The 144,179-nt window shown below is 42.5% G+C and overlaps 5 protein-coding genes across 7 annotated transcripts; 3 read left to right on the top strand and 2 right to left on the bottom strand.

Annotated features, from left to right (window-relative positions):
* Nucleotides 1-20,147: 20,147 nt before the first annotated feature.
* LOC308302075 (uncharacterized protein) lies at nt 20,148-30,606 on the bottom strand. Of its 2 annotated transcripts, none has more exons than XM_080746260.1 (5): nt 30,513-30,606; nt 28,822-29,019; nt 25,829-25,909; nt 24,090-24,156; nt 20,148-20,359 (listed from the first exon to the last, which is right to left on the bottom strand). In XM_080746260.1, the coding sequence occupies exons 1-5, from the start codon at nt 30,532-30,534 to the stop codon at nt 20,200-20,202; spliced, it is 528 nt and encodes a 175-aa protein (XP_080602386.1). In that variant the 5' UTR covers nt 30,535-30,606; the 3' UTR covers nt 20,148-20,199. The 2 variants fall into 2 exon arrangements, with proteins under 2 accessions (XP_080602386.1, XP_080602387.1); XM_080746261.1 differs by having other exon boundaries at nt 20,225-20,361; nt 24,094-24,156.
* A 7,127-nt stretch (nt 30,607-37,733) lies between these two features.
* Nucleotides 37,734-42,567, top strand: pcdh20l (protocadherin 20-like; the record flags this gene model as incomplete). Its single annotated transcript, XM_080746550.1, has 3 exons — nt 37,734-37,757; nt 38,938-41,057; nt 42,129-42,567. The coding sequence occupies 3 exons, from the start codon at nt 37,734-37,736 to the stop codon at nt 42,565-42,567; spliced, it is 2,583 nt and encodes an 860-aa protein (XP_080602676.1).
* Nucleotides 42,568-54,996: 12,429 nt separating this feature from the next.
* On the top strand, nt 54,997-70,530 carry plp1a (proteolipid protein 1a; the record flags this gene model as incomplete). The annotated part of the gene is made up of 8 exons (XM_080746549.1): nt 54,997-55,000; nt 58,929-59,115; nt 60,300-60,456; nt 61,955-62,123; nt 64,458-64,531; nt 64,639-64,704; nt 66,606-66,674; nt 70,285-70,530. The coding sequence occupies 8 exons, from the start codon at nt 54,997-54,999 to the stop codon at nt 70,528-70,530; spliced, it is 972 nt and encodes a 323-aa protein (XP_080602675.1).
* A 4,651-nt stretch (nt 70,531-75,181) lies between these two features.
* On the bottom strand, nt 75,182-85,145 carry rab9b (RAB9B, member RAS oncogene family). Its single transcript, XM_080745592.1, has 3 exons — nt 85,085-85,145; nt 79,001-79,283; nt 75,182-78,300 (listed from the first exon to the last, which is right to left on the bottom strand). The coding sequence occupies exons 2-3, from the start codon at nt 79,148-79,150 to the stop codon at nt 77,839-77,841; spliced, it is 612 nt and encodes a 203-aa protein (XP_080601718.1). The 5' UTR covers nt 79,151-79,283; nt 85,085-85,145; the 3' UTR covers nt 75,182-77,838.
* A 3,382-nt stretch (nt 85,146-88,527) lies between these two features.
* Nucleotides 88,528-99,592, top strand: pofut4 (protein O-fucosyltransferase 4). Of its 2 annotated transcripts, none has more exons than XM_080745880.1 (7): nt 88,528-88,668; nt 90,312-90,434; nt 91,335-91,583; nt 92,272-92,652; nt 96,313-96,574; nt 97,395-97,755; nt 99,136-99,592. In XM_080745880.1, the coding sequence occupies exons 1-7, from the start codon at nt 88,666-88,668 to the stop codon at nt 99,284-99,286; spliced, it is 1,530 nt and encodes a 509-aa protein (XP_080602006.1). In that variant the 5' UTR covers nt 88,528-88,665; the 3' UTR covers nt 99,287-99,592. The 2 variants fall into 2 exon arrangements, with proteins under 2 accessions (XP_080602006.1, XP_080602005.1); XM_080745879.1 differs by having other exon boundaries at nt 91,332-91,583.
* Nucleotides 99,593-144,179: the final 44,587 nt, after the last annotated feature.

Genomic DNA, 144,179 nt, shown 5'->3' with positions numbered 1-144,179 from the left:
AAGGTCCATTATTTATTGGGCATTTGAGTCACGTACCACCATTTGATGAGATGTTAGCCTCTCAGACCAAAAAACACTGAATATTTTGTTGTTGTTGGATAAGATTTTGTCCGTAAATCCATCCATGCTGTAGCGATGTGATACCATAGGAGGGATAAAAGGCAAACGTTGATCAAAATAACAATTCTTCTACATTCTCGAATTGTTTAGACTTCTTGTAAATTAAGTAATGCAGATGTTTAACAATAGGGGGTATGCGCATGACATCATCATCATAACCTGAAGTTATGCGGGAACGCCTACTGAGTGGCAAAAAACTACTTTCTGGCCTTGACAGCCCATACATCCAAACAGAAAAGTCCTATCTGATAGCATTAAATAACGTTAAACTCACTTTGCTACTCACTTTGCCACCCATAAGTCCGAAGGTTCATTAGTCTGAAGGTTCATTAGTCCGAATTTAGTTAGGGTTACTGAGGTTAAGGTTAGGGTTAGGGTTAGAGTTAGGCATAGTATTCTTAACAAATTCGGACTAATGAACCTTCGGACTAATGAACCTTCGGACTAATGAACCTTCGGACTAATGAACCTTCGGACCAATGCCATGGCACCCTTTGCCACTCGATTTGCTATTCACTTTATGCACGGCATACCCTATAATTACTTTACTTACTTACTTCTTGAGAGTTTAAAATTATTATTGGTTTCATTTTACTATTTATTTTATTTTAAGAGTTAACGATCTATAAGGGTCCATTTGGTTACCAACTCTCTGTCATTTAGCTGGGGACCACCTGGAACTCCCTCAGGGACCTCTGGTTGAAAACCACTGCGCTAAAGCTATCGGACACATTTTGTCCAGCTAACTTCTGCTTCTTTGGAAGTGATTTAAGAAAGGAAATGTGGCAGAGCTATAAAGATGAGGCATGAAGTAATTCCCAGTAAGCAGTGATGTAATTCTTCTTGAAGTCCAAGGAAGGTTTTTGATGAATGCCATTCCTTTGGAATGAGAATCTCCAAGAGGAATTCCACTGGTTTCCTGTCCCACACAATGAGGGCCGGGCTGAAGTCAGAACTAAACAGGAAATAGCACTGCTGCCAGCGGAGACGTACGTGGCTTAAATAGTTGTTACGTAAATAGGCCTCTTTAATGTCTCTGTCAGAGGCATCATTTGGGTATGGCAAGATATGGCAGCTGTCATACCTTGGCTACATGGGGGAAAATAAAATGTACTTCTTAAAATAAATTCATCGTGCCTGTTGCAAATGTATGGCAACTTGACTGGTGTCTTGACATGGCATGTTGCCATACCTTTTGCTGAACTGACGCCACTGGTCTCTTTTGTGCCGATGGGATTCAAAGTCAAACAAAGGAATATTGTGTTTTTTCCTTACAAAGAGGGGATTTTGCTTTGCATTTTTTTCTTTTCTTTTACATAATAATTCAAAGGGATTATTATTAGGAAACAAAACAGTGACTTACAGTAGTCCTGTGTCAACCAACCCCATGCACAGGGGTTTCTATTGGTGCAAAAAAAAAAGAAAAAATGCAAAATAACTGTTATGTGGGAGAATGATTCTGCAATAAGTTATGTGCCGTTTCATGAATAGTTCATGGAACTTTGGAAATGATGTCACAGGAGCGATATGGTTGCACGTTGCAGAGTCTTTTGATGATGGCCCACGGCCCTCATTTGGCCTTCGCTGAACTCAGCTCTGCAGAAATAGCAAGGTGAGCCCTTGATCCCACTGGTGGAAAGTAACTAAGTACATTTACTCAGTACTGTACTTAAAGGAGTATAGTTCACCCCCAAAATTACTTTTTTTCTATCCACAACATGGAGACTTGTGTTCAATAGTATTATATATATATATATATATATATATATATATATATTCACTATATATATTTTTGGGGGCTTTTTATGCCTTTATTTGATAGGATACAGTAGACTGACAGGAAATGGGGAGAGAGATGGGGAATGAGATGTGGCAACGGTCGTCCGGATCAGGAATCGAACCGGCGACGCCACCAGGCATCATAGCCTAGTATGTGGTATGCGCCTTGACCACCAGACCAGTGGGCGCCCCTCAATAATATTTTTTGTACAAATGTATTTGGGTCCTCATCCAGGCCCATGCATTTGAGTCCCCATCCAGAATCAATGGGGGTACATTTACTATAATAAATATTTTGTCTTCGGAATGCGACAAATACAAAAAAGTATTAATGAACTCAGGTCTCCTTGGTATGACTAATCAATAGAAAGAAAGTCATTTTTGGAGTTGAACTACTCCTTTAAGTACAATTTTAAGAGTATTTCCAAATTTTGATAACTAATATAGGCCTAATATTTACTATCTCAGAAGTTAATATTGTCCTTTGTACTCCACTACTAATTATTTGACAGCGTTAGTTACTAGTTACAAAACATACCTTAACCAACTAAGCACCATTTTGTAATTCAGCTATATGAAAATAGCCGATCTACAAGCTCACAACGCCTCGCTCTGCAATGGGACGTTCGTGCATAATGAGTACTTTTACTTTTGGTAATTTAAGTACAATTTGATGCCATTACCTTTGTTCCTTTACTCAAGTAAAATGTACAGATCCAGATATCTTACTTGTAACAGAGTATTTCCATATGTAAATTAAGTAATGCAGATTCTTAACTCTTGAGTGCTTTTCATTTTACGCTCTCAAGAGTTAAAGATCTACAAGGGTCCATTTGGTTACCAACTCCATCATTTAGCTGGGGACCGCCTGGAACCCCCTCAGGGACCACTGGTGGTCCCCGGACCACTGGTTGAAAACCACATAGCTAAAGCTGTTTGACATATGTTGTCCAGCTACAGTAACTTCTGCTTCCTTGAAATGATTTAGGAAAGGAAATGTGGCAGAGCTACAAGGACATGATTCTGCATAATGTGTACTTTTACTTTTGGTAATTTACTGTAAGTACAATTTGATGCCAATACCTTATCTGTTCCTTTACTCAAGTAAAATGTGAATACAGATCTTTTACTTGCACCCGAGTATTTCCATATTGTGGTATTGGTACTTTTACTCAGTGGTGTAAAGTAACTAAATACATTTACTTAAGCACTGTACTTAAGTAAACCTTTTAGTTATTTGTACTTTATTTACAATACTTTTACCTCTACTCCACTACATCTCGGATCCAAATATTGTACTTTTACTCCACTACATTTATTTCAAAATTTTAGTAACTAGTTACTTTGTAGATTTTGATTATTATTACAAAACATACATTGACCACTTCAGCCGTATATACATGTTGGCCATTTGAAAGTAGCCAATCTACAAGCTCACAGTGTAGATCTGCTATTTTCAAAAGATTTGTATACATTTGATAACTTGAAATGGGACATTCTGCACAACGAGTGCTTTCGCTTTAGGTATATTAAGTACATTTTGATACCAATACATATTTTTGTACTTTTACTCAAGTAAATGTTGAATACTGGACTTCTACTTGTCACATAGAGTACATCTACATTGCAGTATTGATCATTTTAATTAAGTAAAGAATGTACGGTAAGTACCTTTTACACCACTACTTTTACTTAAATAAAAAATGTCAGTACTTCTTCCCCCGGTGCTTGATCCTGGCTCAGCATGGGAGCCGCTCACTTATGCAAGACCCAGTCTGGATCTGACAGTTCAGCTGGATTTGGGGGGAGGAGGGGGGAGTCTGCAGAGCCACAGAGCCAGCTAATTCCTTGGGAGAGCTTTGTTAGCCCAGACCATTTGGAGAGCTCTCGAGGGAGAGAGGCATAGCTCTGGTCTCTCATCATGCAGATGACAAGAGCTGCTGCCTGCGTGCTTTGCATGCAGGACTCGTCCTGTCCACGATAAGCTCCCTGCGCAGGGCCCTATCCCTGGTTCATTTACTCCTCGTTCTGATAACAACACGTGTCTCCTTTCTGCTATAGTCAATTATGTCTTCATTAGGATGCTAACTAGCTAAAAAAAAAAACACAAACCACCATTGTGCGGTGCCGAGAGATTAAGTCTGTGTGACATTTATTACCGAGACGCACTATAGTCTGTAGGTGAAAGTGGTAAAGGGCATAACGCGCTGTTCATTGTCGCTCTGTCTGCCGAGAATGTTATTCTGTTGTTCTGATGATGGTTATCAATTTATCAGCTAATGAACTGCGTTAGTCCATAAACGTATCCGTCTGTTTCCCAGCAACGAGGCACGGCTGAGTGGCATATTATTGGCCTTCTCGCTTTCGTGTGCTGCCAATCAAATTGACACTGCCATATATTCATTAGCAGGTAAAACACAATGTGGCGGCTGTTCCCCATGACAAATCTGATCCATTCCATCAACATGCCCATCAATTAATCTGTTCTGGTTTGTCTAATAAAACCTAATGGCCTTATGGACACCCCTGTGTGGCTCACCTGGTGAGGTGCATATCACCAGTAAGATGCCCTAAGGGCGAGAAGCGACCTTGCCCTAAAGGGCACATGGGCGAGTGCAGACTGCATGGGCGAGCACAGGCGCTTTGGCATGGGATCAACTTTGACCAAAAAAAATCGCACAGACCTTGTTGGTTGTTTAAGTCAGACAAAATGTGGCCAAAATGTTGCCAAAATGTTGCCATATTTTCCCATGGAGATGACTGGTGTCTGACATAGATGTTTGATGTCATAGACCACATGAGATTGACACAATATGTCCATATAATGTAGGGGCATTCCCAAATATGGGCTTAATATCGATGACATCAGGGATCTCCATATATGGGCATAAAAGGGACAAGGACGGAATTCATTTGCAATGGTGACTCGAGTTGGGGTATTTGATAGGGAGCCATAGTTAGTTACCCACTGGTACTCCATATATGGAGCTACCCGACACATCTTACTAACTTACTATCTAGGTCTGACCAAATAAATTCCATATTTGGACCTAGGACGATCTACAGCTCCATATATGGAGCCGGCGAGGACATCAGTCCGAAGGTCTCGGATGTCACACAGCGGTCCCGGGTTCGAATGCGACCCGAGGCCTTTTGCTGCATGACCTTCCCCAGTTCTCTCTCGCTTGCCATTTCCTGCCTATTTAAACTATCTCTATAGAATAAAGGCTTTTCACGCCCCCAAAACAACTTTAAAAATCAATAAATGTGTTGATTCCTCCATTTGCAACTACATTTGTACACTCTCAGGATTAAATGAACTAGACAAACTCAAAAAGCCGCGGTAGAACACAGGAAATGAATACACTGCCAAACGGTACATGGGAATTTCACAAGGAAGCGAGCACCCACGAGAAAACCTTTTGGTTTCATCTTCACATCACCATCATTGTGTTTCCTTCCTTTACAGTCATCTCTCCTGTTCTCTCAAACTTTGAGGTAAAATTCCCTCATGTTGTCGAAGCCAAGTTTGTTTTCCAGGTTCCCCGAGCGGCGAGCTGTGTCCTCAATCAGTCATCCTCTCTTTTGTCTGAGTGGACCGTATCGCCCAGGAGGATCAGGTTGCCCTCTATACGGGCATGATTATCCACGCTGTTTTAAGCCTCAAAGACCTGGAACGCTCCCGAGACGCGTTAGATTTTAACCACTTCAACCGTTATTTTTATGCCTTAACTATTGAAAAATAGCAGATATACATATCTGCTATTTTTTTAAAATCGTGAAAATATGTTTAATAAGTCTTTTAATATCTTTGACCCGATCTTTGACCCGACTTCTAAACCTTCTCTCTAAATCAGTGGTTCTCAAACCTTTTCTTGTTAGGACCCCCAAAATGACATGTATTTGGCCACGGACACCCATCTAAAAAATATGTTGTTCCAGGGACCCCCCCCCCCCCCCTCCCCCAGAAGCAAATATTTGAGTTAAAAATGATCGCTTTTAAAAAGATAGATTCAAAGACTTCCAAAGAAAATCATGATTTTTCAAAAATAGCAGATCTACAAGTTCGCAGCGCGGCACTCGGCACTCGGTTTTTTCAATAGTTAAAGCATTCAATATAATTATAACCCTAAACGGGTTAAACATCGTTTCTCTTTCTAGCCCCGCCAGCGGTGTGGCTCTAAGGACGGCCGCGTCAGTCGGCTCGTCGGTCCATCCGTCTACCTGTCCACATGTTTCACCGTTGAGTATCTGACTGACCCTGTTTTTCTTGTTCTTTCCTTTTCCTTCTATTTTAATTCTTCTTCCCTATTGTGAAAACCACAAACAGGATGGGAGTTTGAACGAAAAAAAATATTTCAACCACTGTTAACACCTTTAAACATGTGATGTGAGTTGAAGTTGACAACTACTGGCTGGAATGCCATAGAATCTGTTGTGTACGTCATCAGTGTTACCAGATGGGAAATGTTGAATTATCGTACCGGAGGCTCAGAATTATCGTATTTGACATGAAACTATCGTACACAGCCAAAAAAGAGAAATCACTTGCGTAAAAACGTAATTTCACCAAAAAATGCGTCTTTAGTGTAAGAAACGACCTTGTTTGAGACTCCGGCGTGACAAAAACGTATCAAATATGCTGCGTGGAGGCAGGCAACTTCCTGGAGCTTACACAAATAAAAGCCTGAAACTGGTCTGGAAAGATGCAACCTGTGTTTTTAATGCTTCCAAGTACAGATCTAGGGTCAGATTGACTGATTTCCTGGCTTATTTTGAGAAGCCAAACCAGATCCCAGATCAGCAGCCAGGGAAAATAGTGAATTCACACTCTTTTTGGTGATATGCCGAAATTATCGTACATTTGGGCATTTTTGGAATTATTGATCGTACATCGTACAGAGGGTCAAATTATCGTACAAATACGATAATTATCGTACGCCTGGCAACACTGTACGTCATGCTCATGAGGATGGATCCTACTTTCTTTTTTGTCTAGAATATTTATCCCACGCGAGGCGTTGTGAGCATGTAGATCGTCTATTTTCACAATGGAACAGATCGAGTCAAACTAAATGTAATGCCAACTCCTACAATTCCAAGTGCTTGTGCAGGGTGCGGGGTCCCAAGAGGGTGGGGGGGTCCCCAGTTAACATGTGATTATTTTGGTGGTCGTGGCCTGAAAAGGTTGAGAACCACTGTTCTAGGGGCCAGTATAAGAACTTTACACCTGAAGAAGGCCAATGTAGGTTGAAACGTTGTGTTTTATTCCTCTGACTTCAATACATTGATTTGGGCAGCATCTAGAGTTCTAGACAGTGCACAGACCTTCTCTTCTTTTCTACCAGTATAAAAATATTTTCTGTGGCGTCGGTACAGTAGGTCTCGCTCAAATGAACAAAGTTCTCTGAGGACCAAACTGTACGTTTTATCCTCGCTGTTGGCTCCGTTCTGAACAGTGATTTTACCTCAGTACCTGCCGCTTGTTTACACCTATCTCCGGTGTGCTTTGACAAAATCTGTCTCAGAGACTTTGCCACTTCTGGCAACACCTTGGACAGAGAGTGTGCGTGCTATCTGTCTCCAGGAATTAATTGCCATGGGGTTGTATCTGCGGCTCAGAGATGGACTATAGAGGATGTTGCCTTCTAACAACCTCAGCCAACTTTCTTTTTTCCTCTCCAAACTGTCCATGGTACGTTGCTGGCAGAAATATAACTTCTGAGCGCATGGGGTGTCTGACAATCACACACGCCACGGACGGTGTTCGCTTTGGTGGGGTGGGTGGGCTTTTAAAAGGATCCCTGGCTAATATGACAAATATGCCTTAAAACATAATTGTCCTCTATAACTACAATGTAAAATAAAATAAAAACTTAAATATTTTATTTCTTCAAGAAATAGCTAATCTTTCACTCAATAGGGGAAATGCCTGTCGCAAGTTGATGATGTCATAAATGTCATGTGTGATCTATCCCTATGGAATTTATGGCATGTGCAAAAAACACATTTGAAATATTGATTTGATGCTCATATTAACCATAGGAAGTATTATGTTTGTTTTTATTTTGCACATGCACGCCATGGATTCCATAGGGATAGATTACACTTGACATTTATGACATCATCAACTTGCGACAGGCATTTCCCCTATTGAAAGATTAGCTATTTCTAGAAGAAATAAAATAATGAAGGTGTTTTTAATTTTAGATTGTAGTTATAGAGGACACTTATAATGTTTTAAGGCATATTTGTCGTATTAGCCAGGGATCCCTTTAACTCATACCCTGCCAAAAAAGACGTTTCTATGATAAAAACGTCTTTAAAACGTCTTTTTCACTATGGACCTCCCTGCCAGACGTCTTCTGAACGTCTTTTTTAAAAAATTTATAAAAAAAAAAAAAAAAATTTTCTTTTGAAAAAAAGATTTTTGGACCTCCAACAGTGTACTAGGCATGATCGCGATCGCGAAATTGCATGTTTAACCCCCATACCAACCCCATCTTTCAAACATGGCAGCCATGTTTGTTTACATTTGAAGAAAACATAAGGGCTCCTTTCTCCTGAATGCCTGAACGGATTTCCAAGCGGATTTTTTTGTTTGAAAGCTGTGAAAAGCATGCACATGCATAGTGCATGATCTGTGCACGAATGTGTGCACCAGCGTGCACACTATTTTTTTAACCCTTTGTTGGCGAACCGGCAATATAAGAGGTCATCCCATTTTAAAGATGGCACCGACTGAGTTAAGGACCTTTAAATACCTCTAAAACAAAAATAAAAACATTGGCCATAATTGTCAAATATTAAAGGCAGAAATTGTGAAAATACCGATCTACATGCTCACAACGCCTCTCAACGCAAGGTGTTGTGAGCTGCTATTTTCACAATAGAACCGTGTTATACAAAATGTAATACCTCAACTCTTAGTGCTCATAGGGTGGGGGGGGGGGGGTCCCCAGTTCAAATATGATTATTTTGGGGGTCGTGGGCTGAAAAGGTTGAGAAGCACTGTTATAGACCTGCAGGCTTGTACCCGGAAAGTGTTAAACTTCATTTGGAGTATATACTGTATATATATATATATGCTGCATGCAGGCTTTAGGCCTCTTGTTTGACAGTGGTAATGTTCATCTTTATCAGCAGGCAAAATTAATGTTTTTTCAGTCATTCGTCTATTTTAATCAACTATAAAGTCTTCCTTTTTAAAGATTTGTTTTGGGGCTTTTATGCCTTTAGGACAGTAGACTGACAAGTAATGGAGAGAGAGATGGGGAGTCACACGCAGCAAAGGTCATCAGGATCGGGACTCGAACCCGCGACGCGCTGTCAAGCACCATCAGAGCCTACAGTATGTGGTATGCGCCTGGACCAGTAGGCTAGCGAGCGAGCCAGAAATTAACGTATTTGTGAGTTTTCACGATTTTATATTGAGTCTGTGCACGTCCCTACAAGTCTATGTGTGGTTCTCCAAAGAAAGGGGAAGAGGAACATATTACTTGTGCACTGGGTTAAATATGGCTGTCATTAATCAAACTTGCGCGTGGTCAGTGAAATATGGCTGACACGCACATCGGGACACCACATCCACAAGGACAGTTTTAGTTCCCAATCTCCATGCTGATGGTGGGAGATTTCATTAAGAGCCTGAGCGGAACTCAGATAAAAAATTGTGCTGAGTAGGAGGTGTCGGCGGGCTGATTGCGCCACTTCATAACCTCATACTGGAGGCCTTCCTTAGTCCTGTTTTTCTTTCATCGTCGTCTTCTTGAAGTTTTCAGTGTGGCCTGTGGCACTTTTCACTTCATTGTTCTCACTTCCTCTCTCTGCCGGGGCCCCTGGTGCATTAAACCGTTTACGCCTAGGATTATTTAGTGCTTTAACTATTGAAAAATAGCAGATATACAAGCTCGCAGCGCGGCACCGAGTGCCGCGCTGCAAGCTTGTATATCTGCTATTTTCGAAAAATGGTGATTCTTTTTGCAAGCCTTTGAATAGATTTTTCTTTTTAAGCCAACATTTGTAACTCAAATATTTGCTTCTGGGTGGTCCCTGGAACAACATATTTTGAGATGGGGGAGTCTGCGGCCAAATACAGGTAATTCTGAGGGTCCACTGACATGAAAATGTTTGAGAACCACTGATTTAGAAGAAGGATTTAGAAGACATTCATAGAATCGGGTCAAAAATAATCAAAGTTCACGATTTTTCTAAAATAGCAGATCTACAAGCTCGCAGCGCGGCACTCGGTGCCGCGCTGTGAGCTTGTGTATCTGCTATTTTATAATAGTTAAAGCATACAATAATGGTTAAAATGGCTCAAATCTGTGTTCAAGCGTAAATGGCTTAAACCTCCCTCCCCTGTCTCTCCCTCCACTCCCCCCTCTTCCCCTCTCGTCACAGGCCATTGGCAGGGCCCGTCCTGTCCTGGTCAGCGGGGTTAAGCATTTGGCCAGAGTTTGGAGGAGAGATCCAGACGCCCAGAACAAAGTGTCCTCCGTAATGAGACGCAAACAGAGCAGGAAAACAACATGTTTAAGGTTCAGCTTGGCTTTCCTTTGGACACAAACGAAACGACTACTTACGCAATGACTGGAGTCAGGGTCCATCAATCACATTTACCCATAGGACTTTCACAGAGGTGGATATGGTATGGAATGGATGGCAGGTTACATAATCCCGCTGTTGCATGATGACATTATGAGGAAAAACAACAGTCTAGTAAACCAGTGGTTCTCAAACCTTTTCAGACTGTGACCCCCAAAATAATCTTAGGGTATATATTATATTTTAACTGGAGACCCGCACCCTGATGAGCACTAAGAGTTGAGGCATTACATTTTGTATAACATAGTTCAATTGTGAAAATAGCCGATCTACAAGCTCACAACGCGCGTTGTGAGCATGTAGATCTGCTATTTTCACAATTTCTCCTCTAATATTTGACAATTTGGCCAATGTTTCATTTGTCATTTTAGAGGCATTAAAACGTCCGAATATTGTCACTTTAGAAATGTGCATATACCCTCTATACACTTAAACGTTATGTTGGTTTCTTTGCTGTTGAGTGAGAAAACACTGTTTCACATTAATTTAATCATCTGGGGACCCCCAAAATAATTTGGGGACCCCCCTGGGGGTCCCGACCCACAGGTTGAGAACCACTGTAGTAAACAACTGAAGACTGTCAGCAGGGAGGGGTTCCATCAACAACATACTGGAAAGTTCCAATCCTGACCACATGTTGTTTGAGGCGAGGTGATAGGGTTAGGCAGCGGCTGTAAACACCTCAGAGAGCTGAGAAAATTCAACATTTCCCCACAGTTAGCGACACCCACAGCCACAACACCAGAGGGAGCGCACACAACCATCTGATAACACAAACCCATAAGATAGATATGGGTAAATTCTCCTTCTACAACACTGCCACCCAAGTATGGAATTCCTTGACTACTTCCCTTAAAACATGTTCTGTAGCTCACTGGCCTCCTTCAAAAATTAACCTTTCAGGAGGCCAGAGGCTGAGGTAGGTATCACTTCTCCCTTAGACAGGCGAGAACTGAGCACCCCCCAACCCCTCTTATTCCATACTCTGTACAGTGTTTTATAATTGTGATGATAGGTGAACTTTTTTTTTTTTATGCTATTTTTTATGTCATGAATTTAATACCAAGGAACTCCGACGTAAACAAGACCGTAAAAAGGACTTATTTGGGGTGTTCCTTCTAGGCAGGACTGTACTTCTACTGTACTACCTTTTTTGTATTGACTATACTTGTACTGTAAGTAGATCGTCACTGTCGGGCAGAAACCTCGGATCTCCAAGTTTCAAATTTGTACATTTTTTCGCAAAGCAAAGCCCTGCTTCATCATACAAGGCTATCGCACAAAAGTAGTGAAAACAGCAGATCTACTAGTTTAAATAATTTTTAAAATGGTTTTGGACATACAAGCCAAGGTTTCCACCCGACAATGACGAAATATAACTCATGTAATTGGCCCGCTGGCTTGTCACTTGTCATGATCTGAAATGGCAAATCTTTGAGTAGCAGCAGCGCTATAGAGAGAGATCCCTCTCTATAGAGAGCAATGAGGGCCTCTCCAACTCTTTTTCCCGGGGTGAATCAGGGGCCCAGCACGTCCCTGAGAACAGCTCCTCCCGAGACCAGTAAGTCCTGCCAAGCGTGGCGCGCTTGACCATCCACGGGGACTTCACTTCCTCCCCCGCAGGAACACGCTGGTGTTGGAGCTTAACCCATTCAGAACGGGTACACAGTATTGTGTATCATTATTTTAGGCTTTAACTATTGAAAAATAGCAGATATACAAGCTCACAGCGCGGCACCGAGTGCCGCGCTGCGAGCTTGTAGATCTGCTATTTTTAAAAATTGTGAAAATTAGAATTTTGACCCGATTCTATAGGTGTCTTTTGAATCCTTCTAAGGTTTTTCGTAAAACCTATGTTTCTATGTCAGCAATCTGGCCAGCCATCGTCAAAGAAAAGGTCCTTTTCACTTAAATGGAGCTCAGTTAGTCTGTTGTTGCTTGAGAGACTACTATGTCAGTGGTTCTCAAACCTTTTCATGTGAAGGACCCCCAAAATGATATGTATTTGGCCACGGACACCCAATCTCAAAATATTTAGTTCCAGGGACCACCCCCAGAAGCAAAATTTGAGTTACAAACGTTCGCTTTGAAAATACATATATTCAAAGATTTGCACACATTTTTACGACTTTTTCAAAAATAGCAGATCTACAAGCTCGCAGCGCGGCACTCGGTGCCGCGCTGTGAGCTTGTATATCTGCTATTTTTCACTGGTTAAAGCACTCAATAATTCTAGAACTCACAGAGAGAGAGAAACCATCCCAGCGATGGACTGAATCTTTGTGCTGCTGAGGCCAATGCCTGCATGGTCACAAAGTTGCTACAGAGAGACAGAAATCGTTTTTTTTCTTTTTCACTTATTCTATCAGAGTCCTGAACAATGACCAAACTGCCAGGTCAAATGTTTTCAAACTGTAAATACTCAACCACAAAGAGATCGAGCACACACTGCATTTGTATTTCTTTTCTCTCCCCCCTTTTTCAATTCTCTGGCACATTTCTGGACTTTCTCAGAATTACAATTCAGCACATTAAATGTTTTCACAATAAACTTTATCCAGCCTTCGTCTGCTTGTGCTGTATATCCAAATGCAGAAAATTCTAAAGCGACTCTGACTCTGACATTATTATAGCAAGTTCAATCTATTTATTTGTTATGTATTTTTTTATTGTGTCTGGTGGAGCATGTCACACCAACATACAGTATCACGCACATACTGTATATGGCAGGTGTCTTCAACAGGGGGTCCGGGACCCGTAGGGGGTCCTCAGAGTTACTATAGGGGGTCCTCCAAATCTTTGTGTGATAGAAGCTTTTTTTCTTCTTCTCTACAGTACATTACCATTTGAGCCCTAGTGTCCATATTCTGAGAACTTTAGCCAAAAATAGAAGATCTAGAAGCTCACGCCTCGTGCTTGTGAGCTTGTAGATCGGCTATTTTCAGCAAAGAGTTTTGGTGCAGAGGGGGAAAAAGAGCAGACTAAGTACAGAGTGAAAGGTCAAGTTTATTAAGTATTGACGTTTCAAGTGGTTAAATATCTGGAAACACAAATGTAGATGAATCCAAAATACGCAGATGATTGTGTTGTCAAACGATGAAACTAAATTATATGGTATCTATGGGTTGTGGGGGTCCCTGCTTCATCTCTCTCTCGACTAAGGGGTCCTTGGCCTGAAAACGTTGAAGACCCCTGATATATGGTGATAAATACATCTTGATTCTTTCTCTAGATGTGACTCCACTTTGTTAAAAGACCTCTACTCTCACTTTTCTTTTTTTAATTAGACATCACACGTCTGTCACCAAAACAGGCTGTGATGACGAGCTGCCATCACGTCCTCCCTCCTCGCTCAGCAGTGGTGGAAAAAGTACTCAAATGTTTTACTTAAATAAAAGTATCAATAATGCAATATAGAAATACTCCGTGAAAAGTAGATGTACGGAATTCAAAATGTACTTGAGTAAAAGTATAAAAGTGTTGGCATCAATAAGCACTTAAAGTACCAAAAGTAAAAGTACAAAATGTTTGAAAATAGCAGATCTACAAGCTCACAACGCGTAGATCGGCTATTTTCAAATAGCCACGGTATAAAATAGGGGTAACTGCTTTATGTATGTTTTATAATATTATAATTTATAGCTGCAAAGTAACTAGTAACTTAAAGGTTTTCAAATAATTGTAGTGGATTTATGTATGTTTTATAATATTATAATTTATAGCTGCAAAGTAACTAGTAACTTAAAGGTTTTCAAATAATTGTAGTGGATTAAAAGTACAATATTTGGATCCGAGATGTAGTGGAGTAGAAGTAAAAGTATTGTAAATCGGAAACACTCAAGTAAAGTACAAATATCTTAAAATTGCACATAAGTACAGTACTTAAGTAAATGTACTTAGGTACTTAACACCACTGTCACTCAGCTGTTTTGTGTTCCACACACCTCAACAGTGCTGCTTACAGTCTGGCTTGGCACATTTTCCAGACAGATTATGCCGCTAATGTCAAGCCGCAGTGAAATGAGTGAGTCACAGGTAAAATATCTCGCCTCCAACCACAGCTTTCATGTCTGCCTCGTCCTTTCTTTAACCAATTTAGGCCTACAATTATTGAATGCTTTAACTAATGAAAAATAGCAGATATACAAGCTCACAGCGCGGCACCGAGTGCCGCGCTGCGAGCTTGTAGATCTGCTATTTTTGAAAAATCATGATTTTCTTTGCAAGTCTTTGAATATATCTACCTAAAAGCGAACCTTTTTAACTCAAATATTTACTTCTGGGTGGTCCCTGGGACAACATATTTTGAGATGGGGGTCCGTGGCCAAATACCTGTAATTTTGGGGGTCCTTGACATGAAAAGGTTTGAGGACAGCATGATTTAGAGGAAGGATTTAGAAGTCGGGTCAAAGATCGGGTCAAAGATATTCAAAGAATTGCACTCGTTTTCACGATTTTTCAGCAGATCTACAAGCTCGCAGCGCGGCACTCGGTGCCGCGCTGTGAGCTTGTATATCTGCTATTTTTCAATAGTTAAAACATAAAATAATGGTTAAAGTGGTTAAAATCTGATGCGACTCGGGCGCGTTCCAGGTATTTGAGAGTTAAGCCCCGCTGCTTTGATACCTGTCCTGTCGACAACCCGAACAAAGGCTGACATCTGATACACCTCGATGCTGTGTTGGAATGACAGCTGAGCAACAGACAACCTCATGGTACATGATATGTGATGGATAAGCATAGACAGGAAGAAATCTATATTAAAGTGTTTGTTTTATCGCCAATTACATCTATACAATTATCTTTTAGCGTTTTCAAATCTGGTTTGAATGTTGACAAATAATAGCGAAGTCAAATCCCCTTAAGCCATTTAGGTAAATCTGTGTCACTTTAGATTTGAACCACTTTAACCATTATTTTATGCTTTAACTATAAAAATTAAAAATAAAAATAGCAGATATACAAGCTCACAGCACAGCACTGAGTGCCGCACTGCAAGCTTGTAGATCTGCTATTTTCGACATTTGTCCAAGTCTTTGAATATTTTTTACACAAGTCTAAAAATGTCTTCTAAATCCTTCTTCTAAATCAGTGGTTCTCAACCTTTTTCATGTCAAGGACCCCTAAAATTACATGTATTTGGCCATGGACCCCCATCTCAAAATATGTTGTACCAGGGACCACCCAGAAGCAAATATTAGAGTTACAAATGTTCGCTTTTAAAAAGATACATTTAATTACGATTTTTCAAAAATAGCAGATCTACAAGCTCGCAGCTCAGCACTTGGTGCCGCACTTTGAGCTTGTAGATCGGCTATTTATCAATAGTTAAAGCATTAAATAATTCTAGGCTTAAATAGGTTAAAGGAATAACCTCTCAATGCAGAAACTATACGCACTTCCAAAACACCCCAACAACCCTCACCATCACTAGAATGTCATTGCAAATGTGGTCGGTGCATGCATTGCCAACATAACATACAGCTCAGTGCATTTCCTGCTTCTATCCTGTGACAGGAACCAGTACGTTTTGTGGCATGATTTCCTGTTTAAGTACTATACTGTATATCAGCTACACAAGACTAGAAACATCATCCTGCTTTAGAATTGTACAGTAAAGAAAGACAATGCATGATATTTTTACTATCCGTCATACAGCAAAGCACATGTATATGTGAAACAAACCCAGCTACTGCCAAATCCTTGAATAGACTATGTGCTTGTGCTGTGTGTTATATATTTTTCGAAAAGGTCTTTTTAACTATTTTATGTCAGGCCCCTTTCACTTCTTGTTTTGTGGGATTGTCAAGAATCGAGAAGGTTTATTTGTCATTACTCAGTACTCATACAAGGTACAAGAAGCAACATTTGTGCGATCCTCAAAGTACTTTGCTATAAAATACAATGACAGTTATAAAAATACTAAGATACAAATTTAAATAAGGAACAGCCTTCAGCAGAAGCAAGGCCAATTTACTCAACTATAGCATGTCCTGTCCCTTATGTATTCGATTTTTGATAACATTTATCCTTTTGGTTTAGAAATTCACAAACACAAGCATCAAAAATCTTTTTTCTTTCCCTCCTAAATATATGTATTTGATATCCATTTGTGGTTGAATCGGACCACATGGAGAATTTCTATATTACGTAGAGTTAGTCTATGTCTTATGTAACATTACCTTGAAATGGTATTACGTTTGAGCATTATGTCACTTTATGATTGCGAGACGCCTTGAGAATGGCGCTTGTGACCGAAACGTCGACCTTTCTTTAAAAATAAATCATTGCAGTGTGTTCCGAGTCGCCTTTTTTTTTTCTTTGACAATGACGCACATCCCCATTTTAAGCTGTCTTCAGCCGGTGTCTAGAGTCTAAATTTATGGCTCTCCTGACGCGGTGGCAGAAGTGAAACTCTGAGCATAATCAGGAAAGGCATGTGGAGGCACCGGCACAAACAGAGAGAAGTGGGGGAAAGGCTCTATACTGTCATGTGTTGTGACACTTGGATCAGGCCTTTTTTTAGGCTCGGTGGCGGCAGAGTCACAGCCACTGCCATTCTTCTTCAGCATTGTTAACCAGTTTAGACCGGGCGGGAACGCATTCTTTTATGCTTTAACTAATAAAAAACAGCAGATATACAAGCTCACTGCGTGGCACTGGGTGCCACGCTGCAAGCTTGTAGATCTGCTAAGTCTTTGAATATTTTTGACCCGATTCTATAAGTGTCTTCTAAATCCTTCTAGGGGTTTTTTTTTTTTTTTGAAAAAACTATGTTTCTATGTCAGTGGTGCTCAAACCTTTTCCATGTGAAGGACCCCTAGAATTATATTTATTTGACCGCCGACCACCATCTCAAAATATTTTGTTCTAGGGACCCCCCAGAAGCAATTTTGCTTTAAAATATATATATTTAAACATTTGCAAAAAAAATCAAATTTTCAAAAATGGCAGATCTACAAGCACTCAGTGCCGCACTGTGAGCTTGTATATCTGCCATTTTTTAATAGCTAAAGCATAAAATTAAAGTAATAACCACGTTCCCAACCATAATGGTTTAAGGAGCATTTCAAGAAAAATGAAATGCTTATTATCAAAACTGACAACCCCGGGATGAACCAAATATAGTAGCAACGAAGGATAATCAGCGAAGCCCGATGAGTACAGTACGTTAAATCTGACAAAGCAAAACATATGACGCCAAATTTAATCAAACAAAAAAGGACATTTTATTGATACATGACATGAACTTCTCTGTACAATATCAATGCTCATTAAAAAATAACAAACTAAGTCTTCTCATGTGCAGCTATACAAAACTGTACAATATTAAACAAGAATATTAACAATAACTGTACATTTCACACTGTTTGGTCTGGAATGCAAATGTCATTCGGTCGGAATGCATTTATACAATTGTGATATTTGCTCTGTGGTAATTAACCATAACTTGAACAAAACGATCTTTGTAAAGAATACAGTGTATCATCACTGTCGGGCAGAAACCTTGTATCTCCAGGTTTCAAATTTGTATGTTTTTTTCGTACAAATTAAAGCCCTGCTTCGTGTATATAAGACAAAACTAGTGAAAATAGCAGCGAGGCGTTGTGTGCTTGCAGATCAGCTATTATCACTAGTTCAAGTCATTGTTTAAAATGATAAATACAAAGCAAACGGTTTTGGACATATAAGGTTTCCACCCGACAACAACGATATATGAACAGAACATGGTATTGAGTAGTAGGGCTCAGTCATAACTGGTGGTATGGAATGGTAACCGGAAGAGTCGCCGGAAAGAAACTCGCCGAGATTTGTATTCTTGTATTTGTTTTACTGAGAATAAGGTTAGAAATAACTTTAGGATTACGCATATCTTTCTGAGGTTAAGATTAGGAATAGGGTTAGGTTTTGGCACCGTTTTACAGAGGTTACGGTTAGGTTTAACCGTTTAGGCATAGTTTACAGAGGTATAAAGGACCACCTCACCTCTGGGACAACCAGATCTTATTTTATTGTTGTTTGGGATCAACACAACACAGTATTTCAGCATGCTACAACTGGTCATATGATGCATTTTGCATCATATGATGCAATATCATGCTACTAAGCATCATATGGCCAGTTATCTAAAAACACAGATCATTGAACACAAAAAATAACTCAGGATTGTGTTGATCGTGTCCCAAACAACAATACAATAAGATCTGGTTTCCCAGAAGTGAGGTGGTCCTTTAAGGATCTCAATGGAAAATAACCTCGCCTCGCCTTACCTGAGTTTCCTTTTAGTTGGCATTGTACCAGTGAACTGTACTGTCATGAAACTGTACCTTTTCCTATCCAAAACTTCTAATAATACCCCAATCAATCAATCAATCAATCAATCAATCAATCAAAAGACATAAACCATCAGCCCAGGCACGTTTCTTTCCGGCGACTCTTCTGTTATTCTATGGTATTGGGGGCGAATTTCAAATGAACAGAATAGGGATGGGACGATACGCGATATTATCGTTTATCGCGATAAAAAACCCTCACGATAATCGTATCGTGGAGATTTAATTTATCGTGACATCGTCCTCCGTCGTGCACTGGGATCAATTCTCCTTTTATTTGCCGAGCTGCATATCCGGTACCACTTAAACCCTCTGTAATTGGTAAAAGGTACTTATAATATACGTTCTTTTTTTCACTCTCTATCAAACGCCTTTGCCAAAAAATAGCCGATCTACAAGCTCACAACGCGCCACAACGCGCCACAACGCGCCACAACGTGACGCGTTGTGAGCTTGTAGATCAGCTATTTTTTGGGGGAAATGTTCCGCCCCAGGATAATGGATTTTGATTATCGCGATAATATCGTAAATCACGATTTCTTTCGTCACAAGAATCGTGATATGAAAGTGTCATATCGTCCCATCCCTCGAACAGAAACAAGCCCTCAAAACCTCTAGATGGTTCTTGTATGACGCGGTGTGACAGATGGAGGGCTGTGTGGTCTGGGTTCCTCAATATGTCACACATCTGGTGTCGGACGCTGCGGGCCGCGGCGGTGTTGTTTCTGAGAGTCTGCAGTGTGTCGAGCAGCGGAGGAGAGGAGGGGAGGGTGTTCTGCTGTTCTTCCAGAGAACAGAATGCCCTTTTAACCCATTTAGGGCCTAGAATTATTGAATGCTTTAACTATTGAAAAATAGCAGATATACAAGCTCACAGCGCGGCACCGAGTGCCGCGCTGCGAGCTTGTAGATCTGCTATTTTTGAGAAATCGTGAAAATGTGTGCACATTTTTCAATGTATGTTTTTCAAAGCAAACTTTTGTGACTCAAATCTCTGCTTCTGGTGGGGGGGGGGGGGGGTCCCTGGAAGAACATATTTTGAGATGGGGGTCTGCGGCCAAATGAATGTAATTTTGGGGGTCCTTGACGTGAAAAAGTTTGAAAACCACTGATTCAGAGGAACGATTTAGAAGTCGGGTCAAAGATCAGGGTAAAAGCTATTCAAAGACTTGCACACATTTTCACGATTTTTTCAAAAATAGCAGATCTACAAGCTCGCAGCGCGGCACTCGGTGCCGCGCTGTGAGCTTGTATATCTGCTATTTTTCAATTGTTAAAGCATTAAAATAACGGTTAAAGTGGTTCAAATCTAACGCGACTCGCGGGCGCGTTCCCGGTCTTTGACGGTTAATTCCTGATGTTAACCTTTTCCCCGGTAGCGGAGTGGAGCGGACAGGGGGGGGAGGGAGCGGAGCGTTGGCCGTGGTTCAGATGTGAAGCGTTCAGCCCTGTCGCCTCTGGCCTGCTCTCTTCTCTCCTCTCCTCTCCTGCTGTTCTTCACTCTGTCTCTATCCTCACATCTCTGTTCGGTGTTCAGGGAGACAAAATATACACACAATGCATAGTCAGAGTCATGCTATGTGGAAGAACAACACACCGCACTTCTTTCATGAACAGATATTATTTTCAGGTTTATCCTGTCATGAACGTTATACCCGTCAAAGTGAGCTCAGGTTCATCTGGAGGATCTGCCAAACCACGACCAGAATAGTATGCTGAGAAGTGTTCTTCGTATAGAGCTTTTTCAGCTTGGAATATATGCTCCCTATAAATCTAAGACATACCAGAAGCAGATATTCTTTTAAAAGGTTACTCGAACATAAATCGAGTCCTTCATAGATGTAATTGTTTTTCTATTTGGTACCTTATTCTTATTTATGTAGTCTGTGAAAACACTGTATTTGTGATTATTGGTTATTGTCGTCTCCGTTTTTTTATATGCAGAGCGATTTCACAGCACAGATCACTGGTACAAGGTCAACTAAAAGGAGATCCTAGTAAGCTTCATGGCTTGTTTACACAGGAACACTGGTTCCTTCGTCATACAAAAGTGTTGCACAAAGGTAGTGAAAATAGCCGATCTACAAGCACACAACGCCTCGCGGCGCGAGGCGTTGCGCGCTTGTAGATCGGCTATTTTCACTATTTTGAATCGTTTTTAAAATCGTTTGAAAAAAGCAAGGTTTCCACCAGACAACGACGATATATGCACTAGATATATCTAAAAAAAATCACACCTTCCAACACAAACACACACACAACACCACAGCAACAGAACTGGAGAGCTGGAGGCGGATTGATGGTGGGTGCGTGCGTCCACGCATGCGCGCGCGCGTGTGTGTGTGTGTGTGTGTGTGTGTGTGTGTGCGTGCGTGCGTGCGTGCGTGTACTGTACGCGATGCGCTGAAACACTACTGCCTCTGTGCTGATAGCAGGAGACATGGTGCTCCATGCCGCAGTAGAGGACCACTATCACTGAGGGCTTTGCAGATAACCCACCTGAGTCCCCCCAGACATGGCATTTACACAGGAGGAGACGCTGCTCGCAGATAAGGGGACCATATGGGGAGGAGGGGTCTGTATCTCTATAGGTAATGAACATATGATCTGTCAAATCCTAAGCCGCCCTTACAAACAGGGACGTGCTGGCCATTGGGAAAAGCGGGACAATTCCCGAACTGCCGGGGGAGTTGTCCAGGCCGGCCATTAGGAAAAAAAATCGTTCCATTTTGGGGGCTGGGCGGCCAACAAAGTAAATCGTCACTGTCAGCCAGAAACCTCGTATCTCCAAGTTTCAAATTTGTACATTTTTTCGCAAAGCAAAGCCCTGCTTCATCATACAAGGCTGTCGCACAAAAGTAGTGAAAACAGCAGTTTAAATATTTTTTTAAAAGGGTTTTGGACATACAAGGTTTCCACCCGACAATGACGAAATATAACTCATGTAAATGGCCCACTGGCTTGTCACTTGTCATGATCTGAAATGGCAAATCTTTGAGTAGCAGCAGCGCTATAGAGAGAGATCTCTCTCTATAGCGCGCAATGAGGGCCTCTACAACTCTTTTTCCCGGGCTGAATCAGGGGCCCAGCACGTCCCTGCTTACAAACCGCTCTGCAGCAGCCCACTGTGTGGTGTATCGACTACCACTCACCTACTGTATACAGTGGTGCATTGGTGATTCAATGTTTGGGGGGTGCTTATCTTGAGACGTCCTGTCGCACGTCACTCAACACCTACTATACAGGTCTATTGATATGCATGCAGGATCGTTTCTTTGTTAAAACACCCTGTTGTGACACTAAAGCGTTGGCGAGGTGTGAACTTGGGGGTTTTTGGCATCAATGCATGTCTGTTTGTGAGAGGCATGAACCTTGCTCAGAAAAGATATGGGGCGGCGGCGCACGCGACCCTGGACTATACTTATAGTTTAACCATTTACGGTATATTGCATTGTGTTTTTACAAAGATTATATCTTCTGCATTGGACTGTGTTCTATCTGTCATTCAATGTTATAGGAGTTGAAAAAAGGGATCTTGATTGAAACAAGCCATAGGCTTTCTTGGGCGTATCCTTTTAGTTGACACTTTTTTTCCTTTTTTTTACGACTTTTAGACTAGTACCAACAAGCTCGACCAGTGGTTATACTAGTCGACTAGTCGACTAGTTGGTGAAAGCCCTAGTGCTGGACAACAAAAACTCAAACCATATAATGTTAATCCTGGCCCATGTTTTACTATACAAACCAACATTGTTTGATTAAAACATTACAGCATTATACCGTATGCAGACATCATATTCCTTTACATTTACAAAGCATAGCATAGTCTGTTTGGTTGTCTGGTTGTCGATTAATTCTTTCCGTTCATTTCTGTCCCGACATGAAAATCAATGGAACCATTATACGGTTGTTTTTGTCAAAGGTTATATTATCATTGCATTTTAAATGCATTTTAAAGCGTGGATTGATTAGACCAAATCTAACCGCAAATTGTCACAGCAGTAAAGCTTGATTTGGGATTATTGACTCAATTACTCAGCTAAATTCAATAGTGAAATAATGAATTAGGACAAAACAAACAAATCAGTGCCAATCATGATCACCTCTTTTGTTAATGTATGATATATGCTGTGAATACAAATGTTTAGACCGGTAATGTCCTTGAACCACTTCAACCTAGTGTCCCTATTTTGGGTATGTCATTCATTGGCAAGCTCTTTAAAAAGAATTCAAAGTTTATCAGAAATAGCTATACACATCACAGCTATTTTTGCTATTTGTTGTGCAACAAAAATGGCTTAAGTGTTTAACTAAAGAAGTGGTTCCCAAACATTTGTATGCCAAGGACACCCAAATGAATACATATACAGTAGGCCACAGACTCAGACAGATATATTGAGGTAAGAGAATATTTTTTTGTTGGGGTTTCTTTTGGAAGGAGGGAGTTAGATGTATTAAAGCATTCTTCAACTGTCTTGCGGGAATAAACAGTACATTCTCCCTTCTAGCCGGTGAAATAATAGTAAACGTATTCCCTCATTTTGCTGGGGACCCCCTGGAACCGCTTCGAGGACTTCTGAGGATCCCCGGACCCCACTTTGAGTACCACGGAAAATAACACATTTAGGCCTGAACACGTTATGACGCAATATTTTATGCTTTAACTATTGAAAAATAGCAGATATACAAGCTCACAGCGCGGCACCGAGTGCCGCGCTGCGAGCTTGTAGATCTGCTATTTTTGAAAAATCGTGAAAGTTAGATTTTTGACCCGATTACATAAGTGTCTTTTGAATCCTTCTATTTTTTTTTGAAAAAACCTATGTTTCTATGTCAGCAATCTGGCCAGCCATCGTCAAAGAAAAGGTCCTTTTCACTTAACTGGAGCTCAGTTAGTCTGTTCTTGAGAGACTACTATGTCAGTGGTTCTCAAACCTTTTCATGTGAAGGACCCCCAAAATGACATGTATTTGGCCACGGACCCCCATCTCAAAATATTCAGTTCCAGGGACCCCCCAGAAGCAAAATTTGAGTTACAAACGTTCGCTTTGAAAATACATATATTCAAAGATTTGGCGACTTTTTCAAAAATAGCAGATCTACAAGCTCGCAGCGCTGCACTCGGTGCCGCGCTGGGAGCTTGTATATCTGCTATTTTTCACTGGTTAAAGCATTCAATAATTTTAGGCCCTGAATGGGCTAAAGGAGTAAACGGAGCGAGTGTAATGGTGGCGTCATTCTTTCGAATACGTACCAGCGAGTTCCCGGTCCAGACTGTCAATGAAACTCTCAAGTTCCCTCGTGTCTCCCAGCTTAGCTGAAGGAAGAAGAGAGGATAGAATGTTAGAAACCAGACAGAGGGTGGAAAAAAAAACACAGAGAATGGAACATTTCTGCGGAGAAACTCTAAGCTAAGTTCAGTGGTATGTCCTTTGGACCAAAAGCGGTGAGCTAAAGTAACCCTCAGAGTTGCATAAGACCCTAAACGCTTTCATAATGGAATAAAATCTTGACGAAACCTTTAAAACTGGGGGGATGGCTACAGTTTGATGCAACCACTCAGCAGTATCTGTCTGTATCGTGTCAGGCAGAATACTTGAATGTCCAATTTGTTCATGTCAAAGTGAAAGACACCTATTCACTCAGGCTTATGGCACAGTTTTTGTTTAGTTGTTTGTATAGGATATTTGTAAAGCGCCTTGGGTTTTTGAAAGGCGCTATGAAGTTATTATTATTATTATTATTAATATGTTTTTTTCCTTCATGGATTAATGCCATATTCTAAGCTTCATCGTATGACAATGTCACGCTATAGTATCAAAAACATCTATATACAAGCTCACAACAGGTTGCATGGTGAAGCGTTGTGAGCTTGTAGATCTGCTTTCTTTTTGAGCGGTGGTAGACCGCTCCATAGCATGGCCGTGTGTGTATCCGTGTATCCGTGTATCCGTGTATGTATGTGTGTATGTAGCCTGAACTACCACTCAGTGACCAGAGAGGGTGCTCTTGAGTCTAGTCTGAGCATCAACTGCAATACTCTCTCTCTCTCTCTCTCACACACACACACGCGCACACACACACGCACACACACACGCACACACACACACACACACACACAACCACCGCTCAGTTCACACGGGTGTGATTTTTTCACTTCTGAAAATGTTGCGGGGAAATATTCACCTAATACCAGGTTGAACGTGGTTAAGTCTGTCTGTGTGGGGCTTTATAAATATTTAAACAATGATAAATGTTATGATGAATGATATAATAAATATAGTGAAGATTTAACCCAGCAGCGATGATTCATATAGAGTCTGTGCTGGCGAACACAGACAGGCTGGCAGCCCCTAATCACCATCCTAATGTTTTCATCCATTGAGATTTAGCATCTGTCCACACACACACACACACACACGCACACACACACACACACACACACACACACACACCCACGCACGCACGCACGCACGCACGCACGCACACGCACACGCACACGCACACGCACGCACGCACGCACGCACGCACGCACACCTGAGTTAATCTGTAGTCGGAAACCTTTAACAGTTGGATATCGTCGTTGTCGGGTGGAAACCTCGTATCTCCAAGTTTCAAATGTGTGCGTTCTTTTGCAAAGCAAAGCCCCGCTTCATCATACAAAGCCGTCGCACAAAAGTAGTGAAAACAGCCGATCTACAAGCACACAACGCCTCGCACCGCGAGGCGTTGTGTGCTTGTAGATCGGCTGTTTTCACTAGTTCAAACCATTTTTTAAATGATAAATGCAAAACGAACGGTTATGGACATACTAGGTTTCCATCCGACGAGATGATATGCTACTAAGCATTGTTGTGTAGAAACACAAGACAATCCCCATGCTAATGTCCAGGTTGTCTGTTTGTGTGTGTTTGTGGCTGTGTGCATAACAGTGAGCATGGAGTCATGGACACACACGTCAGGAGACAACCAGAGGCCTGTTGTTTTACCTTTCTGTGCCAGCGTTATGCCTGCTGTGTGGAGCTCCTCCTCGCTGGCATTCAGGCTGTTGCCCAAGGAAGCCTCGCTGCCTGGGGGAGAGACAGACAGACGTTGTATGTACTGTATGTTTCTGACACTTGCATTGGCAATGTAAAGCCTGTGTTTTCTTATGCCAATAAAGCTCCTTTGTCTGTCTGTGAATTCATTTCAGACAGACATAGGGCTGCCACGATTATTACATAATCGCAATTATTTGACATAATCGCAATTATTTCGTCATAATCGTCATAATCGTTTACATGTTGAAATATGTTCATATTTTCAAACATTTTCAGAAATAACGGAAATAGCAGACATACAAGCTCACAACGTGCCGCGCTTGTAGATCGTCTATTTCCAGTATCAATGTTATTTTTCAAGTATAAAGTTTTTCGAATATGTCAGTTCATTTCTTTGTATATTTAGGTTATGTGTCATATCTGCCATGTGCAACTTCAAAGCCTAAAAGCCAAACAGAAATGTAATTGTCAATGACAAAAAACGATTAGACTGTTAATCGCAATTATTTGAGTGACATTTAATCGTCATGCAAAATGGCATAATCGTGGCAGCCCTAGACAGACAGACAGACAGACAGACAGACAGACAGACAGACAGACAGGAGTATAAGAAAAGAGAGAGGGAGGGAGTGAGGGGAGAGGAAACATTTAAAACAAAAACAGCGGAGTTCAAATCAGACCATACAAGATAAAAGCAATAATCTTCTTTAGTCCAGGGGTTGCCCATAATTGTACGCGGTTAAATGAAAACAATGGTTCACCGCTGATGAGCTCCAAGCGTGCGATTTACTGATGCTGAGCTTGCAACGATTAACAACCCATTTAGGCCTGAACACATTATGACGCAATATTTTATGCTTTAACTATTGAAAAATAGCAGATATACAAGCTCACATCGCGGCACCGAGTGCCGCGCTGCGAGCTTGTAGATCTGCTATTTTTGAAAAATCGTGAAAGTTAGAATTTTGACCCGATTACATAAGTGTCTTTTGAATCCTTCTAAGATTTTTTGAAAAACCGATGTATGAACAACAATCTGGCCAGCCATCGTCAAAGAAAAGGTCCTTTTCATTTAACTGGAGCTCAGTTAGTCTGTTCTTGAGAGACTACTATGTCAGTGGTTCTCAAACCTTTTCATGTGAAGGACCCCCAAAATGATATTTATTTGGCCACGGACCCCCATCTCAAAATATTTAGTTCCAGGGACCACCCAGAAGCAAAATTTGAGTTACAAACGTTCGCTTTGAAAATACATATATTCAAAGATTTGCACACATTTTCACGACTTTTTCAAAAATAGCAGATCTACAAGCTCGCAGCACGGCACTCGGTGCCGCGCTGTGAGCTTGTATATCTGCAATTTTTCACTGGTTAAAACATTCAATAATTTTAGGCCTAAATGGGTTAAATGCTGTGGGGTTGGGGATTCATGGCAGCTACGCACTTATCTCATAATAACTATAGACAAATACAACTAAAAGATAGCCTATACGGTCCGTGCAATAATTACAGTTCATTGTATAGGCGTGCCAAAGCCATTGTTGCCGGCGAGCAGACGATTCTGATAAATGTGTATCCTGTTTTTTTGGACTCATTTCACGTTACCCATAATTACTGTCAATGGCGTCACGTCTGACTCAGGGGCAAATGACGAACACATAACAGTGCGTGTCCCCAACTCGCCTCGATGTAGTTTAGTCCAGTGGTTCTCAAAGTGGGGTCAGGGGAACCCCTTAGGGGTCCAGGTCCTTGATGGGAATCCAGGGGATCCCCAGCTAAATTATTTTATATAGCGAAATCAAAATCAGTTGAAACATCTTCAACGCCTCGCATTGTGAGCTTTTTTCTTTTTATCTTGAAAAACAAAACTGTAATATCTGAATGATTTTAACAACACAAATATTGTAAGGGGAATCCCTGGCATAAATTATGTTGGCCAATATTCATGGATATTGTTTTGTTTTTGTGGCATTCCTAAGACAATAATTATAATTTCATAAGAATGACAGACAACAGTTCCGTGTGGAGACACAAAGGAGAATGTTTGTGTCTCCATAGGGAACTGCTGATAGCCATCAAATTCTTGTCTCAGGAATGCGACAAAAACAAAGGGATATCCATGAATTCATGTCTCCATGGGGTGAGTAATAGAGAGAAAACACATTATTCTTTGGTTGAACCATCTCTTAAATCATATTTTAACTGGGGACTCCCCCTCCCCCCTCCCTGCCGAGCACTAAGAGTTGAGGCTTTATATTTTGTATAACACAGTTCTATTGTGAAAATAGCAGATCTACATGCTCACAAGGAGCATTACATGTAGATCTGCTATTTTCACAATTTCTGCCTCTAATATTTGACAATTTGCCAATGTTTAATTTGTCATTTTAGAGGTATAAAACGTCCTTAAATTGTCACTTTAGAAATGTGCATACACCCTCTATACACTTAACTTTATGTTGGTTTGTTTACTGTTGAGTGAAAAAACAATGTTGCACATTAAAGGGCCACTTCACCTCTGGGACAACCCTATCTTATTTTATTGTTGTTTGGGACACGATCAACACAATCCTGAGTTCTTTTTTGTGTTCAATCTGTGTTTTTAGATATTTTAGTATTTCAGCACGACTAGTGATGCATTTTGCATCATCAGTGATGCGTTTTGCATCATATGATGCAAAACGCATCACTAGTACATGCTGAAATATAAAAATATCTCAAAAAACAGATTGAGCACAAAAAATAACTCAGGATTGTGTTGATCGTGTCCCAAACAACAATAAAATAAGATAGGGTTGTCCCAGAGGTGAAGTTGTCCTTTAAGTTAATCATCTGGGGACCCACTCCCGACCCACAGGTTAAGAACCACTGTCTTTAAATCACAAAATAATTGGTCTTTTGCATCATTATAAATTCTTATAATTATAATTAGTTATACTGACTGTAATCAGAGTCCTCAACTCCACTGTCGTCCCCTCCTCCTCCTCCTCCTCCTCCTAGGCGGCTCTTAGCGTCCTTCAGCAGACGCTGGTAGGTGTGATGGTTGCTGTGGGTGGAGGAGGTGGAGGAGGGTGGAGCCTTCAGCTCCTCCACCACGTCCTGGAACTCCTGCAGGAGTTCCCCCAGCTCCAGGTCTAGATCTGACAGACCACAGAGAGAGGAGTTAACATCTGAAATAAGCAGGGGTCATTCATCGCCATGCCGGCTTGTGGTGTACATTTTTTGTCAAAATTAGAACGCTTCCACGGACATAAAAAATGAGCTGACAATACTAAACACAAAGAGCTAGCCTTGAATGATCACAACAGGTCTGTAACTCTGAGTGTACAAATGAAACCAAATGGACCCAAACATTAGTGAACCACTAGTACTAGTTGGCCTCCAAATGTGCTATAGTGTCATAGTGAATGAGTGTCATAGGACTACATTATTCTGAAGAAATAAGAACATTATAATAGATAAAATGTAAAGGTTTCCACGGACAAGACCAAGTCTTGCCTCTGTCCGTGTAGGGACATATTGATGACCCCTGGAAATGAGTCTGTCTGACTATCTGATGTTATGGTGGAGTGGGTTTTCCTCTCACAGATCAATGACAGTGGTGGAAAGTAGGCTACTTTCCACTAATCATTACACCAAGCTACCATTGCCTACATGTGTACATGTATATAATCTCTTGTCAGGTTGAAACCTTATATGTCCAAAGCTGTTACTTTTTACTTTGACTTTTCAAAAATATAATAATAATGATAATAATAATAATAACAGACGCATTTTGAGCTTGTAGATCTGCTACTTTTGTGTGACTTTAGTATGATGAAGTAGACCACTAATTTACAAGGTTTGTCTCAGAGGCAAATATTGTAGCCTATTTGAAAACCTATTTAAAATAATTATTTGAACACTTTAATAAGGCCTACACAAGTTACTTTGTAGAAATGATTATTTTCACATATATATATATAGGCTATATATATATATATATATATATATATATATATATATATATATATATATATATATATATATATATATATATATATATGCCTACTGGCTGTTGGGGAAGAAAAAAAAACATCACAAATAGGCTACTTTTACTTTTGGTTTAAGTAGGCTATAGCCTACTTCCATGCCATTACCTTTGTACTTTTACTCAAATAACATTTTTAATACAGGTCTTACTTGTAATAGACTAGCTATCTATATTGCTTCTTTCCCAGCCAATCAATGATGTAGCCTGCTGGAACAGTGACAGGCACCGCAGTGACCCAATAAAAGTTTAATGGTAGCGGTTTTATTTATTTATGTATCAGGTATAGCCTATATTATTTCTCAAAACGGCCAATCTACCAACAACGGAAAAATATTGCGTCTATGAATTATAGTAGGCTATTTTAGAAATAACATAGCCTATGTGTGCCTTACTGCCTTTTGATACTGAATACTTTAATCCCTCTGATTAATGCGATTTACAACAAACCAACATGAAAATCAACTCATTCGTAGGTAAAGCACGCTCTAAAAGTTCCAGGCTCAAACATAAACTCAGTGACAAGGGTAATGATAATAATAATACATTTGTAGCGAGAGAGCAAACAATAAGACTCTAATAGAACCAGGAGGATTCACTCACCTGCAATTTTCTCCGTGGACATTGTTGAAAAAATAAATGTAATAGTCTCTCTAATAGAACACAGCTGCTCTTCTGTCTGCACTCACAGCGCTTTGAAGTTGACAGGTCGACTCATAGAAGCATCAAGTAACGGTATGGGCGCTGAACGCAAGCAACCAATCATTTAACAGAACAGCCTCTGAATGGGAAAGTTTAGGCTACTGTAAAGGGGAGGGGAGTGTGTGCATGCGTGCGTGCGTGCATGTGTGTGTGTATACGTAATGGTTACAGTACTGTGACTGTGAGACAGAAATAGAAACTTATGCAACATGGGTGGGAGAGAGGAAAATAAAGAGGGGGAGAGGAGGAGATGGGGAGGAGATGAGACAGAAAGAAAGAAAGAAAGAAAGAAAGAAAGAAAGAAAGAAAGAGGAAAGAAAGAAAGAAAGAAAGAAAGAATTCCTTTACAGTGAAACTAATCCATTAGCCTATTGACTTCACAGATCATTATGCCCATTATAAGTGCCATGCATGCCAAACATGTGTTGATCTGTTAATTTCACTATATTTGAAATGGGGCTTTCAGTCGACTTTCATTATGTACATTTTCCCTTCCTAGAACTGAAAAGTTCAATATTTCTTCATCTCGAAATGCAGCGGAATGAAAAGTCATAAGCGAATTCCAAAACACAAATACTCAAGTAAAGTACACACATAACTGAATTAAAGGTTTATTCAGTGATAATGAAAGTGTCCGGGGGTCATCTTGTCCCTTACTGGCCTTACAGCGTGGAAATGTTTAGTTTTTTATAGATTTGTTACACCATTATAATGTTCTCGTTTTGATCATTAGACCCAATCACTGAATATCGGTAGGCCTACTTCTCCAGCTTCAGGATATGTATAATACTGATTTACTACGAGACTGTGGCATTTTATGAGTTCAGTAGTTTACAATCTAGGATAGGCATTTAGCAGACGTTCTTAATTCAAAACAACTGTGGTTCTCAAAACTTTTATTTTGACCATCATAACTAAACATCATAACATAACTACGGCCATACTCTACCCTGATTGGTCGAGGACTGGCTGGCCACATCTGAAAACCGAATCTAGCTATGCTCGCAACACATTCTAGTGATGAGAATGAATGGAAAATGTACCAATTATATTTTTATTTGAATGAAATACAATCACTGAATATACCTTTAAGGACAGTGCTCAAGTAAACCGCTGATCATGTTAATATTCTATTGTTCAATTGTCATTTATACATTCAGTGATTCTTCTATTTAAATTAACTATAAAGTGTTCCTTTTTTTAGTTTTGACAGGAAATGTGGAGAAAGATGGGGAGTAATCGGGATTCGAACGTGCGACACGCTTGTCAAGCATCCGAGCCTGATATGCGCCTGGATCGCTAGGCCAGCGGGCGCCCCCAAATTAACTACAAAGTGTTCCTGTCTCCTTCACTAACAATTTAGGCATTCAGCACATGCAGGCTGCACACAGCAGACACCATTATCCAGGGCGACTTACAGAGCGCTGGTTCAGAGTGAATGGCGTGAACCCTGGATAACAGACGACAGGGTAAATGGTCACGTAAATCGAGTGCAAAGAAAACAATTAAGTAAGATAAGATAAACCCCTATCGATCTGTGGGGAAACTCAGGTGTCTTGGCGGCACCGGCACTAAGCATGAAACCCAGGATAGATGCAAGGATCACTATAAGGATGGGACGATAAGCGATGTTATCGTTGTTTGATAAAACAAAACACTCACGATAATTGTATTGTGGAGTTTTAATTTATCGTGATATCGTCCTCTGTCATGCACTGGGATCAATTCACCTTTTATTTGCCGAGCTGCATATCCGGTAGCCTACCACTTAAACCCTCTATAATTGGTAAAAGGTACTTATAATATACGTACTTGATACAGTCTCTATCAAATGTCTTTGCCAAAAAATAGCCGATCTACAAGCTCACAACGTTGTGAGCTTGTAGATCGGCTATTTTTTTGGCAAATGTTCCGCCCCAGGATAATGGATTTTTATTATCGCAATAATATCGTAAATCGCGATTTCTTTTGTCACAATCATCGTGATATGACATTTTTGTATAGTCCCATCCTCCTATCACCTCCTTGTTTTTTTATTTGGTCTCATTCTTATCGCTCGACTCCTACCTCCCAGGTAACTTAAGAGTAGAGAGAGATATGAACACGATAAAATAAATATATAGATAAATACAAATAAATGGAATAATAGTCTGATGAGATTTCTGCACTTGGTCTGACTGAGTTAACATTCTATAAAAGTACAATCTCAGACAGAGGGGGGGACAGACAGACAGACAGACAACAGTGAATATGAGACTAATATATGTACAGTGTCAACTGACCTTGAAAAGTGATGATCTGGATAATATGTACACAGTCTACCAACAGTGAATATGACGAGTATACGGTCAACAATGGAGTGAAATATAAATGTTTTGGATCCAGAACCATGTTTGCATGTTTTGTGGTCCATCTGTCCGTCTCTGGTTTGCCTGATAGCTTTGAAAAGTGCAGTTTAGAAAGAAATGGCCAACAGTATATACATGAGGTAGCATAGAGATAATAAGGCTACCAATAATACATGTAATTTTAAAGCATTTTTTGAAAAATGGTAAAGTGCTCTGCCTCCCTTCTAAGCGCTTCTGCCATCACAATAAAATAAAATACCAGGGAACAAGGGACATCTGATAGCCGAGAGGTTAGGGTGCGTGCATACACAATGTTCTGCTCTGCGAGTTCCCATAGATAATACTTATTCTGTCATTTAAACTGCAATTTAAAACAGCACTTTTTTTCTTCTTTTTTTTACAAAGTTCTCCTCCAAAGCCTCCCCTTTCTCCTACCGTCTCAATAAAAGCAATACAAAGGGACACTGGTCTGACCAATTCTCCTGCTTTAAAAATACAGCATGTATTCTCCTTCGTGCCCCGGGTGCCAGCCAGAACCGACAAAAATGCCACTGCTAATAACATTCTTAACGTCTGTAGACAAAGAACAGCATAATGTTTACCTAAATAACATGTGTGTGAACAAGTAGCCAACTTATATACATCTACATAGACCAGGGGTCTTCAACGTGTTCAGGCCAAGGACCCCTTAGTTGAGCAAGAGGTGAACCAGGGACCCCCACAACCTTTTCATAGATTCCATAGTTTCATCGTTTGACAGCACAATCATCAGTGTATTTTGGATTCATGTCAATTTGTGTTTTCAGATTTTTAACCACTTGAACCGTCAATACTTAATAAACTTGACGTTTGTGAACAGTCTGTTCTTTTCCCCCTCTACACCAAAGCTCTTTGCCGAAAATAGCCGATCTACAAGCTCACTGTTGAAGATCCCTGACATAGACTAACGGGCATCTATGAAACAGATGACAAGAAGTGACAGAGGAAAATGAAAGCAAACACAAATCAACTTCCCAAATTCGACAACAGAGGTCGCTCAAGTGCACATCGTAGGTGAGCCACCCCACACCTTCTTGAGGTTCATGCAACTAAACCTAAACCTGTCGAACATTTCTTGTCGTACTTTGTACTGCATACGGAATTATTGACATAAAAGTCCTGCGAAAGGCTTTCAACAAGGTTATAAAGACCTGAATGGAAAAGTAAACTGCACAGCTTTTATGTTGTGGAAGTACAGAGCTGCTTCCTTTCAACGCATTTTAAATTTGAGGCTTTTTTCTTTTCTTTTCTTTGTATACTATTGAAATCGTATTGAGAAAAAAATGACGCTGTTTTTTCCATAAAGCTTCATACCCTGTATATACTGTACACAATGACACAATGTGACATAGCTCCGTTTACACAATGCTGTACCCCCTCCAACTGTACATATGTTCCCCATTTTCAACAGTTTTTATTATGTTATTATGACACTTGCTTTGGCAGTGGAGACGTATGTTTTCCCATGCCAATAAAGCTCCTTTGAATTGAAGTGATTGTGGTGACCAGAGGCAGACAAATACATTGCTTCTAAAATAGGGACAAAGGGAAACAAAGCCAACACTATCATCCTCGTACAGTACATACTGTACAGCTAGGCAGAGGAGACCAAGCTGTGAACACTTTAACATTTATCTATTGCTTTTCACAGGTGTAAGGAAGTGGGCGAAAAGCCGTTTTGTTCCACTTTTGCTTTGGCAATCAGTGGTGTAAAGTAACTAAGAACATTTACTTAAGTACTGTACTTAAGTACAATTTGGAAGTATCTGTACTTTACTTGAGTATTTCCAATTTCCAATACTTTTGCTTCTACTCCACTACATTTCGGATCCAAATATTGTACTTTTACTCCACTACAGTTATTTGAAGTTACTTGCTACTTTGCAGATATAAATTATAATACCAGTAAGACTCCCTAATGGGGAGATAAGCGACCGCCAGGTCGCAGCGTGATTTTAGGGCAAAATGTGTAGGAGCAGTGTCCAAAAATGTGTTTGAAAAATCGGCCTGGTGGTGGCGCTATATGGGACAGATACATGTTGATGAGATGAGTGTAGAAATACTGTGTACCGATTTGCGTGATTTTAGGGCAAAATCTGTAGGAGCAGTGTCCAAAAATGTGTTTGAAAAATCGGCCTTGTGGTGGCGCTAAATGGGACAGATCCATGTTGATGACATGAGTGTAGAGCAAGTGTGTACCGATTTGCGTGATTTTAGGTAAAAAATTGTAGGAGCAGTGTCCAAATTGTCACTTTAGAAATGTGAATGCCATATACCATCTCTTCTATACACTTAAAAGGGATCCCTGGCTAATACGACAAATATGCCTTAGTACATTATAATTGTGTTACTACAATGTAAAATTAAAAACACCTTCAATATTTTATTTCTTCTAGAAATAGCTAATCTTTCACTCAATAGGGGAAATGCCCGTTGCAAGTTGATATGTCATAAAACCATGTGTGGTCTATGGAATTTATGGCATGCATGTGAAAAAAAAAACACAGACACACATTTGAAATATAGATTTCATGTTCATATTAAGCATAGGAAGTATTAAGTTCTCTTTTTATTTTCACATGCATGCCATCAATAGATCACACATGGTTTTATGACATCATCAACTTGCAACGGGCATTTCCCCTATAGAGTGAAAGATTAGCTATTTCTAGAAGAAATTAAATATTTAAGGTGTTTTTAATTTTACATTGTAGTTGTAGAGGACAATTATAATGTATTAAGCCATATTTGTCATATTAGCCAGGGATCCTTTTAAACTTTATGTTGGTTTGTTTACTGTTGAGTGAGAAAACAACCACCTGGCGGTCCCGCCCCACAGGTTGAGAACCGTCCGCAACAATATAAAAATTAACTAAAACTCAAGCTCACATGTCGCCCAGGCGAAGCATTGTGAGCTTGTAGATCTGCCATTGTGGCAAAACCTAATGAATTATTTCACACACTCAGTTTACGCAATCACACTGTTTCCAGTATTTACAGTAAACAACCTTGTAGCCTATGACCTGTTAAGATGACGAGTCAATGAAGTCAGCAACTGGGAAGTCTGAGTGCATGAAATTGCACAAGACGACAGAGAGATCATTATATGCAAATGTGGCGATTTACAGTAAAGGCAAAAATGACACCGCTAATGCAATGTTAAAGGAGTAGTTCACCACAAAATTACTTTTTTTTCAATCGATTACTCACCACATGGAGACTTGAGTTCAATAATATTTTGGGGGTTTTGTCGCATTCCTAAGACAATAATTTGATCATAATAAATGTTATCCCTACATGGGGGAAAATGTATTGTAATCAAATTATTGTCTTAGGAATGCGACAACAACAACAACATATCCATGAACTCAAGTCTCCATGGTGTGAGTAATCAATAGAATGACATGGCGTGACTCGCTCATCCCCCAGTTCCAAGGAAGTAATTCTCTATGGAGAATAACATTGAGTCATCTTAAAATCGTCTCATATAAGCATTGCGGTCCAAAAATAAACAAACGGTCTTTGCGATATTATCGGCGAAGTGGCTCTGTATGGTTTATGATAGTCAGTCACTCATATTTGATAAAGCCTGTTTCTAGCGAAAATGTAACTAATTCGGCGACAGTAACATTAGCGTTTTCCCACCATCAGTTGATTCTTCATATCCATATGAGTCAAACCGCTGAGATGATTTCTTTATAATTGGAACACAGTTCTTATATGACGCGATATGAAAAAGGTCTATGGGAATTCAGAATGGGTGAAGAAAACCGCGAACAAGGTAGGATGTGTAAATTACGTCACAATTCAATACTCTATTGAAAAAAAGTCATTTTGGGGGTGAACTACTCCTTTAATGTATGTTTTCCCATGCCAATAAAGCCCTTTGAATTTAATTGAATTGAAAAGAGAAATTAAAAAAAAGAAAGAAAAGAAGAGGGGTGAGGACAAGACAACACAAACATGTAGAGAAAAAAGGACAGGCAAAAATTCTAAAATATCTATACTATAGCACAATCACCTGCTGAATTACTGTGCTGAATGTCTTCATTCATTTCAACCGGCATCCATAAGTTGGACGTGTTATTATAGGCGACAATATAAAAATGAAACAAAACTTCACAAAGTGTCAAAATAGCAAGCTCACATGGTGACATTGTGAGCTTGAATATCTACCCATTGTGACATTGTGAGCTTGTAGATCTACGCATTGTGACATTGTGAGCTTGTAGATCTGCTTACCCATTGTGACACCGGGCTCAAGTGGTTCACACGGATTCCTTGGCCTGATCACAAAACCTAATGAATTATTTCACACACTCACTTTACACAATCACGGCGTCTCAGTTTACACTCTTTCCTGTATTAAAAAGAAAACAAGAACCAGATGAACCTGCTGTAGACTGTGGAAGGTTCAACATTCTACGACTGCCTAATTCATGCTTCGTCGCTCGGGCCGCGTCGTGTGCCAAAAAACACCCGATCTACAAGGTCACAGCGCGTTGCCTCCGCGACGCGCTGAGACCTTGTAGATCGGGTGTTTCTTGGGGGCAAGCGACTACATCGTAGGAGGAAGTATAAACCAGCCTTAACCCCGGTCTCCATATAAGGCGTTGTAGGAGGGGCATCCAGGTACACAGGAACCCTACCTGGCTGTTCACAGCACTCACACTCTCTGGCAAAAGAACTGTGGTTATCATGAGTGAGTGCTATGGGCCATGGGTCTCCTGATAACATGAACCGGGCTGGACTACTGCAGGTTAGTGAATCCAAACAAAAGAAATAACATTTTAATCTGGAAGAAACAACCACATTTTTGACACATGTTTAGTATGCCTTTTGATTTGATGCAACAGCTGTAAAAAAAAAAAAGAAAGAAAAAAAGATGCCATCTATCGTGTGTCGTCTTGGTTATCTGGTTTCCTAATCTGGGACAAAAGTGTACTAAAATATTTGAAGCGGCGGCAAGCATGGCGAAGAAGTCCTTGAGTGGTTTGCGTTACATTGGGGGTCTCTCGTGTCGCGGCGGCGTGTGTGAAAAGGGATATACCCCCTCGAGTACCTCTGTACTTAACGAGCAAAAGGCTAATTCGAATTATTCCAGAAAATATAGAAGCTATGATGTCCGGACGACGTGAATGTTCATCTGTAACGGCCAAGATTTAATTAGTCATTTGATGACTAAGAAGTCCTGAGGGTTCAAGTAATTGGCTCGTGGGGGCTGTATATATCACATTACCTTCAACCGCTCCTGCTTTTAAAAGGGCTCACCGAGGCATAAATGCCACCATATCATTATCTGGGGGATATATATACAGTATATACAGTAGAGGTATATATATTCACATACAGCAAAGGTCTTCAACAGGACGTCCGGGACCCCTAGGGTCCTCCAAATCTTTGTGTAATAGAAACTTTTCTCCTTATTTATATTAACCACTTGAATCCTAGTGTCCACTGTCCATATTCTAAGAACGTTAGCCAAAAATAGCAGATCTACAAGCTCACAACGCCTCGCAGTGACAAGGTGTGAGTTTGTAGATCGTCTATTTTCGGAAAAGAGGTTTGGTGTGGAGGGGAAAAATAGCACACTAAGTACAGACTGAAAGTCAAGTCGTTTATTCAAGTATTGACTGTTCAAGCAGTTAAATATCTGAAAACACAAATTGACATGAATCCAAAATACACTGATGATTGTGCTGTCAAACGATGAAAATATATGGAATCTATGAGAGGGTTGTGGGGGTCCCTGCTTCATCTCTCTCTCTCAACTAAGGGGTCCTTGGCCTGAAAACGTTGAAGACCCCTGACATACAGTATATGTGAATACATACAGTACATACACACACAGTCAATGTGCTGTAATCTGTCTATCATTTTCATTGTGCTGTTGTCCTTTCCTGCTAAGTTAACGTTGACTGTTTATGTTTCCCCATTAGAGTGTGCTGGTCATTCTGCATCTCAGGCAGGTTTTATGTGGTTCAGTCCGGTTTTCCATTCCAGAGGAGAGGGAGGCCGGCGTTCGCGTCGGGACCATCGCCAAAGACTTCCCCCTTCCTCCATACCAGCTCCTGAGCCAGGAGTACCTGTGGTTGTCTGAGAACACGGGGGAACTCTACACCACCGAGCAGAGGATGGACCGCGAGGCGCTCTGCCCCGAGGAGACGCAAGAATCCAAGGAATGCGTCCTCCCACACAACGCCGTCGTGGGGCCGTCCCGAGACCTCATACAGTTCCTCGTGGTGCTGGAGGACATAAACGACAACGCGCCTCGCTTTGAGAACGGCGAGATCCGTCTGAGCGTGCCCGAGGACGTCGCGGCGGGGACCCGTTTTCTTTTGGACGAACAGGCCCAGGACGGAGACACCGGGCCTAACGGAGAGGTGCGCTACCACCTGGAAGGTTCTGACGGATATTTCGGTTTAGCAGTGGAAGAAGAGGGCCAGGTCATGATGCTGGTAGTGGAAAAACCCATAGACAGAGAGACCCGGGCCGAGCATCGAATGACCCTGGTGGCCTCCGACGGTGGCTTCCCTCCTCTAAGTGCCACGGCGAGTCTGACTGTCACAGTGACTGACGTTAACGACAACTGTCCCAGCTTCACCTCCGAGGGACCCCGCAGCGTCACCCTCCCAGGGGACGCCCCCAGGGGCACGGCGGTGGCTCGGGTCGTTGCGGCGGACCGGGACGTCGGCCCCAACGCCGCCATCAGCTACTCCTTCAGTCCCAAGGTCTCCGAGCGGGCCAGGAAGCTGTTTAGTTTGGACAGTCGCACGGGGCACATCACACTCGCACGGGACCTGCAGAGTGACAGCGCCGAGGAGCTGGTGTTGAAAGTGCTGGCCAATGGCTATCACTGCCCCCCGACAGACACTCAGGTAACCGTATCCGTGCTCCCCGCGGCAGGCCAAGTGCCGGCAATAAAGATCGGGTTCATAGCAGAGCATCAGAACCAGACTATAATGTTACCAGAGAACCAGCCCCCCACTGTCTTAGCGCTCCTGGAGCTAGGGGGGGACGGTCACTTAAAAGGCACGTCTCTGTCCATCGAAGGAGAGGCGCCCTTCTCTCTAAGCCTGCAGAATGGCAAGTATCTTCTGTCAACAGCAAAACCCTTGGATTACGAGATGAAAAGGGAATACGATATTTCTGTGGTGGCGGTAAGGCCCCCGGCTGAAGGTGTCGTGAATAATCCGTATTCCAGGCGAGTGATAAGGGTCCTGGTGGTCGACGTCAACGACAACGCTCCTCTCTTCCCGCAGTCTCACTATCAGCTGGAGGTGGAGGAGAACAACCGGCCCGGGGCGTCTCTGCTGAAGGTCAGCGCGTCGGACGCAGACAGCGGCCCCAACGGCAGGGTGACCTACCGGCTGGGCAGGCACGACGCGGCTGCCATGTTTAAAATGGACCGCGCCACGGGTCGGCTGTCCGCGTCGGTCCCGCTGGACAGGGAACAGCAGGACGTGCACACGCTCACCGTGCTGGCGAGAGACGGAGGATCTCCTCCGCTGGAGTCGACGGCGACGGTGTGCATTCGCGTGCTGGACCAGAACGACAACGCGCCCGCGTTCCTCACCCCGCACTTCGTCTTCTTCGTCCCCGAGAACATACCGGCGCTCGCCCAGGTGGGGAAGGTGGGGGTGACGGACGCGGACGACGGGGAGAACGGGAAGGCGGAGGTGCGCGTCTTGAACGGCAGCGAGGCCTTCGTGGTGGACAACGCCCAGGGGACGCTGCGGTGCACCGCCGGCGTGGACAGGGAGACGCAGGACCACTACGAGCTCTACCTCGTGGCCACCGATAACGGCCGCCCCTCCCCTCTGACCGCGGTCGCCAGGGTGACGATCTTCGTGGAAGACGTCAACGACAACCAGCCAAAGGTCATCCTTCCCAACAGCAACCTGTCCTGTCTGACCGTCTCTCCGTCGACGAGGGCGGGCGCCATGGTCGCCAAGATCTACGCCGTGGACGAGGACTCGGGGCTGAACTCGGACATCACGTACGTCATCGCGGCGCGGCAGCCGGCCCACCACAGCAGCCCCTTCCGGCTGGACTCCAGGTAAGGGTGGGCGATGTGGAAAAATACAATATCACTATATTTTCCCAAGCTTTATCACGATACACAATCTTATCACGATTCTTTTTCATGTTGGTTTTTATGGTTATTTAATTTTCAAGTTACTTAAGTACAACCAGCAACCACCTACAGTAAAAGGTAACAAAAACTAAAAGAAAAAGGAGTAACAGACTATTTAGACCAGTGGTCCGCAAAGTGGAGTCCAGGGACTTTGTGGGTTCCTTTTGGGAGGTCTAAATTGATCGTTACAAGTATGTAACTCTGTATACAAATGAAACCAAATGGACTTGTATACTATCAGAGTTAAGGGGAGACTGTGACATTTTAAAGTTTGATAACTACTGATTTAGACCAAAATGCAGGTTTAAAATAATTCTGCAATGAATCTCTGTATTAACAATTCATTGTATCACGCTATACACGATATCTCTGAAAAGGCATATCGTGGAGACATTGCATCGTCTCAATTATATTTACAGGGTTCCCACACATTTTTACCAATTAATTTCCAAAACATTTCCAGAATATTTAACCAAATTTCCAGGACTATATAACAATAATTCAGCTCAATAACAAGTCACTTACTCCTATGCGCAATGCCCAAAAGACAGGTAGTGTATGCCAGTGGTTCTCAACCTTTTCAGGCTGTGACCCCCGAAATAATCATATTTGAACTGGGGACCTGAGCACTAAGAGTTGAGGGATTTTGTATAACACGTTTCTATTGTGAAAATAGCAGATCTACATGCTCACAACGCCTCGCAGCGCGAGACGTTGTGAGCATGTAGATCGGCTATTTTCACAATTTCTGCCTCTAATATTTGACAATTTGGCCAATGTTTAATTTATCATTTCAGAGGTATTAACAAAATCAATAACCAAAGACAATGCATAGCTATTTTTTCCAGGACCTTCCAGCCCAGGACCCTTGATCAATTCCAAAACTTTTCCAGTACTGGAAAAATATTTTTCTAATTTCAAAATATTTCCAGGAATTTCATGACCGTGGGAACCCTGTATTTATCACCATATCGCCCACCCCTATAACTCCAGGTCTGGAAACGTCACCCTGGCCCAGCGTGTGACCGGCAAGGACCTGGGCATGCACCACCTGTTGGTGGTGGTCAGCGACCGGGGGAAGCCGTCGCCGCTCCACACCACCGTTTGGGTCAACCTGCTGGTCAACGAGTCCGCGGGACCCTGTCACCTGGACAGCGTTCCCCGCTCGCTGCCGTACAGGCTGCACGCTCAGACCCCCTCCGAGGCGCCCATCTGCGAGCCCGAGGAGGAAGAGGCGGGGACCGCCAAACAACAGGCGCAGCTGATGCTGCTGGTGGGGTCGGCGATGATGCTCGCATCCATCTGCCTGTGCGTGCTGACAGCTGTTTGCTACCTGAGACAGAGGCGGAGACGACGGGGACAGTGGAGCAGGAGCGGACATAATGACATTCCACTCCGGCTGGAGGAGAAATGCTGCTCTGATGAGTTATAAGGGGGGCGGGGGGGGAGCGGTGTTTGTGTATACTGTATATCAGGGTTCCCCAATTAGTTTTCCCCAAGGGCCAAATTATGTCTAGGGTACCAAGCCGAGGGCCACAACATTGCAGGGGGGCGACGGTGGCGTTCCCGCTACTCCAGTGACAGTTCAGATATCGTCGTTGTCGGGTGAAAACCTTGTACTGTATGTCCAAAACCGTTCGTTTTGTATTTATCTTTTTAAAAATGATTTAAAGTAGTGAAAACAGCCGATCTACAAGCACACAACGACTCGCACCGCGAGGCGTTGTGTGCTTGTAGATCTGCTGTTTTCACTACTTTTGTGCGACGGCCTTGTATGATGAAGCAGAGCTTTACTTTGTGAAAGAACGTACACATTTTGAGATACGGGTTTTCCACCCGACAATGACGATATACTAGTGTTGTTGCTGCTCTTATACCACCATTATTACTGGGGTTGGTGGGGGCCAGACAGTAGCCCCCTGTGGGCCGCAAATGGCCCGCGGGCCGAATATTGGGGAACCCTGCTGTATATGCATACCGGTATTCCTAGGGGTGTCGCACCAAATTCGGGGCCCTGGGTACAAGGATTCACTGCGGGTCCCCCATATGAATGTTCTTCATAGGGGGGAGGTGGTTTAACCCATTTACACTGGTAACGCATTATTACGCATTATTTTGTGCGTTAACTATTGAAAAATAGTAGATATACAAGCTTGTAGATCTGCTGCTATTTTGGAAAAATCGTGAAAATATGTCCAATACAAGTCTTTGAATATTTCAAATTTTGAAAAACCTATGTTTCTATGAAGCCTGGGTTTCCGAGGCTAGTGGTGCTCAGACCTTTTCATGTGAAGGACCCCCCAAATGATATGTATTTGGCCATGGACCCCCATTTCAAAATATTTAGTTCCAGGGACCACCCAGAAGCTAAATTTGAGTTTGCACACATTTTCACGGCTTTTTAAAAATAGCAGCTATTTTTTCAATATCTAAGGTCTAAAATAATTAGGGCCCCTCCACCTTGGGCCCTAATAACTCAGTCCCACTTTTCCCCCCCTTGTGACGCCCCTGCATATTCCTACACATAACACATTGCATCTGAAATCTTTGTACAGTGTTAAGGACGTGTTAAGCCTCAATAATTAAATCAAATTTCAAATAGTTTTGTGTGGCAATTCCTGCTTTCGTTACTAAATGCTGTTAATTATTCTGAATGGAAAGGCGATGATAGCTTTACAAAAAAAAAGAAATGCGAGACTTGATTAAGCTGTAAGTAAACAAGCTCGGTAGTCAGAAAAACAATTATCCTCGTTGACACATGGCACATTCCACATCTGTGCCAAAACAAGCAACAGGAGCTAATCTGACAAATGATCCAGTGATGAGTCACATTAGCTTTTAAACGTGCGAGAGATTTCCATGTCAACTATAAAATAAATAAAATACAAGCACAAGCTAAGACTGCTGGGAGGAAGGAATAAAAGTGGATTTTTTTTACAAGTAACTGGAGGGATATAGTACATCTGTCATCTGTAGATTAGAATATATTGAAGCCCAAAACAAAGTTGACATGAGAGCGGTAACTTAGTCATTCTATCTGGGGATTAGCTACAGCAGGGGTTCCCAAACTTTTTTGTCTCAGGGCACACCATAAATATTTTTTTTAATCCGAGGCACCCCTACATTATAATTTTCACTCCCAGCACCTTCTATTTATAGCATAGCATTTATAGCATATCGTCGTTTTCGGGTGGAAACCTTGTATGTCCAAAACCGTTTTGTATTTATCATCTATAAAATGTAGACTAAACTACTGAAAACAGCAGATCTTCAAGCACACAACGGGTTGTGTGCTTGTAGATCGGCAGTTTTCACTAGTTTTGTGAGACAGTCTTGTATGATGAAGCAGGGCTTTGCTTTACCAAAAGACGTACACATTTGAAACTTGGAGATACGAGGTTTCTGCCCGACAGTGACGATATTTTTGTGATTATGTTGCGAGGAAAACGTTGAGATGATAGCCATTTTGGTTAGAACTGACTGAAAATAACTTTGTACTTCAAGTCTAAAATGATACTAAATATTTTTTCAAGTGTCCAAATAAATTCCAAATGTTGTGCAAATTATCTCGCGGCACCCCTGGACTGCTGTCACGGCACCCCAGGGTGCCCCGTCACCCTCTTTGTAAACCCCTAGATTAGAATATATTGAAGCCCCCAAAAAGAAGTTGCCATAAGAGCGGTAACTTAAGCCTCGAACAGAGTCGGGTCCGCGGTGTAGTGCGGTGTAGTCTTTTTGAGCGTTAACGTTGTAGTTTTATGACTCAAAAAGACAACACCGCACTACACCGCGGTGGATAGCCTTCCACCGCGGACCCGACTCTGATCGAGGCTTTAGTCATTCTATCTGGGGATTAGCTTCTACCCATGACCCCCAGCAGCGAGCAGGAGAGAAGTTGTGACACTGAGAGGTGGCTGAGGTAATCGTCTACCAACGTCGATCAGGGATTTCTCCGATTTCCCACTTTTGGTGATGTCGAGTCTCAGGTATTTAGAGGCACAAAAGGGTTTAATGTTGCACTGGTGGGGAGGTGGTGAAAGTGTCTTGTGGAGCAGCTTGCAGAGGGCCCGGGGAGGAACACACACCCACCCACCAGTCCACCGTCCCATCTCATCACCATCTCAATCCCCCCAGCATCGCTCCGGTCATCCGATATCCACCTCTTCTCGCCCACCACACACCTGTGCTGGAGCCTGGATCACACCCAAAGCTAACTAATTCAACTGACTACTGACTATTCAACTTTTCTTTCTTTCTTTTTCTCTTCGATGGCCGAGTTTTCGAAACGATATCACGCTGTGTTCAAAGGAACTACAAAAGAGTGCTTCTCAGTTCTCACACTGACGTTCTTTGATAGTCATTTGCCGCAGAAACAGGATAATAACAGGTTAACTGGATTCACGCTGCGTTTTAAGACTCCATCAGATGAATCCTCTTGGTTATCAAAATGTAGCTGAGAGACGCACAGCAGCAACACTTTGCAGAAAGAGGCCTCTATTGGTTCTCTTTACGTTCCCCTCAGATCCACCCTGCTTTTAACCCATTTAGAACGGGTACAATAGAACGGGTACACATTGTTGTGTATCATTATTTTATGCTTTAACGATTGAAAAATAGCAGATATACAAGCTCACAGCGCGGCACCGAGTGCCGCGCTGCGAGCTTGTAGATCTGCTATTTTTGAAAAATCGTGAAAATTAGAATTTTGACACGATTCTATAAGTGTCTTTTGAATCCTTCTAAGGTTTTTTGAAAAACCTATGTTTCTATGTCAGCAATCTGGCTATAGCCATCGTCAAAGAAAAGGTCCTTTTCACTTAAATGGAGCTCAGTTAGTCTGTTCTTGATAGACTAACTGTGTCAGTGGTTCTCAAACCTTTTCATGTGAAGGACCCCCAAATTGATATGTATTTGTCCACGGACCCCCATCTCAAAATATTTAGTTCCAGGGACCACCCAGAAGCAAAATTTGAGTTACAAAACGTTCGCTTTGAAAATACATATATTCAAAGATTTGCACACATTTTCACGACATTTTTCAAAAATAGCAGATCTACAAGCTCGCAGCGCGGCACTCGGTGCCGCGCTGCGAGCTTGTATATCTGCTATTTTTCCACTGGTTAAAGCATTCAATAATTCTAGGCCTAAATGGGTTTAAAAAGTAAAGTAATTTAACTTCTAAAATATCCCAGTGCAAGGTTAATATGAAACACCATGTGCAGCATGCCGGCAACTGCATTCAACCCCTGGTGAACAATTACAACAAAATGAACAACCTAATGGTTTACTGAGACTTTCTATTTTTAGGAAGAAAACCTGAACTGGTGTACACGATGCTTAGGCATAGGCAGGAGAAAGCCTGCCATCTACTGGGCAGCTGGAGAACTAAATGAGAGCTCTTGTGGTCGTGGCATTTAGCCAGAGGAATTAGGATGGGTCCCCAACAACACACACACTCGACAGACTTTCAGGTATAGGGCTGACAGCCTCTATTGATTTTTTGCCCTGATTATGACCTGTTGTGGTCAAAAACAGGTCAGTTATTGTCAGCGTTTGCCATGTTTTAATAAAGGCTTTTTATGCATTATGCCCCTTTCCTCCTTTTATTATTGAGTGCCCTGACCATCTGTTTTTTCTCTGTTTTTTTTCATGACCGAAAATACATCGAAACTAGAACCAATTACCGGAATTAATCTTTCTCGTGTAGGTTAACCGAATATAAACACTATACAGCAGGGGTCTTCAACAGGGGGTCCGAGACCCCTAGGGGGTCCTCAGAGTCCCTACAGGGGGTCCTCCAAATATTCCAATCCTTTTTTATATTAACAACTTGAACCCTAGTGTCCATATTCTGAGAACTGTAGCCAGAAATAGCAGATCTACAAGCTCACAACGCCTTGCGCTGCGAGAAAAACGTTGAAGACCCCTGCTATATACTGTATATATATATATATACAGTACATACATACATACACACAGTGTACACACACACACACACACACACACACACACACACACACACACACACACACACACACACACACACACACACACACAGTTTATTTCTTATACTAGTCATCATTTTCGAAGCAACAGCTTTGAAATAATCGTTGATTTTGATATTGATTTGAAGTCATATCACCCAGCAGCCCTGGGTTCAGGGCTGTCCCGCTATAAAATGCCGGGACTGACAGCCCTTTCATATCCACGCAATGCAAGACAAATGCACGAAGCCGGGGTGAGTTCTTCTCTCGCAGACTTTGTAAGTCGGCATTCAGACTTTTGCTCGAGGCAAATAGTCCACAATTCACAGCGCTGTGATGTTTGAAACCGCCGGAATGACAGACAGTTGAAGCCCAGAAGCAATAAAAGAGAAAAAAACAAAGGAAGGAGCAGGCAAAACTAATTGTACATGCAGGTATAAACACAGCATTCATGTGATTCATACTGGCTGCACTGTGAGCAGAGGTGGAAGATATAAAAGCTAGCTTCTGAAAACGTTCCGGGTTCTAAATCCCCAGACTTGAACTTGAGGTCTCCAACCTCCAACCACAATGTCTGCCTGCTTGCTCGGGGGAGACATTTTATTTGTACCTGCAGGCAGTACCACTTGTCAAGCAGTCGTTTCAATCAGTCAGACAAAGTGTGTGTGTGTGTGTGTGTGTGTGTGTGTGTGTGTGTGTGTGTGTGTGCGTGTGTGTGTGTGTGTGTGTGTGTGTGTGTGTGTGTGTGTGTGTGTGTGTGTGTGTGTGTGTGTGTGTGTGTGTGTGTGTGTGTGTGTGTGTGTGTGTGTGTGTGTGTGTGTGTGTGTGTGTGTGTGTGTGTCAGACCCTAGTACTTGAGTACTACTGGCACCACTAACTGTGTGTGTAGCCTAGTTTCTACTGTGATTGCATGCATGGCAATTTCCAAATATGTTTCCATCTGATTTGATCCAGCAACATTAGCCTACTACCATTCTGTTGATAAACATGGGAGCGAACATCAAACACTCCAGTTAATTAAATTAGGTATGCGCTGAAAGATGAGCCTGCCTCCTCACACTTTATCTCTATGGTCGATAGTGCCAACTGTCGTTCGTTGTCATGGTGACGTGATGTCACAAAGTGCAGTCCCGTTACTCATATTCATCACATGCAGAGCACTGGTTTTCAGCGTCAGGTTCATGGCTCCAACAGGGGTCCAAATGGACTCTTATAGTCGGGGATCCACATGCCCAAAAGCTCAAGGAATAGGGTTGAACCTCATCTCATCACTGTGATGATGACTCATCACTTTTCACACTTTTGTTGGTCCGTTTTCCAGCCCAAGCCAAGGAATGTTATTTGTGCAAAACAAATGCTTGCAATGGATTCAGAATCATGAAAACCCTCCAGTTTGACCCCTCACATGCTACTTAAAGCAGATTTTTTCGTTTTTATAATATATTTCCTTTCCTGTGTAGTGGAGTCAATGGGACAGTGAATATACAAATGGCCATAACCTTTTTTCGCGATGTTTCCGGCAGAGCAGGGCAGCAGGCCTCTCATTCTGTGGACCTTAATGACCAAACTAATAGATAAAACTAAAACAGAAATAAAAAGTGCGGCAGAACATCACAGGTCCTCTCCCATTTTGAGGGACTAGATCCCCGGCTATTTCCAAGGTCTGTATAGCTCAGAGAGATCACATTAACACAGAGGATTTCACAGTCTACACTGGTATATTTTGGGGTCCTTTCGCCCTTTATTGATAGTGCAGTCGGTAGACAGGAAAACAGGGAGAGAGATGGGGAGTGACATGCAGCAAAGGCCGGCGAGATCGGGACTCGAACCCGCGACACACTGTCAGGCATCAGAGCCTATGTGGTATGCTCCTGGACCGCTAGGTTGAGCATTCTGTATGATAAATCTTGTGTAATATTGTAATATTTTGAGATATGGATTTTTTGATTTTCATAAGCTCAAAATAAAAACAGGATTTTGAATATTTCACTGCATGTGCAATGTATCTAGAATATACTAGTGCGATGCCTCAGGGCGACAAGCGACCTCGCCCCATAGTTATGTGGACATCAGGGATCTCCATATATGGGCATAACAGGGATTTGTTCCCCTGGCATCACAGGGATCTCTCTAACAGGGCATCATAAATATCGATGACATCAGGGAACTTCATATATGGGCATAAAAGGGATTCTGTTAGTGTGACATCACATTGAAGCCAGAGTGTGATGTCTGAGCGGCAAACCCATAGACCGTAAAAATGTGTAGTCTGTACACGTCGTCTACACATCTAGACAGACAGACACGGACAAGCTGTGACATTTCTCATAGTAAACTGCGAACCTTCGGTCGCAATTAAAGTTTAAAATGTTGAATTATATTACAGAAGAAAATGAACTTTTTCCCAATATTCTAATTTCTTTAGCTAGGAATTAGAACCCCCATCTAAACCATCCCTATTATATCCTCAGAGATACAGACACATAAGGACCCCCGGGTGGTCCCTGGACCCGGCGTTGAGAACCACACGCGGCGCCCTATTGCACCTCTCTTGCTCTCACAGCATAGCCTGTACGCCGAACACGCAGGTGACATTAATTAAAATCTGTGAGGGTTCACCGGTCGGGGCGAGAGAGCCTGTCGGTTCGCCTGCAACCACATAGTGATGTTTCTACCGGGTTAGTGCTCGAGCACGCTGCTCTGCAGGGGTGTCGCACCAAATCCTGGGCCCTGGGTACGAGGATTCACTGCGGGCCCCCCCATGAATGTTCTTCATAGGGGGAGGGGGTTTAACCCATTTTGGACTGGGAACGCATTATTTTGTGCTTAAAAAATAAAAAAAATAGCAGATATACAAGCTCACAGCGCGGCACCGAGTGCCGCGCTGCGAGCTTGTAGATCTGCTATTTTTGAAAAGTCGTGGAGATTTGAGCAAGTTTTTTTTTTTAAACCTATGATATGTCAGTCAGTGGTTAGGGTTAGGCTCAAACTTTTTCATGTGAAGGACCCCCAAAGATGATATGTATTTGGCCACGGACCCCCATCTCAAAATATTTAGTTCCAGGGAACGCCCAGAAGCAAAATTTGAGTTACAAATGTTCGCTTAAAGAATACATATATTCAAAGATTTGCACACATTTTCACAACTTTTCATAAATAGCAGATCTACAAGCTCGCAGCGCGGCACTCGGTGCAGCGCTGTGAGCTTGTATATTATCTGCTATTTTTCAATAGCTAGAGTATAAAAATAATTAAGGCCCCTCCAGCTTGGGCCCTAGTAACTCAGTCCCACTTTTCCCCCCCTTGTGACGCCCCTGCTGCTCTGCGCAACCTGATGGGAATTCACCACACGTCACTTGACTTTATCACATTATGCAGCTCGAGAACTGGTGATGTTTTGGGGTATTGAGTTTATACATTAATTGATGTGGACAAAATGGAATTGGCCCCGACCCAAATACCGCAGCCTGAGTAGATGAGCATGGGTGGTTTCAGATTATAAATGATAGAAAAATATGCAAAGTTATGGCGCTATAAAATTAGGCTTATATACCAGGGCCTATTAAAGATAATTCCACCTTATTGATGCTCATGGAGGGAAGCCACATCCACTACCATTAATTGACAAAGTCCTATACTTTTAAGATCAGCTATCAGTGAGTAAATTAATGCACTAACGACACGTTACCCGTGGTCATATTCGAGATGCCACATGGAGCCCTGAGCTACACACCGCCCACCTGTCCCCACACTACACCATTTCCAGATACTGCTGTCACACGCTGCCACATTATGCTTGACAACATCCAGAATATCAGCCACATTTACATAGAAATAATAGCAAATCATCGCGAAACGGGAGGTTCTATTTTGAGAGACGGTGAGAGAAAGAGGGAAATGAGAGCTGATTTGACCACCCGATCAATCCAATCATACTCAGAAACAGCCATCCTGCCCGTCACATCTGATCTGAAAGCCTTAATCAGCTGCCACGACACGACATACATCGATTCATACGTCAGTCTCCTGCCGTTCGATAGCCAAAAACGGTCAATGAACATGATTAATTAGCCTTGGGGTCACAATGCAACAGCAATAGAGGCTGCAGGGTCAGATCCTAAGTCCATGGAACCCTGTACCCGAGACTGCCTCCTAGGGGTGGGCGATATATGGAAAAATACAATAACACAATATTTTCCCAAGCTTTATAACAATACACAATCTTATCATGATTCTTTTGGTTGAGTTGTTGGTTTTTATGATTATTTTTCAAGTTACTTAACAGTAAAACCACCAAAAAGAAAAGGAGTAACAGACCATTTAGACCAGTGGTCCTCAAAGTGGGGTCCAGGGACTCTCTGGGTTCCTTTTGGGAGGTCTAAATTGATCCTTACAAGTATGTAACTCTGACAGCATACAAATACAAACAGTATACTGTCAGAGTTAAGGAGAGACCTTGACATTTTGAGAACTAAGTACTGATTTAGACAAAAATGCAAGTTTAAATAAATTCTCCAATGAATCTCTGTATTAACAATTCAACAGTATCTTTCATAAGGCTCCCTCATTGTATCACAAAATAGGCCTATACAATATCTCTGAAAAAGCATATCGTGGAGACATTGTATCGTCTCAGCGATATTTCACCATATCGCCCAACACCCCTACTACCTCCGGGCCCTCCCACCCACACAGCACAGGATAACTCTCTCTCTTTTTTATCTTTTCGTCCTCAGCTTCGTCCCATAGGATGGAGGAAAAGAAAGCAAGAAGTGTCAAAATATCACCCTACCTACAGTGAACGAATAAAGCAGTCTCTCTGCTCACTCAACGCTGTGCAAAAATCTGATTTTGAGCAGATTTTTGCACAGCGCTGAATGTGCGGAGGCAGCTGCTTTTTTCATTCATTTGGTTCCCTTTGGCTCCAGCACCTCTCCTGAGTTTACTGGCAAGATGAGCTGTGTTTTCTCTCACTATAAAAGCCTGTGCTCTCTCTGCGCTGTACTGTACTACAATAATGTAAGGTTTGCAAAACAGAGCATATAGGAGCCTGGCACCATAGAATATAGGGATGGGTATTGGCAAGAACCTCACAATAAGATACGTATCACAATACTTGGGTCACGATACAATTGTATCACAATATATTGCGATGCGATACATATTGCGATATTCAACAGAATTTACATATTCTTTTGTAAAGTTGAAAATCCATGCCATGTACCACCTGGGTAGTCTAATAATATGCATGTGTACATCACATTATATTGATAACTCAATGGACAAATTGAGTCAAAACCATTTCATTAATAAAGCTTTCCATTTTCATTTATTGAACAGCATCGGAGTGTCAGGACTGGACTTCTATTGGTTTCTATGCACTGGAACTTTTTTTTTTCTCCAAAAGTTTTGCGATGCTACAGCCTGAAGTATCGATACAGTATCGGGAAATTAAATATCGCGATATATTGCCATATCGATTATATTGGCCATCCCTAATATACTGGGTCCTTTATTCTGTCTAGTTTGTATTTATTTGATACTGATTTATGTTCTTTCACTAACTTTATTTTTTATATATAACCACTGCAATTAAAATTTCCGTTTCAAGTCCGCCCAAGGGGGTCTCTCTCAGTTGGCCCCTGACCTTTGGGGCCAGGGCCCAGCATGACTGTGCAGGACAGAGAGCAGTTGCCTGCTGAATCAGATCCACACCACAAAGACACACAGCACATACAGAACAGTAGGGCTCCTACCTTTAGCTGTCTTGATGTCTGTGCGGTGAAGTCTTTGATCAGGTTATAGCTATTAAAAGACAGAAAACAGCTTTAGCAATTGGGTTTGTGACAGACAATACAAGGTAAAGCAAAGCCCAAGGCAATATGCCCATCCACTTTTGGGGAAATGAAGTAACTGTAGATGTATCTTAGCCACACTTGCAACTCTAGATTATTTTATAGGCCTGTGTTGAATCCCCAAATATGAATCTAATTTATATGAGTCTCTTATCATTGGAGACTGTTGCAAGCAAGTCTCTTATAGTGTGCTCATTCAATCTTTAAACAGAACTATCTCCAATTCTCTACAAAACCTCTACAGAATACTCTGAACATCAGCAGCAGCAGTAAGTTGCCTTGGTTCTTGTGCACAGAAGGATAATACTACTAGGGCCTACTAGTATAGATTCAGGAAACTCAAATGAGTGTTTTGTGACATAATTTCACTTGTGTTTTACCTGCGAGCAATCCTCCTCGAATCATAGTGGGAAAAGCCACTGGAGAATTTCCCACAGATATCATATGACACTGTTGTTCTGTTGTTGTATGTTCTGCTGTTATCTAGGCTACGTTTCTATCCATGTCCTGTCCACTTTATAAACTTTGTTATGCCAGCATCCCAACACGCCAGTCTGTCAAAACGCAACATTTCATCCAGAGAATCTTGAATATGATGATGCCATGATAGTGATATCAGGTTGCATAGTAGGTTAGGTTAGGTAGGCTACCCTGTGGTAGCTTCTCTCTCGTTCTGTTTCCAGTTTTCCACGCAGCTCGCACTTTTTGGATTAGCATGATGTGGTAAGGCTAGCCTACGTGCCACTTGCCAGCTGGTCCTTAGAATTTGCTGTGCCCTGCCCATGTGTAGCCTACTAGGCGCGACCTGGCGTTTGCCAACGGGTCTGAGGCCCTAAACTAGATGCATAATAGTATTATTCCAAGACCAAATTTAGAGAGAAATGTTGCTTCTGGGGGTCCCTGGAACAAAATATTTTGAGATGGGGGTCCTTGACAAGTTGACATGACAAAGTGTATTGTGTACAAAATGTAGGCTATTGACTCCTAACAGTTTTCTGAAAAATGTGTGGTTCTCAAACTTTGTCATGTCAAGGACCCCCAAAATTATATCTATTTGGACGAAGACCCCCATTCCAGGGACCCCCAGTCAGAAGCAAAGATTTGAGCTACAAATGTTCACTCTAAATTTGGGTCTTGGAATATCTATTCTGCATCCAGCTTAGGGCCTCGGACCCGTTGGCAAACGCCAGGTCGCGTAGTAGGCTAACCCACAGTCAGTCTAAGAGCAGACTACAGTCTAGACTCTAAACTCAGTCTCAGTTATTATTTTCTTACTTTATGAAACGAATCTCTATGAAATCCACCAACTCTCATAGACGGTATAGCCTATTATTCCCTATCACATCCCATTCCTGCTTATTTGACTAACATTTCTAACAGGCTCTGGTGAAAAACGCAGTCGACGGCAACAGGTCCTTCTCCTTCCTTTGTCCTGCTCTCTAGAGCGTCAGTGTTGTGCATTGTTCAAAATATCCCACACATAGCACTAGCAGTCTACGCGTAATGACGCACAACATGTTGCCACTCCAGGGAGCCATCTAAAAAGGAATAATCGTTTTATTCTGATAACAAGTGAGGAACCAAACGACAAGAAGACACTGCATGCGGAGGAGGCTCAAAAATAAAAGACTCAATGCCATCACACTGATCACAGTGACTGCAGTCTTGTGCAAATGACTGGATGCATGCTGGCTGCTTGCTGGCTGCTTGCTGCCTGACGCACAATAGACTAAAGTAAATTTCAGCCAAGCTCAAGAAAACCTTGACCTCTTCATTATTGTCCGCCTTGAACCCGAGCCCGCAGTTCATTGAAAAGCAACATTGTTTCTTTAAGATCGGACTCGCAGTCATCAGCAGAGTCTGTCCATTGTTGGTGGGCTTGGAAACAGAGCCGGATAGTTTCACATTGATATACGGGGGTGTTTGGAGACAAGTTTGCGCATATCATCAGAGAAGTGGAGCAGCTGCAGTCGGACGCAGCGGTTATAGAACAAGACCCCGTGAAACGCATCCTATCCAGACATGGGTGAGTGAAAAACAAATCATCTGTACCTTTTTAATTGGCTTTCTGTTGAACTTGATCGCCCCACTAAATACAGTGATCTGTGTCTAACGTTCTCTCTGATGGCACAGTCTATAGCCTACGAATGAATTGTGCCAGCTGAATCAAAAGTTATGTATTTTTTGGTTTTGGTTTGAAGATCCATCGGCTATATGCGCGCTTTGCTTGTCTTGATGCTCCACTCCGGGCATTTATGAGATGTATTTCATGCTTGAGATAGCAAGGGCCACTTTCTTTCAGAGGAGCCCTGTCGCATTTGCTCTCAGTCGCAATCTCTCTCAATTCCAAAGGGCACCATCACTTTCAGTCTCTCTGCTATGCATTTTCTTCTGTTTGGGGGGAAAAAAAACTGTGGCCTACATTTGTATTTTGAGCCAGAGATAAAAGCTGAGGCCGCTTTGAAAAACGGAGTTCTTGTGGCTTCCCGGGGCTTATGGGGTCATTAAGTTGAGTTAATTGCTACTAGATTGGCTGTATCTCAAGGGCACGGGACGGTACGTCAGAAGAGGGTTTTTTTGTGCATAATTGGCATGATTCACTTTAGCTTGTTTTTGTCGCGCAGCTTCTAAATAAATTAATATGAAATGGCAAGTCGCGGGCCAACATTTTTTACACCACCTCAGTTGGCAAAGGTTATTATTCCCCATCGTGTAATATGATTATGTAATCTGGATGACAGCCTGATCATACATTTGTTATCTATCAGTCCCCCTGCCTCTCTGTCTCTGTCTCTCTCTTACACACACACACACACACACACACACACACACACACACACACACACACACACACACACACACACACACACAGCCATACCACCATGTATGTAGGTATTATGTACCCAATCTGTGGGCCAACTGTAATGGCACTGGTACCCACTGACTGTACCAGGCACTGCCAGTCTACTTGCTCTGTATGTAGGCTATGCGTGTGGTGCACAGCACATTGTTTGTTTACATTGTTTCCCCTTACTCACCATAGAACGCTCCCCTAATGTCACTTCTCCTCCTGTTGCTCCCCACTGAAAGGAGTGTGTGTGTGTGCAGGGGCGTCACAAGGGAGGGGGGGGGGGAGGGGGGGGGGGGGGGGGGGGGGGGGAAGTGGGACTGAGTTACTATGGCCCAAGGTGGAGGGGCCCTAGTAACTTTAGCTATTGAAAAATAGCAGATATACAAGCTTGTAGATCTGCTATTTTTGAAAAGTCATGAAAATGTGTGCCAATCTTTGTATTTTTTAAGCAAACGTTTGTAACTCAAAGTTTGCTTCTGGGGGGGGGGGGGGTCCCTGGAACTAAATATTTTGGCCAAATACATATCATCTTGGGGGTCCTTGACATGAAAAAGTTTGAGCACCACTGACTGACATGGAAACATGTCAGGTTTCTTGCACACATTTTCACGATTTTTCAAAAATAGCAGATATACAAGCTCGCAGCGCGGCACTCGGTGCCGCGCTGTGAGCTTGTATATCTGCTATTTTTCAATAGTTAACATTCATGGGAGGCCCGCAGTGAATCCTTGTACCCAGGGCCCAGAATTTGGTGTGACGCCCCTGTGTGTACGTGCATGCTTGCGTGCGTGCGTGCGCGCGTGCGCAGCATCGAGGTGCCTCTGGCCTCTTTGTGTGTGTGTGACATTGGTGGCCCTTGTATCCCCACGAAGCCTTCAGACAAAGACCGTTGTCTCCGCAGTCACAAAAGCAGCCTCTCTCTCTTTCTCTCCTCTTTTTTTTGACTGTGTCTCTCCTCCGTGACCTTCCCCCTTTTCTCACACTCTGCGCGCTGGCAGGGGCCAGTGAATGGAGTCAGGGTGAGAGCCGGGGTCAGAACCCGGCACATCCCCGTGCCCTTGGCTCCCTGGCAGCCTTTCAAAACAGCACATGACGGAGGAGGAGGGGGTTGGGGGTGAACACAGCTATATTATACGCCACCAGAGCACCAAGCAAACATTGCGGCTCTGCTCACATGCAGCAGCAGCTGGCTGGCACACATTACTTAAATTAAACCAGTGGTTCTCAAACTTTAAAATGTCAAGGTCTCCATGCATGTGTGACAGTGTACACATGCATGGAACCAAATGATTTGGTTCCATTTGTACACTGTCACAGTTACAGACGTACATGGGTCATTTTAGACCCCCATTAAAGGAAGCCACAGAGTCCCTGGAATTCACTTTGAGAACCACTGACTTAAACCAGTGGCTCTCAACAGACTCCCAGATGTCTTTGGCCGCGACTGGCCCCATCTGAAAATATTTTGTGCCAGGGACCGCCATACAAGAGTTCTGTTGTTAAAAAATGATTAAAACATCATCATCATACCCGGAAGTTATGTGGGAACGCCTACTAAGTGGCAAAAAACTACTTTCTGGCATTGACAGCCCATACATCCAAACAGAAAAGTCCTATCTGATTGCATTAAACAACGTTAAACTCACTTTGCCACTCAATTTGCCATTCACTTTATGCATGCGCATACCCTCTATAGCAGATCTATGCGACAACAGGTCGCATTGCGATATTCAATGAGCTTGTAGATCTGCTATTTTCAAATAGCTGATGTGTATATAGGGTTAACGTGGTTACACTGACTCGGCTGGGCACCCCTAGGAAGCCGCTCAAGGACCCCTGTGGGTCCCCAGACCCCACTTTGAAAACCCATTGACTTAAAACTTAGTAAAACAGACCTGAGTTAATTGGCTCTGTACTTGGTGCATTCTTTTTTCCCCCCTCTACACCAAATCTCTTTGCTGAAAATAGATGATCTACAAGCTCAAAACACGTTAGATAGATATAAATAGATCAGCTATTTTCAGCGAATGTTCCACCCAGAATAGAGATGCTATAGGGCTCAAGTGGACAAACTGCTTCAGCTCTCCATTGTTGACGCCTAGATGTTTTAGATTTCTGTACAAAATCTAATCTGACAACAAAAATCCTTTCTTATAGCGGTCCCATGGAACAGAACGTAACTCTATTCCAATGGTCCGGTCCTTGGCCTAATCCATAACAATCTGCAGGACCTTAGCGTGAAAGTGTTTGTGAACCACTGAAGTAGACTAGAGGCTGTATGTTATGGTGGATGGATGTGCCGTTATATACAGTACCTGAAATATCCCTGCAATGACATCTCATCTGGCTGCCTGCCATCTAAGCAAAGTCAAGTTAGTTTCCATAAAGGCAATTTGGTGTGTGTTACACTACATATTGCATAGAAAGGCCCGATAAGGCATTTTAAAAGAAAGATAATAAGTGTGTGTGTGGTGGGAGGGGGGTTGGTTGGCAAACTATATATAGGTGAAAATGCAATTATAGTTTTACTTATTTTCACACTATCTACAATGAACTCTTACCGTAAGGAGTATCGTAGTGATTAGAGCAGTGGTTCTCAACCTGAGGGTCGGGGGGGGGGGGGGGGGGCAGGTGGGTCCCCAAATTACAATTATGCTCACAATGTTGTGAGCATGTAGATCTGCTATTTTCACAATAGAACTGTGTCATACAAAAATGTAATGCCTCAACTCTTAGTGCTCGTCAGGGTGGAGGGGTCCCCAATTAAAATATGATTATTTTGGGGGTTGCAGCCTGAAAAGGTTGAGAACCACTGTATTAGAGCATTATCTTTCTGTTGAACCTCTGTTGCTCAGTATAGGAACCAACCAACACACCTCTATGCGTGAAACTGATTACAACGCATGGGGCTCTAACCCCAAGCAGAAATCCCTTCAAAAACATCTATTTCAAGCACTGTATAGGGAACAGGCCAAGGCAGAGAAATGCATTATCCATGTACCGTATACATAAGCACTGTACATGTAGTATGAAAATGCTCCAGTGTATGTGCAAGGCATGACATTCCATGCGTTAAACGGAGGTGTGGCGTTTGTTCACGCAGGTTGCTATGACTGCTGCATGCGCTGCCTGGGCGGGATACCCTACTGCTCCGTGGTCGCCACCCTGCTGTGTTTCTCGGGCATCGCCCTCTTCTGCGGCTGCGGGCACCAGGCTCTCACCGAGACCGAGAGGCTCATCGAGACCTACTTCGCCCGCAACCTGCAGGACTACATCACGCTCGCCTACATGTAAGTGGTCATCGTCGCTGAGAAGAGAAGACGGGCAGCGTTTGTGCCAGTCTCCTGGCACAGACAGACAGGAGGGTGTATTCTGATTTTTTAACTGGCCGGTGGAGGGTGCCTGGTGCTACAGTACTATCTACAGTACTGCCCTCCATCTCTGCCAAAGTGCCCTTGAGAAATCCACCAAGACCAGGGGATGCTGCGTTGTCATTTGACCTCTGATGTGTAAAACATAGCTTTAGTAAACTGTACTGTATGAGATGGATAGATAGATAGTACTTTATTGATTCCCAAGGGGAAATTCAGATATCCTATAGCTCATACAGGCATATTAGTTAAAAACGCATCACAAAAGGTGGACACAGGTTAAAAACAGAGAATGAATAATCATAAAAAGCATTAAAAAGGTAACCTTGGGGATAATAAAAAGTCCTTTGCATAGACCCAAAAACAATTAGCGGCTGGCCATCGAATTAAAGAGTCTAATAGCGGAGGGGATAAAAGTGTTCTTAAAACGATCATTTTTGCAGGGCCATGAACAGAACAGGTCCTTACGCTTACTGTTTTGGCCTTGCAGGAGGGATAGGCTCAATGACAAATCTCAAATACCATGTTAACCCATTTAGACCTAGAATTATTGAATGCTTTAACTATTAAAAAATAGCAGATATACAAGCTCACAGCGCGGCACCGAGTGCCGCGCTGCGGGCGAGCTTGTAGATCTGCTATTTTTGAAAAATCTAGATTTTCTTTTGCAAGTCTTTGAACATATCTATTTAAAAGCGAACATCTGTAACTCAAATATTTGCTTCTGGGAGGTCCATGGAACAACATATTTTGAGATGAGAGTCTGTGGCCAAATATCTGTAATTTTGGGGGTCCTTGACATGAAAAGGTTTGAGAACCACTGATTTAGAAAAAGGATTTAGAAGTCGCGTCAAAGATCGAGTCAAAGATATTCAAAGACTTGCACACATTTTCACGATTTTTTCAAAAACGGCAGATCTACAAGCTCGCAGCGCGGCACTCGGTGCCGCGCTGTGAGCTTGTATATCTGCTGTTTTTCAATAGTTAAAGCATAAAATAATGGTTAAAGTGGTCAAAATCTAACGCGACTCGGGCGCGTTCCAGGTATTTGAGAGTTAATTGACGGAAGATATATTTGATCACGTTTCTTCTCCTTCCACCAGCATCCAGTACTTCCAGTACGTCATCTATGGCCTGGCCTCCTTCTTCTTCCTCTACTGCATCATGCTGCTGGCTGAGGGCTTCTACACCACCAGCGCCACCCGGCACACCTTCGGAGAGTTCAGGAGCACGGCGTGCGGCCGCTGTCTCAGTTCCTCGGTAAGAGCGTCGGAGGCGGATCAATGTCAATGTGTCACAGGCCTGTAATTTTGTCATTTTAGGGGCAAGGCCACTTGGCCTTTGGTGTTGTCCCATTTTTTGAGGGCACTAAGGCCAAATGCCAGGGCAGGAAGGCCATAAAATAAAACAAGATTTTAGTCCATTGAAAGAATGTTGAATTTAAGGGTTGGGGATGATAACTTAATCTGCAGTGAAATAGATAAATGATGGTATTTACAATCTGATGAATCCATGCTCAGCCCTGCACCAATCAAAGTCACTGTATTGGTTTAAAGATGGGGACTCGGGGGAAGTTAAGATTTCAGAATCTCAACCAAAGACACCGGTGTCTACATGACAAGAAAGAAACACTGGTGTCTACGTATTGCTAAGAAAGAGACAGAGGAGAAAGTGGTACAGTCAGCTGGGGCATTAAGGCCACTTTGGCCACGGGTCATGCCATTGGTTTGAGGGGCACAAGGCCAAACTGAGGGGCAACGGCGGCCATTAGCCGGGGAGCCACTGTGCCAAAATGAGAGAAGACCTGTGATGTCATGACATACTCCAAATTTTAGTTTTTCCTATTAATTTGGTCAATAAGGTACACAGAATGAGAGGCCTGCTCTGCCGGAAACACTGCGAAAAAAAGTTTCCCATTGACTTCACTATACTGGAAAAAAACACACCAAAAAAAGTAGCATGTGAGGGGTCAAACTAAGGGTTCTTCATGATTCTGAATCCATTGCAAGCATTTGTTTTGCATGAAAAACATTCCTTGGGCTAGATTTCAGCCTCTCAAACCTGTGAAAAGTGATGAGTCATCACTTTTCACCGTTATTTTGGTCCGTTTTCTAGCCCAAGGAATGTTTTTCATGCAAAACAAATGCTTGCAATGGATTCAGAATCATCAGGAACCCCTAGTTTGACCCCTCACATGCCACTTTTTTTTGGTGTGTTTCTTTCCTGTATATTGAAGTCGATGGAGTGAATATACAAATGGCCATAACTTTTTTTCGCAGAGTTTCCGGCAGAGCAGGCCTCTCATTCTGTGTACCTTAATGACCAAATTAATAGAAAAAACAAAAATAAAAAGTATGTCATGACGTCACAGGTTTGGGCCTGTGGCTCCCCGGCTACATGGCCTCCATGAAATTCCTGCCTTACTGTGGCCTGTGCCTAGCGGCAACACTATAGTCAAGCATTTTGATGAGATAAGAATGCAGATTATATTTGGGACAGCTGGCTCTTCTTGCTCTCCATGACTCACGGGGGGAAAAAGACGGGAGAAATTAAGGTTGAGTTTGATCGTCGGTGAGATGTCGAAGCACAATTATCATCAAGAAAAGATTAAGGGGCAAAGATGAGAAAGAATGTGATTGTGGCGGAGTGAGTGTGGGCGCCAAGAGGGAACGTGACGACGGACTTGAATAAAGGCTCCTACTATGTGTGAGAGTCAGAGAGCAGCTGTGATGCCCTGGCGTTTCATTGTGCGTTACAGTTCATCGTGGTGACGTACATACTGGCCGTGCTGTGGCTGCTGGTGTTCGCCTTCGCCGCCCTGCCCGTCTACTTCTTCTACAACATGGACGCCACCTGCCACACCATCGACGACCTGACGGAGACGCCCGCCAGCATCAACCAGCTGTGTGTCGACGCCAGGCAATACGGTAACGCAGTGGTTTACCGTAAATATTTGAACTGGGGACCCCCCCCATTCTACGAGCACCAAGAGTTGAGACATTACATTTTGTATAACAAGGTTCTATTGTGAAAATAGCAGATCTACATGCTCACAACGCCTCGCATCGCGAGGCGTTGTGAGCATGTAGATCGGCTATTTTCACAATGTCTGTCTCCGATATTAATATTTAATTTGACATTTTAGAGTTATTAAAAGGTCCTTAAATTGTCACTTAAGACATGTGCAGATAGGGCGCCCACTGGCCTACTGGTCCAGGCGCATACCACATGGGCATTGCCATGTAGGCATTGATGCCTGACGGCGTTGCCGGTTCGATTCTCGATCCGGACGACCTTTGCCGCATGTCACTCCCCTTCTCTCCTCCCCATTTCCTGTCAGTCTAGCTGTCCTATCGAATAAAGGCATAAAAGCCCAAAAAAAATCTTTATGAAAAGGAAATGTGCAGATACCCCCTATACCAGGGATGCCCACACTTTTTTGATTTGAGATCTACTTTTAAAATGACTAGCTCAACATGATCTACCCATCCAAAATGTTTTAGCTGAGGGCCTAAGGAAGGCTTTGGAATAGCAGCACTGGCGTTACATTTTAGGGGGAAATAATAAATACTGGGGGAAATGTCTTCATCCCATTCTGTATGGAAGTGGTAGGTTTTGAGGTTCTTTGTAATGCTACTGACTCCTGAACAAAGTATTGTATTGGAGGTTTGCCTACTTTAGAAGCCATGAAGGGAGCTGACAGGCCCTTCTTGATATCATATTGACATATATTTTATATTTTAATTATACCCTATATTTTTAGAGGCATGGCGTGTGGTCTACCTGCACACCCTTGGTGATCTACTGGTAGATCACGATCTACCTTTTGGGCACCCCTGCCCTATACCCTTAAACTTTATGTTGCTTTGTTTAGTGTTGAGTGAGAAAATAGTGTTGCACATTAAGCTAATCATCTGGGGACCCCACCCCAAATCATTTGGGGACCCCCCTGGGGGTGCCAAACCACAGGTTGAGAACCACTGCAGTAAAGGATAAACTCTTTGTTGTTGTTTTTTAATCCATGAATCAAACGGCATCCTTCTTCCTACATGAATGAGAAATGAGATGAGATTCAATAAGGCCTCTAAAGGAGCCAGGCGTCATGCTGGTCTTTGTCATATCAAAAGACGCGGGCGCTTCTTGAAGGGAATGAAAGGGTTCAGGATCATCACGATGAAGAAGCAAACTCGTTAGCGGGGAAGGGATTCCTCCTCCACGCTATAAGAGTGCCTTCTTCATGTTGAATCAGACTGTAATGTATTCAGTTCAGCTTGTCAGCAATCAACCACTTAATCCTGACTCTGCCGTACAAGGAAAATATGTCACGATGCAGCATGTTTCAAGCTTGTAGATCAGCTACAGTCAGCTCTGTGCGCGCAACACCAGCGTATAACATGTAGTAAATCTCAGCTAAATGTTGTTAAAGATGGGGTGCCATCATTGTTTTCCTCCCTAACACATGATCAGGTATTATGATTATACTAGGAGGAAGATGTTTTCCAAAAGTGTACAGAAAGTGTTAAAATTGTGAATTTATGTGGCCACACACCCACCAGTTCATTAAGCCTGGTTCTCGTGGGGGTCATGCCTATGTTCCCTCAACCCTATGTTCCCTCACTGAGGTTAGGGTTAGGGTTAGGGTTAGGGTTAGCCACACCCACAGTGTTGGGTGTATGGTAAAAGGGGAGGGGATTATTTTATGATGCCATTAAATCTGTGTTTTTCTAGATAGATAGATAGATAGATACTTTATTGATCCCTGAGGGGAAATTCAGATATCCCATAGCTACATACCGGCATATTAGTTAAAACACATCACAAAAAAAGGAGGAGCACACAGGTTAAAAACAGAGAGTGAATAAACATAAAAAAACATTAAAAAGCATTTAAAAGGTAACCATGGGGATAATAAAAAGTCTAATAGCGGAGGAAATAAAAATGTTCTTAAAACGATTATTGTTGCAGGGCCACGAACGGAACGTGTCCTTACGCTTGCTTTTCTGGCCTTGTTGGATGCTGTGGAGAGGATGGCTAGCATTGCTCGTTATGGCCCTGCTCTTCTATCGGGCCTTTTGACTTGTGGCTTTCAGGAAGAAACAAAAAATACACTTTGAAGGCAAATCTTTTCACATTATAACCACACATGAGGGTCTGTTAGAGTAATGTTAACTCCATAAACACATACCAAACAGAAAAAGTACAAAACCATGGCACCACCTCTTTTAAGAGCTGGAGATTATGGTGAATATTTTCTTTTACAGGACTACTGCCTTGGAACGCCGTGCCAGGGAAAGCTTGCGGAATGACCCTGTCCACCATCTGTAAGACCAGAGAGGTGAGTTAGTAGTCTGTTAAGTTCCGACATATAAATCTTCACGTGACACGAAGCCAAGCGCTCGTCTTTCTTGCCGTCACTGACTCTCCGATCTCTCCCCCCTCCAGTACCGGATGACCTACGACCTGTATGTCGCTGCGTTCGCCGGCGCGGGCGTCACTTTGCTGGCACTGGTGAGTTGATTCGATTCTATGGCTTCTTGGAGCGGTGCCAGCGTGGCCACTGGCTCAGCAGCACCGGGGCACAGGGGCGTCACAAGGGGTAGGAAAGTGGGACTGAGTTACTAGGGCCCAAGGTGGAGGGGCCCTAGTAACTTTAGCTATTGAAAAATAGCAGATATACAAGCTCACAGCGCGGCACCGAGTGCCGCGCTGCGAGCTTGTAGATCTGCTATTTTTTGAAAAGTCGTGAAAATGTGTGCAAATCTTTGAATATGTGTATTTTTTAAGCGAACATTTCTAATAAAATGTTGCTTCTTGGGGGGGTCCCTGGAACTAAATATTTTGAGATCGGGGTCCGTGGCCAAATACATATCATCTTGGGGGTCCTTGACAGAGGTTTCTTGCGCACATTTTCACGATTTTTCAAAAATAGCAGATCTACAAGCTCGCAGCGCGGCACTCGGTGCCGCGCTGTGAGCTTGTATATCTGCTATTTTTCAATAGTTAAAACACAGGGGCCCCACAGTGAATCCTTGTACCCGGGGCCCAGAATTTGGTGTGACGCCCCTGACCGGGGCACAATGGTTGTTGTGGCCCCTGTGACTGGTGTGACGCTCAACGTGTAGGCAGAGAGGCATCTCAGGCCTCCATCGCTGATGAGTTCTGCCCACCATTGCTCTCTGTTCCTCGTCTCAGCTGATGCCAACAGCTCAAGGGGTCGGGTCCACATAATGTTTTGTTTTCTTCTCTTTTCTTTGCTATGGTAAAAACGTTCTGCCGTGCCCATTAAGGCCTAGAATTATGTCACGCTTTAACTATTGAAACATAGCAGATATACAAGCTCACAGTGAGCTTGTAGATCTGCTATTGTTTATTTTATTTTATATATATATCTTTTTAAAAGCGAACATTTGTAACTCAAATATTTGCTTCTGGGTGGTCCCTGGAACAACATATTTTGAGATGGGGGTCCGCGGACAAATACATGTAATTTTTGGGGGTAATTTTGACATGAAAAGGTTTGAGAACCACTGATTTAGAAGGAAGGATTTAGAATACCGGTACATTTATAGAATCGTGTCAAAAATATTCAAAGACAAATGATCACGATTTTTCTAAAATAGCAGATCTACAAGTGCACAGCGTGGCACTCGGTGCTGCGCTGTGCGCTTGTATATCTGCTATTTTTTATTAGTTAAAGCATAAAATAAAGGTTAAAGTGCTTCAAATCTGAAGAACACAGATTTCTAAATGTCTTCTAAATCCAAACGGTTTTCTGGTTTTCCATATCAGTGGCGCTCAAACCTTTTCATGTCAAGGACCCCTAGAATTATATGTATTTGACCGCGGACCCCCATCTCAAAGTATTTTGTTCCAGGGACCCTGAGAAAGAAAGATTTTAGGACCTGAATTTATATCGTTACCACAACCATGAGAAGTCTGTGGTTGCCATAGTTCCAGCTAGGCTATTTTGTGCTACTAACGCTGCACATGTTGAGAAAAGGAGAGACACGTTTCTACTGTGTCAGTCTTCTTCAGGGTTTTATCCCTTTGTGTTTTGCTACTAGCGCCGCACATGACCTGACATTCGAGCACAGCGGTTGCTGGGCTCAAACATCGTGGGCATCAATAAATGCTCCATGTGCTTGGTGAGAGACTGATCTGGACATGATATCCATGTCTTGACCATGTCTTGACTCAAAGAATGCTTACTCTGGACACGGTCCCTAATAACCCAAACAACATCTGCTGGTTCTACAGCCAGGCGAATGTTGTGGCCATTTAGACTTTCATGCTCCATTACAGAAGCCATTGTATGGAAAGAATCTGATGTCTAAATTGATATTTAGTGGATGAACTGTCTGTTTACTGTCTTGTTTTCTACATTTCTCTCTCTCTCTCTCTTTCCATAGCTGACCTATATCGTGTCAACCACCTATAACTTTGCGGTGCTGCGATATCTGGGCAGAAAGGGCATAGGGGCACGGTGTTAGGAGCACCAGGAGTCACTGCGTCCGTCACTACTGCACACCCAACACACAGGGACCTAAAGGGACAACACCACCACCACCACCACTTGCATCACCGTCTTGCCTGTGTTGTTGACTTTTATTGTCACCAAGCTCTCCCTCTCCCCACGAGATTACCCTTTTAACTTTCTATTTTCTTAGCACGGTTTGTTTTGTTTTTGCGGAACGATGTTGAAATACCAAGATTACCATTTTTTATTTTTTATGTTACAGTATTTTTATGGTCTGCTGCTTTTGGGTCTTTGGCTTTTTTTTTTTTTTTTTCTCATCACCAAAATGTTGTGTAAATATGAGGAGGTTAGTGTATATCTGTGCTTTCTATCAGTCCAAACAAACATAACGGTCTCCTAACAAAATAACACAGGTTGAGGCCTTAAAACAAGCAATTTATTTTTGAAATGCGTGCTCAGCTCGAGGCATTGGGGAGTGGGGTAGAGGAGGGGAGGGGGGATGGATTATCATCACCATGACTACCGTCCCTCACATCTGGTTGCCATGGTGGCAGACGACCGTGCTTTTTTGCTGTGTCATTCTGACCTCGGGACTCTTTCTCACGGGCATGAGTAGAAGCCACAACAATGGAGTCAGGCCCCGCTTTGAAAGCCGGGCCAATTGGGGTGGGGGGGGTGGGGGGTACCTGCTCTGGGGAGCTGTCCCAGGGGTCAGATCACATGTCAAGGGAGAAGGTTTGCTGGACAAAGAAGGGTTCGGTTCACTACGAACGTTCTAGGACAGCAGCCCTCCCCCCAAATAAACAACAATAAAATTAAAGGACAACATGGGTTCATGTTTTAGATTGTAAATAGATTAAAGAAGAAGATGAGTGTTAAAATGTTTTCATTTACTGCTTTCTATCGTTTTAGTGGTTTTAGCCTTTTTGATTGGTTGGGGGCAAGTGGCTAAATATGCATTTTTAGACACAATAAGTCCATTTCTCAAGATGACTAAATATGCATTTTTAGACACAATAAGCCCATTCCCAAGATGACTAAATATGCATTTTTAGACACAATAAGTCCATTCCCAAGATGACTAAATATGCATTTTTAGACACAATAAGCCCATTCCCAAGATACAGCGCAATCTTTCATGGACAGATGTGACTTATGGGGGCTAGTAGTGTTACTGTAAATGGTAATAAAAAAATTCTGGCTTCTTGTGTCTAAAAAGACATAATATAGCCACTTGTAGTTTTAAGCAAAAACGGTAGAAAGCAGTAAATAAAAACATTTTAACGCATCTTTTCTTGTCTCTATTTACAATCTAAAATATGAACCCTTGTTGTAAAAAAAAAAAAAGTTGTCCTTTAAAATAAAAACATGCATATCGTCGTTGTCGGGTGAAAACCTTGTATGTCCAAAACCGTCCGTTTGGCATTTATCATTTTAAAAATGATTTAAACTAGTGAAAACAGCCGATCAACGGCGCGAGGCGTTGTGTGCTTGTAGATCTGCTGTTTTCACTACTTTTGGGCGACGGCCTTGTGTGATGAAGCAGGACTTTACTTTGCGAAAGAACGTACACATTTGAAACTTGGAGATACGAGGTTTTCCACCCGACAACGACGATATACTGCCTCATGACGACTAAACCACTTTCAACTTGGCATCCCTATTTTTGGGCATGTCATTATATGCGAAAATCAGATGAAAATAGAAGTTCTCCAAGCCCACAACCCATCGCATCGACGCGGTGTGAGCTTCTAGATCGAGTATTTTTGGCGTTCGTCGTATAACTAAGTATATACTGTAGGGCTTCGAAGTGGTTAAAGGAATAAAATGATCCTCAGATTGAGAAGGATGAATTATTTGATTTAGTTCTAAATGGTTTCTTTCTGACAAAAGGGACTTCCTTGTTTAATTAGCTTAATATTGATCTAGAATGGTCTGTAATTGGTTCTCTCATAATCCAGAGATGGCAAAAAGTGCTTAGTGCTTCCTTATCTAGCAGCCTGGTGCTAATTGACCTAAAAGCCACAAGTGCAACGTGACTCCCCCTGCTGTTGCATGCATGGCTGCGCTTGACAGAGATAGGGCTGCTCTGTTTTGTCTAATTCTCTAGGAATCTTTTTTTTGTAGTTATTGTATAACACTTTTTAAAAGACTTTATGTAGATAACAATGTACTAACAATTTTTTTTACACATTTCAGTGTTACTAACAAGAGCTTTTCGCGACGTACTAAGTAGATTATTCAATTTGGTGAAAGCCTTTAGCCTGCGGCGAGGGCTGGTTTCTGTGAATTGCCGGTTGGCAGCGTGTTAAGCATTTTTTAAATGCGTTTTGATAAATCGTTGATACTAAAAAGATTGATCTTTGTTGGTATTTGATGCTGTGCCTCCAGACATCTGCAGTCGTTTTGTTTTGTTTAGTGTGTGTGTGTGTGTGTGTGTCTTTTAGTGCCAGTGTGGGCGTCCGTGTATTGGCACGGTGTGAAGACAGAAATGCCATCTCTGGCTCAGAGCCATCGTTTGGGCGACTCGGTGTCCTGCAGTGGTAGAAGAAGAACTATTACCCCATTTAGGCCTAGAATTATTGACTGCTTTAACCAGTGAAAAATAGCAGATATACAAGCTCACAGCACGGCACCGAGTGCCGCGCTGCAAGCTTGTAGATCTGCTATTTTTGAAAAAGTCGTGAAAATGTGTGCAAATCTTTGAATATACTGTATTTTCAAAGCGAACGTTTGTAACTCAAATTTTGCTTCTGGGTGGTCCCTGGAACTAGATATTTTGAAATGGGGGTCCGTGGCCAAATACATATCGTTTTGGGGGTCCTTCACATAAAAACGTTTGAGAACCACTGACATAGTAGTCTCTCAAGAACAGACTAACTGAGCTCCAGTTGAGTGAAAAGGACCTTTTCTTTGACGATGGCTGGCCAGATTGATGACATAGAAACCTAGGTTTTTTTCCAAAAATCTTAGAAGGATTCAAAAGACACTTATAGAATCGGGTCAAAATTCTAAAATGGCAGATCTACAAGCTCGCAGCGCGGCACTCGGTGCCGCGCTGTGAGCTTGTATATCTGCTATTTTTTTTTTATATTTAAAGCATAAAATATTGCGTCATAATGTGTTCAGGCCTAAATGGGTTAAAAAAAAGTAGTAGCTATAAAAAAAAACTTATAAAAAGTAAAAGTTTTACTTGGGGTAAAAGTACAAACGTACAGATCCATCTTGAAAAATTACAATACGGTGTAATTGTGTAAAGTGGGACGTTTCCAAAGTCAGTTTGATTGATGATTCGATGATTCTGCAATGCATTTTAACACAATATTCAAATTTTTCGAGATGGATCTGTATTTGCATCAAAATATAATTAGAGTACCAAAAGTCAAGTTGTTCAAACTCTTTCAAAAATAGCAGATCCACCTACTACATTTTGAATAGACTAACTTTTTTTTTTTTTTTTTACCTCCAGTGGAGAAGAAGTATAACATATTGCAAAAATGTCAAAACTCAAGTAATGTCAAAGTGCCTCAAAGTCGTACAGTGCTTGAGTAAATGTGTACTTGGTTACTTTCCGCCACTGGTGTTTCTCCTTTCTTTTCTTGTCCACACAGGTGCACAGTTGCCTTCAGCTGGCAGCCGGCCAGGTGCACCTGAAGAGATGGCGGAGGGAGCTCAGGAAGGACTGGGACCTGTACGGGACCCTGCGAAGAGGGAGAGACAGAGGAGGGACCCTCAGCTCTCCCTACCCTGCCTACCCCGTGCCCCTGTCCCTCTCCCTGACGCCCTCCTCCTCCGAGGCTCTGACACAATATGAACCCGTGTCACCCTCCTCTGTCTTAAGTCTGGAGTACAATTAATGACAAAACAGGGCCTGAGTTGAGCCATTTCAAATGCGGCCAGTGTATGATTGCTTTTTTTGAGCACAGTATTGGTACGCTGGTTCTCAATGTCTAGGGATCTGGGGCCCACTAGTGCAGTGTTTCTCAAATTTCAAGGTCTCCCCTTAACTCTGACAGTGTACAAATGGAACCAAATGAACCCGTTAGGGTTCATTTGGTTCCATTTGTACACTGTCGGAGTTACAGACCACTTGTATGGGTCAATTTAGATCCCAATGCCTAGAGGAACCCAAAGTCCCTGGAATCCACTTTGAGAACCACTGCACTAGCGGTCCAAGTGGACCCTTGCGGGTGTAACTCCTGAGTGTACAATGGGTTATGTTCGGGACACCAATCTGCACTGTAATATTCCTATTGTTCATTTAACTCACTTAGAGGTCCATTTGTGCACTGACCCATAAAAGGTCCATCTATTCTTGACCCCCGGTGGTTCCTGAACTTGTACATTGAGAAACAGTGATATGTATACCGTAGTAATCTTTTTGTTGTGCACCAATTCGTTTTTCTGTTGATCATTTTGAAAGAATTTTGTCTTCTGGTGTGAAGTCGTAGGGATTATGCCAAGGCAGTTAGGAACTTTTGTCTCCTGTTGTTTTTTTGTTGTTTTAGTTTTTTAATTAAGCCCAAGAATTATTATTTAGAGCTTGCTTCCCAAAATACTGTGCTGTATTTGAGGTGTTTCCAGAGAATTTACTTCCCTCCATTGTTAGCTAGTGTTTACTCAATATGTCAAGCCGTATCGGAGGACACAGACTGATGTTGTACAATATCCGCCAAGAAACCTTTGTCATTGCCATTCTGTGAGTCTCTAAACTTATTCTTTCTCTGCCTATAGGCCTGATTTGTCAATGAAGACAGCGTTAGCAAAAGTCTAACTCTGATTTGTCCAATAAAGACAGTGTTAGCAAAAAAAAGCCATGAAGTCATGCTGTTTTTAAGTATCAGAAACAACTTAAGAGTAGTTCACCCCAAAAATGACTTTTTATTTCTATTGATTATTACTCACGCCAAGGAGACTTGATTTCAATATTTTTGGGTTTTTGTCGCATTCCTAAGAAACAAAGAATTATTAGAGTAAACTTGACCTGACGCTTTCCCCATCTAGTTCCGTTCCCTCTCCGGAATCAATGGGGGTAAATTTACAATTTGTTTTGGGGATGCGACAAATAAAAACAAATATTATTGAACTCAAGTCTCTATGGCCTGAGTAATCAATAGAAGAAAAGTAATGTTGGGGGTGAACTACTCCTTCAACCCATTTAGGCCTAGAAATGATTGAATGCTTTAACCAGTGAAAAATAGCAGATATACAAGCTCACAGCGCGCGAGCTTGTATATCTGCTATTTTTGAAAAAGTCGTGAAAATGTGTGCAAATCTTTGAATATATGTATTTTCAAAGCGAACGTTTGTAACTCAAATTTTGCTTCTGGGTGGTCCTTGGAACTAGATATTTTGAAATGGGGGTCCGTGGCCAAATAAATATCATTTTGGGGGTCCTTCACATGAAAAGGTTTGAGAACCACTGACATAGTAGTCTCTCAAGAACAGACTAACTGAGCTCCAGTCAAGTGAAAAGGACCTTTTCTTTGACTATGGCTGGCCAGATTGCTGACATAGAAACATAGGTTTTTTCCAAAAATCTTAGAAGGATTCAAAAGACACTTATAGAATCGGGTCAAAATTCTAATTTTCACGATTTTTCAAAAAAAAAAAAAAAAAAGTGAGCTTGTATATATCTGCTATTTTTCAATAGTTAAAGCAAAAAATAATGAAACACAAATTGTGTACCCGTTCTAAATGGGTTAAACACAAAACCCACAGACAAGTTTCTCTGTTTGGAACGTTGTTGCATGTTTTATTTGTCGTACAGTATTGATAGCATTCAGAATCAGAACTATGCCGGTCTGTAAACACAACCAAGTCTTATCCTCCGTAGTGCAAAATGAGAAAAAAAAAAAAGGAGAGATCCATATCGGATCAATAACAGATAATAAAGGGATGCAGCTTTCCTCTCGTACCACTTAAAGCACAATGATCAGGGGGGAAAACACTGGGATAAGTTAGTTAGGTTCAGTGTCAGTTTTTTTACAGCATTAACAAAATAAATGCCCTTCTGTATTGTATATATAAGACAATAAGAGTGATTAGGCCAAAGTATGCAGGTTTTACATTCTTTGAGATTAGCGAGACATTTTGTCTAAAACAAATCATCCGACGTTGTGATTTGGTTAAAGTCAGATTTAGAGAGCAACAGAGGTTATCGAAAACGACAAAAATAGCTTATTTTACAGATTATTCTCAGGTTAAATCATGACAAAAAAGAAATGCTGTGCTAAAGCTACAACATCTTCTACAGCAGGGGTCTTCAACAGGGGGTCCGGGACCCCTAGGGGATCCTCAGAGTTACTACAGGGGGGGCCGCCAAATCTTTGTGTGATAGGACCATGTTTTTTACATTAACTATTTGAACCCTAGCATCCCTATTCTGAGTGGAACATTAGCCAAAAATAGCCGATCTACAAGCTTACAACGCCTCGCGCTGAGAGGCGGCGTAAGCTTGTAGATCGGCTATTTTTGGCAAAGAGGTTTATAGAGGGAAAAGAAGAGCAGACGTCAAAAAGTATTTGACGTTCAAGTGGTTAAATGTCTAAAAATACACATTACTCCAACATGATGACAGTGCTGTCAAACAAGTCTAAGCTGTTTTAGGAAATCTATGAACATTTTTAATCTGCGACACAATTCTATACAATACTAAGTGGGGGTCCCTGCTTCATCTCTCTCTCAGCTAAGGGGTCCCTGGCCTGAAAACGTTGAAGACCCCTGTTCTACAGCAAGGAAACTAAAAGAAACAGTAGTCTGTAAGACACGTTAAAACAAAATTAACACAAATAAAAATCCGAACGTTCAGCCCTCATTTTCTCCTCCAGATGAACGCAGGCCGACAGCTGTTTCCTGTTCAAAATGCCCAGCTGAGTTCACAGTAGGGGTGGGCGATATGGTGATAATTATCGTTGAGACGATACAATGTCTCCACGATATGCCTTTTTAGACGTATCGTATATATCGTGATACAATTGAGGGAGCCTTGTAAAAAATCCTGTTAATACAGACGTTCATTAATTCAATGTAAACCTACGTTTTGGTCTAAATCAGAAGTTCTCAAACTTTAAAATGTCAAGGTCTCCACTTAACTCTGACAGTATACAAATGAAACCAAATGGACCCGTAAGGGTCCATTTGGTCGTTTGTATGCTGTCAGAGTTACATACTTGTAAAGTTCAATTTAGACCTCCCAAAAGGAACCCAGAGAGTCTAGTTTTTGTCAAGTACAGGTAACTTGAAAAACATAAAAAAGAATTGTGATAAAATCGTGTATTGTGATACAGCTTGGGAAAATATGATATTGTATTTTTCCATATCGCCCACCCCTAGTTCACAGTTATCAGATTTGTACAATGTGGGTACCGTCCTCGACAAAAACACTTTATAAAAACCATTCATAGGAATACTATGGACACAGGGCCACTCGAAAATGGCCCCTCGACGAACCAGAATGAATAATAAGAACCAGAATAGAAGTAATTGCTTCCACTTTCACAGTGAAGCCCTTCTGAATACAATTACATTTCAAAAGGCAGATAATCTGACATCAGACTCTTAAGAGATCATATAGACTAAAAACATGAGTGAACACATGTATTATCATCTGTAAACACATGCAAAAAATGGAATAGGAAGAAAGATAATACTATTTCTCCTGTTAATGCAACACTGAACTGGCTTTTTTTGGTAGACATTACCAAAATACTATGAAAATACTGGAAACAATTAACCACTCAATCCCTTGTGTCCCTATTTTGGACCATATTAAAGCCAAAAAAGCTCACAAGCTTAGAGTTTATATTTTTGTGATTCGTTGTACAATAAAGTAAAGTACCGTACATAAAGTGGTTAACTGACAATGTTAAGCACTTCTTGAACCCCAGATGAGCCCTATTCTGGGGGCAAACAAAATTAGCAGACCTACAAGCTCACAACTCATCGCATTGTGTTGCATTGTGAGCTTGTAGATCGGCTATTTTTGACAAAAGAATACGGTGTAAAGTACAGTTATAGGGTTAGCTAGAGGGTTTAATTATTATGCATTATTTTATGCTTTAACTGTAAAAAAAATAGCAAGTTGCGAGCTTGTAGATCTGCTATTTTTGAAACATTGTGAACAATTGGACAAGTCTTTGAATATTTTTGACCCGATCCTATGCGTTCTAAATCCTTCTATGGTTTTTGAAAAACACGGTTTCTACATCAGTGGTGCTCAAACGAACCCCCAAAATGATATTTATTTGGCCAGGGACCCCCCATCTCAAAATATTGGTCCCATCCTCTTTTACAGTACACTTTAAGACATAATAAGACAGAATAAAGCCATAATAAGAAATAATGTGTTGGTAATTAGAGCTAATATATTCTATTAGACAGAAACAAAAACAGAATAGTAGAAAGAGCGAATACATTCTCTGGCACCGTCACCTGCCGCGGAACTGCAGTGTCCGCAGTGTCTGCCGCTGCAGTTCCGCGGCAGGTGACGGTGCCAGGTGACGGTACCTTAACCCTAACCCGCAAAACAACATTTGAGTTACAAATGCTCGCTTTAAAATTACACATATTCAAAGACTTGCAAACATTTTCACAACTTTTCAAAAATACCAGAATAGCAAGTGTATCTGCTATTTTTCACTAGCTAAAGCATAAAATAATTTAGGTTTAAGTGGTCAATATTATACCCGTCTGAGGTGTCACACATCAGCCTTCAGGGTCTTTACAGCAGTGACCTCCAGCCTACAGCAGTAAAACCAAGGGACAAAAGTCAAGTTAGCTCCTATGTCAATGTGAAAGATAAAGTTAAGTAGTACCAGGCCAGCCATTGACCTGAATGCACCCGAGCATACAGTACAAGCTATTTTATTAGAGTCATGTAACTCACTGGCTTGTCTTACTGACCAGACCCGCATGAAATGCACAGAGGAAATGGAACAAACAATCCACATAAGGTTAAGGTATAATTGCATTGGGACTCGGGCCATTTCCATACAAATGAGACAGAATGAGCTAAAGGCAGCGGATCGTATACACACTAGCATAATGTAACTGTGATATATTAAAGCAGGGAAAACTGGCAGAAAACAGGCAAAAGCTTGAGGACTGGAACGGAGACATCTGCCGAAGCAGTTGGAAGGACAAACTGACAGGAATATGAATATTCCATAAAGATCATCATCATCATAAGAAAAAACACCTCTCCTTATTAATAACACTTAAAAAAATAACAGACGTGCCTGTCTGATCAGATGCTGAAAAAGCTAAATAAAGGTCCGACCTCAAACAATGGCAGACAAAAGCCACCAGTAGGAATAGAGGTACATTTAGTCCATGGGCCAGACCAGATGTTGCTATACCGAAAGGTGGCAAAGGTTACTTGGCATTTTTGAGAAGCTCGATATCTGTAGATAATATTTTAGTGTGATAACCTTTCCTGGGTCACAGCTAAATTGGTGTTATCAGCTGCGGAAACTTGGTTTAGTCATCACTTTTCACAGTTTTGTGGGGGCCGTTTTAGCCCAAGGAATGTTTTTCGCGCAAAACACATGCTTGCAATGGATTCAGAATCATGGGAAAACAACCTAGTTTGAATATCTCTCTTTATGATAAACTTGGAAACCTAAATGGAACCTACACCACCCAAAGGTGCACGCCGTGAAATGCCAGAAATATTTCTGGCATTGCTACGGTTGCAACTTAGCAGCTGATAACACCAATTTAGCTGTGACCCAGGAAGGGTTATCACACTAAAATATTATCTAGAGATATAGAGCTTCTCAAAAATGCGAAGTAACCTTTGCCACCTTTCGGTATGCCGACATCTGGTCTGGCCCATGGGCTAATTGTAGAAGACAGGCGATATGCTTCACAAGCAACAACAGGCCTCAATATATTATTATTGTTAATATATTATTATTGTTTCATTTTAACCACCTTCAACCTCTGGCCTCCCCGTTTTAAGCATGTCACATGCAAACATTTTCAAAAATTTGCAAAAATAGCTGATCTACAAGCGTGTTTGCGATGCGATCATGCGACGCGTTATGTTGATCATGTTTGTTTTTACGCGACGCTCTCGCACCAACGGAATGCAAAACAAGAGCTCCGAGTGGTTAATTGATTCTGAACCAGTAAACAGGCCCCCTCCCTCTTGTAAGTACCTATAGGGTAGGTGGGGATGAAATAACAATGACCTAACACCGTCCGAAGGGTCTCGTGTGAGCACTAACTCTTCTGGTGAATCTCATTCTCTGGAGCAGCTGGGTGGCGATAAACACGTAATGAGCAAGCGAATAAGAGGCCCCAACACAACAGCCTGTACCTGCCGCACCGTCGTGACAGCTCACAATTCCTATTCCTTTTAACAGGCAAAAAACACACCACCACCGCCATCTTCACGTACCACAAATTGTTTATCGCCTCAACGGTGCGCGTTCCGCCATTACACTGATGCAGTCAAGCTCTTAAGGACGAACGCCTGATGGGAACAGGAACTTGCGCGGCCACTTACGGGCAGTGTTTGTGGGCCCTGTGTATTGGATTCCATTAGCCCCGCGGCCATGGCTGACAGATTCACTATGAGATAAATTAATGGCGTGTTTAGAGTACCGCTGAAATGCTACAGGAATCAGGCAGCTCGGCAGTTAAACAGTACGAGGACTAGGGGTATCTGTGCTACAAGTGTACTGTGCTCTTAAAGGAGAAATGATTGGGGCACCGTGGACAATATTCTCTGGTCCACAGGGTTAAATGGGACATTAAAATTACTTGAGGACATTTAATAACACTCTCGCCTCCCAACACACACACAGACAGACAAAGCGTAAGCTGGAAAAGAAGAGTGACCATTTTCTTGTGCAACACTGGCTGGAAGTAGATAAAGAAGTGAAACCGAGTCAGAGCGCATGTTCCCGTTCCGTGCTGCGAACCGTACCATAGCCATATCCATAATCCAACCGCAATCTCATCGTCGGTGGACCGTGTGACAACAACAACACTGTTTGAACTCCGTTCAGTTCAAGGGATTCCGTTCTCAGCAGGCTCTCGTACCAAAGAGAAGACACCAAAACCCTCAGCAGGCTCGTCGTGAAGCCGGGACACAGCTCGGCCATCGGCGAGAAACGACACTGCGGATCTCCCACCCCTACCGCGCCGGGACGGAATCAGCAGCAAGTTGAGCGGGCGGGCTTGCGGTTGCCGTGCAGATCGATGGTGCTGCTCAGCAGCGCGTGGTCGATCTGGTCCTCGGCCGCCAGCACCTCCCGGACGGCCGCCTCGAAGGCCGCCGTCACGTTGGTGTCGTCCTTGGCGCTGGTCTCAAAGTAGGGGCAGCAGCCGTTCTCCTCGCACCAGGCGCGCGCCTCCTCCGCGCCCACCTCGCGCTCCTCCTCCATGTCCACCTTGTTGCCCAGCACCACGAAGGGGAAGCGCTCGGGGTCCTTGACGTCCGAGTAGAACATGAACTCCTGCTTCCAGCAGCCCAGGTTCTGGAAGCTCTGCAGGTCGTCCACGGCGAAGGTGAGCAGGCAGCAGTCGGCGCCGCGGTAGAAGGGCGTGCGCAGCGACTTGAAGCGCTCCTGGCCCGCCGTGTCCCAGATCTGCAGCGTCACCAGCCGCCCGTCCACCTAGAGGGTTTGTTTGTCACCATCAGGACAGTTTGATGATTAATTTATTGCGACCGAAGGTCGCAGTTTAGTATGAGAAACGGCACATCAATATCATCAATATTAAGCCCATATCTAACAGGAGGACTTCATATGGGAATTCTCATATATGGAAGAAGACAGTCCATATCTGTGGCTGGTTCTACAGACAGGGATCTCCATATATGGGCATATTTAATCATTTTAATACTTTCAAAATAGCCACTACACATGCGTATAAATCGCGAATCGTATTTTATTTCCCAATACTGTATCGATACTCCAGGCTGTAGTATTGCAATACTTTGGGAGAAAAAAGAAAAATCATGCATGTTGTTCCCATGCATAGAAACCAATGGTAGAAGTCTGGTTCTGACACTCCTCTAGATGTCGCTGTACAATAGCTAATTCGCCTTCCAGTGATTCATCTCAAATATATTGCAATATGTATTGCATCGCAATATATTGTGATAAAATCGTATCGTGACCCAAGTATCGTGATACATATCGTATCGTGAGGTTCTTGCCAATACCCATCCCTAGTGTGCCATTTAATTTTTCAACATGGAAACGACTGTGACAATTAAGCAAAAAATAACTGCAATCATCTCAAAAGAATTGCGATCAGCTGTCGATTCAGTAATAACTGTGACGGGTCCTACGTCCGTCCGACCGTGCCTACCTCCAGGTCGCGGTTGAGGAACTCCACACCGATGGTGTGGAAGGACTGCGAGTCGAAGCGGTCGGTGACGTAGCGGTTCATCAGGGACGACTTCCCCACGCCGCCGTCGCCCAGCAGAATCACCTTCAGCAGGAGGCTCTTCCCGCTCATCACTGCCACGCCGTCTCACTCACCGTCACCGCACCGCTCCACACCGCTCGCTGGGCCTGCCGACCGCTGGGACCACAGCCCCCCCACACCCTCCACCCCCAAGCGGCTGACCACCAACCAGGGTCAATTCAACCTGGAGGGACAAAACGAGAGACAAAGAGGAGAGAGAATTAAAGAAATGCACAGGCTGACTCCGTGCTTAATTTGAGGGGGAACATGTTCCCCCACCTCTTTGATTGGATCCGGCACCTATTTGATTGGATCCGGTGGATCCGGCACCTATTTGATTGGATCCGGGACCTTCCCTGTCAGTCAAAATAGTGCTGTCTGGTCATATATGTTTTCATCCTTCCAAATAAGAGATCTTTTTGGCCTGCAGCATTTTCTTTACTTTATATTTTCATGTTTTTGTTCAATTTCTTGCAATTTTTCTGATGTGGTGCTTCTAGGTGACAGTGACACACAATAGACAATCTACAGTATATACACCAGTGTTGATTTCCTCGACTAAAACTATGACGAAAAATGTTTGTCGACTGCGTTTTTTTCACTGACGAAAACGAAATAAAAAGTAAGCTGTGATGACTAAAACTAAGACTAAATATATTGACAATTTCGTCAACAAAATAAAAACTAGACTAAAACGTTAGGGAGGGACTAATGGAGAAGAGAGTCATTTTATGTTTGGTTGCTCTCAGATGTTGCGTGCTGAAGCAACGCAACCAAGTGTAAAATCAGCCATTACAATGTCATCAAGGCCTGCCAAAATACATTTTAGTCGACTAAATCAACTGTAGATTTAGTCGCCTAAAAATTAGATTAAAACTTAACTTTTCAGGTGACTAAATTATGACTAAAACTACATTACATTTTATTCAAAAGACTAAGACAAACTAAATCAAATTTTGCTGTCAAAAACAACACCGATATACACACATACATGGTGTCATAGAATTTTGTTAACAATATAAATATGCCAGTTATTCAGATTGATCATTCGGAATTGATTGACTACCAGTGTTCTGATGTGCCACGTGTCAATTGTTGGTGCTAATGTTATACTGGGTGCGTAAATATTGGTAAAACATATTTAAAAAAAGCCAGTTTATGCACCCAGCCCGCACACACGCGCAGCCCAGGATCCGGCACCTATTCCTTGACAAATTAAGCACTGGGCTGACTTAAGAGAAATATAAAATACATCAACGCTTGGAGGAGAGAGAGTAGGTGTAGCACCAAAGGAAATCGGACAATTCAAAAATAAGTCCGCAAACTGTGGCTTAAAGGGGCTTCCAGTCAAAGCTGTATTTGTTATCGTTTGGACGAAAAACAATCTTGGAGAAGACTGGGAGCCTTTAAGCCAGCGCCACAGAGCCTTTAAGCCACAGTAGAAAGGCTTCCAGACAGAGCACTGCAAATATCGCTAGATATTTACAAATTTCAATTACAATTTAGCAGACACTCTTAATCCAGGGCGATTTACAGTAAGCAAGGACAACACGAGGTAAGACATCAAATGCATAGAAATAGTAATCTAGGTTCATAGCAGGTAAACCAATAACTTATCATCAGTCTAGCAGTAGATTCTCCACAACAACAACACAAATCTATGATCTATACCAGGGGTCTTCAACAGGGGGTCCTCAGAGTTACTACAGGGGGTCCTCCAAATCTTTGTGTGATAGAAACCTTTTTTCTCCTTTCTCATATACATGCACTTGAACCATAGTGTCCATATCCTGAGAACTTTAGCCAAAAATAGCAGATCTACAAGCTCACAACACCTCGCGCTGCGAGGCGGTGTGAGCTTGTAGATCTGCTATTTTTGGCAAAGAGCTTTGGTGTAGAGAGGAAAAAGAGCAGACTAAGAACAGAGTGAAAGGTCAAGTTTATTAAGTATTGACGGTTCAAGTGGTTAAATTTCAGAAAAAACACTAACATGAATCTAACATACACTGATGATTGTGCTGCCAAACGATGAAACTATATGGAATCTATGAACAGGTTGTGGGGGTCCCTGCTTCATCTCTCTCTCAACAGTCAATGACCTGGCATAACATCCTATCTAAATTACAATTTAGCCTTTGCATAAGCCTGCAAGGTCATCATGGCTATTTTTGTCATGAAACAAAATGCATCCACCTCGACCGCAGCAGTTGAGTATTCTTATTTCCGGGTTGTGTCTGCGGTTGTCGAGTTGGATGCATTTTATTTCATGACACAAAAATAGTGTGTTTTACAGAGTGGGTGGGGTGCTGATATGAAAATGTCATATCACGATTATTGTGACAAAAGAAATCGCGACAATATTATCGCGATAATCAAAATCCGTTATACTAGGGCGGAACATTTCCCAATAAATAGCCGATCTACAAGCTCACAACGCGTCGCAACGCTACACGTTGTGAGCTTGTAGATCGGCTATTTTTTGGCAAAGACATTTATAGAGAGTGAAAAAAAGACTATCAAGTACGTATATTATAAGTACCTTTTACCAATTATAGAGGGTTTAAGTGGTAGTGGATATGCAGCTCGGCAAATAAAAGGTGAATTGATCCCAGTGCATGACGGAGGACGATATCACGATAAATTAAATCTCCACGATACGATTATCGTGAGTGTTTATTATCGCGATAAACGATAATATTGCTTATCGTCCCATCCCTATGCTGAGAGGTTTCCCACCACGGAGAATAGACTTTCAACAAGACTACCTTTGTTTAGGTGAGTAGCGAAGTAATTACATTTATTTTGACTGAAGTTGAGCCCTCGTGGGACAGTGTAATTCCTGGTCCTGCATCTGAGTCTGCTTCCTAGCAGAGCGTTAGAGAGACCTCTAGGGCTGTCACGATTATGACATTTTACCTGACGATTAATTTTCTCTCAAATAATTGCGATTAACGATTTAATTTTGTTTTTGTCGTTGACAATTACATTTCTGTTTGGCTTTTGGCTTTGAAGTTACTCATGGTAGATATGACACATAACCTAAATATACAAAGAAATTACTTGACATATTTGACAACTTTATACTTAAAAAAGAACATTGATAGTGGAAATAGCCGATCTACAAGCTCACAACGCGTCGCGATGCGACGCGTTGTGAGCTTGTAGATCTGCTATTTCCACTATTTTTGACATGGAAACGATTATGACGATTATGAAAAATAATCACGATTATGTCAAATAATCACGATTAGACGATTATATAATAATTGTGACAGCCCTAGAGACCTCGCTAACACTCCGGACCAGAGCTAGGGCAACGTGCTACAGGGTAAGGTGGAGTCTGAAGAGGCGAGTCTTCAGATTGATTATCTCGCGGATGATTGGGAGTGAGTCTGCCGTTCTGATTGCAATGGGGAGTTCATTCCAATGTCATGTGTAGGCCAATATCAAGTACTCAGTACAGTACAGCAGGGGTTCCCAAACCTTTTTGTCTCAGGGCACCCCATACATATTTCTTTTAATCCGAGGCACCCCTACATTATAATTTTCAGGCCCAGCACCTTATATTTATAGCATATCGTCATTGTCGGGTGGAAACCTTGTATGTCCAAAACTGTTTGTTTTGTATTTATCATCTATAAAATGTACTAGTGAAAACAGCAGATCTACAAGCACACAACGCCTCGCGATGTGTGCTTGTAGATTGGCTGTTTTCACTAGTTTTGTGCGACAGTCTTGTATGATGAAGCAGAGCGTTGCTTTACCAAAAGACGTACGCATTTGAAACTTGGAGATACAAGGTTTCTGCCCGACAGTGACGATATTTTAGTGATTATGTTGCGAGGAAAACGTTGAGATAATAGCCATTTTGGTTAGAACTGACTGAAAATAACTTTGTACTTAAAGTTTAAAATGATACTAAATATTTGTTAGTGTCCAAATAAATTCCAAATATTATAAAATTATCTCGCGGCACCCCTGGACTGCCGCCGCGGCACCCCAGGGTGCCCCGTCACCCACTTTGAAAACCCCTGCAGTACAGTATGTAGTGCAGTACACTTGACCTGTGATGACATTAGTTTGCAGTTCCATTCTGCTACCTTTACAATCAACTTTTCTGAACGTCTCATTTTAAAGCTACCCTCTGTAACTTTACTGTTTCACCCCAGATTTGAACCCAGGCCTCTTGTACAAGTGTAGCCGCAAATTGCAACACTAGATTTTTTTAATCTAGGGTTTCATAAAAATCCACTGTAAACAAACACTTTGCAAATTAAAAGAGGATAAATCAAGCTTTCCATAAAGCTGCAATATTTGTTTGACATTGTTTAATAAAATCAGATAGCAAAACTGTTTTGATGTATTGGCTGCCAAAGTGCCAATGGGAGGTATTTGCAACCCTAGATTCAACATATTTTTAAAAACAAAATCTAGTGTTGCAATTTGCGGCTAGTAAAGTGCTGACTTCTGGCAGTACCAACTGTCAACTAGTCAACTGTCAACCAGAAACAGGATCTAAATAAATGTCTCAAGCAGGGAGACCAAATACAACCACCCCAATAAGTACACGTAATATTGTAATAACACCATACAGATTTGACAAAATAACGCTGTAAAACAATGTTATCACAAAATACAGTGTGTGTGTGTGTGTGTGTGTGTGTGTGTGTGTGTGTGTGTGTGTGTGTGTGTGTAGGGGGCTATTTTAAATAATACCTGTCTTCAATCTTCAATAGCAAACCAGCCTTGACTTGTGCTGGTAATGCTTCACTAGATTCAGGGACATTCTGCTGATAATACAACCAAGACCCTTTGCTCTTTGGCTGGCAAGCTGTGAACTAGGCAAACATAAGTAGGTGATAGTTCCCTTGTGGTTACTGCTATGCTGTATCACCATGATTATCTTCACATGATTATCCCCCAACTTCCCATTTATGTTGCAGATCAACAACCCTTTAGTCCAAGGATCTTCAAAGTTTTCAGGCCAAGGACCCCTTAGTTGAGAGAGAGATCAGATGAAGCAGGGACCCCCACAACCTCATAGATTCCATATAGTTTCATCATTTGACAGCACAATCGTCAGTGTATTTTGGATTCATGTCAATTAGTGTTTTCAGATATTTAACCACTTGAACCGTCAATACTTAATAAACTTGACCTTTCACTTGGTCTGCTCTTTTTCCCCCATCTACACCAAAGCTCTTTACCAAAAATAGCAAATCTACAAGCTCACAGTCACAAGATCAGCTATTTTTGGCCAAAGTTCTCAGAATATAGACGCGAAAAAAAAGGAGAAAATAAAGTTTCTATCAGACAAAGATTTGGAGGACCCCCTGTAGTAACTATGAGGACCCCCTATTGAAGACGCATGCTTTAGTCAGTCAGGTTTTGTGTCCTTCAAAATATGAAGTCAATTGTTAATTTTTATCAATGCTTTTATCAGGACAGTGAGAGGAGAAATTCAAGGTCCAACCTACAAGGATGAGTCAGGACCACAAGATCACTTTAGGAGGAGACAGACACCCCACTGCGCATGCGCCCAACCCAAAACGTGTACTTGCTTGTTGTCAGTTCGTGACAGAGCCCATAAAAATAAACCTGCTTTAGTGCTTTGTTATTAAAACAAAAACATAATAATCATTGCCAAAACGCACAATATAGCCAGGAACTCAGAATAAAAAAATGTTTAATATTAACTCTCTTTTATGTTTATTTTGATTTTAAATTCAATGTCTAGCAACGTGAATCAGCAATAGTATTTTATATTCTTTAGCTAAATAGCAAACAAGCTGCTAGTGGGTTTGTGTGTATATTAAACTGTTGACATCCCTGGCTGCTGCAGCTAGCATCATGCGTTAGCATCACCAGCTACCTGAATAAGCGGTTAACTCAACGACAAGAGCCAAACAAACACTCACCCGAGCAAAGCACTAAAGCTACGGTTGTAATAATGATGTGTAATGTGATATTTGAGTAGTTTTTTACCAATAAGTTGGTTGTTGCTGCGTGTCTTCTCCTCCAGTTTTCCCTGCATCTCCAGATTGACTGACGGCTCGCCGAGTCTGGAGGTCTACAATGATCCCATGGGCGGGGAGGATGCTCGCGCTGTGATTGGATTAGACTGGGTGCAATTTAGCTTTGCCGGTAGTGGATCCGGTCTAGAGCGGATCCGGAAATAGTCAAGTGTGCTTTATTTTTTTCAAGCACACTGAAGTTGAAGTTTTTGAGGTAGGCGGGCTCTAGACCGGATGGAACTGGTTTAAAGATGAAAAGGGCTTTTACGACAGGTACTGCGGAAAGTCTGGTGATGCCAGGTTACACACTGGTAGTTAGTTGATTATTGTGGGCTCGCCTATAAGGCGAGCACACTTTAGATATTGTCATTATTTATCTATCAGTCAGTCAGTCAGTCAGACAGTAGACGGGAACTTCGGTTCCTTTCTACTCCTACATACTTAGTGAGAAAATGAAAATAAAAACATCAATGTGTTCAGTTTACAGTGGCGAAGTGCGCTATTATTTTTTATAGCAATCGGCCAAATGGTGGCGCTGCACGAAGCCTTCGAAAGTGCGAACTTTGAACAGGTATAGCTCATGCTGTGTTTGAGGTACAGGCATGAAACCTGTATACACGTATGCGTCTCCTCATGCCGAACAACTTTTAGCCTCTGACTTTTGACCTCTGACCTTTAGGTCTCCCACAATTCGGAATTATATGAAAAACAGTAAAAATCTATCTCCTCCTGGGTTTTTTTCGATACGCGCACAAAACTTTTTTCACATGAACTTTGGACCAATACGGTCAAACTAATCTCGGCGGATTTCTTTTAAAGTGAAATATAATTTTTTAATAATTCTATCAATATTGCGGTTTTATGCAAATTATTCTTCTGCCTCTAAATCATACATGCAAAGTTACACGTTCATGGCATTTGGCAAAGATGTGGAGGGTTAGTCAAAGTATCACTGAAACCAATTTTATTCCAATCGGCCAAAGGGGGGCGCTATACGAAGCGTTTGAAAATTCAAACTTCAAACGGGCATAAGTCATGACTCGTTTCGTTTGAAGACATGCAACTTGTTACACGCGTGCTTTGACTCGAGCGGAAGACATCTGTGTCGTTGTTAAGTAAGCTCCGCCCTTCGATTTTCCGCCCTTTTGAGCAGTTTGTAAAACGCGTAAACCCGCTTTTATTCTGGAATTTTCGCTCCACGTGCACAAAACATTTTTTACGTGAACTTTGGACCGATATCTAAAGATCTGTCAGATCGGATTTCTTTAAAATTGAAACATGCTTTTTTAAATAAATTCAATGAATATTGCAGTTTTATGCAAATTATTCTTCTGCCTCTAAATCATACATGCAAAGTAACATGTTCATGGCATTTGGCAAAGATGTAGAGTGTTAGTCCAAATATCACTAAAACCAATCTTACCCCAATTGGCCAAAGGGGGGCGCTATATCATTTTGAGCAGTTTGTGAAACGCTTAAACCCGTTAGGATTTTTTTTTGCAATTTGCATGAAACATTCTACACACAATCTAAGGACCTTTATCTAATATGCCTATGAAGTGCACACACACAAAAATATTAAAATAATAATGAATATAGCTGCAAGCAGCGATAAAGTGGCCAAAGCCAAAAACACCTCAAATCATGAACACAGCCTGCAATGTGCGTGAAATCTTGCAAGCACATTCCCAATAGGTCAAGGAACAGATACCACCCTTCTTACATTGGCCTGTTATAGCGCCACCAGCGGGTCAACTTTTGCACAACACATTTTTGGAACAAAATGGACCAATCTTTGACGTCAGTAACGTCAAAGAGAGCACTGCCTGCGATCTTGACATTTTGTGCTTTTATAGCCATTGTTTTCTGGCTTGAAGCGAGCCCACAATTGTTTCGAAGGAACAATATTTTTCTAGTTGGACTATTTATTTATTTGTGTGATGTAGAGCTCAAGACAGTAGGCACTAGGCACTTGGCACAGGTGCCAACTGCCAACATTGGCACAGGGGAGGATCATTCTGATCTATCTCACTGGCACACTGGCAGTCAGTGGCAGACGCAGAAGTATGGGAGAGAGGATTTATAATTTAAATATCAAATACATTTTTTAAACGTGGTCAATTAAATGAAGCCACCTAATTTACAGCAAATTACATTCTGCACATAATTCTACATTAATTAAAACTCTGAACTGAGTCTAATGATCGTTATAACAATGTCAATCAAAACATCTCAGAGGTTTGATGGGGTGTCATTGTATGTTGACATCATCATGATGGCACACTGACCATCTAGAAAATAAAAACATAGCACTTCATTTCATAAAGGTTGCTGTCCCCTGATCTAGATCCTATGACTAGTATTTAATCAATCAATTAATTAATAAATACATACATTCTGATCATATCATGCTATTTATGCAGTTACTAGTCAGCGGTTGCCCGACAACCAACCAGCCAATCATTTATCAGCGTGACCCAGACGTTTCCTTCGCGCTATGGGATCCAGACAGCTCTGTCTGGACTGGAGCTCCCATCGTTCATAAACAGCTCCTACAAGAGCAACTGTGAAAATTAGCAATAGCATAAATATTAATGCATTAAAACAATGCGTGCAGAAATAAATATTATGTATACACATCCATCCACAGAAGAATACAATATTGTTTCCACTCCAGTCCAGTAGATGGAGGTAAACAGACGGGGATTTGGAGGAGCAGAAGTCGAAAGATCAGAGAAAGACTGCAGCTCAGTGTTGCCATATCCGCTTATTATAAGCGACTTCTGTGAAGTTGCTTGTAAATATTGGTAGTTGTGGATTTTTGGGCTTGTTTCTAAAGTTGCTTATTTGGGCTTAAAAATACATTTAACCAGTGGTTCTCAAACATTGTAATGCCAAGGATCACCAATTAATATGTATTTGTCGCCCCCCCTACTCCCTCCCTAAGCGTTAAAAAAAAATGTATATCAATATAAATAAGCCGCCGCTTTCCTGAGCTTGGATCCTTTTAGTTGACCGTGTACCAATGAAACTGTACCTTCTCCTATGCAAACTTCTAATAAATACAATCAGACAATCAATCAATCCTCATCTGGAAAAAAAAAAGTGGAAGATTTGGAAGGTTTTTTTAACATTCTATTTCAGGATTATTATTATTATTTGTATTATTATAAATAGCAGATCTACAAGCTCACAACGCGTATCATCGTGACACGTTGTTGTGAGCTTGTAAATCGGCTATCATAATGTGCATATTGCAGGCAGCCCACAGCCCACTACTACCCATCCAGTTGCTTTTTTTGGGTCTTGTTTTCCCAGACCTAGTTGCTTATTTCTCTCACAAGATCTGGCAACGCTGCTCCAGCTGTTTTTTGTTCCTTGTCTTGTATTATCCATATACTCTATGGTATTATCGTGTGTGATCCGCTCTCCATCTAACGTTATTCCATCAATTAGTCTGTTAATAATCTGTTAATTACAAAGATACTGCGGGAGGATGGTGGCTTTTCATCGCTGCAAGTGAGGAACATTAATGATCCTCTCACACAGTCCATGGTAAGGAATAAGAGACACTATTTAGTTGTCGTTTGTTTGTTTTTCTGGAGGCTGTTTAAAAAAAACACACAGACGTGGTAACGTTAGGACAGATGCATGATGCGAGTCACTTCCTCCGTTAATGACACAGTTATAACAATGCGTTCTGGGTTTTAATGTCTACGTTGTATTGAATGAGGAATGCTTTCACCCATGACCATCTTCATCTGTTTGAAACTCGCAAATTACCCTAGGGTACAACAACCCGTAAGTGTTGTAAACTGTCCCGCATTTGGTTTTGAACCGTCAAAAAGACACAATCCCCCTGCTTGGCAGGGAATATTTGTATTTGTATCTTTCTATCCCCCCTTCTTAACTTCTACTTTCTTTTTTTTGTGTGTGTTATTGATGACATCCTATGCGTAGCCTACTGTATTGTATCAGTCTGTCTTGCATAAAGCCAGGGATCGTATGTAAAGCCGAAAAGCTTACTAGGATCTCCTTTTAGACCTTGTACCAGTGAACTGTACTGTCATGAAACTGTACCTTTTCCCATGCAAACTTATTATAAAGTCTTCAATCAATCAATACAAGGTCTATAGGATTTAAATCCAAGAAAGCACAATGGCTTTATTGGCTTGTTTACATTGGGGTCCTCCTTTATTTGTACTCAATTCATAGACATGTGTCACCCAGGCCAATAGTGTCATATTACCCGACTAATGTCTGAATAGGCATAGGGACCTAGAGACCTCCAACCACTGCCCTGTACTAGTTATATTGTATTAACACTCTACCATACAGATTTGATTGATTGATTGAAGAATTTATTAGATAGAAAAAGCTAGTTTCATGACTGTACAGTTCACTGGTACAAGATCAACTAAAAGGATAAGCTCAAGTAAGCTCTAGACTTATTTAAATTGATATCCTTTTTTAACTCGTATAACAAAAACACAGTACTATGCAGGGGGAAAAGGGGGGGGGGGAGTCGTAAAAACACAATGCAAAAATAAATGGTATATAATGGTGCTAGCTAGTTATATTGTATTAACATACTGCTACCATACCATTCCCAGTGTATGAATCAAGAGTCAAAATAAATTGTGTATGAAGCGCTATAAAAATGCAATCCATTATTATTAATATTATTATGCTTTACCATGTACTAGTCATATTGTATTAACACATTAAAGGGGAAGACCACCCATTTTCAATATTGAACTATGTCATTAATATACCTTAGAGGAGTTGTGTGGAAAAGTTCCCCCTCTTCTGTGTTGCCTAGAACTGGAGGATTGATTTTGGGGTTTGTATTGTAAATTACAACTTGATGACATCACACATTGTACCTTACAATACAAACCCCAAAATCAATCCTCCAGTTCTAGGCAACACAGAAGAGGGGGAACTTTTTTTTTATTTCCACACAACTCCTCTAAGGTATATTAATGACATAGTTCAATATTGAAAATGGGTGGTCTTCCCCTTTAAGACTGCATTACAGAATAGTGAAAAACATTTTATTCATTAACATCACTTCCAGAATGCAGCTTTTTATTTAACATTAGACCTTGCCGTTATCGCTTTACCCTCGCGGTCTTAAAAAACGCTTAACCTAATGTGTCTGAATAATGGAAGGGTCCTCTCTCTTACCGCTCCAGATGGTGGTGGTGAAGGGCAGGCTGGTGCCCTGCGTGTGTCTGGCCCTGCTGGGACTGCTGTGCCTGCTGTTCTACTCCCATGCCCACCTGCCCCTGGAGGGGCACCGGCATCACCCGCCAGAGGTGGGTGTCTTTTCAACGGCTCTTTGAAATGAACCATGGGGTCCAAGGGCTTTTAAGTCTGACATCATTTTGTAGGCAGAGGAGAATTTTTGGGGCCAAAAGGCCCCAGCGCCCGTGAATCTTCTCTTTGTTGTTGAAAGGAAAGTGGTAGAATTATACTTTAGTCATTATTTTTGTCTGGGATCTGTTGAAATAGCGAGGGACAGATATTGATAATAAATCTGCTTGGAGGTCTGACTACAAAATGATGTCACGGCTTAAAAGCCCCTGGCAGCGGAAGTGGTTTACTGGTGCCACCAAAAGTCTCCCATTCATTTTCCCCATTAGACTTTTACAAAAATATTTATAACAATTATTCATCAAGCCTTGAACAAAACCATCCAGGATCTCAGTGAATCATTTGGGCATAAAACCTTTAATCCCATATAAAAACATATTTTAAGCTCACAATGCGTCGCAACGCAACACATTATGAGCTTGTTGATAGGCTATTTTCAAATGTATATAGGGTTGAAGTGATTTGTAATTATAATCAAAATCTACAAAGTAACTAGTAACTAAAATGAGCCAGTCTTTTGAACGGCTTTTTGAAAGGAACGGATCCCAGAGATCCGGCTCACTTCAAAGAGCCCTAAATCCCATCTCTACACTTGTTTACAAGTGTTTTGTTTTTTTTGTTGTTTTTTTCTGACCATATGTACTGCATAGTACTGTGTTCTATCCATCTGTCATTCAATGTTATATCAGTTAAAGAGAAGGATCTCAACGGTAATAAGCCTTGCTTTACCTGAGTTTCCTTTTAGTTGACTGTGTATCAGTGAACTGTACTGTCATGAAACTGTACCTTTCCCTATGCAAAACGTTGAATAAATACAATCAATCAATCAATCAAACCAGCAGCCCCTGATGGACGTGAGCGACCAGGCAGCCTTCCTGCCCCAGAGCGCCCTCTCTCCCGCCGCGGGCGCCGTGCCCATGGAGTTCACCTCCATCGGCACGTACAGAGGCCCCGGCAACAGCGACCCGCGCAGCAACCGGGACCTGCCCATCCTGCTGTGGTGGAGCGCCGGCCTCTTCCCCCACTTCCCCGGCGACACGGAGCGGATCGACTGCGCCACTTCCTCCTGCATGGTCACCAGCAACCGGAAGGTACTGTACTGTACTGTACTGTACTGTACTGTACTGTACTAGTGTCTGCTATACCGTAAAAATCCATGGTTTCCTTAACGATTGAATCGCCGACTTCATCGATCGATTTGTTGCCCTCTTTCAGTACGGGTCACTGGCTGCACGATTAGTCTCTCGAGGCAGACTGTTGGTTCACGCATCTTTTGAGCGATTCCGCATATACAGTCTGTGCAACGGAAGCTATGAAAATGCGGATGTCAGAGGATGTCCCCCCTACACACACACGCACTTCCGTTTAGCCTTTACAGTCGCGTAAATCAGTCGAAGCCTATTCAGCTTGCTGTTTAGCAGAAATAGACATTTAAAAATATCTTAAATATATTTTTAAATATATTTTTGTGAAGGGGAGTTACAGACTAGACTATTTAGCATTTGAAGATTGTGGAATGGAATGGTTTTAATTTATTTGTGACACTTGCTTTGGCAATGTAAACGTATGTTCTCTCAAGCCTTTAAAGCTCCATTGAATTGAATTGAATTGGAATGTCTGGCTTTAGAGACTACTAGTGTGTTCTTTGTGACCTGGGAGTTGTGGAGGATGAGTTTCATTTAGTTTTTCACTGTCCACTGTACCATGATTTAAGAAATTCTTTTGAAAGAATGCAAGACAAAAATGTGTTTTGGATGTCTCCCCCACAAAAAAACACAGGTCCAGCTGTACAAACGGACCGCGTCCATCATCTTCTACGGCACGGACTTCCGGGCGTACGAGGCGCCCCTGCCGCGCCTCCGCCACCAGACGTGGGCGCTGTTCCACGAGGAGTCGCCCATGAACAACTACTTCCTGTCCCACGGGCCGGGTGTGCGTCTGTTCAACTACACGGCCACGTTCCGCCGGGAGTCAGACTACCCGCTGACGCTGCAGTGGCTGCCCTCCCTGGAGTACCTGCTGCGGCCCCCCGCCGTGGCCCTGGGGGAGAAGAACCGCTGGAGGAGGGAGGGCCTGGCCCCCCTGCTCTACATGCAGTCCCACTGCGACGTGCCCTCCGACAGGGACCGCTACGTGCAGGAGCTCATGAAGTACATCCAGGTACTGTGATAATAACGCTGTGCTTCTCACACTGTTCCCTGTCAAGGACCTGTGGAATAAACTCCCTTTTGCACTTAGAACAACAGACTCACTCCCTAGTAGTCCATACATGGGCAACTGGCGGCCCGGGGGCCACATGTGGCCCCCACCTTCACTTCATGCGGCCCGCAGGTTAATACCGGAATACTGATATATTATTGAGTACAGCTGTTACAATTCCAAAAATGTCCCACTTGAATTCCATCAGTCTATATTAGTAGCTTAATGACTAGTATAGTAGTATTAAAATGTATTTTTTTATGTCCAATGTATTTGTATTTAGGTTCATAAAGTTAACATGAGTATATAATTAAATGTCTTTGAAATTAAATAAAAATGTTACATTTCAGGATTCCAATTCAAAAATAACAAAAAAGTATTCAGGATTCCAATTCAAAAGCTCAAAATAGCCGATCTACAAGCTCAAAACGCATCGCAGCGCGATGCGTTTTGAGCTTGTAGATCTGCTATTTTTTGCTTCTTTTGTATGAGATACTAGAATGACAAAGTAGGACATAGCAATATGCTATGTGGCCCTCTGGAGTGAAGGTGGAAATATAGTGGCCCTCGCCATCATCAAAGTTGCCCACACCTGCCCTAGTCCCTAGCTTCCGCCGTGGTCTGAAGACTCACCTCTTCAGACTCCACCTAAGCCCATAGCACTTACTGTAGCACTTGCCCACCCTCAATGACCATGACATGAATGTTAGATAGCATTTTTTGTAGGTTTTATATAAAGCTTTTTACTGAATAGATGCTTGGTCTGCCTACTGTACGATCTTTTTTCTAAGATTACTATTTCATGTATTGATGTTGATGTATAGATGTATTTTGTCGCAGACCCCCATCTGAAACGTTTTTTGTGCCAGGGTCCACCCCCATACAAGATTTGTGTTGTTAAAATGTTTCAAACATGCAAAGATTTTCACTCCCCATGTTTTCTCCCCAAGATTGTTGCAGCTCACGGCTTGTAGATCAGCTATATTCAAAATACCAAGGGTTAAAGTAGTTACATTTATTTTGATGCTATATTAACTAATTTAGCCTGGGACCCCCTGGAACCCCCTCAAGGACCCCTGGGGTTCCTGGGCCCCACTTTGAAAACTACTTCTGTAAAAAGGACAATGACGAGGTCCTGTTGCCATGATGTCCCACCATGTGAAATAGTTGAAAGTGGCTCTTTATTCCGTTTCCATTAAAGGAGGATAGTGAATCTGCATTTTACTAATGTCTTCCTCAAACACATGGAGGGCAGCAATAGCTGAATGGTACTAGAGAGTCCATCTGGGAATGGGATGGTTGCTGTTTTGCCCTCCAACCCGCCCAGTCTGGGTCAACGTGTCCCTGAGCAAGATTCGTAAGCCCTAACTGCTCCCTGGGCTCTGTATTAATAGCACCCACTAATCCTAATAGGATGGGTAAACGCAGAGGACAAATTTAACATGTGTGGGCAAAAATATATTGTGCCGAACACCCTAACAATTGGGGTCTTTACTTTACAATTACAGTTTACAATTTAGGCATTTTGCAGAAACTCTTAATCTAGACTTAAGCAAGGACTAGGTAATACATCAACATCAATACATCAAATAGTGTGGGGATTTAAGGGGAGCAAATGCTAATTTCGTGCAAATTTATCTTAAAGCGCAACATTTTGCACAGATGTAGCCCAGGGCTTGCTCTAATGATTTTTAGCTAGGGCGCCCGAGCCGACGACCTTCGGGGTCGCCATAGCGGCCAAATCAAGTTGGGCTCCCATTGACTTTCTATACAGGAGGAAAATACCCAGAAAAAAACTTTTTTCTGGGTATTTAAGTAGGATCTGAGGGGTCTAACTTGGGGTTTGTCATGATGCTGAATCCATTGCAGGCATTTGTTTTGCACAAAAAACATTCCTTGGGCTAGAAATGGCCTCAGAAAACGATGCATGTATGGGTGAGCATTCATGTTAGTCGGAGGCCTTAGGGTTTTTTTCTCGTGCTAATCAGTCTAAAAGTGCAACATTTTGCACAGATGTAGCTCAGGGCATGCTCTAATGATTTAGCTAGGGCGCCCGAGTCGGCGACCTTCGGGGTCACCATAGCTCCAGAAAACACCCACAAAACTCTGAAAAGTGATGACTCATCACTTTTCATCACTAAAGTCGATGGGAGCCCAACTTGATTTGGCCGCTGTGGCGACCCCGAAGGTCGTCGGCTCGGGCGCCCTAGCTAAATCATTAGAGCAAGCCCTGGGCTACATCTGTGCCAAATTTTGCGCTTTAAGACAAAATTGCACGAAATTAGCATTTGCTCCCCTTAAATCCCCACACTAAAATGCATAGAAATAGTAATCTAAGAAAAAGAACTCAGGTAGACCAAGCACCTATTCAGTAAAAAAAAACGTTATATAAAACCTAAACAAATGCTACCTAGTTTTCATGTAAGGTCATTGATGGTAGGTGAGTGCTACAGTAAGTGCTATGGGTTTAGGTGGAGTCTGAAGAGGTGAGTCTTCAGTCCACGGCAGAAGCTAGGGAGTGAGTCTGTAGTTCTAAGTGCGACAGGGAGTTTATTCCACAGTTTGGGGACCAGGAGGGCGAATTCACCCTTTGTCAGCCTTCTGGTTGGTCCCTGACTGACCAACCAGCAGGCTCTATCTGCCTTGTCCCGCCCTGGTTCCGCCTTTTTTATGTTGAATTTGCTAAAACATAATTTTTGGAGAAATAAAAACATTTAAAAACATGCTGAGTCACTATGCTGCCACTGAGCAGCTCCATTTGACTGAAACCAAGTTTGAAATTAGAATTGAACACACAGAATAACAATACGAAGCAACTGAATTAGAATGGTAGTGGATGGAGTGTCCCACCGAATGTCCCACCAAGACACTGCAACCAATGGGTGTGAAGAGCCTGCTGGTTGGATACCCAAGTACCTGTCAAAATACTTTATAAACATTAAGGATGTCCATAATTACAACACCAGAGGCAGCGCCACAGATCACTTTCAACCCAGAGTCAAAACCAACAAAGGGTCAAACTCTTTTTTCTGCTATACCACCAAAATGTGGAAAGCCTTACCGAAGGCCACAAAGGAGTGTGGATCACTAGCATCCTTTAAAATTGCCCTGAAAAACCACTTACAGGCAGCAGCCGTTCGCAACTGGTAAAAAAGAATCTAGCCCAACCCTACCCTCCCCTGCCCCTTCTTTGCATATACTGTTTGTTTTGACTTACTGTCTTCTATTTTGTTTTTATTTACATATCTACTGCATAGTACTGTGTTCTATTTGTCTGTCATTCAATGTTATATGAGATACTTCAATGGTTTCCAGTGGAAATAAGCTTAGTCTTTTCATGGATCTCCTTTTAGTAGACCTTGTACCAGTGAACTGTACCGTCATGAAACTGTACCTTTTCCTATGCAAACTTCTAATAAAGTCTTCAATCAATCAATCAAAGAGGGACGGGACAATGGGCGGGACTTGACAAAGGGTGAATTGTCTACTCTAGGACGAGTGGATTTTTGTCCTGGGCTTTTTAGCGAGGCTTCTGTCAGCATTCCTGTGTTGGCTGATCTGAGCGAATATACATTCAAACTATGTTGTCACTTTTCTCTGCTGTCCCGTGTCTCGTTGCAGGTGGACTCCTTTGGGAAGTGCCTGAACAACAAAGCTCTGCCCGCGCACCTGGAGGACACGGCCACGGCCACCGGCGAGGACCCGCAGTTCATGAACTTTGTGTCGCGCTACAAGTTCCACCTGGCCCTGGAGAACGGCCTGTGCCCGGACTACATGACGGAGAAGCTGTGGCGCCCCCTGCACCAGGGCTGCGTGCCCGTGTACCGAGGCTCCTCCGTGGTGGCGGACTGGATGCCCAACGACCACTCGGCCATCATCATCGGTAGGACTGAGTAGTATTGCTTGTGTTTGACTTGATTTCGTCGACTAAAACTATGACTAAAAATGTGTGTCGACTGCGTTTTTTTCACTGACGAAAAATAAATAAAAACTAAATAAAAACAAAGCTGTGATGACTAAAACTAAGACTAAATATATTGACAATTTCGTCAACAAAATAAAAACTAGACTAAAACGTTACGGAGGGACTAGTGGAGGAGAAAGTCATTTTATGTTTGGTTGCTCTCAGCTGTTGCTTGCCGTTTTCAGCATGCAACCAAGTGTAAAATCAGATGCCATCAAGGCCTGCCAAAATACATTTTAGTTGACTAAATCAACTGTAGATTTAGTCAACTTTAGTCAACTAAAATCACGTGATATTTCGACTAAAATTAGACTAAAACTAAAACTTTTCAGGAGACTAAATTATGACTAAAACTAAATGAGATTTTATTCAAAAGACTATGACTAAAACTAAATCAAAATTTGCTGTCAAAAACAACACTGTTTGACATGGCGGCCAGTTAGATACTTGTGTAGCACTGACTAGCACCGACTGTTTGGACACTTTAACCATTATTTTATGTGCTTTAACTATTAAAAAATAGCAGATTTCCCCTATCCTGTAGTGTTTTTATAACTGCGATATATTGAATGTTTTCTTTGCTTGCTATTTGTTATGTTCATGAATTAAATACCAAGGACTTCCAGCGTAAAAAAACTGTAAAAGGACTTATTTGGGATGTTCCTTTTAGGAATGGTGTTTATGTACTGTTCTCCATTTTTGTCAAATAAAATAATCAATCAATCAATATCTATCATAGATAACTTCCCCTCACCGAAGGACCTCGGCGCCTTCCTGCGGTCCCTCGACGAAAACGACGACGCGTACGCACGCTACCTGGACTTCAAGGACCCCGGCCTCATCACCAACGCGCGGCTGCTGCGGCGGCTGGAGACGCGCGAGTGGGGCGTCAACGACATGAGCAAACCCAACTACCTCAACGGCTTCGAGTGCTACGTGTGCGACCAGGAGAACGCGCGGCTGGCGGCCGAGCGGGCCCATCGGAAGGCTCCCAAGCAGAGCCCGCCTCCTCAGCCCAAGATGGCCAATAACTCCCACATGGGCTGCCCGCTGCCCCGCCCGGGGTACGGAGATGTGACGGACCTGCCCCAGGACGACGGGTACATTTGTCTTATTCCATTAACCCATTTAGAACGGGTACACGTTATTGTGTATCATTATTGTATGCTTTCTATTGAAAAATAGCAGATATACAGCTGGTGCCGCGCTGCGAGCTTGTAGATCTGCTATTTTTTGAAAAATCGTGAAAATTAGAATTTTGACCTGATTCTATAAGTGTCTTTTGAATCCTTCTAAAATTCTTTGAAAAACCTATGTTTCTATGTCAGCAATCTGGCCAGCCATCGTCAAAGAAAAGGTCCTTTTCACTTAACTGGAGCTCAGTTAATCTGTTCTTGAGAGACTACTATGTCAATGGTTCTCAAACCTTTTCATGTGAAGGACCCCCAAACTGATATTTATTTGGCCACGGACCACCATCTCAAAATATTTAGTTCCAGGGACCACCCAGAAGCAAAATTTGAGTTACAAACGTTCGCTTTAAAAATACATATATTCAAAGATTTGCACACATTTTCACGACTTTATCAAAAATAGCAGATATACAAGCTCGCAGCGCGGCACTCGGTGCCGCGCTGCGAGCTTGTATATCTGCTATTTTTCTATAGCTAAAGCATTCAAGTATTCTAGGCCTAAATAGGTTAACCCCTTAAGACCTGAGGCCCATGATACAAATGTCTTCTAAATCCTTTTTTCTCTGACCGTTTTCTGTCAAACTTATGTTGCTATATTAAGCCCTCTCCATACTTTGACCGAAACCGAAGATTTCAGTAAAAAAGGTCCTTTTTCGACCATAAAATGATGTCCCTCGCGACTTCTGAAAAGCATTAGACCGAATTAGAGTTGGAGGAAATTTGCACGTCGGAAAGTCCAAATCACCGAACATTTCGGAGATACTATGGACACTGGACAGGCCTTTAGTGGTTCTGAAACCTTTTCATGTCAAGGACACCCAAAATTATATGGATTTGGCCGCCGACCCCAATTTCGAAACATTTTGTTCCAGGGACCCCCAGAAGCAAAGACCCGAGTTAAAAATGTTTGCTTTAAAATATATACAGTAGGATATATACCGTATTCAAAGACTTGCACAATGGTTCTTGATTTTTCAACAAATAGCAGATCTACAAGCTCATGGCGCGCACAAAGCGACGCGCCATGAGCTTGCATATCTGCCATTTTTGAATAGCCAAAGTTTAAAATAAATGCTCTTCTCGGTTTTAACGGTTTAAGTATGCAAAGTGTCGAAGCAAGAACTAATTGCTCTGTAGTCTGTACTTTGATTTCTCTTCTCTCGGGGGGAACACAGTCCCCCCCCCCCACACCACCACCACCGCCCCCGCAGCTCTGATTAATTGGCTATCTCGTTAGGATAGCCACCCGATGTGATGAGCCTAATCTATTTGTATATCTGTTCACAGATGGCTGCAAATTTGGCCCCAGGACTACTGGCAGAGCTTGGAGCAGGCGGAGGGTTTGGAGTCCCTGATAAGACATAACGAGTCGGACCCTTCGCTGCTGTGGAGGCACATGCAGGACATCGCTGTGAGGAGAGCCAGAGGAGCTCACTGACGACGGCCGCCTGGCCAAGAGGACAGACAAATGGAACGACGTCGGCGTCCGTCCAGAATTACTGGGAGGGAGGAGGGGGGATTTGTTCCGTTTGATTATGCCAGTCATGTTCTAATAATGTTGGCCTCAAATGAGTTCTCCTCCATTGACATGAGGCGACGCTCGTCACTTTAATTACTTTTGTTTTGGAACACGAGTTACAGTATTGTACTTACTGCTGGACTATTAGCAGTAACTGTTTAACCACTTTATAAAACCCAGCGTCCGTATTCTGGGGAAAACGTAGCTCTGGTCACTAACGCTCTGACAAGCTAAACTACTTCACTACTCACCTAAACAAAGGTAGTTTGTTGAAAGCCTATTCTCCACGGTGGGGAACCTCTCAGCTCCTCTCGACCGCCGCGGTTGAGTACTCTTATTTCCGGGTTGTGTCTGTGGCATTCGAGTTGTATGCATTTTATTTCATGACAAAAATAGTGTATTTTACAGAGTATGGTGGGGTGCTGAGAGGTTTCCCACCACGGAGAATAGACTTTCAACAACGCAAACTGACTTTGTTTAGTTGAGTAGCGAAGTAGTTTAGTTTATTTTGACTGAAGTTGAGCTCTTGTAGAGGAATTCCTGGTGCTGTCTGTGAGTCCACCGCCTGTCAGAGCGTCAGTGAGAACTCGCCGACGCTCTGGACCAGAGCTAGGGAAGACATAGCAGAAAATAGCAGCTCTACAAGACCACATTAGGGCGGAGATATTTAATGCAGCGCGAAAACGGAAAAGGAACTAGTATTGAGCTCTGAGGGACTCCCAAGGTCAATCAAGTATGGGGTTTAAGTGGTTAAAGCTGTAATCCATGAGTTTCATGTCCTAGATTCTAGATTCTAAAAACAATTCAGCGTACACCATGCTTTAGGTCTAGATTGCTAAAAAAACAATTTCCCTCCATGCTATAATATGCTATGCAATGGGCATTTGGTTTGTCGGATTACTTTTTTCCTTTAAAAAAAAAATCGTAATGTTTTCCAGGTGTTTCATTTGCATAATTTGCCATAATTCCCCCTGACGTCAACTCCGCACCGGAGCAGTTAGTCTTCCACACTTCTATTGGCCTCTAAACACCTGGGCTTTCTAATAAAGCAGAGATTTGGTCTAACATGCACACAGTAAAACGCTGTGTTAATTCGTCCATTTGCAACTCACGAGTGTTCATTTGTACACTCAGAGTTAGATTAACGCTGCAATACATTAACTTTAATACGCTACTTATGGGAAGAGCCAAATTCTACGGCCGAGCCAGACGACACAGAAAGCCTGTTTGGACAGAGGATGTATCGCATTTTTTGAGCTTCACGCAGTACCACTTGTCTACCAGTAGTGGTCGTACCCAATGACCAACTACAACCACCACAGTTGTGTTAGTTAATAGTTATACACACTATATCGTCGTTGTCGGGTGGAAACCTTGTATGTCCAAAAACCTTCCTTTTGTCATTTTAAAAACGATTTAAAATAGTGAAAATAGCTGATCTACAAGCACACAACGCCTCGCACCGCGAGGCGTTGTGTGCTTGTAGATCTGCTATTTTCACTAGTTTCGTGCGACAGTCTAGAATGATGAAGCAGGGCTTTACCTTACGAAAAAAAATGTACAAATTTGAAGCTTGGAGGTACGAGGTTTCTGCCCGACTATGACGTTATGCAGATATGTCAAAAAATAACGCTTTATTCACAGGGACATTTGTTTTATGGATTGCAGCTTTAACAGAGGGTTTTACTGTATGTGTGAGCGCTTGCGTGTGTGTGTGTTAGTTAAAAGACCATCAGGACCCATCACAGTATTACCTTCATTACTGCTACGCAGCAGGGGCGCGGCCGCAGGGTGTGTTTTTTTTAGATTGCTCCACTACGCTACCACTTAACCCATTTAGGGCCTAGAATTATTGAATGCTTTAACCAGTGAAAAAATAGCAGATATACAAGCTCACAGCGCGGCACCGAGTGCCGCGCTGCGAGCTTGTAGATCTGCTATTTTTGAAAAAGTCGTGAAAATTATGTGCAAATCTTTGAATATGTGCATTTTCAAAGCGAACGTTTGTAACTCAAATTTTGCCTCTGGGGGGTCCCTGGAACGAAATATTTTGAGATGGGGGTCCGTGGCCAAATAAATATCATTTTGGGGGTCCTTCACATGAAAAGGTTTGAGAACCACTGACATAGTAGTCTCTCAAGAACAGACTGAGCTCCAGTTAAGTGAAAAAGACCTTTTCTTTGATGATGGCTAACCAGATTGCTGAATGCTGACATAGGAACACAGGTTTTTCAAAAAACCTTAGGATTCAAAAGACACTTATAGAATGGGGTCAAAATTCAAATTTTCACGATTTCTCAAAAATAGTAGATCTACAAGCTTGCAGCGCGGCACTCGGTGCCGCGCTGTGAGCTTGTATATCTGCTATTTTTCAATAGTAGTTAAAGCATAAAATAATGATACACAATAATGTGTACCCGTTCTGAATGGGTTTTAAACACTGATGTTTCTGCGACGGAAGACATCGTTTAACCGGGAAACGGAGAAGATGATGAATGTAATATTTACAGAGCTAAGCACACCGGCCCAGCGGGATATCACTTTACCACATGATGTTGTACCCTCTCTTCTGTGGCACATGCTGCATGCTGTTCGGGGATTTAACTCGCACCCGAGACCGCAAATCTCCCATCTGTGCAATACTGAGCACTCCAGTCTTCGTTGTTAAGCTTTGGGGTTTTGTAATAAGATTGTCGTGCTACTGTCGCGAAAACGGCCGATCTACAAGCCCAGAACGAGGCTCGGTCGGCTGATTTCGGCACCCGACACCGAACAAGTATAAAGAAACACTACAACCATTTTCAGCCTTATTTTGGCACATAATTGGTCCGCAGAAGATGGTACCATTTCCATCTACTTGCTCCATGTCTGAATGTTCCAAAATTTGCCAAATCCCATGACATCACTAGAGGGGATTCTGGAAAACCATCGTTGTTGCATCCATAAAAGAAATCTAACATTTTGAAACGACTATTGAAGAGGTCTTTGGTAGCAACATTTTGAACCACTCAGTCCACCACCGAGGCGGAGTGTGTAGAGTCTACACCAGGGGTCTTCAACGTTTTCCCCTTAGTTGAGAGTGGGATGAAGCAGGGACAATCAGTGTATTTTGGGTTCATCTAAATGTGTGTTTCCAGATATTTAACCACTTGAACCGTATATAATTTATAAACTTGACCTTTCACTCTGTACTTAGTCTGCTCTTTTTCCCCTCTATACGAAACTACCAACGCCTCACGAAACTCAACGCCTTGCAAGCTTGTAGCTAAAGTTCTCCGAATATGGACACTATGGTTCAAGTGGTTAATATAAAAACGGTTTCTATCGCTCAAAGATTTGGAGGACCCCCTGTAGTAACTCTGAGGTGAGGACCCCCTAGGGATCCTGGACCCCCTGTTGAAGACCTTTGGTCTACGCTGTAGACAGAAATGCTATTGCCCCTTAGTGAGGAGTGAGGACCCATATTATGGACATGTTGGGGGAAAAAAGGTGACCTGTAGATTTAACACATAACTTGTACATGCGTCATTTTGAGGATAATCTTGTACCACGCTAGTATTATTTTTTATATCATTATATATTTATATGCCATCTTTATATAAATCATTTTATTTTGTAAACAATGCATCACAGAAAGCAAACATGGTATTTTGTAAAAAGGAAAAAAAATAAAATCTTTTGGAGAAAACCAAACCTAGTAACCCTTGACTTTCTCACAGACAATCCTTAAATACAACTCTTAACAAGCACAATGTTTAACGTACCCAACTACCAACATGAGTCTGTTAACAGTACTTCTAAAATGTGTAACGTTCTACAGACAATTCCTTCATAGTTCACCATGTCAAATATCGAAAAATGTAAAACTTGTAAATGCATACTTTGAGGAAGAAAAAGAAAGGAAAAATTGGACGTTCAAAACTGATTAATCTGAATGGCCTAATCATTATTGTTCATTATAGCAATCAGTCTGATAAAGCCCTAAACGATGAGTAATGCCCAAGTTTGAGCACAATACATTCCAATAACTGTCTAAGATCGGGGTTCTGCTTTCAGCATATAAATGAGTGTGAGGGAGAGCGGGTAGGTTGGTATGGTTGGTGGCATGGTATGGTTGGTGGCATCGATAATATGCCCGATTTATCCCAGGGTCGTACGACGGCCACAGAGAAAACAGCCGACCTACAAGCTCGCACTGAGTCGTGCATGCGACGCCGTGCCATATTATTTATTGCAGTGTTTCTCAAACTTTCAAATTTCAAGGTCTCCACCTTAACTCTGACAGTGTACAAAATGGAACCAAATGAACCCGTTAGGGTTCATTTGGTTCCATTTAGTACACTGTCAGAGTTACAGACTTGTATGGGTCAAATCCCTGGAATCCAACTTTGAGAACCACTGATTTATTGTACAGTAGGTCAGCCGTTTTCGGCACGCAACGCCATCGCACGGCAGAGTGTAAATTGGTCGTCTCTCACGGTGGACTTTTTACCCCACTGTTTCTCGACGTCGGGTCCAGGGGTAAAATCCTCAATGGGAATTCTGACTCAGAGTGTACAAATGCCCATTTATACACTCTCTTGAGTAACAGACCATTTGGTCCTCTGGTGGGGGCCCCCGAACCGGATGTTGAGAAACAGTGCTTTTACCCCTGTGGCGGAGAAGTGAGGAGGGGCAGGGGGAGATGATGGGGGAGATGGGGGGCTCTGTTGGAGGAAGCATGGATACTCAGTCGAACACCTTGGAGTAGCAGCTCTCGCAGTGGACTTTACCGCCGTGCAGAAACATGTTGTACAGCAGGTCTCCCATAGGTCTGCTACACACGCCACACTGAAATGACACCAGCAAAAATCATTACAATTACACACTTAAAACAGTTACCGGTACTCTAATAGATCACAGAGTGTGGTTATAATGTGCAAATATCTCTTCCCTGTGTACTTTTGGCTACTTTTCCTGCATGGAAGCTGGAAGCCTAAGAGTCAAAAGGCCCCAGTTGAAATACACAGATATAATGACATCATAAAATCACCCCCTCCCCTTTTACCATACACCCAACACTGTGGGTGTGGTTAACTTCAGCTGGGTGACCACCCACCATGACAACCAGGCATACTTAATGAACTGTTGGGTGTGGCCACATAAAAACAATTTTAACTCTTTCTGTACACTTTTTTGGAAAAAACCTTCCTCCTAGTATAATCATAAAACCTGATTATGTTTGGGGGGCACACCATCATGGCACATGGCACATCATCTTTAAATCATGGCACACCATCTTTAAAAGTATGACAGTCTACTGTCCTATCAAATAAAGGCCTAAAAGCCCCAAAACAAATCTTAAAAAAAGAAAAGTATGACAAGGGGCAGAATTGTAGTAACGCACATGACATTTTCCCAGAATCTTCTTAAGCCATTATGACATGCACTGAACAAAGGAACGGAAGCTAGTGTTGGGGTTCAAGTGGTTACGGGTACGTTTATTCATGGATATCACTAGCTTAGCTTGTGCCATGTGATATCCATGTGATATCCACATTTCTACACTGACATCATCTGCTGTATACATTGTATGCAGACGGGTGAAGTCTCCCCTGAGGGCTTTCTGCTAGAAAACGGGGGCGGCCCCTGAGAAAGCGTGGCCTAGTCTTACAAGGCTTTCTGGCAGAAAGACGTCGGGGACTGAGCTTCATTGTATTGTGTACAGTACGTCCCTCCAGGCTATGGGGCATTCAGCTCCTCCAGGCTAGGAGCTTTTAGCGATGCAAACAATACATCGAAGCACCCTGCCTCCAGGCCCCTTAGCATGTGTTTGTCCCCTTAATTAAAAAGAAAGCGTGAGAAAAAAAATCTCACCTATATTCTAGCTGTGCTTCCTCTTACTGCAGCATTTCTGCATTCACTCTAGATTGTTTTTACGAGGTTCCGTCTCGCTTTATGGTTTACGAATCGATTATTCTGATAGTTGTTTAACGTGCGTGTATTTTAGGATCACTTTGTTACTGGGATTGGTCGTTTGATTTTATGAATCAATCTAAAACATAATGTGGTTGTCGTCGTGCTTGGGTTACTTGGAAGGCGCTTATGGCAAACAATTATTATTGTTAGAACTGCTATTATTATTATGGTGGTTATGAAGACTGGGTGTGTGTGTGTGTGTGTGTGTGTGTGCGTGCGTGCGTGCGCGCGCGTGCGTGTGTGTGTGTGTGTGTGTGTGTGTGTGTGTGTGTGTGTGTGTGTGTGTGTGTGTGTGTGTGTGTGTGTGTGTGTGTGTGTGTGTGTGTGTGTGTGTGTGTGTGTGTGTGTGTGTGTGTGTGTGTGTGTGTGTGTGTGTGTGTGTGTGTGTGTGTGTGTGTGTGTGTGTGTGTTTATACCTGGAAGCAGCCAGGGTGACAGCTGATGTTGAGGTGATCGATGGTGATCTTGGCGTCGTTGCCCACCAGTTCTCCACAGTACGTGCAGGGGGACGACTCCGAGACCCTGGGAGACACGGAGACAACGAAGTGTTAGTGACCGTGGTGGGGACAAAGAAGTACTCAACCCCAGGGACGTGCAGTGAAAATATCGAAAATAGCAGACCTCAAAGCTCACAACGCGTCGCTCTGCGACGCGTTGTGAGCTTGGAGGTCGGCTATTTTCGGTGCTTGATACCACACTGAACTATAAGGATAATCGAATCTATACTGGAGAATGTGGCGTAACAGCATGGATTTCTACACAGAGAGGGCAATTGTTTCAACATAAGATGCTGCGTTCAAGTTCAGGAGAGTTTGGACAAGGCAATTCTATTGAATGCCGCCTTCAGGTGTGGCATGGAAAAGGGGGCATTTGCATTTCTTTCACCATAGTGAAAACTGCATTCATGGTCTGGAGAGGGCACTTTCTACAGACGGATAAAAGGCAGGGAGCCCATGCCCCCCTTTGATGTCTATGTGTGCACGTGCCTGCTCAACCCCCAGTACTTGAGTCAAAGTATAGACATACTCTTGGTCAAATAAAATATGTTAAAAAAAGCAGATGTACAAGCTTGTACAGGCTTATATTTCTGCTATTTTTGAATAGCCAATGAAAAAGAAAAAAAAGATTGCTTGCCTAGTTTTAATGGGTTTAAAAATAAAGGATATACTATACAGTATATTAAAAAGTACAAATTGCAAAACACAATCCCCCCAAATAAACACACGATTTTCAAGACGTTTTCCAAAAATATTAGGCTAATAGTAGTGAAAATACCACACCTAGAAAAATTACAGATGTGTCATTTTCACTATGTTTGAAACAGGGCTTAAATGGCTAATTCATAATGTATCCCCTTTCCTAGAAATAAAATTACAATATTTGTCTTGTAAATACAAAACTTGACAGTCCAAAACCTACTCTAATCCAAGTACAGGACTCAAGTAAAAGTACTCCATTATCGTCCACCAGTGGATAGAGAGAGACGGGGGGCGTTATTGACCCGATGACATCCACATGCAACTGCAGCTCTGTGAGTTGATAACCTGCTGTGGCCCTGATGGCGGTCACTGCCGGGTCATGGCAGGGAACTCAAGACGTGTAAACAATCCTCTGATGTCCTTCGCTTAGCTTCTTAATGAGTGTGTGTCTTCTTGCTTACACATATCCAGTTTCCCCAAGAGCTACGAGCTATGGTCTCACGTACAGCCAGTGGTGTGCTACCCTTTTTTGAGGGCATACTATAATCCAGTGTTTCTGGGCACACTTTTCATGTCCCAAGAATCCATGGACACACCAACATAATACGGGGGTGTAAATATCGTCACTGTCGGGAAGAAACCTCATATCTCCAAGTTTCAAATGTGTACGTTTCTTCGCAAAGTAAAGCTCTGCTTCATCATACAAGGCTGTCGCACAACAGTAGTGAAAACAGCAGATCTACAAGCAGATCAGCTGTTTTCACTAGTTTAAATAATTTTTAAAATGATAAATACAATACTGGCTTTCAAGCAGTTTCAAGGGCACACTTGACCCTTCTCAGGGGCACACCAAAGGTCCCCAGGCACAGTGGTTGAGAAACACTATAATCTATGATCCGCGGCTATTCGTGTGGCCAGGGCAGACGCCAGTGCATAATGCCTATCAAATACGTTACTTTGAAAGGTTCACGAGGGCAGACGCTTTTTCAAAGAAATGTCTTCACAGCATACGGCGTATACCCACGTTACAGGTAGAACACAGCACTGCGTACAGCCACGGCCATCTGAGAACTCCACCTACATACACGTGGGGATATCTCTAGAATCGATATATTGGGGCGGTAGTGGCTCTGGGAGGTTGGAGCGGCTGCGGAACGCTTGGGAAACGGAAGGTTCCCGGTTCGATCCCCGGCTCCCCCTGGGGGTTAGTGACACCAAACCCCTAATTGCTCCAGATGAGCAGGTTGAATGGTTTCTTCCACCATCGGTGTGTGAATGGGTCAATGTCATGAAGATTGTAAAGCGCTTTGAAAGGCGCTATATAAATGATCCATTTGTATATCCATTGTATATCCACTGTCCACACAAACTGACTTTTGCCCCTATATTGAATTTAGACGTCACCATTATTGACTAGACAGAGATGTCTGTTTGATTTAGAATGATGGTGTGTGTGTGTGTGTGTGTGTGTGTGTGTGTGTGTGTGTGTGTGTGTGTGTGTGTGTGTGTGTGTGTGTGTGTCTACCTGGAGTAGTTGGAAGGTCTGCTGTAGGAGGAGCTGGATGTCAGATATTCAGATCCGCTGCAGACAAAAAGAAGCAGAGATTCAGTTGTGATGATATTTAGTGTTGATTATGCTGAACTAGTAGTAATCAACAGTATTATTGTTATTGCTGTGATTTGAATGCACAAATACCTTCCATGCTGGTCTCTGGCGTTATGCAGGGACAGCTCACCGGCGTCAACATACTCCTTGACGAACACACATCCCCTGGAAGAGAAGAGACAAGTACCATGGAATAACAGAGATCATAGATGGACAAAGATAATTGCGACGAATGTTGCAGTTTACTATGAAAAACTACACATCATGTCCGTGTCTGTCTGTCTGTCTGTCTGTCCGTCCGTCCGTCCGTATACACTTTTTTACGGTCTATGGGTTTGCCACTCTGACATCACGCTGACTCTCACGCGATGACATCACTGCGATGTCAGGGGAACCAAATCCCTTTTATGCCCATATATGGAGATCCCTGTGATGCCAGGGGAACCAAATCCCTTTCATGCCCATAGATGGAGATCCCTGATGTCATCAATATTAATCCCATATCTGTGAATATCTGATACCAGGGGTCTCCAAATATGGGTAACTGGTCCGATATACATCACTGAACAGATGGCCAAGGCATGGCGCGACCTCGTTGCCCTTTAGGCGTCTTACTGGTGGTTATAATATTTTGAAATTCCTCCTCAACATAATTACTGTCAGCCTTCAAACTCACTTCTTGGACTCGGGTTCTGGCGTTTCGACGCGGCGGGTTTCCTCGACGTCTGGGGTCCTGGAATAGGTCTGATACCTGGACATACACACACAGAGAGAGAGAGAGAGAGAGCAGTGCATCGTAACGTCATCCGTCAACCATTGACAGCGGCCTGACACTTTAAGCACATGTCGGAAGAAAGAGGACCTCCACACACTTCAGTCAAACGTGGGCTGGAGTTAATCACCTCCCTCCCGGGCTGCCCACCCACCCGTCAATCGTTAACAGGGTGCTTCTTAACAGCCTGTGATTTGACATCAAAAGGACAACTCTTAACACACGTCATTAACTTGATATCAGGGGAACTGGAATGGAGCCGGTGATTAGAAAGAACGAAAGAACGAAGGAAAGAAAGAAAGGAAATGAGGGCAAATTGAAAGATAATGGGAGGGAAAGAGCTCATCGCTTCGCCCTAGATCGGTAACACGGGTTGATTGGGAGGTCGATGCAGGCCAGCGGACAACAGGTGCCGGTAACCTTAGATTCACCCAGGGGCGTCACAAGGTGGGGGAAAAGTGGGACTGAGTTACTATAGGGCCCAAGGTGGAGGGAGCCTTCGTTATTTTATACTTTACCTATTGAAGAATAGCAGATATACAAGCTCACACCGCGGCACCGAGTGCCACGCTGCGAGCTTGTAGATCTGCCATTTTTCAAAAGTCGTGAAAATGTGTGCGAATATATGTATTTTTTAAGCGAACATTTGTTACTCAATTTTTGCTTCTGGGGGGTGTCCCTGGAACTAAATATTTTGAGAACGGGGTCCGTGGCCAAATACATATAGTTTTGGGGGTCCTTCACATGAAAAAGTTTGAGCACCACTGACGTAGAAACATAGGTTTTTCAAGGGTTTTTCAAAATGAAATATTCAAAGACTTTTCCACGATTTTTCAAAAACAGCAGATCTACAAGCTCGCAGCGCGGCTGTGAGCTTGTATATCTGCTATTTCTTCAATAGTTAAAGCACAAAATGACGTGTAATAATGCGTTCCCACTAGTCTAAATGGGTGAAACCCCCTCCCTCTATGAAGAACATTCATGGGGGGCCCGCAGTGAATCCTTGCACCCAGGGCCCAGGTAACTTTAGAACCACCATACACAGTGTGAAGGGTGTACAGCTGTTGTTCCCACAGGGCTTTGGCCTAAATATCTCGGTGTACTGGGCCAACACCTAAGAACGCCTCAATTATGAGCCACAAAGACTTAAGAGCATTAGCACATTCTGAAGGGGAAAAGGGTTAGACCAGTTCAGGTGGCCTGTATACTGTACACGCCTGCACGCAGACTCTTATATGCACACAAATCTAAGATATTAGGAAAACCTTCGATATTCGATAACGTTATTGAATACCTCAATATCACTCACAATATTAGTAAAAACAATTGCATTATACTGCATAGTTTGTATTGTTTTTCTGCTTTAAGTCCACTGCCTGCCTAACCCAGATAATGAATTGCATATCCATGCATGCACACTGCACAGTACACATACTGTAGGTTAGGTAGGTTTTATTGAAGTAACCACACCTGGTTACAGATGGACTGCTTTTTGCTTTTTGCATGCATAGTGTCTGTAATTAATTTGGCACATGCACCAATACCTAATTTCAAGCCGTCTTCGTCGATATGTATACCTTGCATGTTGATACCTCGATATTGATAGATTTTCCGATATATTGCCCAGCCTTAACCCATTCAGAACGGGTACACATTATTGTGTATTATTATTTTATGCTTTAACCAGTGAAAAATAGCAGATATACAAGCTCACAGTGCGGCACCGAGTGCCGCGCTGCGAGCTTGTAGATCTGCTATTTTTGAAAAATCGTGAAAATTAGAATTTTGACCTGATTCTATAAGTGTCTTTTGAATCCTTCTAAGGTTTTGGAAAAACCCATGTTTCTATGTCAGCAATCTGGCCAGCCATCGTCAAAGAAAGGGTCCTTTTCACTTAAATGGAGCTCAGTTAGTCTGTTCTTGAGAGACTACTATATCAGTGGTTCTCAAACTTTTTTCATGTGAAGGACCCCCAAAATGATATTTATTTGGCCACAGACCGTATCTCTGTAGCCATTAAACGAAACAGGTTTCTTACATTGATGCTCCTACATCATGCAAGCACCAGTTAAAGTTACTTTCCATCCCTCATATACTGTGTGCACAGTGCACATCCCATAACCCACACACTGCACATCATTTTGGAGCTCATATCTTTGAACGGGTAAGGGCTAGTACTGTATAAGTTCATAGATTGTGTACAAATACACTGGGATAATATCACCAGGGATGATATTTAAAAGTAGAGCACCTGCAAGCACCTCTGTGTGTGCTATGACTGATGCACACACTTTTCTTTACCTTCCATTTACCGTTGTTGCTATTGTTTATTCGTTGTTGATGTTACCGCTGCTGCAGTGTTGAGGAACCAAAACCAAAGAATTGCACTCCAGCGTACCCCGTATAAAAGATGCAACGATAAAACAATCTTGAAAGGATCTTGGACCCCAAGCGCTTCGCAAGGCATGGTTTTGAAAGTAGGAATAAAGTGATGTCTCATGATATATTGGGAATGGGTTCCGGTTTCACAGTCTGTGCAAATATGTCTGATCCACAAATTCCCAATGCAGAACCATGCTGAGGGCCACTGCTGTAGATTCATTTCAAGTGTGGAAATTCAAGAGTTGAGGCATTACATTTTGTATAACACGGTGCTATTGTGAAAAATAGCCGATCTACATGCTCACAACGCCTCGCGATGCGAGGCGTTGTGAGCATGTAGATCTGCTATTTTCACAATTTCTGACTAATATTTGACAATTTGACCAATGTTTAATTTGTCAATTAGAGGTATTAAAAAGTCCTACTGTCATTTTAGAAATGTGCAGCTACCCTCTATACACTTAAACTTTATGTTGGTTTGTTTACTGTTGAGTGAGAAAACAATGTTGCACATTAAGTTAATCATCTGGGGACCCCCCAAAAATAATGTGGGGACCCGACCCACAGGTTGAGAACCACTGCTATATCAAGAATCCTTGATTCTTGATGTGTTGAAAGATTTGCTGAATTGATATTAGCACACTTGAATCAAGAAGAGCAAAACAAGAGAAATTTAAAAGAATGTATTTCTTTGCTATAACTATCATCCTTGATTTATAGTGTAAAACCCAGATTGCATAACATACAGGAGACTTCCTTGGCAGACACAGCAGAAGTCAACAGTCGAATATGATTGACACAGTGTGTGTGTTTTAAAAAAAAACCACGCTGTGTTCTTTAAGGTTAACTAGATCACAAACTCACCGATCCATAACTGGCTCCGGGTCGCTGACACTGTGCGTCTCCCTGGGAAAGGAAATAAGAAACTTTTTATTCCACTCTTTTACAAAGAAGGAGCCGCCCGGGTCAATAGCCTGGACTCAATCAATGTACCAGAGGGCTGCTCTCTTCATCAGCAACATTGAACGCCTCCGTAGCCGAGGCACTCATTCTGTCTTTCCAGTTTTTTAAATCGAACCTGGGTGTGGTTTGTTTACCTTTTGCACCTCAGGCTTTCCTCTCTCGCTCACCTAAACCCTCCTCCTTCCATGCCGCAAAACAAATCTGTGTTCTGTGTTCATTCAACTCTATGAGAGAGGGTGTACGAATGGACCCTTAGGGTCCGTTTGTACGCCCTCATGGTTACAAATGGACGCATCACCACTGAGGGTTTTACGGCGTATTCCAATCCCTTCTAAAGGTAAACATAACCTGTTTCATCTCTCCCTCCCTCCCTCCCTCCAGCTCCCATTCAGCTCCCTATTTCTTCCCCCTCTCTATTTCTTCCCTTCTCTCTACCTCTCTCCATCTCTACTAAGGCTAGGCAATATATCGAAAATGTATCGATATCGAGGTATCAACATGCGAGGTATACATATCGACGAAGGCGGCTTGAAATGAGGTATTGGTGTATTTGTCAAATTAATTAACAGACAGTTTTACAACACAATATGCATGCACGTAGTACATGCAAAAAAGCTGTCCATCTGTAACCAGGTGTGGTTATTTCAATAAAACCATTGTTGGAAAATGGAAATAAAGCATTGAATGTCTTTATTCTATGTGTACTGTGCGGTGTGCATGCATGGATATGCTATTCATTATCTGGGTTAGGCAGGCAGTGTACCTAAAGCAGAAAAAAAAACATTAAAAACGATATAATGCAATTGTTCTTACTAATATCGTGAGTAATATCTCTTTCTCTCTACCCCTCTCTTTCTCCCTCTACCTCTCTCCCTCCCTCCAGCCCCCACTCCCTCTTGCCTCAGCTCTGTTGGGAAGCGGCGATAAGAATCTCAATTAAACAGTTGATGTGGAGTTTGTCCTCACCAGATGCCGCTAATTGTGGGGATGACTGGCGTCGCCGTATCCTCCGCATCGCTGTCAGGAGAGACAAAACATTACAGCATCATTATGTCTGTGTGCGCCGATACAGCTGTGGAGAAAGTCACTGTTCTATATAATAACTCTCAAATACCTGGAACTCGCCCGAGTCGCGTTAGATCTTAACCACTTTAACCATTATTTTATGCTTTAACTTTAGAAAAATAGCAGATATACAAGCTCACAGCGCGGCACCGAGTGCCGCGCTGCGAGCTTGTAGATCTGCTATTTTTGAAAAATCGTGAAAATGAGTGCAAGTCTTTGAATATCTTTGACCCGATCTTTGACCCCGACTTCTAAATCCTTCCTCTAAGTCATGCTGTTCTCAAACCTTTTCATGTCAAGGACCCCCAAAATTATTGGTGGACACCCATCTCAAAATATGTTGTTCCAGGGACCACCCAGAAGTAAATATTTAATTACAAATGTTCGCTTTTAAGTAGATATATTCAAAGACTTGCAAAAAAAAAAAAAAAAGATTTTTCAAAAATAGCAGATCTACAAGCTCGCAGCGCGGCACTCGGTGCCGCGCTGTGAGCTTGTATATCTGCTATTTTTCAATAGTTAAAGCAGTCAATAATCCTAGGCCTAAATGGGTTAATGAGCATCAACTTCACTGCATGCCGGCCCAATTTATCCTCCAGGCTCGGCAGCCAGGTAACAGCTACTGTAGATCCCAGTTGGATTTAGGGTTCGTTTGAGTTATAATAACTCGATACACAAGAGTTCGGGATGTATACATCGTCTGGAAACCTCATCATGTCCAAAACAGTTACTTTCCTGGATTCAAATTCAAACTTGCAGATCTACAAGCTCAAAATGGGTCGCTTGGCGCTGCGTTTCGAGCTTGTGGATCTGCTACTTTTTTTTTTTTTTTGTGTGACGCTGTAGTAAGATCAAGCAGGACGTTAATTTATGGAAAAACTAAAAGTTATTGCGACCTTCGGTCGCAATTTACTATGCGAAACGTCACAGCTTGTCCGTGTCTGTCTAGAAGTGTACACATTTTTACTCTGATGTCAGGGGAACCACTCTACCAGAATGGGTTTGCCGCTCTGACTTCACTGTGATGTCCCACAAACAGAATCCCTTTTATGCCCACATATGGAGTTCCCTGATGTCATCAATATTAATGATGCCCTCTTAGAGAGATCCCTGTGATGCCAGGGGGGAACAAATCCCTTTTATCCCCATATATGGAGATATGGAGATCCCTGTGATGCCAGGGGGAACAAATCCTTTTTATGCCCATATATGGAGATCCCTGATGTCCACATCACTGTGGCGTGACCTCACCCTAAAGGGCGCTTGTCGCCCTGAGTCGTCTTACTAGTTTATGAAAAACTAAAAACAAACAAAAAGTAATAAAAAATCGAACCTCGGTTCGAAGTGAAACGGTGAATTCTATCTTCTAGATCTATACTTTCTATGTGCTTTAGTTCTATATTTTCATGAATTCTGAATGAAGGAATGATTTTGTCTGGAGGGCCAAATTGTCATGTGAAGCTTGACCAATCCTCAATTCTGCATGCACGGGACAGACATGGGACAGACATGGGACAGACAAAGCCACACCTTGGAAGCGGCTTTCACCGCTTCAAAAATATGGAGATAAGAGGTTTCTGCCCGACAGCGACGGTATGTAAAATAACGTGCCCTAATCTCCACTTAATGAGCACAGATACTGCAGCGAATATATACCTCTCCTCCTCCTCCTGCTCATCTTCATCATCACCCTCCTCTTCCTCGGCGGCGTGAACGGTAGGCGACGTCCACCGGTCCCACGGGGAGTCGTTCTCCGCGGATCTGTGGACCACAAAACAAAACACCAGATCTCCATCACCGCCTCGAAAAAGGATTAGAAAACAAACAGCCCGTGCGGTGTAAAGCGCCGCGAGCACATTTGTTTACCGAGCTTGTAAAGGGAAAGTGGTAACGGATATATACGCTGCAGCAGATGACCTATTTTGTATTGTGTTTTTTTTTTTTTTTTTTTTTTTTCTGTTGCAGCAGCAGCAGCACCAGTCAGTGCACAATTTCTTCTGGCTCAGCGAGTTGAGTGTTCCCGCTGTGAAAGCCTGGTGCCCTCGTCGTAGTGAAAGGGGGGGGGGCCAGTGGGTTTGTTGTGGGCATACAAATGGAGCAGATAGGAGCCTGGGGGCTTTTTATTAACAGCGGTGGAAAGTAACTAAGTACATGTACTCAAGTACTGTACTGTACTGAAGTAAGATTTGGAGGAATTTGTTTCACTATACTTATTTTCTCTCTTATAACATCTCACAGGCAAATATTGTACTTTCACTCCTCTGCAAGTATTGAAAACTTCAGTTACTAGTTTCTTTGTAGATTTTTTATCATCATTACAAAACATACATTAATAACTTTAGCCCCATTATTTCGGCTAGGTTTTTAATTATACATTGTGAAAACTGTGTGAAAATTGAGATTCTGCACAATGAGTGCTTTTTGAATAACAGACTTTGAAGCCTACATTGTGGTATTTACTTAAAAAAATGAAGTACTTCTTCCACTTTTGCTTTTAAATAAAGGAGGTGACTCACTTTCTCTCAAACGTGACCAGTGTGGGTTGTTCCTCCACGCGGGCCGCAGGTGCCGGCCTGGGAGAGGGGAACATACAGTGAAAGGCTTTTAGTGCATTAAAGACATGGGAGGAAGGGCGGCAGATGAAAGGAGAAGTGGGCCGTATAGCGTGTCTGTCTTTGTGTGACAGTATAGTGTGTCTTTGTGTGGAGCGTATAGTGTGTCCGTGTCTTTGTGCAAAGTGCAGTGGGTAAAACCCTAGTGTGTCATCATCGTCACCTCTCCTCTGTGGCGGCCGTGGCGGCGTGTTCAGGGTCCCACGAGCGAGACCAGGAGTGCCTGCTGCTGAGACTGGAGAGACACATGGTGGAGAGTTGTTGTCACCATCAGGACCATTTTTAACCATTGAACATTGGAACATACAGTATGAATAAAAAACAAGACAAACAACAAAATTGCACAGGGAAGAATGGGAAGATAATTGTCAAATGGTAAATGGTGCATTTATATAGCACCTTTATCCAAGGCGCTTTACAGAGATTCTGCATTACCCATTAACACACACACATTCATACAGCGATGGCAGAGGAAACCTGCTCACCAGGAGCAACTAGGGGTTCAGAGTCTTGCTCAAGGACTCTTCAACACTAACTCTGGGGGAGCCCGGGATCGAACTGGGAACCCTTCGGGAACCCCCTATGTTCTGGATGACAACTCTACCCCTGAGCCACTGCCGCCCCCACAATTAACTTAAATATACAAATTGACAATGACTGGCACCCATAATGACTGGTACCAAAAGGTGAAAACCTGCCATATTTAATCAATCATATAACATAGTCATATAGTCTGATATAGTGGAAATGGCTGATCTACAGTACAAGCTTGCACAGAGATCTGCCATTACCGCTTTAAAAAAAAAAAAAACGTACGGTTCATTTTTCAACGTAATCATTTTAGATTGTCTCAAATTAATTGCCATCATGCGATGATGTAATAATTGCGTGGCAGGTCTGAGTGGAGTGGGTCGGTGATGCGGAACTTTAGGACAGCCCAGGCGGAACGACAACACAACAGCAATTAAGTATTAAGTGAAGTCTGAGGCCACGGATTGGCCCACGCTTCGCTTTCCCCACTCTTAGCCAGTCAGTCAGCCAGTCAGTCAGACAGCCACTAAGCCACCCACAACACCATTATGGACCAGGCCAGGGACGTGCTGGGCCCCTGATTCAGCCCGGGAAAAAAGAGTTGGAGAGGCCCTCATTGCGCGCTATAGAGAGAGATCTCTCTCTCTCTCTCTATAGCGCTGCTGCTACTCAAAGATTTGCCATTTCAGATCATGACAAGTGACAAGCCAGTGGGCCAATTACATGAGTTATATTTCGTCGTTGTCGGGTGGAAACCTTGTATGTCCAAAACCGTTTGTTTTGTATTTATCATTTAAAAAATGAATTAAACTAGTGAAAACAGCCGATCTACATGCGAGGCGTTGTGTGCTTGTAGATCTGCTGTTTTCACTACTTTTGTGCAACGGCCTTGTATGATGAAGCAGCACGACGATTTACTTTGTTGGCCGCCCAGCCCCCAAAAACGAACGAAGGCCGACATTTCTTTTTTTTTTTTTCCTAATGGCCGGGAATGAACCGGCCGTTCGGGAGTTGTCCCGCTTTTCCCAATGGCCAGCACGTACCGTTCAGCGTCTGTGTCGATGGGGATGACGTCCTGTGCGAGGATGTCCAACGCGTCGCCGCTCATGCTATAGTGAAGCACATACATGAAACATTAAAACACATTTGTTTTTGCAGCATTCAGTGCCGTTGTTTTTGTGAGTCACGGCCATTATTCCATCCCACAGATTATAATAACACCACTTAAGGCAATGAACATGAGCTCAGCTGCCCTGCACAGAGACATTATTTACTTAACTAAAACCTCACCTCGTTCGTGGGCTTGGATGTTCCTCCTCGTCGTCGTCGCGAGCAGGCGACGCAAGATCTGCTGCGGAGCTGCAGAGAGGCAGAAGAAGTCGAGGTTTGCATGACAATAATGCATATCTTGCGCCGTGAGATACGTGGCATGTCATGATGCGGCGAGGTATTACTGATCATAATTTAGTAGGGGCCGGTAATGGCTTGAGAAAACCGAAGCAATGCTGTCACATTAGATAGTGCCATAAGGTAGCGGTGGCAAAGGCAGAGAGGTTACTGTATAACCAATTTAGGCCTCGAATTATTGAATGCTTCAACTATTGAAAAATAGCAAATATACAAGCTCACAGCGCGGCACCGAGTGCCGCGCTGCAAGCTTGTAGATCTGCCATTAAATCTTGAAAAATGTGTGCACATTTTTCAATATATGTTTTTCAAAGCCAACTTTTGTAACTCAAATCTCTGCTTCTGGGGGGTCCCTGGAAAAACATATTTTGAGATGGGGGTCCGCGGCCAAATAAATGTAACTTTGGGGGTCCTTGACATGAAAAGGTTTGAGAACCACCGATTTAGAAGAAGGATTTAGAAGTCGGGTCAAAGATATTCAAAGAGGCATTTTCAAGATTTTTAAAACATAGCAGATCTACAAGCTCGCTGTGAGCTTGTATATCTGCTGTTTTTCAAAAGTTAAAGCATAAAATCTAACGCGACTCGGGCGCGTTCCAGGTATTTGAGAGATAATAATAATAATAACTAAAGAGAGAGAGGAAACCGCAGCAGGTCACAGGACCTGTGATAGAGGCAAAGTGTCTCACAATCACAACGTGCTGCATTATGCATGGCTGCAGATACCATCAGCTTTTGGCTGCAAAACAGTCACAGCTTTCCAATCCAATATGATTACCTGTTGGGGGACGCGCGGGATGTGCGCCCTATCGGGTATGGATCAAATGGATCAGCCAAGCTGAAAAACAATTTCACACTTATTTCACTCTCTATTGTCAGCACGCCCTCGTCATGTGTCAGAGGAATTGTTATGTGATCACATTGACTCCCGACGATGGGGAAAGATTTAAGCCGTTTGGGCCTAGAGTCGTTTGATGCTTTAACTGTTGAAAAATAGCAGATATACAAGCTCACAGCGCGGCACCGAGTGCCGCGCTGCGAGCTTGTAGATCTGCTATTTTTGAAAAATCTTAGAACATTTGTAACTCAAATATTTGCTTCTGGGTCCCTGGAACAACATATTTTGAGATGAGGGGTCTGTGGCACAAATGCATATAATTCTGGGGGTCCTTGACATGAAAAGGTTTGAGAGCCACTGACATAGAAACATAGTTTTTTCCAAGAAAAAACCTTAGAAGGATTTAGAAGGCACTCTGTGCCACGCTGTGAGCTTGTATATCTGCAATTTTTTAATAGTTAAAGCATAAAATACTGCGTAATACTGCGTCCCCGGTATAAGCGGGTTAATGTGCTCTGAATGGTAAATACAAACACGGAGGGGCCGAGGCCTTCGAGTGTCTCTGGCAAACGGGCTGTGCCCGCAAAAAACACTGTTTTAATGTGTTGTTTATTCTCTCCTGCTTCACCCCGGGCGATCGCTGTTCCTGATCAATACACATTACAATCAATACTCATTACAGCACATGAGCCATCCATCTTAGCAAGTGTGGGCTGTTCTCCGTTTAGCCACTTAAAGCCTAGATACTTCGTTGATCGGGATCCCCCCCAAGGGCTCTCGTCAGACTTGGGCCCGCTACTTTTTTTTGAGCGGTGGTAAACCGCTCCATAGAGTGGCTGGGTATGTGTCTGTAGCCATTTCTCCTCAGCGTTTTGCCATAGCATTGTGTGTGTGTGTGTAGCATAGCCTGTACATCCTAGACTTAAATCCTAGTCTGAAGACGTTATGCAAGCACGACCACCGCTCACTTCACATTGGGTGTGATTTCTTTTTTACATAGATTGTGTGAATGCACATTCACCCATTCACACACACATTTATACACCGATGGCGGAGGAAACCATGCAAGGCACCAACCTGCTCACCAGGAGCAACTAGGGGTTCAGAGTCTTGCTCAAGGACACTTCGACACTAACTCTGGGGGAGGCCCGGGATCGAACTGTGAACCCTTTGGGAACCCTCCGTGTTTTAATGCCGGTTTCTCTACCCCTGAGCCACTGCCGCCCCATCGTGTACCTGCATGGGTTGAGGGGACTGTGGGGAGTTTTCTCAAGGGAATGTTTATGTGTGTGTTATTTTTATACTTCGAGCTGCTGGTTGTGTGTGTGCGTGCATGCGTGAGTGTGAGAGACAGGCAGGAGGAAAGAGAGGAGAGGAGAAAGACAGAGAGAGGAGAGAGAGGGGGAGGTAGAGAAAGAGAGAGAGAGATGTGCCTGGAGAGGAGGAATGTAAAGATGGAGTGATGGGAGGAGAGGAGGTCAGGATGCTGTCTCTAAAACATCATTTGCTATTCCAGTCCATTAACACGCTGAGACCAGAGAAGATGGTTCCATCCATCCTGTGTGTGTGTGTGTGTGTGTGTGCGTGCGTGCGTGCGTGCGTGCGTGCGTGCGTGCGTGCGTGCGTGCGTGCGTGCGTGCACAGTCATAATTAATATTCACATAATAATATAATAATCCATTCTACGTCTGAAGGCTAATTACGTGATCCTTTGATGGAGCTGGTCATCACAGATACAGTATGTAATCAGTATGTAATGTGGGGGCGGCAGTGGCTCAGGGGTAGAGAAACCGTCATTAGAACACGGAGGGTTTCCGAAGGGTTTCCAGTTCGATCCCAAGTGTCCTTGAGCAAGACTCTGAACCCCTAGTTGCTCCTAGTGAGCAGGTTGGTGCCTTGCATGGTTTTTCCTCCGCCATCGGTGTGTGGATGTGTGTGTGAATGGGTGAATGTAATGCACAATCTCTGTAAAGCCCCTTGGATAAAAGGCGTTATATAAATGCACCATTTACCATTTAATCATCTCAAGTGAACCCTTCTCATCTCATCTCACCGCGTACCTCTGTGTGTCTTTGGCTGTGTCAGCCGTGCACGGCGGTGTTGCTGTTGTGTCATCCGCGCGCAGTGTTGTGTAGCCCATGCACGGTGTTGTGTCATCAGAGCGCCGCGTTGTTGCGTCCCGTGTGTGCGGCGGCGTCGTCCCCTCCGTGCGCGGCGTCGTGGTGTCTGATGTTGTATCATCATTGCACGACTCGGTGCTCAGGCTGACGGGGGAGACAAAAACACAGACAACGCTAATCAGTTGACGCGGTTGACATTCTAGTCACGTCCAAATCATCTATCAATAATCAAATAATCTATCAATCAATGGAGATAAAACGTAATCAAATTCCATTTTACCAATTGAATATTTTGGTTTAGCGCTCTACATTATCATGATAAGTATTTTGTACATGCACTGCCTGCAACCGTCACAACAAACTGTGAACGCTTGTCATTGTTCCACATTATGAAAATGAGGTTATTGTTTTTTCGACTGTTGGGTAAATCATTAACCCATTTAGGCCTACAATTATTGAATGCTTTAACTATTGAAAAATAGCAGATATACAAGCTCACAGCGCGGCACTGAGTGCCGCGCTGCGAGCTTGTAGATCTGCTATTTTTGAAAAGTCGTGAAAATGTGTGCACATTTTTCAATATATATTTTTCAAAGCCAACTTTTGTAACTCAAATCTCTGCTTCTGGGGGGGTCCCCGGAACAACATATTTTGAGATGGGGGTCTGATGGGGGTTTGAGAACAGCTGATTTAGAGGAAGGATTTAGAAGTCGGGTCAAAGATCGGGTCAAAGATATTCAAAGACTTGCACAATGTTATATGAGATACTTCAATGGTTTCCAGTGGAAATAAGCTTAGTCTTTTCATGGATCTCCTTTTAGTAGACCTTGTACCAGTGAACTGTACCGTCATGAAACTGTACCTTTTCCTATGCAAACTTCTAATAAAGTCTTCAATCAATCAATCAAACACATTTTCATGATATTTCAAAAATAGCAGATCTACAAGCTCGCAGGGCGGCACTCGGTGCCGCGCTGTGAGCTTGTATATCTGCTATTTTACAATAGTTAAAGCATAAAATAATGGTTAAAGTGGTTCAAATCTAACGCGACTCGAGCGCGTTCCAGGTATTTGAGAGTTAAACGGCTTCGAGATGGGTTCTGATAACTTGCGAGTGTCGAGGAGCATTCATCATCATTTTGTTCCTTATTGCCTTATTTCGCCATCATTTTGTGCTCTAAATTAAACAGATTAGTCAAAGGATTGAAAAGCATAATCAACAGATTCATCAATTATGAAAATAATTGTTAGCCGCGGCGCTTGGCTCAGTCCCATCATAAACGTTGTTGTTGTGATTGTGACTGATGACACGGAGGAGAGCCGAGCTGTCCTTCTGACAGATTTCAGACTAACTTACGCATTACTCTTGAATGTCTCTTTAGTGGGGAAAAGCTTTCGCTGAAGATAGCCGATCGACAAGCTCAAAGCGTGCTGCGTTGCAACGTGTTGTGAGCTTGTCGATCTGCTATTTTCCTGCAAAATCTTTCAACACAATACAGATGCTAGGTGGTTACCGGGGTAGTATACACCGGCTGAGAGGCGTTGGGAAACACGAGGCGCAGCCGAGTGTTTCCGACCCTCTCAGCTGGTGTATAATACCCCAGTAACCACAAGCCTCGCGTGGATTATTGCTTTTCTAAAACGGTCACAATATTGCAACATGAAAATCATAGACATATACCAATTAAAACTGTTCTATTTCACTAATAATACACAATAAGGTCTGCTCTGCAAGAAAGTATTTCCCGGCCAGGCTGCAGAAACAACACAGGTGCAGATAATTGGTGCACTGTGGAACACTGGAAAGAAATAACGCACCTGGGTTTGATGCAAACTGATTCAAGGTGTGGGTTATAGTCTCATATACCACAGCAACCAGCCAATCAGAATCAAGGAATGGAACTAGCCGTTTTAGAGAAGTGGTTAAACCCGGCCTCTAGTCTCAGTGAAACCTGAGTTCCAACTCCACTTGGACAACTTTTGTCCATCTGCACCACATCTCTTTGCCAAAAATAGCCGATCTACAGACTGACAAAGCGTCAAAACGCGGCGTATTTTTGGCTTGTAGATGGGCTATTTTGATTGATTGTTAATTGAAGACTTTACTAGAAGTTTGCATAGGAAAAGGTGCAGTTTCATGACAGTACAGTTGACTGGTACAAGGTCAACTAAAAGGAGATCCAAGGAAGCCTTTCGGCTTCTTTACATAGGAAACCTTTAATTGGTGAATGTTCCCCCCAGAATAGGCATTACGCATGTGTGCTGGGGTTCAAGTGGTTAAGCAATAAGGCAGTTGTAAAGACACTGTTTCCAAGATTATTGACATCAAAATCTGTGGCTTTTTTGGGGGTCCTTGGCTTCAGGAAAACTTTTTGGAACACCTGAGCTACCTGTACACCCTTAGAATAAATTATACTTCATCATCATATCATACGGCTGCATCGTTCGTCAAGTGAACGCCATGGGAATCTAAGGCCGTCACCACCATGTCTGTCTGTCTGTCTGACCTGCGTGTGTCGGTGTTGATGGGGATGACATCGTCTGCCAGCAGATCCAGACTGCTACTCGTCTTCTCTTGATCTGAGACACTGCGAACACACGCGCGCGCGCACACACACACGCACACGCACACACACACACACACGCACACACACACACACACACACACACACACAGCATTAATTCAACACCTCACAAAAGGAGAGACAATAGACGAGGAAGCGCTTTGACCAGATAGTGACAAGGCAGGACGATTGATTTTCTACTGATGAAGTTTTTCTTCTTGCCACTTCCCTCCCGTTAACTTTGGCGTGTCAGTGAGGAGGGAGTCTACCTGTCAGACGGGCAGAGCAGATCGTGACTCCAGCGTCCCGGGCTGGAGGGAACCGGCCCTGCTGCTGCTGACTCCTCTGGACTATCAAGGAGGAGATGAGAGAAGATTTCAGATAAGTGAAGAGGACAGCTGACGTGATGAGACGGTCTTGTCATTAGAAGAACAACAGTGTCCCCTGGTGGCCTATCTGTGGATAACATCTAAGGTATGGGGAGATGATAAACTTGAGCTTTGGTTGATATACCATTTGTTTTTGTGTTTGGTTTGTCTTGTGTGTGACAGGGACGTGCAGGGAATGTTAGAGAGGCAGGGGCCGACATTTCTAAAAGGGCCTTGTGGTGAAAATATCGAAAATAGCAGACCTCAAAGCTCACAACGCCTCGCGAGCTTGAAGGACGGCTATTTTCGGTGCTTGATACCACACTGAACTAAGCATAATCAAGTCACTACTGGAGATGTGGCGGAACGGCATGGATTTCTACACAGAGAGGGCAATTCTTTCAACATAAGATGCTGTATTAAAGTTCAAGAGAGTTTGGACAAGGCAATTATCTCGAATGCTGCCTTCAGGTATGGCATGGAAAGAGGGCATTTGCATTTCTTTAAATGTAAAAGAAAAAAAACACAGATTTAACTATTATTATTGGTGAGAGTTTTTGCAGAGTTGCAGAGCACACTGAACAGCACTGCATTCATGGTCTGGAGAGGGCACTTTTTACAAACGGATAAAGGGGCAGGGGCTCAAGCCCCCTTTGATGTCTATGTGTGCACGTGCCTGGTATGTGATGGTTAGAAAATGAATGTTTAACCAACCCATCGGTGAGAGACAGAAGGTCCTCCGTCATTACGATACAGTCACTGACAACTGGTGTTGGTTCATGGTCAATACTGCAGAGAGTGAGAGGGATGGAAGAATTATCAACATGCGAACACACACAGTTTTCTAGCACCAGTGTATGTATCTCAGGGTTGAAACAAATAATCGATTGACAGAAAAAGCATCTGGTATGTTCAGAATTCATCACATAGATCAGGGGTCTTCAACGTTTTCAGGCCAAGGACCCCTTAGTTGAGAGAGAGATGAAGCAGGGACCCCTTAGTTCAGAGAGAGATGAAGCAGGGACCCCTTAGTTGAGAGAGAGATGAAGCAGGGACCCCCACAACCTGTTCATAGATTCCATACCAGTAGTTTCATTGTTTGACAGCACAATCATCAGTGTATTTTGGATTCATGTCAATTGGTGTTTTCAAATATTTAACCACTTGAACCGTCCATACTTAATAAAGTTAACCTTTCACTCTGTACTTGGTCTGCTCTTTTTCCCCTCTACAAACCTCTTTGCCAAAAATAGCTGATCTACAAGCTCACACCGCCTCGCGGGTTGTGAGCTTGTAGATCTGCTATTTTTGGCTAAAGTTCTCAGAACATGGACGCTAGGGTTCAAGTGGTTAGGTTATGAAAAAAGAGAAAAAAGGTTTCTATCACACAAAGATTTGGAGGACCCCCTGTAGTGACTCTGAGGACCCCCTAGGGGTCCCGGACCCCCTGTTGAAGACCCCTGACATAGATGAATCAAATAATCAACAACTGACAGATTAATCTATTTTAAAAATAATTAATCAAATAATCATCAACAAAATAACCGTCAGATTAATCGATTATAAAAATAATGATCGGTCACATCTATATAGTGGTTTGGTACCTGTGATCCGAGGGCATGTCCAACTGCTCTGTTTTGTCGTCTTCCAGAACGGCCTCAGCATCCTTAAAGCTGAAACAGAAGCATTTGTTATTTAACTTCATTTCAAAGCTTTTACCAATCATAATTAATATCCCAGCGGGTGAATGCAGGTGTCAGAGCTGCAGGAACAGCAGTATAATGAAACTCAAAGAGAGACTGAGGTAAAAGATTAAGAGAAAAGAACCAAACCAAGACGTAGATAAGAATACAGATTTATATTCAATTAAACAAGATGAAAAGAAATGGAGTTAGATAAGATCATAGTGTTAAACGTAAGGAGTAGTTCACCCCCAAAATGACTTTTTTTCTATTGATTACTCACGCCACGGAGACTTGAGTTCAGTAATATTTTTTGTACTTCACATTTCTAAGACAAAAATTTGATTATAGTAAATTTACTCCCATTGATTCAGACCCAAATGCATTTGGGTCCCCATTCAGAAGGGGGATAATTTAGTATAATCAATCTTTTGTCTTAGGAATGCGACAAAAAACAAAATATTATTAAACTCAAGTCTCCATTAACCTGACTTTCGCCAGATAGTTGCAGCAGTGCGTAACGCTCTGCCTTACATCTGGGCTCTCTCGGCCAGACTCGATGTAAGGGGCGGGCCATTTTTTGAATTTCTGTAGCAGGTGATTGGATGTGGCCGTTTCTATCACAGTCTGGGAGTGCCAACTCCAACCACTCATATTGGCCTGTCTGCATGACGTTGCACCCAGAATCCGCCTCCTGGGTTTCCACGTGGTCTGCAATCAGACTCTATTGGCTCAGAGCCGCTCAGAGCCCGCCCATAGCTGCCGCTGATTGGTCCGGCCCGGGACTTTACGAGTGTTATCAACTCTGGCCGAGCAAGCCCAGATGGTAAAGCAGAGCGTTATATACGCAATGCTGCCACCATCTGGCGAAAGTCAGGTAAAGTCTCCATGGCATGAGTAATCAATGGGAAGCAAAAAGTCATTTTGGGGGTGAACTACTCCTTTAAGATTCTGGCACTCTGGCATTTGCACTGTATCACTGAATGATATTAACCACTCAAACAAACATTCTACTCAATACACTGGGCATGAGTTGCATCTAAACTTGGTGCGCTCTTTTCCCCCCCCTTTCTTTTTGCCATATTTCTCTTTCTGGCATATCTACAAACGCATTCTGAGCTTGTAGATCTGCTATTTTTTGGCAAATGTTCCCCCTAGAATTTGGACAAATTTGGACGCTGGGGCTCAAGTGGTTAATAAATATTAATATAAATATCGTCGTCGTCGTCGTCGGGTGGAAACCTCGTATCTCCAAGTTTCAAATGTGTACGTTCTTTCGCAAAGTAAAGCCCTGCTTCATCATACAAGGCCGTCGCACAAAAGTAGTGAAAACAGCAGATCTACAAGCACACAACGCCTCGGCGTTGTGTGCTTGCAGATCGGCTGTTTTCACTAGTTTAAATCATTTTTAAAATGATAAATGCAAAACGAACGGTTTTGGACATACAAGGTTTTCACCCGACAACGACGATATGCAGTCCATCAAACAAAGAATATATTTTCCACCTAATGTACATTAGTACAGTGGGGAGAGGCGGGGTAAAGAAAATAAGTAACATTGAAAGGTTATAGTTTTCCATTGTTTTTTTAAAGGAATCTATGTCTACCTGTCTGGGCACGGTACAACCGAGTCAGATGGATCATTCTCATCCTGAGTGTCCAACAGACTATCAAAGAGATTGCATTAATTAATAAATGAATAGCAAACGCCATAAAACACAAAGGCAATGGACTGTAAAACGGTCGCAGCGTGTGTGTGTGCACCGACTGCGACTAATAGTTATTCTCTCCTGTCAAATATACCTTGTTGAGCGCGTGTCAAACGAAATGAGAGTATCCGACAGGGCGTCAAGCGATTCGGCGGCGTCGGCGCTGCGAAGACAGATGAGAAGAGCAAACACATGACATTCCATCATACGTGTTCAAAGAATGAGAACAAACAAGCCATCGCCAGCACAACCCAGAGGGGCGTAACCGCTGGAAAAACAGAGTCGTGTTTGCACCTCGTTTTTTAATGACTGCGAAAATCAAACATGGCAGAAAGAAATCTTTGGGCAAACACGGGCCCGGTGCTCGGCTCGCGTGCGAGCATTGATTGGAGATAAGCGAGCACACAGGAACATGATCGCCATACCATAACGCCAGAAAGCAGTGCACGGATTCGTAGAGCCAGACCCATATGTCTGTTTGGCCGATATATTGTATAGGCCTATCGGCCATTTCTTTCTGTCGTTTTTGATGACATGACAGTTATGTCATGATGTGTCCCAATTGTTAACCACTTTCCCCCTGGTGTGTCATTATAGAAGATTATTTCAAAAGTTTGGAAAGTGTTTAAAAAATAGCAGTTCTATCCACCTGTTTCCGCAAGAATTTAATGTAGAATCATCTGTGGGACACATCCGGTTAACAGCAGACATACAAGCTCACGTCGCGTCGCAGTTGCAACCGCTGTGAGCTTGTAGATCACACTCGGCTGTGACACCGGAAATGCCAGACACCTTCTGCGCAATACATGATGTTGGAAACTCGTGGATAAGATCAGAACTTGCAAGCTTAGATAGATCTATAACGAAGGGCAAGTTAAACGTAACATTAATCAAATCCACGTTTTTCTGAATGACAAAATATCGGTCAGACTCTACTGGTTTGTGGTGTTGAGGTTGGAGTTGAGTGTTAAGAGGTCTGACCTGTGGTTAGGAGGCGAGTGTGGTCTGGGGTCAGTCTTCACTGCGTCCTCTGGGACAGAAGCTTCCAGGATGGCTGACGCTTGGACAGGAGACAGTGGAGGGGTGTCTTCTCTCCCAGACGGTTGGACAGGAGACAGTGGAGGGGTGTCTTCTCTCCCAGACGGTTGGACAGGAGACAGTGGAGGGGTGTCTTCTCTCCCAGACGGTTGGACAGGAGACAGTGGAGGGGTGTCTTCTCTTCCAGAGTCGTCTGAGTCAACAGGCTGCGGGTCTTTACTGACCTCCTCCACCAGCACGCACTCAGGTCGAAGTTCAGGCAGGGGAATGAACACCTTAGTCAGGGGATATAAAAAATAATCTTGGATTATATTCCGTACCAATACATTTCTTCACCAATGTGTTTGTAAAGGTGTTGAGTAACACATCTCACAAAGACTGACATTCAGTTTTCCTATAGGAGAATCTGTGACAGCTGCAGAAAGTTGGGGTCACCATACAGGAAAAAACGACATAAAAGAAGTCTGCTTCAAGTAGCATGTGAGGTTCAAACTAGTTTTTTTTTTTTCATGATTCTGAATCCATTTGATTCCAAGCATTTGTTTTGCACGAAAAACACTCCTTGGGCTAAAAACGGCTATAGCCAGGTCATCACAAACCATTTGTTTTGTGTTTGGGCCGTTTTTTATGTGTTTTTCGTGCAAAACAAATGCTTGCAATGGATTCAGAATCATGAAAAACCCCTCATGAAAATTCCCCTAGGGAAACTGAGTTTCAGTCTTTGTTCCATGTGTTAGATTTGTTAGACACCTTTACAAACACATTGGGTGAAGACAAATTTTGGTAAGGAATGTATTCCAAGATTGGACATATTTCTGATAATATTCGCTGACTACCTTTATGCAGCCGGGCTTCATGTGTGCAAAGGGGTCTTCTGCTGCTGCGGTTGGATCTCCTGCTGCGGTGGCCACTGTTGGGTCTTCTGCGAGGGAGAGTACAGGCGGAACCTCTTCTTTCACAGGCTCTGGGACAACATCTGCTACTGCTGCCGGAGCCACCGGTTCATCCTCAATGGTCTCCACTTTGGTGGCTTCTACTCTGTAAATCAACAAAGGGCAAGGGAAATGTATTTAATAAAAAACGATATGCCTTCATTGATAGGACAGTAGACTGACAGGAAATGGGGAGAGAGATGGGGAGTGACACGCAGGAAAGGTCGTCGGGATCGGGATTCGAACCTGCGACACGCTGTCAAGGCATCATCAGAGCCTATGTGGTATGCGCCTGGACCAGTAGGCCAGCATGCGCCCCATAATAATAAATCTCTGACACAGAAGGCAGGCAAAAGTGGAAATGTTCACAAGGCAATAAATCAATAAAGATTGTTTTAATTTCTAAACTTATTTGCATCTACCGACTCTTACCCGTGTTTCATACAAACTGCTGTTGCTGCTATGACACCTACATTACCCTACAAAGTAAGAGTGTGTGTGTGTGTGTGTGTGTGTGTGTGTGTGTGTGTGTGTGTGTGTGTGTGTGTGTGTGTGTGCACATCCATCTAACCCTTAACCCTAATGTAAGCACACATGAAAGGCAACCCAGCAAGCACGGTCAGGACCTGGACCAATCAGTGACGTCTCGATTGGGGCCAGATCAAGTCAAACTATGACTAGTCATATCTGGCCTAGAATATCACCTGATTTCAACCAACATATATCCTGCACACGAAAACGGACATCCATTAATCAGAGAGGGTCCGATTGTCAGATATGTCCCAGAATATAACCTTACATGCTCATATTTCAACTAACATTACAAACAATAACAATAATCCTATAGTCCACATGACGTCCTGGTATGACGTCAAGATCATCCCCATATGGGTTGTGATCTGGCCTAGTTCTGAACATCACCGGAGTCACTGGAGGACATTATCATAACATCATCATGACGTTGTTTGGCTTGCAGGGTAATGCCAGGTTTGAGATACCATAGCTGCATTTTGTGCAGATGAGTACAATCAAAATGATACAAGCAAAAAAGCTATATACACATTGTTATACATCTGAGGGGCATCAGACAACACGACTGTAGCCCAGAGGTTAGTCGCAGAGCAGCGAGTCTTACGTGGTTTGCGTGGCGGGCTCAGGCACAGCGACGGGGGAGGAGACGGGCGACGTGGGGGAACGGAAGGACAGAGGGGTGACGGAGGGTTCATCATCATCATCCGCTATCTCCACCCTGTTCACACACAAACAACACAGCAGGTCAGGACGGCTATAGGACTTCTTTTTGCTTCAGGTTTGGTTGCAACGAGAAGATAAGATAGACTTATCTTACACTATACTTGTTTTGTATTCAGTTTTTTTCCTTGCATTGTCTTTACGTTCTGTGGTTATCTGTTTTACTGTGGGCATGTTGGCCTTCCCGCTATCTCCTTGTATATTGACACTGCTGTCTTGGCTGCACTGTATTGTGCTGTATTGTGAATGCATTGTTCGCTGATACATGTGTTTATTGTCCCTCTCAAATAAACAGTAAAGTAAGAGGAGGAGAAGATAAGCCTTAACTGAAGGGTGTTGTTGGGAGAGACACCGTTTATTTACCTTTTGGCCACAAAAGATGGACTACTGTTGACCTCTGGTGTATCTGGTGGTTTTTCCGTGGAACTGCAATGGAATTTGGAAGTGCACAATTAAGATATTGTAAAATACTTACAATTCATAAAAAGACAAATGTGACTTTGGTCACATATTTGTGTGGCGTCAACGTGATAGTGTCATCATCCTGTAGAGCAGTGTTTCTAAAAGTGGATTCCAGGGACTCTGTGGGTTCTAAATGGACCCATACAAGTCTGTAACTCTGACAGTGTACAAATGGAACCAAATGGACCCTAACGGGTCCATTTGGTTCCATTTGTACACTGTCAGAGTTAAGGGGAAACCTTGAAATGTAGAAGTTTGAGAAACACTGCTGTAGAGGTTACAACAAGACCCACAGCAGGTGACATCGAAATAGATGCATACTCATATTTCTTGGCGGCAGAGAAAACGTAGGAGCGCTTTCTGACCGCTGACGTTTTCAGCACGTTACTGGCCGCCTCTCTCCTGCAAGGCACAGCACACTTTTAATCAGTGGTGTAACTAAGTAAGTACATTTACTCAAGTACTGTACAATTTTGAGGTACTTCTACTTTACTGGAGTATTTTCAATTTCCAATACTTTTACTTCTACTCCACTACATATCAGAGGCAACTATTGTACTTTTTACTCCACTACAGTTAATTTAAAACTTTGGTTACAAGTTACTTTCTAGATTTTTATTATCATTACAAAGCATACATTACCCACTCCATTCCTATATACATTTCGGCCATTTGAAAATAGCCGATCTACAAGCGTGAGCTTGTAGATCTGCTATTTTCAAATATTTGTATACATTTGAAAACTTGGTAAATGGGACATTCTGCGTACTGAGTACTTTCTACTTTTGTACTTAAAGTACATTTTGATACTAATACGTTTGTACTTTTACTCAAGTACATTTTGATTACTGGACTTTTAACAGAGTATTTCTACATTGCGGTATTGATACTTTTAGTAAAACATTTGAGTACTTTTTACACCACTGCTTTTAATGCTAATGTGATGTCTTATCATCATCATCATCATCACCTGCGGCTGTGAGTTTCAAAGCTGATCCTTATCAAACAGAAGAACAAAACAGAATGTTCTCTCACCGTCTCTCCTGCTCCTCGGGGCTCAGCTGACCTTCCGTTTCCACCGGGGTCTCTGGGGCCGTCCGTACCGTGTGTGGAGCTCTGGGGGGAAACACAAACACACCGTCACTGTGGGGTGGAAACCTCGTATGTCCAAAACGGTTAACTTTCAGGAAACTTAGAGGAGCTATAGTCAACTTTTTCATTGTAGGGCCGACACTTTGTTTACATCCTAGTCTATAGACTAGAATGTAAACAAAGTGTCGGTCTGACAATGGCCAAAATGAATATTTTATCATTATTTTACGCTTTTTTGTGGTCATTTTTGAATAGAAACGCATATATGAAGCCTATTTTTTTATAAAATATTTTCGAAAAACATCATTTTTATTTTAGCATCCGTTTTTCAAGGACAACTTAGTTTTTTTTACAATAAGGGTTCATATTTTAGATTGTAATTAGAGAAAAGATGAGTGGTCAAATGTTTTCTTTTACTGCTTTCTCTTGTTTTAGCGATTAGTATTTTGATTTCAGTGGGTGGGGGCATGCGTAGAAGTGTCTTTTTAGACACAATAAGCCGGCAATTTCTTTGTTTCTATTTACACCAGCCCCCATAAGTCACATCTGCCCATGATAGAGTGCAGTGCATCTTGGGAATGGGTTTATTGTGTCTAAAAAAATGCATGCCCCCAACCTGGGCGCATGAAATCGTTAAAATTACTAAAACGATAGAAAGAAGTAAAAGAAAACATCTTTTCTCTAATGACTATCTAAAATATGAACCCTTGTTGCAAAAAAACAAAGTTGTCTTTTAAAAAAAAATTGCCTGTGATAATAGGAATTATCGAGTCACAAGCTCTTGTTAATACTTTTCATTGGTTCAATATTTATAAAACCCACAGATACACTTCACCACTTTCACTTTTTTCTTGACATACAATGTCAAAAATAGCTACGAGCTCACAACACAGCGTGATGCGACGTGAGCTTGTTTGCACATCGGCTACTTTTGTGTGACGAAGTAGCAGGGCAATAACTTTCAAAAGAAAAACGTAACGATTTGAAATATCTGAGATAAGAGGTTTCTGCTGGGCAGCGACGACATTCACAAAGGAATTGTGTATTCTCGTTCTCTGCAGTTCCTTCAGGAGTCCCCAGAGATCACTCACATCTTCTTGTAAGCGTCAGATGGCCTCTTGGTGAAGCTGCCTGATCTGTGACTACAAAGAAACAAACAGGAAGAAAATAAGAGTGTAAATATAGAGACGGATCACCAGAGTTTGGAACAAAAACAGGATTGAACCATCAAGGAACCAGAAAGGCCAGTTATGGCCTACTTGCAAAACAGCTTGGATTTTTGTCATTCCTCGGAAAAGTTTTGTCTAAAACGACACACTCAAAATAGGGAATTGTGTGACGGAACATGTTCGTTGACCACCTTTTGTCACTGACAAAAACTAAATAAAAACTATGACAAAAACTATGACTAAATACACTGACAATTTCATCAACAAATGTTAGAGAGGACTAGTGGAGAAGAGATCCGGTAGAACTAAAAGACAAGTGATTTTATGCTCGGTTGCACTTGGGTGTCATGTTCCGAAAATAGCTACGTGTACATACATCTACAAGCTCACAACGTTGTGAGCTTGTAGATCAGCTATTTTTTCCGGCACAGAGCCAAGAATAAATCAGGCATTAAAACGGCACCATGGCCCACCAAAATACACTAAAAAAGAAACTAAAATATGACTAAAACTAAATAGATTTTACTCAGAAGACTATGACAAAATATGACAAAAACTATATCAAACGTTGCTGTCAAGAAGAACACTGACCTGAAGCCATTAGCGGGTGAGGATGAAGCTGGTTTGCTCTCCGTCTGAACGAAAACACCTCTGAATAAAAAAAAAATAGAAAACAGGTTCACCACGAGAGTATTTTAATTGGACTCATTCAGTTTATGTCAATGAAATGTCCATGAAGCCCCACAGTTACTGCTATCTGGAGAGCTGTGAAGGTTCTATTTGTCACAGTATTGATAGTAAACACTGTTGAGACTTGAGATGGACCTGCATTGAGACTTAAAGGAGCTATTGTCAACTTTTTCTTGAAAAACGGATGCTAAAATAAAACATGTTTCGAAAATATTTTATAAAAAAATAAGCTTCATACATGTGTTTCTATTCAAAAATGACCACAAAAAGCGTAAAATAATGATAAAATAGTCATTTTGGCCATTGTCGGACCGACGATTTGTTTACATTCTAGTCTATTCTTTGATAGTGTTAGACTAGGATGTAAACAAAGAGTCGGCCCGACAATGGCCAAAATGATTATTTTATCATTATTTTTACGCTTTTTGTGGTCATTTTTTAATTGAAACATAATATATGAAGCTTATTTTTTTATAAAATATTTTCGAAACATTATTTTTATTTTAGCATCCATTTTTCAAGAAAAAGTTGACTATAGCTCCTTTGAAGGAGTAGTTCATCCCCCAAATGACTTTTTGTCTATTGATTACTGATGCCATGGAGTCTTGAGTTCAATGATATTTTTGGGTTTTTGTCGCATTCCTAAGACAATACTTTTGATTTTAGTAAATTTACCCCCATTGATTCCTGATGGGGACCCAAATGCATGTAGGTCTCCATCCGGAATCAATAGGGGTAAATTTATTGTAATCAAATATGGAGCTGATATCATGATATCATAGATGTCTGACATCATAGACCACATGAGACTGACAAAGTATGTCCATATATGGGCATTCCAAGATATTCCATATTATGGGCTTAATATTGATGACATCAGGGATCTCCATATATGGCCATTCGTTTCAAGTGTGACTCGCGTCACAGCAACCACAATTGCAATTTCCAATCGCATCTTTCAAGTTATTATTTTTTCAAAACATAAAAAAACATTCCCAAAAAAGAAGGCTTTTCATGATTAAAAAAATGATTCAAAGATATTTTTCCATTCATTTCATAAAGAAATAAAAGAAAAATCTAAGAAATTCCATCAATTAGATTTCAAATGTTTTAAAAAGTAGTACAAATATAGCCGATCTAGAAGCTCGAGCTTGTAGATCTGCTATTTTTTGGGGGTCCTGGGTAAACGTCCAATTTCTCTTTTGGGTTTTGAGCTAAAAGGTTTGGGAACCAGTGCTCTACACTACTGGTTGCAAAAACCAACAATCAGCTAAATACATTATTAAAATATATTTTAGTTGTATAATTATATTATGTATTACCATTCCGGGGGAAAGGCACGTTTTAGTGAGTTCATGTAAAGTAATTATTCTTACCTGATTAGGTAGCCTGAGGGGGGTGCTCTGCAATTCATAACACACAGATATAAAATGATTATCATCAGCAGTGTTCTTAACCCCAAGGGCTTATTTTGAAATAACTTTGTTAAGATCATTGCCACTGTGGTGACCAAAGTACTCAACCGCCAGTGCTCAAGTCAAAGTACAGATACAGATCTGTTCAAATATTACTACAAAGTAAAATGTTGCTCTTGCGGGTAGTTAAACCCCAAAATGACTGTATTTCCTATTGATTACTCATACCATGGAGAGTTGAGTTCAATATTATATATTTTTTTTGTCGCATTCCTAAGACAATACATTTACCCCCTTTGATTCCGAATGGGGACACAAATGCATTTGGCCCCCCATCCGGAATCATTATGGGGTTAAATTTACTATAATCAAAAAATGATCTTAGGAATGTGACAAATACAAAACAATATTATTGAACTCAAGTCTCCATGGCGTGAGTAATCAATAGAAAAAACGTCATTTTGCGAGTGAACTACTCCTTTAAAGGGAGGGATATAACACGGTTCTATTGTGAAAATAGCAGATCTACATGCTCATGTAGATCGGCTATTTTTTAGAGGTAGTAAAAAGTCCTAAAATTGTCACTTTAGAAATGCGCAGATACCCTCTATACACTTAAACTTTATGTTGGTTTGTTTACTGTTGAGTGAGAAAACAACATTGCACATTAAGTTAATCACCTGGGGGACCCCCAAAAAATAAATTGGGGACCCCCCATCCACAGGTTGAGAACCATTGACAACAGTATCGTTTCAAACTATGGTGGTTTACCTTTCAGCCACAGGTTTAACTGCTGGGGGGTCCGTGGTGGGGGAGGCCTCTGGACTGGTCTCAACGGGGGCTCCGTTCAAACGACTGGCCCTCACCTCCGCTATCCTGCACAGACAGACACGTGTTACTGAGAATAGCAGATCTACAAGCTCTTGTAGATCTAGCCATTTCCTGCAAGCAAACACCCTACTGTTACTTCCTTCATACAGGCGTTACCAGTGATACTACATTTTTGTTTACAACTGTTTTTCTGATGATATCTACTGCAGTGCATAGCACTGTGTTCTGTCTGTCATTCAATGTTATATGAGTTAAAGAGAAGGATCTCCTTGGAAATATCCCGAAAGACTTACCCAAGTTTTCTTTTAGTTGACCTTGTACCCATGAACAGTACCGTCATGAAACGGTACCCGTTCCCTATGCAAACTTCTAATAAATACTTCAATCAATCAAAGCCATGAAAAGGTCATGCCATTATGGCTGCCATGAAAAGGGTCTATTCAACCGAACCATACAGTAAAGCAGGGGTTTTCTAAGTGGGTGACGGGGCACCCTGGGGTGCCGCGACGGCAGTCCAGGGGTGCCGCGAGATCATTTGATAATATTTGGAATTCATTTGGACACTTGACAAACTATTTAGTATCATTTTAAACTTGAAGTACAAAGTTATTTTCAGTCAGTTCTAACCAAAATGGCAATTATCCCATAATCACAAAAATATCGTCACTGTCGGGCAGAAACCTCGTATCTCCAAGTTTCAAATGTGTACGTCTTTTGGTAAAGCAAAGCCCTGCTTCATCATACAAGACCGTCGCACAAAACTAGTGAAAACAGCCGATCTACAAGCACACAACGCCTCGCGATGTGCTTGTAGATCTGCTGTTTTCACTAGTTTAGTACATTTTATAGATGATAAATACAAAAAGAACGGTTTTGGACACACAAGGTTTCCACCCGACTACGACGATATGCTATAAATATAAGGTGCTGGGAGTGAAAATTATAATGTAGGGGTGCCTCGGATTAAAACAAATATTTATGGGGTGCCCTGAGACAAAAAGGGTTGGGAACCCCTGCTGTAATGGTTGATGTTTAAAGGTGATACACCGTGAAATTTCACTTTTCCTATTTTAAAACCTTTTTTGGGATCCCACTAGCACCTTCTATCCTCACAAAGTCCCATTTCTGACCGTTGTGTCTTTCTCTGGTTTTGGGAAGGCGGAGGTTAAAAGCATCCCACGGTTTCTCAAAACAGGCTGTCTAGATTTGCTGCCGTCGCTGACGTCATCGACGGCCGTTTTTGAAGATTCTTTTTTTTTTCCCAAAAGTTTTTTTTTTTTTTCAAAAACTTTTTTTTTTCAAAAATAAATAAATAAAATTGGGGGGGGGGGGGGGGGGCGCAGTTCAGGCCAAAGGTGGTACTGCAGCTGAAAATGCTCTGAGAGCCATTCAAAATGAGAGAGGCTCTCTATTCAGGAGTGGTAATTTAGCCTCAAACCTTTTGAAAAACGTTTTTGGGACATAAACAGTATGACATAAATACTTTTTAAATGCATGGTGTATCACCTTTAAACAACACAGCGTTAACAACATACCAGGGTTTCTCTTCTTCCTGGGCTTTGGGGGGTTCAGCCTCCGAGTCCTTGGAGCGCTGCATCCACCAGTTGTCTCCCATGAGCTTGGTCCGCACCTTGGTGGTCCGAAACACAGCTGTTCTGGCCCCCTCTGAGACATAGACACATGCACCATGTTGTCACACACACACTCAAACCACACCGGTAGATTTCGGGCGTTCACCAAATTCGAATATCAAAGTCACCATTCGACGTTGTTCACCGAAGTCGAATATTCGCTTATTTTTTTTAAATTGTTTTCTCTTTAAAAAATACAGTATATAGTTTATAAAGCTTGGCTAGATAGGAAGTCATAAGAGTGAGTTGTCAATGGCCCTGGTGGATGAATTTGTTAATGCTCTATATACCAGGGGTTCTCAAACCTTTTTAGGCCATGACCTTTTTAGGCCATGACCTTTTTAGGCCATGAACCTTTTTAGGCCATGAAAATAAACATACTTGAACAGGGGACCCCCACCCTGACAAGCACTTGGAATTGTAGGCATTACATTTAATGTGACTCGGTTCCGCAGATAAATATTGTGAAAATAGCCGATCTACATGCTCACAGTGAGCATGTAGATCGGCTATTTTCACAATGTTCGCCTCTTGCTCAGTTTGGCCAGTCCTGTCGAATATTCGACTACTCGAATACTTTGAGGTCGAATAATTCGAATACTAAAAATCACTATTCGTGAATGCCCTAACTCACACCAGTAGATTTATATCTGTAGTGTTACGTTGCATCAATAGGTACCAAAGCGCACGGAAGCCAAGGCCACTGGTTCTCATCGTCAGATCTGGGGATCAACACTTACAGGTCTGTAACTCTGGGGGGCCTTTCCCACCGGCAAAGAACCGGTTCTGGTTCTTTCTCCCGCCTATGGGATGAACCAGAGGTGAGCTTTTACACCGAGAACCGGAGTTGGTTCCGAACCGTAAAGGTTGGTTCCGAACGGGAGCCACAAAATCCTTGGTTCCTCTGGTTCAATCATGGTTCAATCTGGTGGAAACGCAAGCCGGTTCGCAAGAACGGACCAAGGTTCCAAGAAAGTTGCACTGGTTCTGGAACCACGGTTCTTTTGGTGGAAAAGGCCCCTGAGAGCGTCCAAATGGAATCAAATGTACCCTTACGGGTCTCTAACTGAGAGTGTCCAAATGGAACCTTACAGGTCTGTAAATGGTGCATTTGTATAGCGCCCTTATCCAAGGTGCTTTACATAGATTGTGCATTACATTCACTCACTCATATACACACACACACACACACATTCATACACAGATGTCGGAGGAAACCATGCAAGGCACCAACCTGCTCACCGGGAGCAACTAGGGGTTCAGAGTCTTGCTCAAGGACTCTTGGAAACTAACTCTGGAGGAGCCCGGATTCGAACTGGGAACCCTCCGTGTTCTAATGACGGTTTCTCTACCCCTGAGCCACTGCCGCACCCTCTGTAAATCTGTAAATCGGAGTGTGCAAATGGAACCAAACGGACCCGTAAAGTGTTCATTTGGTTCCCTTTGTACTCTCAGAGCATACGTTTGGGGTCCCCCAAAGACAGCCAACTGTATCAAATAGGGGTCTGTGGTGGGCTGATGCATACAAAAAAAATGTGGGTCCTTATAACGGACAAAGGTTGAGAATCAGAGGCGTATATAGGCTATCGCAGTGTTTCTCAAACTTTCAAACTTCAAGGTCTCCCCTCAACCAAGGTCTCCCCTGGAACCAAATGAACCCGGTTCCATGTGTACACTGTCAGAGTTACAGACTTGTATGGGTCAATTTAGACCCCTCTAAAGGAACCCACAGAGTCCCTGGAATCTGAGAACGACTGGGCTATCCTATATGCAGCTGATCGGGCATGGATGGTATTAATCAAAAACACACACTGGCTACGTTGTTTTGAGAAGACATCAAGTTCCATGCTACCATCAACTCCCTCCCCCCCCACACACACACAGCAGGGAGTGTGGGAGGAAGCAGGTTTATCTCACCGTTCTTTGACATGGCTGCTGTGAGTCTGGATGTTTCCTCTCCCAATCTGCTTCCTTCTACAGGCTGCCTGCTGCGTGAGGGCAGAAAAAGAGAACAGACAGACAGTTACTGTACAAGAGGCGGATAAGAATTGATCATGACGTTATGATATCAGATTGAAAGGAACGTTCAGACAAGACCAGGGGGCGTCACAATGGGGGGAAATGTGGGACTAAGTTACTTACTAGGGGCCCACGGTGTAGGGGCCTTCACTATTTTACTTTATTTAGCTATATAAAATAGCAGATCTACAAGCTCGCAGCGCGGCACTCGGTGCTGCACTGCGAGCTTGTAGATCTGCTATTTTTTGAAAAGTTGTGAAAATGTGTGCAAATCTTTGAGTATATATTTTTTACGCGAACATTTGTAACTCAAGTTTTGCTTCGGGGAGGGGGGGGGTCCCTGGAACTAAGTATTTTCAGATGGGGGTCCGAGGCCAAATACATATCATTTTGGGGGTCCTTCACATGAAAAGGTTTGAGCGCCACTGACATAAAAACATTTTTCAAAAAACCTTAGAAGGATTTGAAATATTCAAAAATAGCAGATCTACAAGCTCGCAGCACGGCACTGTGAGCTTGTAGATCAATCCTTGTATCCAGGGCCCAGAATTTGGTGTGACACCCCCGGGCGGATAGGAATTGATCATGACGTTACGATATCAGATTGAAAGGAACTTTCAGACGAGGCCAGTTCCCACATTGTGCTGTGTGTGCTCTCCCATGCATTACGTCCGCATAGGATTCTTTCAGTGTTGTTCAACCCTTCAAACATGCAGAAGAGCCTGTCCTTCCACTTTCAAACTAATACTGCTGCTGCCTGCTGCTACCTGGAAGATGGATGGACACACGCACACGCCACGCACACACATCGATTCTGTTTGAGTTTTCGGATCCTATCCTATCCCCCCCGAAGCCGATAATTGCTTCCCCCTCGTTTGCATATCCTTATTAGCTGACCCTTGTGTTATTTACAGCCAAACATAGACGACCGGAGGGCTGGCAGGCAGGCCAACACATTCTGCTCAGGGGAATTGAGGAGAAAAGGAGGGGAGCACTAATGAAACACAGGCAACTCTTTTTTTCTCTCTCTCCCCCTTATCAGAAATTAGAAGCCGAGGAGAGAGCTTATGCAAAAACCGTGGAGTGCCAGCTCGTTCTCATCCCTACTGGGGAGTGCTGCCAATTTAATTCAAAATGCAAATACAAGTTGTAGGAAAAGAGAGGGGAGAGAAAAGGAAAAGAAAAAGAAAACTCCTCGGGCTGTGGATTCAAGCCCTCTGAAAGCATGTTGCTTTCAATATCTCAGGAGAACCGCCTGTGCCAGCCTGAATGCTAAATGACAAAACAAATATGCTGAGGCCTCATAAATCCTATTCATTCTGGGTTTATATACTACGCAGTCAGTCCTCACGTGATCGGTGATTAATTGTGAGTGTAGTCTGTTAAAACAAGCCAGTTTATAAGGCAACTCTCTCTCCTGACAAACGACCATGACAAGGAAACACCCAGAAAGAATGAGCGAGCAAACAGCCTTGAACAACATCCAAATCACCTGCTTAAAAAAATGGGTAGTGTAGCCTCTATCAGATTGATTGTTCCCTGAGACTGCTGTTAAGCTCAAAGTATACCAATATTGTTTGCAGCAGTGGTTGCTCAAAGTGGATTCCAGGGACTCTGTGGGTTCCTTTAGGAGGGTCTAAATTACAAATGGAACCAAATGAACCCTAACGGGTCCATTTGGTTCCATTTGTACACTGTCAGAGTTAAGGCGAAGACCTTGAAATTTGAAAGTTTGAGAAACAGTTGCTTTACAGAACCGTGCAGAATCTCGATAGCAATTCAAAGGAGCTTTATTGGCATGAGAAAACATACGTTTACATTGCCAAAGCAAGTGTCACAAATAAAATAAAAACAGTTGAAAATGGGGAACATAGGCCTATATACAGTTAGCAATAGCAGGCAAAGAGTCACGGTACCTACCCCAGTCAGAAGGCTTGTGTATCTGTCCAAATGGCCCCCAGCTGCTATAGGGAACAACAAATCCTCCCCGGTGAGTTTAGAGCTGGACACAGCGAGGTGTGTGTGTGGGTTGTGTACAGAGGACTGCTGGCTGGCTGGCTGGCTGGCTGGCTGGTGTTGAGTGAGTAAGCAGCAGAGAGAAAGTCTTGACAGGTGTCTCCCTCCCTCAAGCTGTGAACAGGTACGGGCGTGGGCACTAACAAGCCCAGCAGGAAGGTGTGCAGGAAGGTGTGGTGTGGTGCGGTGCACTGAGTTTCTCTGGCCATATGTGTTTGTGTGTGTGTGTGACTGTGTGCGCGCGGAATTCAGGTTGCTAAGCCCTGAATTTTGTTTACTATACCAACCAGACCTTTTGTCTTCTTGGCAGAGGAGGTGACTTTGCACATAGCTGTCGCACAGGGCTGACATGCAACAAGAAAAAGGTGAGAGAGAGAGAGAGAGAGAGAGGACATCGGGGGATGGGCACGGTCAGGGGTGTCGCACCAAATTCTGGGCCCTGGGTACAAGGATTCACTGCGGGCCCCCCATGAATGTTCTTCAGAGGGGGAGGGGGTTTAACCCATTTAGAATGGGAACGTATTATTACGCGTTATTGTGTGCTTTAACTATTGAAAAATAGCAGATATGCGAGCTTGTAGATCTGCTATTTTTGAAAAAATCGTGAAAAAGTCTTTGAATATTTCAAATCCTTCTAAGGTTTCTTTGAAAAACCTATGTTTCTATGTCAGTGGTGCAGCTGGTGCTCAAACTTTTTTCATGTGAAGGACCCCCAAAATGATATGTATTTGGCCATGGACCCCCATCTCAAAATATTTAGTTCCAGGGACCCCCCAGAAGCAAAGTTTGAGTTACAAATGTTCGATTAAAAAATACATATACTGCACATGTACATCGTGGATTTGCACACATTTTCACGATTTTTCAAAAATAGCAGATCTACAAGCTCACAGCGCGGCATGTGAGCTTAGATCTGCTATTTTTCAATAGCTAAAGTATAAAATAGTTAAGGCCCCTCCACCTTAGTAACTGAGTCCCACTTTCCCCCCCTTGTGACGCCCCTGGATGGGCAGCACGGTGCACAACATGCATAAATGCACTGACTCAAGGCAACAGGTCCTGTGGGGCAGCAGCTCTCATGCTCACTGGGCAGAACTTCACGACTGAACAAGACAAGAGCAAAGACACATTTCCTTTTCTATGCTTACATGGCAAACAATAACAGACACTCATATATTATATTTAAAGGACAACTTTTTTTTAGAGGGTTCATATTTTAGATTGTAATTAGAGAAAAGAAAGATGAGTGTTAAATATTAGTTTGTGATTTTGACGATTTTGATTTCAGTGGGTGGGGGCATGCGTACAAGTGGCTAAATATGTTTTAGACATAAATACATTTTAGACACAATAAGCCCATTTCCAAGATGCACCACACACTTTCATGGGCAGATGTGACTTATGGGTGCTCTAAAAAGAAATATTTAGCCACTTGTACGCATGCCCCCACCCACTGAAATCAAAATCACTAAAATGACAAACAATAGAAAGCAGAAGTTGCTCAGGATAAGGAAATCTGGAAATTACAATCTAAAATATGAACCCTTGTTGTAAAAAAACAAAGTTGTCCTTTAACTTCAAGCTAAGCATGGTGTGTAAGCAATTCCTAGGATGATGATACATTCAATATGCCATGTCACATTCATTTGCAATTCTCCATAGTGTCTCTCGGTGCCAAAAAAAACAAATTGCATCTGCTTTTTGCGTGAACAGTTTACACATTCTTTTCAAAAGATAAACCATCCTCCGTAAATTGCTGTCATTAAGACACGTCGCACAGTGATGGTGGCCTTTCCAAGATGATTACAGCTAGTCCGTTAGCTGAATGCCAGTCATAAATTATTTTCAAAACCTGCCACGGAACTCTTTGCACTAGCACGATATGCAAATGTGATCACGTGTGGAGCTGTGTAGCACATAATGCAAGCTCAAGGGCTGAAAAGCAGATGTAAGTGATCATGGTCAGGAAAAAAAAAATGTTGATACTGTATTGTTTATATCAGTGGTTCTCAACCTTTTCAGGCTACGACCCCCAAAATAATCATTTTAACTTGGGACCCACCACCCTACAAGCACTAAGAGTTGAGGCGTGTGAAAATAGCAGATCTACATGCTCACAACGCCTATTTTCACAATGTCTGCCTCTAATATTGGACAATTTGGCCAATGTTTAATTTGTCATTTTAGAGGACCCCCACAGGTTGAGAACCACTGGTTTATATGAACGAGAGAGAGATTAATGTCTACTCAGGAAACCTGCACTTGTTCCTCCAAAATGGGTTCCAAACAGCAGTAAATAGATATTTTCCATGCTACATTTGACACATTATGCCCTGTTGGAGCTGAGTGGAACCAACACTAATACTAATTCTCCATGAAAATAAAAGGGGGAGAAAAAAAAAAAAAAAAAAAAAACATCATCTCAGACCCGTCGTGCTTACGTTTGCCAAGAGCCCTTTCTCTCTCTCAAACGTGAACAAAGGTGTGGAT

This window comes from Nannobrachium achirus, assembly GCF_963921795.1.
Source record: "Nannobrachium achirus genome assembly, chromosome: 17".
Lineage (NCBI taxonomy): Eukaryota > Metazoa > Chordata > Actinopteri > Myctophiformes > Myctophidae > Nannobrachium > Nannobrachium achirus.
This window is presented reverse-complemented; position numbering and strand designations above follow the sequence as displayed.

Bases quoted from the DNA above. Each gene is read 5' to 3' on its own strand.
- rab9b (XM_080745592.1), bottom strand. From the start codon at position 79,150: ATGAGCGGGAAGAGCCTCCTGCTGAAGGTGATTCTGCTGGGCGACGGC. The intron at 78,301-79,000 runs GTAGGCACGGTC...CAAACCCTCTAG, and splicing joins TCCTCAACCGCGACCTGGAG to GTGGACGGGCGGCTGGTGAC.
- pofut4 (XM_080745879.1), top strand. The intron at 91,584-92,271 runs GTACTGTACTGT...AAAAAAACACAG, and splicing joins TGGTCACCAGCAACCGGAAG to GTCCAGCTGTACAAACGGAC. The intron at 97,756-99,135 runs GTACATTTGTCT...ATCTGTTCACAG, and splicing joins GACCTGCCCCAGGACGACGG to ATGGCTGCAAATTTGGCCCC.
- LOC308302075 (XM_080746260.1), bottom strand. From the start codon at position 30,534: ATGTCCACGGAGAAAATTGCAG. The intron at 29,020-30,512 runs GTGAGTGAATCC...GTGGTCTGTCAG, and splicing joins GTCCACGGAGAAAATTGCAG to ATCTAGACCTGGAGCTGGGG. The intron at 20,360-24,089 runs GTATTCGAAAGA...CACCGAACAGAG, and splicing joins GACCGGGAACTCGCTGGTAC to ATGTGAGGATAGAGACAGAG.